The 111,486-nt window shown below is 44.4% G+C and overlaps 1 protein-coding gene, 3 long non-coding RNA genes and 1 other non-coding gene across 7 annotated transcripts; 3 read left to right on the top strand and 2 right to left on the bottom strand.

The window, feature by feature from the left end:
• Nucleotides 1-1,558: 1,558 nt before the first annotated feature.
• TMEM45B (transmembrane protein 45B) lies at nt 1,559-33,813 on the bottom strand. 3 transcript variants are annotated; one of them, XM_007539530.3, is made up of 6 exons: nt 33,716-33,813; nt 10,601-10,797; nt 7,260-7,466; nt 5,800-5,984; nt 4,272-4,417; nt 1,559-1,989 (listed from the first exon to the last, which is right to left on the bottom strand). In XM_007539530.3, exons 2-6 carry the CDS (start codon nt 10,779-10,781, stop codon nt 1,881-1,883), a joined length of 828 nt encoding a protein of 275 aa, XP_007539592.1. In that variant the 5' UTR covers nt 10,782-10,797; nt 33,716-33,813; the 3' UTR covers nt 1,559-1,880. The 3 variants fall into 3 exon arrangements, with proteins under 3 accessions (XP_007539592.1, XP_060036162.1, XP_060036161.1); XM_060180179.1 differs by lacking the exon at nt 33,716-33,813 and adding an exon at nt 33,015-33,064; XM_060180178.1 differs by lacking the exon at nt 33,716-33,813 and adding an exon at nt 19,722-19,875.
• A 4,725-nt stretch (nt 33,814-38,538) lies between these two features.
• LOC132535204 (U6 spliceosomal RNA) lies at nt 38,539-38,645 on the top strand. The gene has a single exon (XR_009546973.1). It is a non-coding gene; the product is annotated as a U6 spliceosomal RNA (small nuclear RNA).
• Nucleotides 38,646-41,397: 2,752 nt separating this feature from the next.
• LOC132535015 (uncharacterized) lies at nt 41,398-61,373 on the top strand. Its single transcript, XR_009546798.1, has 3 exons — nt 41,398-41,436; nt 46,472-46,578; nt 61,038-61,373. It is a non-coding gene; the product is annotated as an uncharacterized LOC132535015 (long non-coding RNA).
• LOC132535014 (uncharacterized) lies at nt 59,914-97,432 on the bottom strand. Its single transcript, XR_009546797.1, has 6 exons — nt 96,917-97,432; nt 80,221-80,346; nt 77,040-77,184; nt 76,364-76,445; nt 72,448-72,703; nt 59,914-60,014 (listed from the first exon to the last, which is right to left on the bottom strand). It is a non-coding gene; the product is annotated as an uncharacterized LOC132535014 (long non-coding RNA).
• Nucleotides 91,656-94,589, top strand: LOC132534917 (uncharacterized). The gene is made up of 3 exons (XR_009546674.1): nt 91,656-91,780; nt 92,539-92,705; nt 93,858-94,589. It is a non-coding gene; the product is annotated as an uncharacterized LOC132534917 (long non-coding RNA).
• Nucleotides 97,433-111,486: the final 14,054 nt, after the last annotated feature.

Genomic DNA, 111,486 nt, shown 5'->3' with positions numbered 1-111,486 from the left:
TTTTTTTTTTCTTTTTTGTTGCCCTTGTTGTTTATTGTTATTATTGCTGTGTTGTTATTGAATAGGACAGAGAGAAACAGAGAGAGGAGGGGAAGACAGAAGGGGAGAGATAGATACCTGCACACCTGCTTCACTGCTTGTGAAGCGACTCCCCTGCAGGTGGGGAGTAGGGGCTGGAACTAAGATCCTTATGCTGGTCCTTTTGCTTTGTGCCATGTGTGCTTAACCCGCGGTGCCACCACTCAGTCCCCTGGGTTTCTTTGACTTTTCAGCTGTATTTTAAATTCAAGGCCTTGGGTGGAATAGATAGTATAATGGTTATGCAGAAAACCCAAACCTCCAAAGTCCCAGGTTCAGTCCCCCATACCACCATTAAGCCAGAGCCAATCTATGCTCTGGAAAAAAAATAAAAATTCAAGAATTTCCCTAACAAACCATGTTTCTCTCGACCTCATGCACATTTCCTGTCAGCATCTTCTTACTAGGGTCCTTTTGAGGGTCAAGACATCCTGGGTTCCTTCCAGCTCTAAGCTGGGTCACCAAGCTAAGATTTCTGATTAAAAAAAAAAATCACACGTTGGGGGACAGGTGGTGGCACACCTGGATAAGCACACATTTTTTTGATTTAATTCTTAAAAATTTATTTTCCATTTTTTGTTGCCCCTTTTTTATTGTTGTAGTTATCGTTGTTATTGATGTTTGTTAGATAGGACAGAGAGAAATGGAGAGAGGAGGGGGAGACAGAGAGGGGGAGAGAAAGACAGACACTTGCAGACCTGCTTCACTGCTTGTGAAGCGACTCCCCTGCAGGTGGGGAGCCGGGGGCTTGAACTGGGATCCTTAAGCAGGTCCTTGCGCTTCGAGCCACTTGGGCTTAACCCGCTGCGCCACTGCCCGACCCCGCTAAGCACACATATTTACAATGCTCAGGAACCCAGGCTCGAGTCCCCTGCAGGAAGAATGCTTTATGGATGGTGAAGCAGTGTTGCAGGGGGTGTCTCTGTCTCTCTCCCTCTTGAATTCTGGTTGTCTATATCCAGTAAATAAAGATAATATAGAAAATTAAAAATCAGGGAGTCAGGCAGTAGTGCAGAGGATTAAGCGCATGCGGCGCAAAGCGCAAGGACCGGCATAAGAATCCTGATGAGGCAGGTCTGCAGGTGTCTTGTCTTTCTTTCCCTGTCTCTGTCCTCCCCTCCTCTCTCCATTTCTCTCTGTCCTATCCAACAACAACGACATCAATAACAACAATAATAACTGCAACAATAAAACAAGGGCAGCAAAAAGGGAATAAATAAATATTTAAAAAAAACTAAAAATAAATAAAAATAAAAAAACCACACGTGGCCCAGCCTTGTCACTTATCAGAAGCAGTCTTGTAGTACTCTAGGATATTATTGGTTGGGCTAGTACTTTTTCTTCCTCTCCCAGCATCCACCCAGCCGAACCCAACTTTCATTCTCATTTGACGTGACAGAAAGACGTAGTATCGTAGTACCTAAAACACCAGAGCCTGCGAATTGTTTCACTTCTAAAAGATACACGTGAGAATCGACTCTCAAATTACAGGCAATGTTATTCATTTTCCAATAAAGCAGCTACCTTTTTTTTCTGGAGAGACAAAGGTTTATCGAAAACAGTACGTTCTGTAGGACTCATCCAAGAGGCCTCTTCCTGTTCTGAAATTTTTCAGTCTCTTGATTTTTCTTCACACAGAGACCCAAGGGCTTGCTCCGTGTCTCTGTGTATATAACGCTCAACACAGAGATCAGTTCAAGCATTTAAGCAGAGATGAGCCACACCTTTGTGTCACCTTTGGCTGACTCTAATTGTACTCAAAGGAATACACTCAGTCTCCAGGGATGACTGGCGGTCACCTCTCATTCCTCATCGGAGCCACTTAAGAGGGCCGCCTGGTAAGTGTGATCTGACTTCAGCTTCTGAATTCCAATGATTTCTCCTCCTGGCCTCTTTATCCGACTCAAAGAGCTGTAATAGAGAAGAAAAGTGAGAGTGGAATTTGAGCCCTTCCCCAGTTCCCTTACTTCCCTCACCCAAGATTATCCAAGCACTTACTGGTCTTAAAGCAAATGCTTGTCAACTCTTAACAGTTATTTGTCTACAAATCAAATAATGTCTCTATCAAATACTTATCTAAGTATCCAGTTACTTAGTTAATATACACTGGTAGGGGAGTCGGGCGGTAGCGCAGCGAAGCGCAAGGACTGGCATAAAGATCCCAGTTTGAGCCCCCGGCTCCCCACCTGCAGGGGAGTCGCTTCACAGGCGGTGAAGCAGGTCTGCAGGTGTCTATCTTTCTCTCCCCCTTTCTGTCTTACCCTCCTCTCTCCATTTCTCTCTGTCCTATCCAACAATGACATCAACAACAACAACAATAATAACTACAACAGTAAAACAACAAGGGCAACAAAAGGGAATGAATAAATAATAAAAAAAAAGGAAATTGAAAAAAAAATATAAAAAAAATATGCACTGGTAGGTAAAGGGACCCTGATATTTAATTAGTTAATGCACAGTGGTAGGTAAAGGGACCCTAATATTTAATACTTTCCCCCCTAATATTTAATACTTTCCCCCCTAATATTTAATAGTTAATGTTATCACTGAAACTAAACTTTATGATCTGCTCCCAGCTTACTGCAGTAGAAATTAAAGTAAGCCCTTCTGTTTGGTTTGTGTGTGACCTTTTCTTTCTTTCTTGAATTTTAAAAATTATTTATTTAGGTAGAGACAGAAACTGAGAGGAGAGGGGGAGATAGACAGGGAGAGAGACAAAAAGACACCTGCAGCACTGCTTCACCACTTGTGAAGTTTTCCCCCTGCAGGTGGGGGGGCCTAGGGCTTGAACCCAGGTCCTTGTGCATTGCAGCATGTACAGTGCCATGTGGCCCCATATGACCTTTACTAAGTCACGTATATCTGCTCTTGTTAAGGAAATCAGGAACTGGGCCGGGTGGTGGCACACCTAGTTAAGTGCACATGTCACAGTGCACAAGGACCTGGCTTCTCCCTGCAGGGGGAAAGCTTTGAGAGTCATGAAGCAGGGCTGCAGGGGTCTCTGTCTATCTTTCTCTCTATCACCCCTTCCCTCTCTATTTCAGGCCATCTCTATCCAAATAAATAAAGAAAATAAAAAATTAAAAAGGAAATTAGGAACTAGAAGAAAAAATAAAGAGTAGCTATAGGTAACAGTGCTATTAACGTTGTTAATGTTCAACGTCCTTCTCAAGCTGCAGCGTAAAGACTGGGACTCTGCCATTAACAAGTTGGGTGACCACTCTTTCAAAACCTTGTTTTGCCAGTCTGTGTGCTGTTATGAAATGCCAGGGGCCAGGCAGTGAAACACCCAGTTAAGCTTATATAATACAAAGCGCAAGGACCCACGCAAGGATCCCAGCTGGAGCCTCTGGTTCCCCACCTGCAGGGGTGATGCTTCACAGGCAGTGAATGAAGCAGACCTATAGGCATCTTGTCTTTCTCTCTTCTTCTCTGTCTCTCCCTCCCCTCGCAATTTCCCTCTGTCCTATCCCATAAAATGAAAAAAAAATGGCCACCAAGAGCAGTGGATTCACAGTGCAGGCACTGAGCCCCAGCAATAACCCTAGAGGCAAAAAAAAAAAAAAAATTATAGGTCAGGAAGTGCATTTGGTTGACGGCACACATGAGAGAGCACACGGACTCAGTTTCAAGCTCCCAGCCCCCACCTACAGGGGGGTGTTTCGTGAGCCGGGAAACAGTGATGCAGGTGTCTTGCCTCTATCTCCCCTTCTCTTTCAACATCTCTGTCTCTATCCAAAGTAAATAAATGTTTTTAAAAAAATGCTGAGGGTTAAATGGGGCAGTACACTTTTAAGTGCTTGCCACAGTACCTCGTAAGTGCACAGGAATTATTAGCTATTATAATAAGCCCTGAAGGGCACTTAGCTTTTGCTACGAGAGTGTCTTGACTGTCACATCTCTGGGGAGTTAGCAGGGCAAATCCAGGGATTAAGATTCGATCGTCTGAGGATGAACCCATGACAGGAGGAACTGCACTTGAGTGTCCCTTGAGTGGTCCCACAGCCACCAGAACTGTCACTGAAGCCTGAGTTGCTCAGGTTGCTGGGACCAGACGTGGTCCTTGACTAGTCCTGGCCCCCCTCCCTCATCTGTGGGTGAGCATGCCTTACACAGGAACAGGCGTGTGGTCAGCAGCATGGGGTTGGTTAAGAGGAAGGAACTGGGTGAAGGCTGTTTTCTCGGGGACGTACCAGTAAACAAGATAGTAGCTGATGGTCATGATGCAGAGGGCAGCCAGGTAGTGCCAGCAGAAGCACATGGTGATGAACATGATGTTTTCATGACTTTTCTGGTCCCACTCAGCCATTCCAAAAGGCGGGAAGAGCACAAACCCAATCTGGCGGGGCACACAGGAAAGAGAGCCTCGCCGTCAGCTGGCCCCGATGGGTGTCAGACTCCACATAATCCCCCGTGCGCACACTGCCCCCTACTCCACTTAGCAGAGAAAGACATTTTGTACAGGGAGGTTGCTTGACATTAACTCTGGCTTCAGTATGAGTTTGCTTATTTCTTCCTTCCTTTCTTCCCCTGCCCCCTCTCTCTCTTTTCTTTTTGCCTCCAGTTGCTGGGGCTCAGCATTCAAAGGAGGTCTCGAAACTTTACATCAGGCTCAACCTGACGCTGTTGACTGGCTACGGAAGAAGGGCAAACGCTAGAAGAAGAAGAAGCGCTGGCACTATGAATGCACTGCTCCCAGCAGCCATTTTTTCCCCTCTATTTTTCTCTTAGATAGGACAGAGAGAAATTGAGAGAGGAGGGGGATAGAGAAAAGGAGAGAAAGATAATTGTAGACTTGCTCCACCACTTGTGAAATGGATACCCTGCTGGTGGGGACCAGGGGCTCGAACCCAGGTCCTTGTGCTTGGTGATATGTGCGCTTAACCAGGTGCACCACTGCCTGGCCCCTTTCTATTTTTTAAAATTATTTATTTATTCCCTTTTGTTACCCTTGTTTTATTGTTGTCATTGTTATTGGATAGGACAGAGAGAACTCGAGAGAGGAGGGGAAGACAGGGGAAGAGAAAGATAAACACCTGCAGACCTGCTTCACTGCTTGTGAAGTGACTCCCTTGCAAGTGGGGAGCAGGGGTCTCGAACCGGGACCCTTATGCCGGTCCTTACGCTTTGCACCGCCTGTGCTTAACCCACTGCGCTACCACTCAACTCCCTGGCCTCTTTATTTCTACCAAAGCACTGTTCACTCTGGCTTCTGTTGTTGCAGGGGATTGAACCTGGGACTTCAGAGCCTCAGGCATAAAAGTTTTATTTATTTCTTATTTTAACCAAAGTACTGCTCAGCTCTGGGTTCTGCTGGTGCTGGGGATGAAATCTGGGACCTCAGGCATTAATGTCTTTTTACATAACCATTATGCTATCTTCCTAGCCCAGTCTAAATACATTTTAAAAACACAATTTCAGAGCTCACAAGCCAAGTGAAAGGCTTAGCAAGCAGAGCCTGTAAACACTCTGAGCCATTCACCGTGAGGACCGGCAGGAAGTAATCTAGTGATCTGGTAACGCAGGCTGTGTGCGCCACGGATCCACCGGCTAAAGCATCAGCAGATGCTGACGGGTGAAAGCACGGAGGTCGGGGTGGGCGGGGGAGGGAAGTCCGCCCAGCAAAGCCAGCACTGCCTTCCCGTCTGTGGTGTGGTCTGTGCTCGGCAGGGCTCCCAGGTCCATACACCGTGAGGAGGTTGGTTACAAACAAACAAGTACCTGCCAGAACCAGGTTCCCTGCAGAATGAGGAGGCTGGTTCGGAATAACTCCAGTACGATGTTGTCTCGAAGGATGACCTCTAAGGAGATGCTGGCGGCTCCTCCGAACACGATGTAGAGCAGGAGCGAGTGGATGTGCTGGTCCAACAGTGGGCGGTTCTGAACATGATAGTAGAAGAGAAAACCTGCCCCGGAGCAAACAACAGCCAGCAGAGAGGGGCTTATTTCCTACTTCTGTGGATGTGTTCTGGACTTTCTGCACTCAACTCTTACCCACACTGTGCCCCAGCTCAAATCTAGATGGTCCAGCATGATGGAGTCAGTTTATATAACATTACAACACAACAAATAGATGGAGATTAAATTCAGTGTGTGTATATATATGTATATGTATATGCATATGTATATGTATATATATTTATATATACACACACACACACACACACACACTGATTGGGCATAAGGAGCAAAGGGTATTTTTTTAAAAATTTATTTTTTAAACTTTATTCATTTTTTCCCTTTTGTTGCCCTTGTTGTTTATCATCACTGTTGTTATTATTGTTGTTATTGGTGTTGTTGTTGGATAGGACAGAGAGAAATGGAGAGAGGAGGGGAAGGCAGAGAGGGGGAGAGAAAGACAGACACCTGCAGACCTGCTTCACCGCCTGTGAAGCAACCTCCTTGCAGGTGGGGAGCCGGGGGCTCGAACTGGGATCCTTACACCGGTCCTTGCGCTTTGCACCTCATGCGCTTAACCCGCTGCACTACCGCCCGACTCCCTTCATTTCGGCCTCTTATCAGGTATGCAAATGAGGTTATTGGGTTACACGAAGCTCTTTTCTACCTTTGGTCTTACGAGCTGTGTTGGCAAGTCTGTCTCAGGCCCTGGGTGGAGCACCTGCAATCTGTACTGAGTCTAAACCAAACGCTGCCCAAGTCCTCTGGGTCAGTCAGCCTCTGGACAGCAGTTGTCTGTTTCCATGGAGATGGGACCCCAGTGCCAGGGCGGCACCAGAGGGCAGGGAGAGTAGGTACACCTTTACCCTGGAAGTTGGGCTCCAGGCCTCCTGCTTCTTCATGAACTGCTTTATGGAATAAGCCCTGTCTTCCATCCGGATCAGAGAGCACAGTCTTACTCAGGTCCTTTTAAATTAATTAATGGATAGAGACAAATTGAGGGGGGAGGGGGATAGAGAGAGGAAGAGAGACAGAGAGACACCTGCAGCCCTGTTTCCCCACTTGTGAAGCTTTCCCCTTGCAGGTGGGGACCAGAGGCTTGAACCTGGGTCCTTACACACTGTGCTTAACCAGGTGTGCCACCACCTGGCGCCTCTCCTTCAGTTTTTAGAAGTTAAAAGAGATTTAGATTGCTGTGCTGTGTTTCTAGTCTTAGGGGCCTGATCGTCCTGAAGGAGGATCCCCAGCTTCTTTTCTCTGTCTGTACCCCTCCATTCTGTTACCTTCGATGAAGACTGAGACAGCCATTGCCAGCCTGTCCACCCCCAAGGGAATGTGGCTGGTGAGGTGGGTGAGCATATCAACGATTCCTGAGACGCCAAAGAACAGGTACATGGTGCTGTGTTGCCAGTTCATTAGCTTGACCCAGTCATTTCCGTGGTACAGGTGGAGGTGGGGCCCATCGGGTACGAACTGCTCTGCCAGGCATCCTGCAAAGGCAAATGCCAGAGGATGCTGAGGAGGACAGAGTAGCTCCAAGACAGGTAGGAGATGGCAAAATGCCACGCAGAGTCATGAGCAGAGTCAAGAAGTGGGTGAATGTGGCCTGTGTGGTTCAGTGCCCCCAGCCCCTCTGCTGCCTCAGCTGTAGCCACTTTGCTGTCACTCCTCTTGGAGAGAGTTTAAAAGGGGGACGAGAAGCAGTAGACATGCAGGCACAAAGGTCCCCAGGAAATGTGTCTAGTAGCCTATGTGTCTAGACAGTAAGAAGTCAGGAAACCAGGTGACAGTGTGGCTGAGCTATTCATTAATCTCTCTCATGCTGGAGGCTCCAAAGTCCCAAGTTCAATCCCCCCACACTACCATAAGCGAGAGCTGGGCAGTGATCTGGTGAAAAAAAAAAAAAAAAGAGAGAATTTGATGGCCTGGGAGGTGGTACAGTGGATAAAATGTTGGACTTTAAAGCATGAGAGCCTCTCTTGTTCTCTTTGTCTTTCTCATTAATAAATACACATAAATAAATCTTAGGAATAGAAAATGGTAGAACTTGAGCAGAAATAACACTAGTTAAAAAGTTGACACTCAGGTGGGGCCGGGTGGTGGCATGTCGCTAAGCACACATTACAATACAAAGACCTGAGTTCAAGTTTCTGGTCCCCAACTGCAGGAGGGAAGCTTCATAAGTGGTGAAGCAGAGCTGCAGATGTCTTTCTTTCTTTCTTTCTTCCTCTCTATCTCCCTCTCCTCTCTCCATTTCACTCTGTCTCTATCAAGAAAAAAGAAAGATTTAAGCATGCCTGGGTGAAGACAGGAAGAGCCTACCTCGGTGTTTCTTGCCACACCGTGTCTAAGAGAGACAAACTTGAAAGATGGCGGTTGAAAGACGGACGAGGCTGCCACAGCACAGCCCTTTGCTCACCCCTTCTATGTTCATCACCTCTTTGGGAAGGTGAGAGTCACCTTCATGCCCAGTGCCCGGAGGTCCTTCGGACCTAGAACGAGCCATCCAGGACAAGATCCTGGGGATGCTGTCCTTCAACCATTGTTAGTTTTGTTTTGGTTTTCCCCGTGGCTAGCCCCTATCTGAATTTGAAAAGGGCATCCCAGTGTTGGGCTCTCAAGATGGGATCCCAAACTCAATCCCCAGCATGTGCTAGAGTAACGCTCTGGTTGTCTAATAAATAAGTAAATAAATAAACAAATAACTATTAGCATGTCCCAGCAACACTAGAATGGAAGCCTTGAGTGTGAGCAGACACTTGGACCCCACTGTGCCCCCAGTGTCCTGGGCACTAAGTTCCTGGCACGCGGCAGGAGCTCAAGAGATTATTGTTGGCTGAGTATTATTTTCACTCAACAATGAGGTTGAATACCATTTATTTTTAAACCAGAGCACTGTTCAGCTCTGGCTTATGGTGGTACCTGGGACCTCAGAGCCTCAGGCATGAAAGGCTTTTCGCATAGTCATTACACTCTCTCTCCAGCCCCACCATTATTTCTAGCTGTACTTAAGAAAAATTCATGCTTTTTCTCTGATACTATTGAAGAATTTTATTGGTGGGTGGTCCTCCTCTTTCATTTTTTTCCTTTTTCTTTTAAATATTTATTAGTATCTTTATTGGATAGAGACAGACAGAAATTGAAAGGAAGGGGAAGATAGAGGGGAAGAAAGACAAAGACACCTGCAGTTCTGCTTCACCACTTGTGAAGCTTCCCTCTTGCAGGTGGGAACTGGAGGCTTGAACCTGGGTCCTTGTGCATTGTAACATGTGCGCTCAACCAGGTATACCACCACTTGGCCTCCTCATTTTTTTTTTTATTTATACCTTATTTATTTGGCAGGACAGAGAGAAATTGAGAGGGAAGGATATATAAAGAGGATGAGAGAAAGAGAGACACCGCAGACTTGTTTTACTGCTTGTGAAGTGTCCTTCCTGCAGGTGGGGAGTAGGGGCTTGAACCCAGATCCTTGAGCATGGTAATGTATGCGTTTAACTGAGTGCGCCACCGCCCCATCCCCCTCTTTCATTTTTTTAATTCTTTTTTTAATTTTTATTTTATTATTATTTTTTAATTTTTAAAAAATATTTATTTCCTTTTATTGCCCTTGTTTTTTTATTGTTGTAGTTATTGTTGTTGTTGGATAGGACAGAGAGAAATGGAGACAGGAGGGGAAGACAGAGAAGGGGAGAGAAAGACAGACACCTGCAGACCTGCTTCACCACCTGTGAAGCAACTCCCCGGCAGGCGGGGAGCCAGGGGCTCGAACCGGGATCCTTATGACGGTCCTTGTGCTTTGCATCACGTGCGCTTAAACCACTGTGTGATTCTTTTTTTTTTTTTTTTTTTTTAAAGATTTTATTGATTCATTGATGAGAAAGATAGGAGGAAAGAGAGAAAGAACCAGACATCATTCTGGTACATGTGCGGCTGAGGATCAAACTCAGGACCTCATGCTTCAGAGTCCAATGCTTTACCCACTGTGCCACCTCCAGGACCACTCTTTTTTTTTTTTTAACCACAATAGTGCTCAGCTCTGGCTTCTGGTGGTGCCAAGGACTGAATCTGAGACCTTGGATATTTAGGCACTGAATCTTTTGCGTAACTACTGCTGTCTTCCTGGCCATGCAGCTGTGCTTTTCTTGTTCATAAAGTACAGTGTCTTCTGTTCTTACATGTTATACCTACAACTTTCTTTTTTTTTTTTTTAAAGAATTTATTTATTTATTCATGAGAAAGATAGGAGGAGAGAAAGAACCAGACATCACTCTGGAACGTGTGCTGCCGGGGACCGAACTCAGGACCTCATGGTTGAAAATCCAGTGCTTTATCCACTGTGCCACCTCCCGGACCACTACCTACAACTTTCTAGGGTGAAGAATACAGCTTATTTGGTGGTTTTTTTTTTTTTTTCCTGGTAGTGTACTGTGATGGAAGGAGCCATTAACTGCTAGTGATTGAATAAAAATAGTGCATAGTAGGTGATATGATACAATGCTTGGAAGCCACCTGAAACTCCTTGTTCCCCACCAGTAGAAACTTCCATTTCATGAGATCCAGAAAATGGATGAAAGGTGCAGGGTCTGCTGGGAAGGACCCCTAGCCCAGGTGACCCCATTCTTACCAATAACTGAGAACACTATTCTCACTGCAGCTTCAGTGATCTCCAGACACTGATAAAAATGAGGCAGTTGGCTGTGTTTCCCCTTCCGGTGAAAGTACTTTATAGGGTACTTGACCGACCACCATAGTCCAATTAGCAAGAAGAAACTCCCCGGGAGCGCATGACCCTGGAAGTTCGCCATCACGGTTCTAAGATACCTAGAAAATGAGGGGACAGTTGTTAGGGAATATTTTTGCCTTTAGGTTCCTGATTATTAGACAATTTGTTCTGCTTTATATCTTTATGCTTTTTCAGCCACTAAGTTGCAGATGTTACCATGACGCCAATCTGACTTTCCTGAGCAGACAATCTCACCAATGTGTCCTGGAACTCCGCCTCCCCAGAGCCCTGCCCCACTAGGGATAGATAGAAACAGGCTGGGGCTATGAATTGACCAGTCAACACCCATATCCAGTGGAGAAGCAACTACAGAAGCCAGACCTTCCACCTGCTGTGCCCATAATGGTCCTGGGTCCATGCTCCCAGAGAGATAAAGAATAGGAAAGCTTTCAAGGGAGGGGATGGGATATGGCAGAAGTCTTGTGGTGGGAATTGTACCCCTCTTAACACTATGGTTTTGTCAATCATTATTAAATTAATCCAAAAAAAAAGGCAAGCACCATTGTGCTTGGGGCCCAGTCTTTTGTGGACATGAATTTGGCTGGGTCTCCTGGAATAATAAACACTGCTTCCTACCATAAATAAATAAATACATATATATAATATGTGTATGTATATGTATAAATATATAATGTATGTATATATACATATATAAACATATATACCAATGAGAGAGAGAGAGAGAGCCAGCATCAGTGTGGCACATATAATGCAGGGACTCAAACTCAGGACTTGATGTCCATTGTGTTACCTCCCAGGCTTCATGACTTGCTTTTTGTCTTCCATATAGTAGCAAGAGATTATAGGACCAACGTTATTAGTATTAGAATTTTTTCAAAGGGAAAATGCTTGTTTACCTTTGGGTGGTGGTCTAAATAAGATGTAGGGAGGAGAGGGGCTGGGCAGTAGCACAGTGGGTTAAGTGCAGCTGGCGCAAAGTGCAAAGACCGGTGTAAGGATCCCAAGCCTCCGGCTCCCCACCTGTAGAGGAGTCACTTCACAAGCAGTGAAGCAGGTCTGCAGGTGACTGTCTTTCTCTCCCCCTCTCTGTCTTCCCGTCCTCCCTCGTTTTCTCTCTGTCCTATCCAACAACAATGACATCAACAACAATAATAATAACCACAACAACAAGGGCAACAAAAAAAGGGGGGAAAAAAGCCTGCAGGAGCAGTGGTGCAGGCACTCAGCCCCAGAAATAACCCTGGAGGAAAAAAAAAAAAAAGATGTAGGAAGGAGGGGAAGATGACTAGAGGGCTCTGAAACCCAATTCCATCAGGACCCAGGAAGAGAAGAGGAAAAAAAGGAAGGACATTTGGAAGGAGTAAAAGGTATAAGTGTGACTAGCAAGGAAAAGAAGGTATGATTATAAGAAAGGAAAAAAAAAAAGGATTATCTATCTATAAATAATTAATAGTCAACTCATATCTGTGACCTTGGGAGAACCACTGCAGTTTCCAGTGGAGGTAATGGGGACACAGAACTCTGGTGGTGGGAACGGTGTGGAATTGTTCCCCCCGCCCCCCCGTTATCTTGTCATTTTGTAAACCAACATTAAATTACTAATAGAAAAATATGTAGGGTGGAAGAAAAATAATAGTTGATGATCATCTAGAAAATACTACCAGAAATATAAAGTATTCGTGATCTAAACAGTTTATTCCAACCCTGACCATATCAAAAGGTCAGCAAGTTATTTCATGGATGTTGACAAACTAATTCTAAAGTTTATAAGGAAGGGAGAACAAAGTTGGAGGACTGATGTCCTGCTGACAGGATTTACTCATGAGAGTGTGCCACTGGCCAGTGGAAATGCCAGTTTTTCTTTTTTTCTTTTTTAAAATTTTTCTTATTTATTTATTTATTCCCTTTTGTTGCCCTTGTTTTATTGTTGTTGTTGATGCTGTCATTGTTGGATAGAACAGAGAGAAGTGGAGAGAGGAGGGGAAGACAGAGAGGGAGGGAGAAAGACACCTACAGACCTGCTTCACCGCCTGCTTCACTCCCCTACAGGTGGGGAGCCGGGGGCTCGAATCGGGATCCTTATGCCGGTCCTTGTGCTTTGCGCCACCTGCGCTTAACCCGCTGCGCTACCACCCGACTCCCTGATCTTGTTTTTCAACTTCTCCCTGAGAGTGAGATCATCTCATATTCATCCTTCTGTTTCTGACTTATTTCACTTAACATGAATTTTTCAAGGTCCATCCAAGATTGGCTGAAAACAGTGAAATCAGCATCTTTTATAGCTGAGTAGTATTCCATTGTGTATATATACCACAATTTGCTCAGCCACTCATCTGTTGTTGGACACCTGGGTTGCTTCCAGATTTTGGCTATTACAAATTGTGCTAAGAACATACGTGTACACAGATCTTTTTTAATGGGTGTGTTGGGTTCCTTATATCGCTGGGGAGCCAGAGACGACCCGAACTGCCCCTGCGGCTACAGACAGACTATGACCCACATAGTCAACGACTGCCACCTCTCCAGATTCAAAGGAGGTCTCGAAACTTTACATCAGGCTCAACCTGACGCTGTTGACTGGCTACGGAAGAAGGGCAAACGCTAGAAGAAGAAGACAAGGATATACTGTAGGCTTTTCTAATTGCAGAGTAGTACTTCACTGAATAATGCCCTATAACTTATTTCCCCAGTTATCTGTCAAGAAGCATTTAGAATGCTTCCATATTTTGGCTACTATAAATAATGCAGCTATCTCTCTTTGTATATTCCTGGACATAGAGGAAGGACTAAGAGGCCTGGATTTCCAGTCTCTTATCCTTCCTGCCAAAGAACTCCAGTTCCTCCCTAAGAAATACGGCCCTTTGGTGTCTGATTTTACTCTCACACAATAAAGACAAACGATCCAATCTAAAGGGAGCAATGGATTTGGATAGGCACATCTCCAGAGAAGAGAGGCGAAGACAAATAAAGACACACACTAGATCACTAATCACTAGAAAGACAAAAGAATGAGATAACTGAGTGACTGAAGTTGATAACAGATCCAGACAAATCTCTTCTAGTTGAGAACTACTGGACTAGAGAATGCAAAGACACACCTTACAAGGTAACAGCCCCTCCCTGTTTTTGTTTGTTTGCTTATAAATATTTATTTATTCCCTTTTGTTCCCCTTGTTTTTTAGTGTCATAGTTATTGTTATTATTGATGTCATCATTGTTGGATAGGACAGAGAGAAATGGAGAGAGATGGGGAAGACAGAGAGGGGGAGAGAAAGATAGACACTTGCAGACCTGCTTCATCACCTGTGAAGCGACTCCCCTGCAGGTGGGGAGCCGGGGGCTCGAACCAGGATCCTTAACGCCGGTCCTTGTGCTTTGTGCCACCTGTGCTTAACCCACTGTGCTATCGCCCCACTCCTCCCTGTTTTGTTTTGTTTTTAACTGTGCTAGCTTTTAAGGTTGGGCTATAGTTGTGGAGATCTGGAGGAACTTAGGCATTATTTCAAAAAAGAAAATACATCTTTCTAATAACAAGTAGAGGAGGGGCAAGTCAGGGCCATTCTAGGTAGAATTCACTAGAATGAACTTCAGTACCTTTGTGGGATGGTTTCTGCGTTTCTTACTCCACCAGACCTTCTTCCCTAGATTTAATAATTTAATAATTTAAATGCTTTTCAACACTTCACAACAACAATAAAAAAAGCTACAGAAGTCCAAGTGTCCCACACCACAACCTGGTATGTATCTGTTAGATTCGTATCAGGGCAACATATGCCAGACATCCCATAAAACTTAATGGTTCATGACAAATGTTTATTTCCCTCATGTCCCATGCCTATGTTTGAACCTCTGTTCCATGTCTGCTGGACCTGTAATTCAAGCCAACAGAGAAGCTACTATCATGAGCTGGGCTAGGACTCTGGTGGAAGGGAGAGTGCTCTGGGCTTCCTGAGTTGGCAGTGGCATATTTCAGCCCAGAAGTTGCCACTTGTGCTCACAACTCACAAGCTTCTGCCCATTCACAGGAGGCTTAAAAGTGCAATGTGGGGAATTGGGCGGTAGCACAAGGGGTTAAGCACAGTTGGCACGAAGTGCAAGGACTGGTGTAAGGATCCTGGTTCGAGACCCCAGCTCCCCACCTGCAGGGGAGTCGCTTCACAGGTGGTGAAGCAGGTTGCAGATGTCTTTATCTTTCTCTCCCCCTCTCTATCTTCCCCTCCTCTCTCTATTTCTCTCTGTCCTAACCAACAACAATGACATCAATAACAACAACAACAATAAGAAAACAATAAGGGCAACAAAAGGGAATAAATAAATATAAAAAAAATCTTTTAAAAAAAGTCCAATGTGACACCACATGCCCTGCACTCAGAAGACAGGGAGCCATGGGTGCTCACTGAATAGCACTTAGATCTCAAAAATCTTCTATATTTATTTCTCTGTTCATTGTGTACATATATGTGGGACGTTATCCAGATGGGCTCCTACTATAAGTGAACTTTTCCATCTTGCCATGGAAATATCTCAGTCAACAATATTTCATGGAAGACTTTCCAGAACAGCTGGTATAGCTTCAATTCTTTCCCTTCCCCTTCCGCCGCCTCCTCCTCCTCTTTTTTTCTTATCAGAGCACTGCTCAGCTCTGGCTTTTTTGGTGGTGCTTGGGATTGAACCTGGGAGTTCAGAGTCTCAGGCATGAACATCTTTTCGTTTATTTTTATTGATTTGGGGATTGGCTGATGGTGCATCTGGTTGAGCGCACATGCTACAATGCGCAAGGACCTAAGTTCAAGCCCTGGTCCCCACATGCACAGGGGAAGCTTCACATGTGGTGAAGCAATACCACAGGTGTCTCTTCTTTCTCTCCCTCTCTGTCTCCCCCTTCTCTCTCTCACTTTCTCTCTGTCTCTATCCAATAGAAAAAAATATCCTCCTATATTATTTATTGCTTGTAGGGATCAGGGACTTGAATCCAGGTCCTTGCACCTGGTACTGTGTGTGCTCAAACAGCTATGCCATTGCATACATAACAGTATTTTGCATACATAACAGTATTTTTGTATAACCAAAAATTGCTCTCAGTCCCCATTCTTTTTAGTAGTTACAAAATAGCCCACAATCAAGATGAATTACATATGGCATAGCTAATGGCCAGGGATTGATCCTGGGAACTCAGACATGCAAGCCCTATGTTCTACAACTGAGCTGTTTTCCTAGCCCTTTCATTCTTTTTCATGGATGAAATACATTAAAACGTGGCACTGTCTTGGACCAGAGATGAACACAATATACTTAAGGTGAATGCTGCTTTGCCGTTTGCCAACCAGCCCCCAAGGCACTGGAGGAAGCTTCAGCTCTGTGGTTTTCTCTGCCACCCTGTTTTTTTTCTTTTTCTTTTTCCTTTTTTTTTTTTTTTTTTAGCTAAAAAAAGGCATATGAACCAGATCAGATATTGCTTCCAGGGTTATTGCTGGGGCTTCTGGCACTAAAAATCCACTGCTCCTGGTGGCCATTTTTCCTTTTTTAAAAAATTTTATTTATTTATTAATGAGAAAGATAGGAGGAGAGAGAGAAAGAACCAGTCATCACTCTGGTACATGTGCTGCTGGGGATTGAACTCAGGACCTCATGCTTGTGAGTCCCATGCTTTATCTACTGTACCACCTCCCAGACCACATCCTTTTTTTTTTTTTAATTGGATAAGGCAGAGACCAATTGAAAGGAGAGGGGAAATAGAGAGGGAAAGAGACAGAGAGACACCTGCAGACCTGCTTCACAACTCATAAAGCAAGCTTTCCCCCTGCTGGTAGGGAGTAGGGGCTTGAACTCAGGGTTTTTATGCTTCATACTATGTGCGTTTAACTGGGTGTGCCACCACCCTGCTCGTGAGCTTCTAAGATAACGAGGTAACTCCCAAGCACACCTGGGGAAGGTCAGGTGGAAAAGGTGTTAAGACAAGCATCTCGTTGGCTTAGGTATATTCTTTTTCCTAGGTGAAGTAGGGTTCCTAAACTTCGTTTAAGGGGAAATCTAGATGAACTAAGATGTATTCGATCTAAGTTTAGTCCTGATTTGACCACAGCAACTGTAGGACAGTAGGACAAGTTCCCTAACCTCTCTGAATCTCAGGTCCTGTCCTTCTAACCCAGGAAGATTTCTAACCACCTCAGAGAACTCCTATGAAGGTTAACTGAAAATGCTTAGCAACTCACCAGGGTAAATGTTTAACAAACACTAGTTTCTTTCCTACAATTAGTGTGGGGTGTGGAGGGTGGGTAGTGCGGGGAGGAGGGCACCCTGGGTTCCTCTCTTAGAAGAACCTTAATTGTGGGGGCCAGGTGGCAGTGCATCTGGTTGAGCACACACATTACCGTGTGCAAGGAGCCAGGTCTGAGCCCGACTCTCCACCTGCAGGGGGGCTCTTCAAGCGCAGTGAAGCAGCAGCTCTGTGGTTGCTTCTCTTTCCGTCTCCTTCTCTATCTCCCGTTCCCTCTCAATTTCTCTCCTATCAAATAAAAGAAAGAAAGAAAAAAAAAAGACCTCCAGGAGCAGTAGATTTCTTATACAGGCACAGAACCCCACTGATAACCCTGGTGGGGAAAGAAAAAAAAAAGCCTAATTGCTTCACTAAGGTTGCTGCCTTTTGTTTTTCATAGCCGACCACAAAGAGATGGTGCAGTTAATTTCCACGGCTAGGCTTTTCCTTTTTAATGGGGATTAAATGTGTGTTGTTTGATCATTAGTGAAGTGTGTTATGGGGAGAACAGAGCAAGCTCTAGTTACTACAGAAAGTGATTTTATCCTCTCTGAATCTGTTTTCACCAAAGGAAACAGTCAGATTATTCCTGGTCTGAGTTTACTCTGGAATATAACCAATCCTGCTTGACTCAGCTGTGGGTTACATTGCCAATAGCAAGGCCCCCCCCCCACCCCACCCAGACTGGCTTAGTAAGAGAACGCAGAGACAGCAAAGGCAGTGTTGAACCCTGCTGTTCATATGTTGGTGCCATTGGAGCTTGGTCCTGAACTTGAGACAAGGGTTTAAGGTATCTTTGCTCTTCAAAACCTGTCAAACTTTTCTGTAACTCTGAACCCTGTGGTGCGCTTCAAAATTTGACAGCCTTGGCTGTCATTGTTAGCTTCTCTGTGGACGATTCTAGAGAGGGACTCCTACTCAAAAGAAGATCAGAGTTAAGAGGCTGAAGTGTGGGGGTTGGTGGTAGCACAGCGGGTTAAGTGCACGTGGTGCAAAGTGCAAGGACTGGAGTAAGGATCCCAGTTCGAGCCCCCGGCTTCCCACCTGCAGGGGAGTCGCTTCACAGGCGATGAAGCAGGTCTGCAGGTGTCTGTCTTTTCCTCCCCCTCTCTGTCTTTTCCCTCTGTTTTTTCCATTTCTCTCTGTCCTATCCAAAAACAATGACATCAATAGCAATGATAATAATAACCACAACAACGATAAAAACAACCAGAGTAACAAGAGGAAATAAATGGCCTCCAGAAACAGTGGATTTGTGGTGCAGGCACTGAGCCCCAGCAATAACACTGGAGGCAAAAAAAAAAAAAAATGAGTCTGAAGTGTGTTCTGGTGTGATTACTGCATAACTGGGACACATGAACATAAATTCAGTGATCTCCCAGCTTAGTCTGATTCCTAAGCAAAAGATATTGTCGATTCTTCCCAATTAACTCACCCTACACCCACTTGATGTAAGCCTAGTAAAGATAAAACTCTGGTAAGTGGACAAATAACTCAGTTGGTAGAGCATCAGACTTTTATGCTTGAGGAGACTAGCTTAATTCTCAGGATTGCATGTGCCAGTGTGGTCCTCTGGTCTCTCTCGCAATCATTTGTTAATATATATATATATATATATATATTTAAATTTATTTTACATATTTATTTCTGGATAGAGATAGAGAGATTCAGAGGGAAAGGAGATAGAGAAAGAGAGACACCTGTAGCACTGCTCCACCACTTGTGAAGCCTTCCCCTTCTTGCAAGTGGGGATGGGGGGGGCGGTGCTGGGCTTGAACCCAGATTCTTGCACTCTGTAACATGGGCATGTGCCACCACCCAGCTCCTAATAAATCTTCAAGAGAGAAATAAAATAAAGATGAAACTCTGCCTTGAGTACTGAGGAAATAAAAATAGAGAAGAAAACGCCAAGAAGTTAAGAATATGGTAGACAGCTGGTATCTGTAGAAGACTGAATGTCATGATACACTAGAAGGGGTGTTTGTTTGGGAACATAGACTAGAAAGCAATCTCCTTCTTCTTCCTCCTCCTTTTTTTTTTTTTTTTTTGCTTCCAGGGTTATTGCAGGGGCTTGGTGCCTATACTATGAATCCAGTGCTCCTGGAGGTCTTTTTTTTTTTTTTTTAAATATTTATTTTATTTATTTATTCCCTTTTGTTGCCCTTGTTGTCTTATTGTTGTAGTTATTATTGTTGTTGTCGTTGTTGGATAGGACAGAGAGAAATGGAGAGAGGAGGGGAAGACAGAGAGGAGGAGAGAAAGATAGACACCTGCAGACCTGCTTCACCGCCTGTGAAGGGACTCCCCTGCAGGTGGGGAGCCGGGGTTCGAACCGGGATCTTTATGCCGGTCCTTGTGCTTTGCGCCACCTGTGCTTAACCCGCTGCGCTATAGCCCGACTCCCTTTTTTTTTTTTTAATAGGATAGGACAGAGAGAACTTGAGAGGGGAGGAGGAGATAGAGAGGGGGAGAGAAAAACAGACACCTGCAGACCTGCCTCACCGACTGTGAAGCCCCCTGCAGGTGGGGAGGCGAACGCTCAAAGCCAAAACCTTGCTCAGGTCTTCGCTATTCATACTATGTGCTTAACTCAGTGTGCCACCGCTCAGCCCCCTAGAAAGTGATTTTCTTCTCACTGAAGTATCTCTGAAGGCAGTCCTGCTGGACTCCTGAATTAAACACTGAAGGACAGATCTGGGCTAAATTCCATTATTTCTCAAGCTCCCATAAAGAACACTGACTCACTGAATTTAATGACTGTGTCCTAGTCCCAAGTTTTTCTGTGAATTCACTGGGTCACTTTGAGCAATTGCTCAGGATCATGTTTTAATTATTATTTTTTAAATTTTTGTTAAATGGGTATTTGAAATAGGTGATCTCTGTGGTATTTCCTACTTTTCTTCTTCTTCTTCTTTTAAACTTATGAGAGCTAGAGAGAGAGAGAGAAAGAGAGAGAGAGAGACATCACAACTATGACACATGCAATGCTGGGAGTCAAACTCGGAACCTCATACGTGAGCTTCCAATGCCCTATCCACTGCACCACCTCTTGGGCTGCCCTTCCGAGTTCTAAAATCCCTTTCTGTCTTTGCTCCAAACAAGCTTATTAAAAAATATATTGAGGGAGTCGGGCTGTAGTGCAGCGGGTTAAGCGCAGGTGGCGCAAAGCACAAGGACTGGCATAAGGATCCCGGTTCGAACCCCGGCTCCCCACCTGCAGGGGAGTCCCTTCACAGGCGGTGAAGCAGGTCTGCAGGTGTCTGTCTTTCTCTCCTCCTCTCTGTCTTCCCCTCCTCTCTCCATTTCTCTCTGTCCTATCCAAAAATGACAACAACAATAATAACTACAACAATAAAACAACAAGGGCAACAAAAGGGAATAAATAAATAAAATAAATATTTAAAAAATATATATATTGAAAGAATCATGGTAAATGAGATAAGCTATGAAGAGAAGGATGAATGTGGGGTGATCTCACTCTTAGATGGAAGTTAAGAAATAAGAACAAAAGGGGAAACACGAAACAGAACTTGGACTGGGTTTGGTGTACCGCATCAAAGTAAAGGACTCTGGTGGGAAGCAAGCCATTAATTCCCGTGTGTGTGTGTGTGTGTGTGTGTGTGTGTGTGTGTGTGTGTGTGTGTGTGTGTGTGTGTGTGATTCAGTCATGGGGAAGGAAAACTGGAAGAAAGCTTGGAGACAGCATAACGGTTATGCAAATTGACTTTCATGCCTGAGGCTCTGAGGTCCCAAGTTCAATCCCCAGCACTACCATTAACTCACAGCTGAGCAATGCTCTGGAAAAAACAGAGAGGGAGTTGGGCGGTAGCACAGCGGGTTAAGCGCATGTGGCGCAAAGCGCAAGGACCAGCATAAGGACCCGGGTTTGAGCCCCCGGCTTCCCACCTGTAGGGGAGTCGCTTCACAGGTGGTGAAGCAGATCTGCAGGTGTCTATCTTTCTCTCCCCCCTCTGTCTTCCCCTCTTCTCTCCATTTCTTTCTGTCCTATCTAACAATGACAACATCAATAACAACAATAATAATAATAAAAAGAGAGAGCGAGAGAATGGAAAAAGATATCTGGACATGACCAACACAGAAGCAGTTACAAGTTGCCGCTTCAAAACCATTCAAGTAAAAGGGAGCATCTCTAAACTTGAGAGGTTGTTTTACAGAGCTGACTAATGTCCTGGGGTTTCTCACTTTCTCATAAAAATAAGTAATTGGTTTTAAAAAAAATAAGAAGAGAAAGGCTGGCTTAGTTTTTATGCAATAGGAAGAAAAAAAAAGTTTATATACCATTTGTTTTTTCTTCACTTCTATCACTGGGCTTGTTCAGACTCACACCAGTGACCAAGATGGCCGCTGGACCGCCCACTTCACCCAGCAGTCCCCGTCTTGTGCACGTTCCTCTCACAGACGAAGTTCTGAAAAACTATCATCACTTCCCTCAGACCTGAGGACACTTAACTGTGAGAAGCCTTCACCCCTCAGTCACTAGCATAACTGGATGGGTGAGACATCCATTACCCTACTCTCCTTTTCAGCCACAGAGCCACACCCATCTACACCCTTCTTTTGGGCATCCACCCTTGTTCCTCACAGGCTAGTCGTCCCCTTGAACTTTTGACTATACCCTTGCCCATGGACTCTGGGGCCGAGTTCGATTCAGCATGAACTTAAGAACTTTTCTCCCCCATCAGCCACAACCTCATGGTCTTGTCACACAAAATGATAATTAAAAATAAAAATAGGGGGAAAGGAAGAGGGGATAAGTGACTGGAGGTGAAGAGGTCATTTTCTGAACTCTCCTGCCTTTCTGTGTCTACAGTACTGGCCCCATACCCCATCTCTTTGCTACCTTGATTTTTTTTTTTTTTTTTTTTTTTTTACCAGAGTACTCCTTAGCTCTGGATTATGGTGGTGCAGGGGATTGAACCTGGGACTTTGGAGCCTCAGGCATGAGAGTCTCTTTGCATAACCATTATGCTATCTACTCCTGCCCGCTGCCTTGACTTTTATCACTTATCATAGTGCTGCAGGTGTCTCTCTTTTAATCTCCCTCTCTATTTTTTTTTAAAAAGATTTTATTTGTTTATTAATGAGAAAGACAGGAGAGAGAGAGGCAGACAGACCCAGACATTACTCTGGTACATGTGCTGCTGGGGACTTCATGCTTGGGAATCCAATGCCTTATCCACTGCGCTACCTCCTGGGCCACTTTCAATCTCCCTATCTCCCCCTTCCATCTCAATTTTTCCTTCTCTATCCAATAAATTAACAAGTAAAATATTTTTAAAACGTGATTTTTAAAATAAGAAAGAAATGGGCCACTGGGAGCGGCAGAGTTATGCAAGCACAGAGCCACCGCAATAACCTTGATGACAAAAAAAAAAAAAATCACTTCTGGATCTTCAAGAGTAGACCTAGACCTAGCCTGCCTCATATATCTTTTTATTTTTTCAATTTTATTTTATTCACTAATTAATTTTATTTATTTTTACATCAGAGTACTGCTCAACTCTGGTTTATGGTGGTATTGGAGACTGAACCTAAAACCTTTGGTGCCTCAGACATGAGACTCTTTCTGAATAACCATTATGATGTCTCTCCAGTAGACCTACTTTACCTTAAATATCCTGTGACTGGGAGTCAGGTGGTAGCGCAGGTGGTGCAAAGCAAGGACTGGCGTAAGGATCCTGGTTCGAGCCCCCGGTTCCCCACTTGCAGGGGAGTCGCTTCACAGGCGGTGAAGTAGGTCTGCAGGTGTCTATCTTTCTCTCCCCACTCTGTCTTCCCCTCCTCTCTCTATTTCTCTCTGTCCTATCCAACAAAGACGACATCAATAATAACTATAACAATAAAACAACAAGGGCAACAAAAGGGAATAAATACATATTCAAAAAAAATATCCTGTGACTTAGCACAAAGCTTGGTACATAATTCCTCTTGTGCTGAACTGACCTAACATGTCCTGAATCCTGAATCATAGGGAAATTATTTCATAAATCTAGTCATTAGTGTTGCTAGTAATCATAATAATAATAAGCCTGCTCTGGGCTGGGAAGTGGCTCACTCACTAGAACGCATGTTCTGCTGTGTTTGGGGGCCCTAGTTTCCAGCCCCAGCACCACATGGTACCATGGGCAGCACTAGGGAGAGACAGTGGTGGGCGCTACACTGGTGGTGGATCAGTGATGTGGTTTCTCTCTTCTGTCTGTGTCTGTCCTTCCCTTCCTCAAAAAAGTAAAGAATAGAAATTTAGGTCATAGAGGCTGCTCAGAGGTATTACTGTCCAAGTGCAATGCCCCCACCCCAGTTCATGCCCTAGTGCTGAAAACAAAAACAAAGTTTACTCTGATAACAAGGAAGCTGGGCCAATGTGCAAACCACAATGAGAAAGACAGTTTTCTAGTGCAGCATATGTAATTTTATTTATTTATTTACTTATTTATTAAAGATTTTATTTATTTATTCATGAAGACAGAAAGAGAGAGAGAAAGAACCAGACATCACTCTGGTACATGTGCTGCCAGGATTGAATTCTGGACCTCATGCTTGGGAATCCGATGCTTTATCCACTGTGCCATCCCCTGGACCACTTATTTTTAAATTTTATTTACATTTCATTTGTCACTAAATTTCTGCTTTGTACTATTATTTATTTTTTAATATCTGTTTATTTATTCCGTTTTGTTGCCCTTGTTGTTTTATTGTTGTAATTATTATTGTTGTTATTGATGTCGTCGTTGGATAAGACAGAGAGAGATGGAGAGAGGAGAGGAAGACAGAGAGGGGGAGAGAAAGACAGACACCTGCAGACCTGCTTCACTGCTTGTGAAAAGACCCCCCCCCCCGCTGCCTCGAGTGACTGTATTTCTTTTTCAAAGTCTCTTTGTCTGTTGTTTTTCATTCTGCCTGGCATGTTGGCAGCTTTGCTCAAACATCCTGTTTAAGAATGCTGCACTAGAGGGAGTCAGGTGGTAGCACAGCGGGTTAAGCGCACGTGGCGCAAAGCACATGGACCGGCCGGCGTAAGATCCCTGTTCAAGCCCCCAGCTCCCCACCTGCAGGGAGGACACTTCACAAGTGATGAAGCAGGTCTGCTGGTGTCTGTCTTTCTCTTCCCCTCTCTGTCTCCCTGTCCCCTCTCAATTTCTCTCTGTCCTATCCAGTAAAACATAAAAAAGGGCTTCCAGGAACAGTGGATTCATAGTGCTGGCACCAAATCCCAGCAATGACCCTGGAGGCAAAAAAAGGAAGGAAAGAGAAAGGCCAGAAGATATAGTAGAAGTAAAAAACAAGAGATATTTTGAGAAATGTAGCAAGAAGATGAACCCAAGAGATTCTACATCTAAATAATTCTAGTATCAGAATTACTTGGAATATTGTTTTTAGATTTAGATAAAAAGTCTTTAAAGTGCTTAGAGCAATGACTGTAAAAAATCCAACATCAACTAATGGCATCATAAGATATCAGAACATGATATCTTACAAATTCCTACCCCTACAAACTCCTGGTGGTTTAATCTAAATACCAGGTGTCAAAACCAGAGTAGTAGGGGCTGGGCCGGAGCGCAGCGGGTTAAGCACACGTGGTGCAAAGAGCAAGGAACAGCGTAAGGGTCCTGGTTTGAGCCCCTGGCTCGCCACCTGCACTGAAGTCGCTTCAGAGGCGGTGAAGCAGGTCTGTCTGTCTTTCTCTTGCTCTCTGTCTTCCCCTCCTCTCTCCATTTCTCTCTGTCCTATCCAAAAAAAAAAAAAAAAGTGTGGCATCGGCTTCTGCCACACTGTCAAAAATAAATAAATAAATGTACCAGGAAGATAACATAAATAAATAAAGATAATTTTATAAAGTCTATTAGATGGGGCTTCCAAGAAAACTTTATTATTACTACAGAGTAAGGACAGGCTCCAGGACAGCTCAAGTATATGCCTTCTGCCTTTCTTAGAGGAATGGCCTGCCTTTCAAGGAGGCCAGAAGCTGTTGACTAGGGATGGAGATGCAGGAAAACAGACCCTCTCATGGGGGAAAACCAAACTCTTTATTTAGAACAGCATTGTCCCCACCCCCACTCTATGTATCTCTTTCTTTCCCATTAAAATAAAATATATTTTAAGTTAAAAAAAGGAGGACTTTTCAGTTTGATGTAGTCCCATTGGTTTATGAAAAAAAAAAAGCAGTTGTTTCACAAAGTTTAAGAAAATCACACTGAAAAATGTGATTGGGGCTGGAGAGACAGCATAATGGTTATGCAATTGGCTTTCATTCCTGAAGCCCTGAGGTCTCAGGTTCAGTCCCCTGTACACCTTAAGCCAGAGCTGAGCAGTGCTCTGGTCTTTCTCTCTGTATTTCTCTCATTAAGTGTGTGTGTGTGTGTGTGTGTGTGTGTGTGTGTGTGTGTGCGTGTGTGTGTGTGTATCAATAACAACAGTAATGTAATATTTTATGGGGGGCTGGGCTTCAGTGCACCTGGCTGAGTGCACATATTATCATGAGCAAGGGTCAAGGGTCCAGACCCTGGTTTCCACTTGCAGAAGAAAAGTTTCATGAGCTGTGATGTGGTACTCATGTCACTCAGTCTCTTTTTCTCTATCCACCTTCTCTCTCAATTTCTTTCTGTCCTAAAGAAAAAATAAAAATAAAAAACCAAACAAAAACAGCACTGTCCTCTAGCTCTCTGTTACTTCCAGCTGACCAGCTGAATGAAGCTCTAGTCACATCTCACTTGTTCGAATGCCTACGCGATACATAAAGAGTGCAGTTAGCTGAGAGACTGCGACAGGTACTGTGCCAGGAACCATACAGTGGCCCAGACAGACAAGGTTCTGTCTTTCGTGGAGCATTAGAACAGTGAGAATAATCCACATGTTGTTGGGTTGGTGAAATATTTCACCTGGATAGTGAGTGCACTGCTTTGCCATATGTTCCATGCAGAAAGCTTTGGTATTGTGGTCTCTCATTATCTTAAAAATAAATAGGGAGTCGGGCGGTAGCGCAGCGGGTTAAGCCGCAGGTGGCGCAAAGCACAACTACCCGCGTAAGGATCCTGGTTCGAGCCCCTGGCTCCCCACCTTTAGGGGAGTCGCTTCACTGGCGGTGAAGCAGGTATGTAGGTGTCTGTCTTTCTCTCCCCCTCTCTCCATTTTTCTCTGTCCTATCTAACAATGACAACATCAGTCACAACAATAACAACAACAACAATAAAAAACAAGGGCAACAAAAGGGAAAATAAATAAAATAAAATAAATTTATAGAAAATAAAAAATAAATACACAAGTAGAACCTGAACTGGAGTTGGCATATTGCACCAAAGTAAAAGACTCGAGTGGGTGGTGGTGGTGGGGGGGAGAGTACGGGTCCAAAAAGGATGACAGAGGACCTAGTGGGGGTTGTATTGTTATTTGGAAAACTGGGAAATGTTATGCATGTACAGACTATTGTATTTACTGTTGAATGTAAAGAATTAATTTCCCAATAAAGAAATAAAAAATAAGTAAGTAAATAAATAAATAAATATTTGAATACAGGACTCAGGGAGCTGTAGGTTTTTTTGGTCACTCCCCACCCCTTGCTTCAGTAGAACAAATACAAAGAAAACACTTGATTTCTGTATCTAAGAAACTCACATAGGACCATATGCCAGAAAGAACAACAGCTTGAACACTGAAAGGCCTAGGCTTCAGCTTAGTAGAGTGGAGGAAATAACAGAGGGTGTTGGCATAATTTTTCCTGTGTCTACTTTTCTTCTCAGAAAAACACAAAGACTGGGTTTATTGATTGATTGATTGATTGATTGCTTCCAGGGTTATCACTGGGGCTCGGTGCCTGCACTACAAATCCACTGCTCCTGGAGGCCACTTTTCCCATTTTGTTGCCCTTGTTGTCGTCATTATTATTGTTGTCATTGCTGTCGTCGTTGTTGGATAGGACAGAGAGAAATGGAGAGAAGAGGGGAAGACAGAGGGAGAGAAAGATAGACACCTACAGACCTGCGTCACTACCTGTGAAGTGACACCCCCCACACACACACAGGTGGGGAGCTGAGGGCTTGAACCGAGATCCTTAGGCCGGTCCTTGTGCTTCGCTCCATGTGTGCTTAACCCACTGCGCTACCACCTGACACCCCCTCCTTTTAAGGCATGGTCTGGGAGGTGGCACAGTGGATAAAGCATTGGCCTCTCAATCACAAGGTCCTGAGTTCAATCCCTGGCGGTATCTGTCCCAGAATGATGCTCTGGCGCCATCTCTCTCTCTCTCTCTCTCTCTCTCTCTCTCTCTCATTAATAAAAATAAAATCTTTTTCTGAAAGTGATTAAAAATAAATGTTTTAAGGTTATCCTAAGCTTTAAAATATGCTGAGAGTATACTGAACAAAGATGAGCACAAAAGCTACCCACTACAAATATTTTTTAAAATATGTATTTTATTATTTTGGATAGAGACAGAGAAATTGAGAGAGAAGGGAGGTGGCAAGGAATGAAGGGTGGTGGAAAGGGAGGAAGGGAAGGACACCTTCAGCCCTGCTTCACCGTTTGTGAAGCTTTTCCCTTGCAGGTGGGGACCAAGGACTTGAACCTGGGTCCTGGAGCATGGTAATGAGTTCATACTTCCAGGTGTACAACACCTGGCCCCCAGAATGTATTTTTAAAATTTTATCTATTAATAAGGGGGAGAGGGAGAGAGAGGGAGCAGGAGGGGAGGTGGAGAGAGAGGGGGATGGAGAGGGAGAGGGAGGAAGGGGGAGAGAGAGAGAGAGGAAGAGAGAGAGAGGGTGAGTCTGGTCTGTGGGATTCCAGGGATTGATTTTAGGGCTTCAGACTTGAGAGTCCAATTTTCCATCTAATACACCACATCCCAGGCTGCCCTTTAATCAGAATATTTCTAAATTGAGATTATAATGACCCAGGTCATAGAATATTAAGTAAAATGCTCAGGAAAAACAAGTAACATTGAACTCTCCACCCCAAAACTAAACAAAGAAACGTCCTGGAAGGAACTGTGGCATTATAGGAGAAGGTGTGATGTGATTCCTGGTGGTATCTCCACATCTCTAAATGCCAGTTTCTGACTTGGGAAATAGAATTATTACTGTTACCTCACAATGACACTTAGAGAAATCATCTTGTCATTTGTGACTCCCCAAGGTGACTCAGGAGATGATGACAATAGTCATCAAGGCATTGGCAATCATTTTAAACACTGAAATCTCCCAAGGGAAATAAATATATGAATGTTCTTCAACATCTTCTTTATTTATTTATTTATTTAATATTTTAGTGAGAGAGTTACAGAGGGAACGATACAGAGAGAGAACAGAGCACTGCTCAGCTCTGGCTTATGGTGGTGCTGGAACCTCAGAGCCTCAGACACAAAAGTCTTTGCTGAGGGGGGCCGGGCAGTAGTAGCACAGTGGGTTAAGTGCACATGGTGCAAAGCGCAAGGACTGTTGTAAGGACCCCAGTTCGAGCCCGGGCTCCCCACCTGCAGGGGGTGGATCACGTCACAAGCGGTGAAGCAGGTCTGCAGGTGTCTATCTTTCTCTACCCTCCACGGTCTTCCCCTCCTCTCTCAGTTTCTCTCTATTCTATCCAATGACAGTAATAACAACAATAATAACAACAACAACAACGATAAACAACATGGCCAACAAAAGGGAAAAAATAGCCTCCAGGAGCAGTGGATTCATAGTGCAGGCACTGAGTCCCAGCAATAACCCTGGAGGGGAAAAAAAAAAAGTCTTTACAGAACCATTATGCTGTCTCCTTCACCCATTTTTCAGCACCTTAAGTACTAGAAACAGGCAGGGATAGTACAATCCAGAAAGACAGCAAGCAGAAAGTAAGTCTTCCCCAACGTCAAGGTGTGTGTGTGTGGGGGGGGGGGTTTGTCTATAAGAGGTTTTTTTTTGTGTCCTCTTTCCCATTTGTTCATCGTTAGCCAGTTCGTATTTGTGTAGGCTGACGCTGGCGTGTTTCCATAGCTTCAGTTTATGTCTTCAACACACAGGGCTAAAAGATCTCTTGAGTTGCCCTCTCTCATTTTTTTTTTTTTGTACACACAACAGTAAAGGGAACAAAAACAATTACAATTCGAATCACTCCTAGCCACAGGAGAGGGCTAGCCAGTTGCAAAGGAAGCTGAGTTTAAAGCAGCCTGGGAACTGGGATACCTGTGGCCTGTAGTTCATGGTCAATCTTATGTGGTGGTGGGTGAGTCCCCTCGTTTTTCACTTTCTCACTTGTTGGTAGTAACACATGTGGATTTGAGTCTGGTGTCCACCCCGCACCCATTGGGTGATGATACACAGTGGTGATATCTGTTCTCTCACCTACAATTATAAAATGTTTCACAATCAACATGAACTTTGACCGTGGGTAGGTGCGGTGTAATGGCTTCCCCCCCCCCCCCCCCCCCGTGGCTTGGTGCCTGCACTATGAATCCTCTGCTCCTGACTTTTTTAAAAAATTATTTATTTTCCCTGTTGTTGCCCTTGATGTTTCTTTTATTGTTGCTGTATTATTGTTGTTGTTGTTATTGATGTCGTTGTTGTTAGATAGGACAGAGAGAAATGGAGAGAGGAAGGGAAGACAGAGAGGGGGAGAGAAAGATAGACACCTGCAGACCTGCTTCACCGCCTGTGAAGCGACTCCCCTGCAGGTGGGGAGCTGGGGGCTTGAACTGGGAGCCTTACGCCGGTCCCTGCGCTTTGCGCCGTGCACTTAACCCTACTCCCGACTTTATCCATTTTTAATAAGCAGATGAATTTGAGGAAAAGAGACAGTCCTTTGATTACAGTCAATACTCTAGATTGCATCTGTACTTTGACCAGTTGAATTGATAATTTGACTGACCAGGAGATAAGAGAACAATCTTTCTTTGATTCTCTTTCTTTTCTCTTTTTCCTTCTTCCCTTCCTTCCTCCCTTTTCTTTTCTTTTTTAAACTGCCATCAGAGCTATTACTGGGGCTACTTGCCAGTGCTACAAACCCACTACTCCCAGCAGCAACCCCCCCCCATTTTATTGGGTAGGACAAACAGAAATTGAGAGGGGAAGGAGAAAGAGAGGGAAAGAGAAAGATAGACAGACCTGCTTTGTTACTTCTGAAGCTTCCTCCCTGTAGGTGGGGAGCGGGGGCTCAAACCTAGGTGGTTGTGCTTGGTAATGTGTGAGCTCAACTGGGTGCACCTCTTTTCTTTTTTTCTTTCCTGTATTTCTTCTCTTCGTCGCTCTTTGCCAAATATTAATTCAGTGTCACTTTCGAAGGTTAGACAAGAAATACTGGGGGTTGGGCAGTAGCTCAAGGACTGGCGTAAGGATCCTGGTTGGAGCCCCCGGCTCCCCACCTGCAGGGGAGTCACTTCACAGGCGGTGAAGCAGGTCTGCAGGTGTCTATCTTTCTCTCCCCCTCTCTGTCTTCCCCTCCTCTCTCCATTTCTCTCTGTCCTATCCAACAGTGAACGACATCAACAACAATAATAACCACAAGGCTACAACAACGAGAGAGACAAGGTGGGGGGGAACAGCCTCCAGAAGCAGTGGATTCATGGTGCAGGCACTGAGGCCCAGCAATAGTCTTGGAGGCAAAACAAATAATAATAATAAAAATAAAAAAATAATGAAAAAATACAAGCAAGGTCATATTGAGGAAGAGACAGAATGACTGATGCCAGACCTGAGGTTCAATAGCTCGCCAAACAACCAACCACTCTTTCCTGGAGAGAGGGTAGAGCCCTGGAACATAAGGGGGTCAATGTGCAATGTGAGATAAGAAAGTGGTAGTTTCCCTTTCCCATGGAATAAAGGAGAAGAAAGCAGAGTCCTTTCATACTGGTACATAATACCAGAACAAACTGCGCATCCAGAAATAATGCCTCGCCATGGGGGAGGGTAGATAGCGTAATGGTTATGCAAATAGATTCTCATGTTTGAGGCTCCAAAGTCCCAGGTTCAACCCGCCCCCCCCCCCACCATAAACCAGAGCTGAACAGTGCTGTGGTTTAAAAAAAAAAAAAATCCAGAAATAATGCCTCGCCCTATTTATGTCAGGCATGCTCCTGGCTCCTGTGAAACCAAGAAACTGTAGTCAGCAAGACCTTCATATCTGTTCCATATCTTTCCCAGAAGTTCTAGGACTAGAGAGGATAGCAATATCACTGTTTTTTTTTCCTTTTTGTTGCCCTTGTTGTTTATCGGTGGTGGTGTTACTATTATCGCTGTTACTATTATTGTTGTCATTGTTGGATAGGACAGAGAGAAATGGAGAGAGGAGGGGAAGACAGAGAGGGGGAGAGAAAGACAGACACCTGCAGACCTGCTTCACCGCCTGTGAAGCGACTCCCCTGCAGGTGGGGAGCCGGGGGCTCGAACCGGGATCCTTACTTCAGTCCTTGCGCTTTGCGCCACATGTGCTTAACCCGCTGCACTACTGCCTGGCCCCAATATCACTGTTTTTAAAACATTTATTTTATTGGATGGAACAGAGAGAAATTGATAGGGAAAGGGATGGAAAGGGAGAGAGAAAGGGAGAGGGAGAGGGAGAGGGAGAGGGAGAGACACACCTAAGGCACTGCTCCACCACTCATGAAGCTTTCCCCATAACAGGTGGGGCCTGGGGGCTTGAACCCAGGACCTTGCACGTGATAACATATGCACTTAACCAGGTGGGTCACCACCCAGCCTTTACAACACTACTTTAAAAAAATTATTTTATTAAAGGCGCTGGGTGGTACTGCATTGGTAGAGCACCCATATTATAAAGCACAAGGACCCCGGTTCAAACCCACAACTGCAGGGGAGGAACTTGATGAGCAATGAAGCAGTGCTGTAGGTGTGTCTCTTCTATTTCCCCCTTCCCTCTCAATTTCTGTTTCTATCCAAAATAAATTAATAAGTAAAATATTTTTTAAAAAGATTTTATTTACTTCAATGAGAGATACAGAAAGAGAGACCAGTACACAGATCAACTCTGGCTTACTGGTGGTACCAGGGGAATTGAACTTGGGACCTTAGAGCTTCAGGCATGAACGTTGTTTGCAGAACCAATATTCTGTCTCCCTAAACCCACGATGCCACAGTTAAACTGATAAATGCCCCACTCTTGAAGAACTAAATGTGAATCAACTGCACATCTCACCTGTATCATATTTGGTTAAAAGTAGCACGGCACACTGATCTGTCATTCTGTTGCCAAAATAAAGAGCCCACAAAACTCAGCAATTGCCCCATTAAAAATGGTCCAGAAGGGGGGGCTGGGCGGTATCACATCGGGTTAAGCGCACATGGTGTGAAGCTCAAGGACTGGTGTAAGGATCTGGGTTCCAAACCCTTGGCTTCCCACCTACAGGGGGGTTGCTTTACAAGCGGTGAAGCAGGTCTGCAGGTATCTATCTTTCTCTCCCCCTCTATTTTCCCCTCCTCTCTCGTTTTCTCTCTGTCCTATCCAACAACAACAGCAGCAATAATGACAATAATAACAATAACAACAATAAACAACAAGGGCAACAAAAGAGAAAAAACAGCCTCCAGGAGCAGTGGATTTGTAGTGTAGGCACTGAGCCCCAGAAATAACCCTGGAGGCAAAAAAAAAAAAACAACAACCTCTATTTCCTATTCAATAAAAATGAAAAATGACCACCAGGAGCAGTGGATTCATAGTGCCAGTAAGGAGCCCCAGAGATAACCCTGGAGGCAAAAGAAATAAATAAATGAATAATAAGTCTTCTCTGTCTGAGCCTTTGAGATCCTAGGTTTAGTCTCCAGTACCACCATAAGCCAGAGCTGAGCAGTACTCTGCTCTCTCTCTCTTAAAAATAAACAACAAAAAGTTCTGCACATTTCTGATGAACATCACTCAGTAAAATGAATGGACAGAGACGCAGGGAAAGGTGTGGGACTTCTAGCAGAGGCTTGGGTCTACAGATGCCCAGCCCTCTGTTCCCCTCAACATGTTTCCCTTACTGATCCAGGAGTCTAACATTTGACCTGGCACATCTCTTCCGAGGTTCCCCAGCCAGCGCCACCTACAACTAATTACCTTTAGGTTCAACTGAAACTTGTCCAGCCACTAGTGCCAATTTTGCTCCCCTGGTCCTCCTGCCAGTAAGAGGAAACCACGCAGTGGGGGTGGGTGAGTGTTTAATCAATCATTTGCTTATTAGATTTCAGGCTTCCTGGTCAAAGGGGAGTGTCTGGTTCATGTGCTGAAGTTCTGGCTAAGGAGGAGGAAGCCCCTGCCTCAGCGTCTGGGGGATGGACTGCAACAGCTCTGGGCCCTTGGGGCAGACCCAAGCCGCTCAGACAGGTGGGGTGCCCTCAGAAGCCCAGCTGCGGAGCTCCCCAGCCAGCCCCTCTCAACTTGCTCCCTCATTGGCCGGAGTCGCGGAACATTGGGGGGCCAGGCTGCAAGCTCCTGGGCGCGGGTGGGAATCAAGGGGTGCACCTATACGCAGGACCGGGGGGGGGGGTCCCAGGTAAGTTCCCCAACACGTGGCTCTCCAGCCCCCAGGGCCTCCGCCTGCCCGAGGCTCCCTCCCGGGTCGGATGCTCTCCCCTTCGGTCCTCTCTCACGGCCCCTGCCCAGCGCCCAGCCAGTGCGGGCTCCTTCCAGATGCGAGCCCCCTCCTGGCAGAATCCCCCTTCTTCCCAGTCGAGCGCCCCTCGTGTTGGTCGGAACCTCTCCGGCTCTGACACCCCCCCCCCCACCAGGCGCAACTGCGCGGGGCGTGCACCCCCTACCTGCAGAGGCTCCAGTCCCATGCGCCGAACCTCCAGAGTCATTCTGGGTTCAGCCGCCGCCCAGCAGGTACTGCCACCCCGCCCCTCGCAGACCGCACCCCGGCCCTCCCCGCCCGTCACCTTCTGCTTAAGTGGCCGCTGTCACAGTCACTCCCTCAGGTGTGCGCCCCGCCAGGGACCGCCCCACCCCCACCCGCCATCGTGCCCGCGGGGATCAAGCCCTCCTGGGATGCCCAGTGGGTGCAGGGCATAGGGGCTGCTCACTCAGCTGAGCCAATACACTGAATTGGTCACGCCTCAACCACCCCCCTCCCCCCCACCCCCGGAAATGAAAGCTCTGTGCCATCCTCTAGTGGACCAGAATCCAGTTTTCTGGTTATAGTTTGGTGTCATAGATGCTCACTCTGCCAACTGTGAGTGAGATCAAGCTACCAAAGAAACCGATCCTTTAAAAAAATATAACATGACATAACATGCTACAGACAGAGAAATCCAGAGGGAAGGAGAGACAGAGAGACACCTACAGCACTGCTTCACCCTTTGTAGCTTCCTCTCTGCAGGTGGGGATGGGAGGCTTGAACCTAGGTTCTTATGCATAATAACATGGGCTTGCAACTGGATATGTCACCACCCAGCTCCTTATTTACTTTTTAATCTGATAGAAGAAAAGTGAGAGAGAAAAGGAGACAGGGAGAGAGAGACACACCTGCAGTCGTGCCTCAAGGCTCAGTGAACTTCCTACATCCCAACCTCACCAGTAGGTATACCGGGCTTGAGGGTTTGAGTCCAGGTCCTTGCAAAAATTAATGTATGCACCCACAGGGTGTGTTACAGCCTACACCCGCCCTATATATGTAAATTTGTTCTATTCCAATGATTGAGAGAGATACAGAAGGAAAAATATGGAGACAGAATTGACCAGAGGGGGCTGGGTGGTGTCGTACCTGGTTAAGCACACGTTACAATGCACAAAGACCCAGGTTCAAGCCCCCACCTGCAGGGGGAAAGCTTTGCCAGTGGTGAAACAGTGCTGCAGGGGTCTGTTTCTCTGTCTCTCTCTCTCTCTTTATCTCCCCCTTCCCTCTCAATTTCTGGCTGTCTCTATCCAATAAAGAAAGAAAGAAAGATATAGATAGATGGTGGTATGGATTTGACTAGAGCACTGCTCAGCTCTGACTTGTGGTGCTGCAGGGGATTGAACCTGGGACCTGGGAGCTCAGGCATGACAGTCTGTTGTTTTCGACGGGCTGGCTTCACGGGCAGGTAACAGACGACCAGGGGACTCATGGCTGGGTTGTACGCAGTATCTCTTTATTCATGCAGGACGCAGCGCAATCTATACCAAGCTAAGCTAAACTAAAAACTACAAACAATCTTGTCCTTATAAATATACTAGCCCAGTAGGGTGGGAACAGGATGCAACGCAGAGAGGGTGGAGAGAAAAGTGACTGGTGAAAATCAGGGTATGACAAGGAGAGGGGGCGGAGCAGGCAAGAATTCTACCACTGAACCACCAATGCCCTGGAGGGAGGGTGGTGCTTGTTAACAGAGGTTATGTAAATAGAATACAGTGTTATGTAAATAGAATGCAGTGTTAAGCAGGGGAGATTAAACCAAATGAAACAGAAGGGGTTTTTAGAAGCATACCAACAACAGTCTTTTTGCATAATCACTATGCTGTCTCCCCAGCCCTTATTTGCTCTATTTTAATGAGAGAGATGTGTGAGAGATAGGGATGGAGGGAGGGAGAGAGAGACAGACAGAGAGACAGAGGGGGTTGTGGTGGCACACCTGGTTGAGCACACATGTTACAATGCTCAAGGACTGAAGTTTGAGCCCCTGGTCCCCACTTGCAGGAGGAAAGTTTCTGAGTGGTAAAGCATGGCTGAAGGTCTATCTATCTGTCTCCCTTACCCTCTCGATTTCCAGCTGTCCCTATCTAATAAATGTAATAAAAAAGTTTAAGGGAGTCGGGCTGTAACGCAGCTGGTTAAGCGCAGGTGGCGCAAAGCACAAGGACCAGCATAAGGATACCGGTTCGAACCCCGGCTCCCCACCTGCAGGAGTCGCTTCACAGGTGGTGAAGCAGGTCTGCAGGTGTCTATCTTTCTCTCCTCCTCTCTGTCTTCCCCTCCTCTCTCCATTTCTCTCTGTCCTATCCAACAACGACAACAACAATAATAACTACAACAATAAAACAACAAGGGCAACAAAAGGGAAAAAATAAATAAAATAAATATTTAAAAAAAAAGTTTAAGAGAGTGGGGGCAGCAGAGCACTGCTCAGCTCTGGTTTATAGGGGTGTGTGGGGTTGAACTGGAGATCGAGGGAGTTAGGAAATGCACTTTTTTCTTTTTTTAAATTTTTTTAAATATTTATTTATTTTCCCTTTTGTTGCCCTTGTTTTTCATTGTTGTAGTTATTATGTTGTTGCTATTAATGTCATTGTTAGGTAGGACAGAGAGAAGTGGAGAGGGGAGGGAAAGACAGAGAGAAAGATAGACACCTGCAGACCTGATTCACCACCTGTGAAGCGACTCCCCTGCAGGTGGGGAGCGGAGGGCTCAAATCAGGATCCTTGCTGATCCTTGGGCTTTGCCCCAAGTGCGCTTAACCCGCAGCACTACAGCTGACTTCAGGAATGCACTCTTTTCCTTGTCATTTGAAAGCCTAGGTTTCTCACCCTGTCAATTGTCCTTCATCCCCTGCAGTAGTTAAAAAAATGCAAGAGCTAGGCTTCCTCTCAGATCTGCAGATCAGAAAGCCCTGGGGTGGACAGGAGCCCTGGCTAATGTATTTACTAAAAGCTCTGGAAGCAGGAGGGAGGTGGGAAGGCTTCCTGGAAGAGATGACTTACTTAGCTTCTAAAAAATAGGCAAAGGATTTACACTAGCAGGTAGGAATCTCAAGCATAGCTCCTACCTATCAAATAGCTTTTCTTTTCTGTATAGTCAAAGCATAACACGTCTCAGTAAACCTCAGGAAGTAGGACAGAGTGAATGAGGCCTGGTAGAAAGCAGCAGTGATGTGCTCTCAGTTGAAAGATTAATTGCTGTCACACTTCTGCAGGACAATGCACCGGGGGAGCTTGGAAAGTGACTCTCTACTTGAGAATTAAACTACCACACTTCACCCTAGTACTCACACTTCCTCTCTCTCTCCCTCCCTTCCTCCCTCCTTCTAGAGCACTGCTCAGCTCTGGCAAATGGAGGTGTGGGGGACTGAGCAGTGGGACCTTAGAGCCTCAGGCAAGAGAGTCTTTTTTTTTTTTTTGTATAATAATATGCTACTTCCCCAGCTCCCCAAGCCCCCCTTGCAATAGTTAATAAGGCGAAGTCTCAGATCCCTAGTAACTTGTTACCTGGGAAAAACTGTTGCCTATAACTAGGTTCCCTACTATGGTCAGACTTTCCTTCCAGTAATCTTTTCAGGCTGTGAACCTTTTCCTTTATGGCTATGAAGGTTACACATTATAAACGAGTAGGTAGGCTCTTAATTGTAGTTACTGGTGGACAGAAATACCTCTGGACACTGAAAAGTTAGAACTAAGAAAAAAATCATCACTGCCTCAGATGATAACATCCAAATGTTTTTGCACAAACCGGTTGTCAAAAATAAGCTTGACCATCTTTACTTGTTTATTGTTGCTCATATTTTATTTGTGATTAATAGTGGATTACAGGATGGTAAGATTACAGGCATAGTTCCACGCCATACTCACCACCCAAAGTTCTTTGCTCCTAGCCTCCTAGCCTCCCAGTGATAACCATCATAGAGACTGTTTGCTTCTTTATTTATTTTTTAAATTCAGGAGTCCACCTATGAGTGAAACTGTTGACAGACAGGAAGTACCTGGAGGGTACCGCCCAGGAAATGGGAGTGGTAACAAGTATGGCTTGGAGAGGTGAGGGTTTGGGTGTTAGAAGCTAGACTTGTAGGCGTGGCCCCCTCTCTGCTAGGTGAGTGCCCCGCCAACATGTAAGAGCTCTGAGGGGGTCTCTCCCTGCTAGGTGAGCGCCCATGGAGATGTGAGGAAGGGGGCTTCTCACTCTCTGCTTCAGTCGCCATGTGAATAAGCTGTCTTTTACTCTTTGAGCTCCCACTGAGATATGAGGATAGGGAAGTTCTCTCTCTCTCTCTCTCTCTCTCTCTCTCTCTCTCTCGGCCTAACATGTGAATGTTCACCGTTTTCTTGAATAAAGTTTAAAATCCCCCCCAAGTCATGCTTTCTCCTCTATTCTTTGTTGAGATTATGTGTGATGGATTATTAAATGTTGGGGAAATAAATGGTCAACCCCCCCCCAAATATAAAACCATCTGGTAGTTGTCTTTTGAGAAGGAATTTCCAAGAACATATGATTTGATAAGGGTTAAAAATTAAAAGTGTGTTGTGTGGCTATAAAAATAGAGTGCTTTTACTTAGAGAGTATTTTGCCTTAAGTGTTTACAGTGGGGTTGCATTCAAAGGCCCAGCGGGTTAAGCCCACGTGGTGCAAAGCACAAGGACCAGTGTAAGGATCCTGGTTCAAGCCCCCGGCTCCCTACCTGCAGGGGAGTCGCTTCACGGATAGTGAAGCAGGTCTGTAGATGTCTTTCTCTCCCCCTCTCTGTCTTCCGCTCCTCTCTCCATTTCTCTGTCCTATCTCACAATGACAACATCAATAATAACTACAACAACAATAAACAACAAGGGCAATAAAAGGAAAATAAATAAATATAAAAAAAAAGTGTAGCTACAAGACAGCCCAAAGGGATCCCAATAGTGTGTTTTATACTTAGGACAGATTTTAGTAGTTTTTAAGGCCCTAAGAAAATAAGTTTATGTGCTCGCTTCGGCAGCACATATACTAAAATTGGAACCATACAGAGAAGATTAGCATGGCCCCTGCGCAAGGATGACACGCAAATTCGTGAAGCGTTCCATATTTAAAAAAAAATAAGAAAATAAGTTTATAAGAATATGAATATAGTTCTAAGAGGTTAAGAAACCATTATTGGCTGTGGTCAGTAAAGTACATCAGAGTGTGAGTGCTGTAGATAAGGAAAGGGCCCTTTGCTGGAGTAGGCACCAAGCCTAGCTGTTTCCTTGACACTTTCATCTCTCTTTATTTCTTAAAGCATAATCACTTCCAGCTCCATTCATTTTGCCCAAAAGGACAGAGTTGACCATCTTTAACTCCTAAAAATAATGTAAATCAAGTATCATTTTTTGTTGTTTATGGACATGAAGAGTTTAGTTACCATACTATATGTTAAAGGATTTATTTAACATACCACAGTTTCTATTCCTTGTTACACTTTCTGGAAAATGTGAATTATGAAAAATAAATGAGGCTATAAAGAACATGAGCTACTCTGGGGAAAAATTAATTGCCAGATACACATGTATTTAAAAATCAAGCATCTCAGTAAAAGGTCAGTCAAAACAAAATTATCAGAACTGGTGAATGTTAGTAAGAAGTAACTTTACTGGGAGTCAGGCGATAGCGCAGTGGGTTAAGTGCACGTGGCGCAAAGCGCAAAGACTGGCTAAGGATCCCGGTTCGAGCCCCTGGCTCCCCACCTGCAGGGGAGTTGCTTCACAGGTGGTGAAACAAGTCTGCAGGTGTCTGTCTCTCTTTCTCTCCCCTCTCTGTCTTCCCCTCCTCTCTCTATTTCTCTGTCATATCCAACAATGACATCAACAACAACAACAACAATAATAATCACTGCAACAACAATAAAAAACAAGAACAACAAGAGGGAAAATTAAAAAAAAAAAAACAACACACAGAGGACACTAATGGATGCTAACGAAAGCTTCATTAGTGGTGAAGCAAGGCCACAGGTGTCTCTCCATAAGGTCGAAAGGAAACAACAGGAGGATAAAAAGGCAACCCAGTAACTGGAAGAAGATATTTACACACACCACATATCTGAAAAGGGATTGATGTCAAATACATTTTTAGAAGTTATGCAGCTCAGAAACAACAAAACCCAAACAACCCAATACAAAAGCAGGTATGCAGCTGGGGAGATGGCTCAACTGGCAGAGCTCTGATTTGCATGCCCGAGGCTCCTGGTTCAAGCCGCAGCACTGCATGGGCATGAATGGTGCTCTGGTTTTTCTCTATATATGTCACGTGAAACTCTCTCAGAAAATGTCGTAAATAGAATAAATGTTAAAAAGTATATGATTTCAGGGCCTGAGTGGTGGCACATCTAGTAGACTGTACATAGTAGAATCCTTACTATGTATAAGGACCTGGGTTCAAGCCCCTGGTCCCCCCTTGCAGGAGGAAAGCTTCATTAGTGGTGAAGCAGGGCTGTAGGTGTCTTTTTCTCTATCTTTCCTTTCCCTCTCAGTTTCTTTTTTAAAAATATTTATTATTTATTCCCTTTTGTTGCCCTTGTTGTTTTATTGTTGTAGTTATGATTGATGTCATTGTTGGATAAGACAGAGAGAAATGGAGAGAGTAGGGGAAGACGGGGGGGGGGAGGGAGAGAAAGACAGACACCTGCAGACCTGCTTCACCGCTTGTGAAACGACTCCCCTGCAGGTGGGGAGCCGGGGGCTCGAACTGGGATCCTTAGGCCAGTCCATGAGCTTTGCGTCACGTACGCTTAACCCACTGCACTACAGCCCGACTCCCAACCCCCCCACCCCAGTTTGTTTCTATACAAAATAAAACCTATTTAAAGAAAGTGGGCAAGAGATTTGAATAAACAACCTTTCTCTCTCTTTCCTCTATTTCTCCTCTTTCTTTTATTTAACTTTCTTTTCTTTCTTTCTTCTTTCTTTCTTTCTTTCTTTCTTACCAGAGCACTGCTCAGTTCTGCCTAATGGTGGTGGTGGTGGGGGGACGTTGAACCTGGGACTTTATAGAGCCTCATGCTTGAAAGTCTCTTTGCATCATAACCACTATGCGATCTACCCCGCACCTGACAACTTTCTAAAGATGTACACAGGGATGTGAAGAAATGCTCCACTGAAACTAACTTATCCTTAGAGAAAAGCAAATTAAAATCACCTTGGGAATCTACCTCACACCTGTGAGAATGGTCCACATCAACAAAATAGGAAGTGACAATTGTTGGCGAGAATCGATTTATTTATGAGAGCAAGAGCCAGAATATTATTCTGGAATATGCAGTACCGGGGATCAAACTCTGGACCCCATGCTTGTAAGCTACTACACCACCCTCCTGGCCACACAAAGATGAGATCATAATGGGAATGACTTACTTTGTAAATATTGCTGGTGTAAGTGACTACTCTTTGGGAAAACTTATAGAAGACTTGCTTATTAATCAATACCTCCCCACCCACCTACCCTGGCACCAGAATTCATGGTCCTAACTGGGTACAAAACCTTCCAGAGTAAGGGAGTAAGGATTGGCTTTTGCCCAGCTTCCCTTCTGGCTAGGATGGTTATGTGACTAAGCTGGCGACATCAGACTATTCCAGATATGAGGTGGTGTTTGAAAAGAAAGGGAGTGTTCCCATTTCCTTCTCTTCATCCACAGATTGGAATGTGGATGCGGCAGGAAATCATCTGGAACCACAGAGGTGACTGGTGGAGTAATAGCACTTCAAGGAAGTGAAGTTCAGGGGCCAGGTGGTGACATACCTGGGTAGAAAAAGTGTGGGACAAGAAAAGGAGAGAGAAAGAGAAACACCCCGATCTACTACTTTGGAAGCTTCTCCCCCCCTGCAGTTGAGGACGGGGTCCTTGCACATGGTAAGGTGTGCCCTCTACAGGGTGTGCCCCTGCCTGGGCCCTGCTTTTCTTGCATATATATAATCTTTGGTTTCTGAGCACCAAACACTGGGGAAAGGAAGTCCTCCAAGTCTGTACATTTTGAGTCAGCACTTGCTAAAAACTGTTGATGAAGAGAGTCAGAATCCCAGCTAAAATGCAATTAATGGGGCTTCTGTGGATTTTTTTTTTTTTAAACTTCCCAGAGCACTGTTCAGTGCTGGCATTCATTGGTTCTGGGAACTGAACCCAGGACCTGGGAGTCTCAGGCATGAAAATCTTTTTGCCACAAGCACTGTGCTCTCCCACACGCCCCCTCCTCCCTGCCCCAATTCTGTGTACTTTTGGATGATTTATTTAAATGAAAGTTGTTTTTTGTTTTGTTTTGTTTTTCTTTCCTGGTTTTGGGTCACAGTTCCTGCTTCTTTGCTTGCTTGTACAGTTTGTTTGAAAGCCAGGTATTGTTCATGTGCTATTATGGGGTGCTGGGGTTTTGAAAAATTCCTTTAGATTTTGGGGGACCTTGGCTGAGCATACTGAGGAGTCAGTCTGAACTATTCAAGATTTGTGCTATAAGACTACAAAGCAGGCCTAAAAAAATGACCTCCTTCTCCTCCTCCTCTCCTTAAGATAAAGATAGACAGATATACACACGAGAGAGAGAGATAGAGAGATAGAGGGAGAGAGAGAGAGAGAGAGAGAGAGAGAGGGGCCATAGTACCAAAGCTTCCTTTAATGTGGTAATGGCTGGGCTTGAACCTGGGTCATACCATGGCAAAGCAGAGCACTAACCAGTTTGGCCCAGCAGGTCTAACAAGATTCTTCCCCACTATGCGAAGGGCTTCTGAGAAACAAGCCCTGTGGCTCATGCTGCCCAGGTCTGTGCCCGCCCATCTTACCATTCTGGCAGATGGCTATGCCGTTTCCATACCCTTGGGAGTTTCTGAAGCCAAGTCTCCCTCACTTTTCCTGGGGGTCTTTTCCCAGCCTTAGGAATTCCCTAGCACCTGCACATTAAGCAGTCAGGTGGCAGGGAACACCCCACTCGCAGCCCCACCTAGCCCTCTCTCTTAGCAGTTCTGCTCAGATACTTTGCCTCCCAGAGTTTTCACCACCCTGCCTTGCTAAGCTCTGATCCTTGTCTCCTTCACTTAGTGTGAGGGCTGGGCTCGATTTGGTTTCTCCCTGCCTACCCAGTGCAGACTTCACCACAGCCCCCAGAAGCAAGCTGGTCCCTCCTAGGCTTCCCACTTCCTCCTTCTCTCAGAGGTTCATTGTGCAGTGTGCAAATACATTTGCTCACAGAATTGTCTAGCATCTCATTGTTCAAAGGAGGAGGAAGGTACATTCGGCCTGCTACTCTGTTGTGACTGGAAGCAGGCATCTAATGTTGGCTTTTGGCAAACATTTTCTTTAAATCATGGCTAATGCTAGTCTTTTTGTTTTTATTTCAATATTTCCATTCATATTTTATTTTATTATTATTATTTTGCCTCCAGGGTTATTGCTGGGGCTTGGTGCCTGCACTACGAATCCACTGCTCCTGGAGGCCATTCTTTCCCTTGTTGTTGTTATGCTGTTGTTGTTGTTGGATAGGACAGAGAGAAATCAAGAGAGGAGGGGAAGACAGAAAGGGGGAGAGGACACCTACAGACCTGAGAGAAAGACACCTGCAGACCTATTTCACCATTTGTGAAGTGACACCTCCCCCCTGCAGGTGGGGAGCCGGGGACTTGAACTAGGATCCATGTGTGCTTAACCCGCTGTGCTACCACCGGCCCCCTCAATTCATCTTTTTTTTTTTTTGAAACTTAAAAAATTTTTTAAAAAAAATTTATTTATTTTCCATTTTGTTGCCTTTGTTGTTTTATTGCTGTTATTGATGTCGTTGTAGTTGGATAGGGCAGAGAGAAATGGAAAGAGGAGGGGAAGACAGAGGGGGGAGAGAAAAATTGACACCTGCAGACCTGCTTCACCGCTTGTGAAGCGACTCCCCTGCAGGTGGGGAGCTGGGGGCTCAAACCGGGATCCTTACGCTGGTCCTTGTGCTTTGTGCCACATGCGCTTAACCCTCTGCTCTACTCCCCTACTCCCTCAATTCATCTTTTTAATAGTACTTTTACAGAGCACTTTTTTTTTGTTGTGTTTATTCATAAAGTCACATGGGTTTTCTTTTCCTCATTTATAAAGCTAATGACTTACTATGTTTGTATTCTTGGAATGAACCTGCCTTGGCTGTATGCCATTTCTATATTATTGGAAAAAAAATAAAACATTTAAACAGCCTGGCAGGTGCCATTGTATTTACAGGTGTGAGGTCCTGAATTTGATCCCTGGCATTGAATATGACAGAGTGATGCTCTGTTTCTCTCCCTCTCTCTCTCTCTCTCTCTCTCTCTCTCTCTATATATATATATATATATATATATATATACTTTATAACTAGCCAGTTAGTGAAATTATATATATACACAATAAGAGCCAGGCTACAGCTCAGGCAGTAGAGTGCACAGGTCACTATGGGCAAGGGCCTGGGTCCAAGCTTTCAGCCACCACGAGGCAGCACCACACACAGGAGGTGCTTTGCTAGCAGTGCTGTGAGGTCTCTCCTCTTTTTGTCTCTCACCTATCTACAAAAGGAAAAAAAATAAATAAAAAGGTCTAACAGGAGTGGTAGAATTGTGTAGATGCAAAACCCTAGCAAAACTCCTGGCAGTACAAAAACTACATCCACATGGATATATTACCCAGTGAGCAATGTGATGCTAAGGTTTTAGGATGACAGTTGTGTCAGGTTAGGGTCAAACTCTCTCGATGGTGACATAGTAGGGAGTACAGGCTGGCCTTTTAGAGCATTCCCTTTTATACTGAGAAGCCTCTCTCTCTATCCTTCCTTCTTTTTCTTTTTTTGTAAAATTTTTTATTTAGTTTCCCTTTTGTTGCCCTTGTTGTTTTTTAATTTTTATTGTTGTTATAGTTATTATTATTGTTATTGATGCCATTGTTGTTAGATAGGAGAGAAATGGAGAGAGATGGGGAAGACAGAGAGGGGGAGAGAAAGATAGACACCTGCAGACCTGCTTCACCGCTTGTGAAGCGACTCCCCTGCAGGTGGGGAGCCGGCGGCTCGAACTGGGATCCTTACGCTGGTCCTTGCGCTTCGTGCCACGTGCGTTTAACCCGCTGCGCTACGGCCCGACTCCCTTCTTTCTCTTTCTTTCTTTCTTTTTTTTAATTGCCACGAAGGTTATTGCTGGGGCTCAGCCAGCACTATGAACCTATCATTCCTGGTGGCCATTTCCCTCCCCCCTTTTTTTTTAATTGGATAGAACAGAGAGAAATTGAGAAGGGAGGAGGAGATAGAGAAGGAGGAAGAAAGATAGAAACCTGCAGACCTGCTTCACCACTTGTGAAGCATCCCCCACCCCCTGCAGGTGGGATGCAGGGCTTGAACCCAGGTCCTGTGCATGGCAACGGGGTGCACTAAACCAGGAGCACCACTGCCAGGGGCCCCCTGCCCCAGGAAGCCTTCTTTCATTTTGATGCCTTTCTGTTCACATATCAGATTGCTTGAAGTACCACGGAGTACAGTTTAATTTCTCTCCATGCTCCCCGGCCGCCGCCCCACGAGGGGTTTGGCTGAGGTGTCCCGCCTGCACAAGTTCCCATTGGACTTTCTCTTTTTCCCCCCTTCCTTTTTTATTTTTTTGAAAGCCATAGTTTTTTAAAAAATTATTTACTTATTCCCTTATTGTTGCCCTTGTTATTTTATTGTTGTAGTTATTATTGTTATTGATGTCGTTGTTGTTGGATAGGACAGAGAGAAATGGAGAGAGGAGGGGAAGACAGAGAGGGGGAGAGAAAGATAGACACCTGCAGACCTGCTTCACCGCCTGTGAAGCGACTCCCCTGCAGGTGGGGAGCCAGGGGCTCGAACGGAGATCCTTACACCGGTCCCTGCGCTTTGCGCCAAGTGTGCTTAACCCGCTGCACTACTGCCCGACTCCCTTCCCTCTTCCTTTTATCCAGATAGAGGGTGAGAGACAGAGAGGGAGAGATACAGAGTGAGAAGAAGAGACACCACAGCACTATTCCACCTGCAGCACTGCTTGTGAAGTGTCCCCTTGGCATGGTGCTCCCACGTGGTGACTGGGGATTCAGACCCAGGTCTTCAAACCTGGCAAAGTGTGTGCTCTACCCAGTGAACCAGCTCCTAGCCATCTCCCTTTCATTTTATTCTTCCCCCTCCAGTCTTTTCTCTCTGTGTATTTCATTTTTGGAAGGCTCTCATTGCTATGCTATCAGGCTCACTGACTTTTCCCATTGCTGTGTCTGAGATTAGTGATCCCAGGTGGTCTATCTGCATCTCAGACTTTGTCGTTTTTATTCTGGAAGTTCACACTATTTAAATACCTCCTATGCCTTTAAAAAAAAATTTATTTATTTATTCCCTTTTGTTGCCCTTGTTGTTTTATTGTTGTAGTTATTGATGCCGTTGTTGTTAGATAGGACAGAGAGAAATGGAGAGAGGAGGGGAAGACAGAGAGGGGGAGAGAAAGACAGACACCTGCAGACCTGCTTCACCACCTGTGAAGTGACTCCCCTGCAGGTGGGGAGCCGGGGGCTTGAACCGGGATCCTTCCGCTGGTCCTTGCGCTTAATCCACTGTGCTACCTCCCAACTCCCATCCCAACTCCCATATCTCCTGTGTCTTTACCCACAGAGCCAGTCATCTCTCTAGCTTTCTGAACATATAAGATGTAGTAACAGTTTCAACATCCTTGTCCACAAATTCTAGATTCAGTATTATTTTGGGGCTTTTGATGGGAGGAGGGGGTCATATTTGGCCCTTTCTCTTGATGACAAATGCTTTTATTTATTCTTTAGCAATAGCAATATTAATAAGCTAGGGACCAATCAAGTTTTAAATTGAAATAATGTCAGTTTGCAAGACCATACCTCTTCAAGTAATGTGTTACTGCATTACTTGTGATTTCTTTTTATTATTGTCACCCAGATTATGGCTGGGGCTTGATGCCTGCACAACACTTACACTACTTCTGGCTAAGGCGATGTCACAACAGCTGTCTGACAAGGTCTGAGCATGGTAGGGGCCTCTGCAAGGTGAGAGGCCCCGGACTGAACTGAAACCACTCCGCCTTTTTGTTCCATTAATCATGTTGTTAACATTGGATGTTATTGGCTATTTTATAAAATGTATTGTTTTTTTCCAAATTACACCTGACAAAAAAGAAATGGGGAATACTGTTTAACAAAAAAAAGACCAAACCCTTAAAAACCCCCAGACTAGAAGAGGTCCAAAACATAGCAATTGGCCAATTATCAGATAAGCTGTGAAGGAATTGCTTGCCCCCCCCTTCCACCCTTATCACCCTGGTACCTACACCCCAGGCAGAAAAGTTTAGGGGCAAATATAGAGAGCAGTGGGTTCTTCCCACGGCCTTGGGTAGCTTATAGAATAGGGAGTAGACTGTTAATTTGCTTCATAGAAATTGACCTTTTAGAAACAATAGATACTCCAGGAAGCTTGCTTAGGGATAATCAATCATGGTTCAAACTAAAGCAAAAAGTAACCATAAGAGCTCAGTGAGTGCTAAGTCACAGCATCAAGGCCGTTTCTATGGAAACAAGAAAGTTTCATTTACAAAATAAAAAAGGGGTAGATGGCGCAGGCGCCCCCATGTGAGCTCCTTGACGTTGGTACCAGCATCGCAGGAAGTTCAGCACAGCTGGACTCTCCAGGCCAAACTGAAACCATCTTACCTTCTGCCATGTATAGGGCTTGGGATTAAACTTTGTGTGGTCTTAATAATCTTTACCCATGGTCAGGCTCAGAGCTTGACCAATAACAAAAGTAATGAGAAAATCTGCACTGCACTCTGCAAGACTGATCACAATGGAGTAAGCAATATCAGTAATACAGAATTTTTCAGAAGACTCCAAAAGGAAGAATTGTTTTCCCCTTTGTTTATACCATATTCCCCCTAAAATACAGAGAAAGACTGGTGGTGATTCTCACAGTGGAGGGGCCACCTTACCTAGCATAAATAATAAATGGAAAGTTCTGATACCTGCCTACATACAATGGGCCTTTTAATCTACCACCCACCACTCTGCTCCCACTTCCTTATACAGGAATAGTACATGAGAGCCTAGGTCACATAGTGAGCATACACAGAAGACAAATTTCAGTTAGAAATCTTAACTTTATGGTCAGGCCAGCACCACCTTGGTGCCTTTTCAGTAAGGAACAAAATGAAACTCCTTGATCAAACAATGGAACAAATTTTATGAAAAATGGGGCTGTTCAATTTGTTTAAGACCCTAGAAACATAACAAGTTTGAACTTTCTATGAACCATTGGCTTCTGAAGCATAGGGGCAAGAGGATGGCATAAACGTACACGATGGGTAGACTATTAATCTTAATCAATAGGGCATCTGCCTAGCACACAGGAACAGGAATAACAAAAGACATAGAAACTGTGATATGATCTCTAGGGAGAAAAATACCCCCCCGGAATGTAAATAATCCACGAAGCAGGAAATATTCCCTACCTGTACTGTTCTTACTTGGTGATTTTTGTTTTAATAATCAAAGCCTTGGTGATGTTTGTATTAGTGTGACCACAGCCTTGGTGATTTTTGTTTTAATGATCTAAGCCTCATGATACTATAAAATAAAGTTCTGCCTGAGCATGGTAGAAGTGCCTCTCTCCTGCTCTTGAAGCAGTTGACCTGGTCTGCCTCTCAATTCTTCCTGGTCCACGCGGACGCCCCTCCTTTAGGACCCCTGAGATCTTTTGGGGCTGGCTCCTGGCACACTTCCATTTTCCCCCCTTACTTTTTCTGATAGAGTCAGAGAGAAGTAAAGAAGGAGAAAGAGAGACACCTGCAACTCTGCTCCACTGCTTGTGAAGATTTCCCCCTGCACGTGGTAGCATGTGCACTCTACCTAGCCCCACTGGTATTTACTTATTTATTGGATGCAAGATATGGTGTAGCAGAGGAAGCGACTTGGACGCCTCCTGTTGGAGATAGCTCCCCCTTGTGGATGCTGTGAGCAATGACAGCAAGGTGTCCATCCTTCATGGTTGAGGTCAAGGCTTGTCACCACTCAGCTGGGGTCTATGGCTCAGGTTAGAGACATGGATAGGAACTAGACAGGAGAGTCCTGTGGGAGAGATGGAGGTCCTAGCCTGAGGACAGGTGATCTCAACGTGGGCAGGACCTCATGCATACATAATACCACCACTGAGCAACCTTCCTGGACTATATCATTCTTTTATAGAGAGATAGAGATAGGCAGACAGATAGACAGACAGATAGAGACCACAACCCCAATTCACTCTTGATGATGTCCCTGGGGCTCCCATCTGTTTCTAGGGCTCAAACCCAGGGCCTCCCATATTAAGGCATATATTGTACTAGATGAAATATCTTCTGAATCCTGTATTCATTCATTCATCTATTCATTTAAAATGTCAGTTTTTTAAAATTTATTTCTTTATTGGGGAATTAATGTTTTACATTCAACAGTAAATACAATAGTTTGTACATGCATAACATTCCCCAGTTTCCCATTTAACAATACAACCCCCACTATGTCATTTATCATCCTTCATGGACCTGTATTCTCCCTACCCACCCACCCCAGAGTCTTTTACTTTGGTGCAATACGCCAATTCCATTTCAGGTTCTACTTGTGTTTTCTTTTCTGATCTTGTTTTTCAACTTCTGCCTGAGAGTGAGATCATCTCATATTCATCCTTCTGTTTCTGACTTATTTCACTCAACATGATTTTTTCAAGGTCCATCCAAGATCGGCTGAAAAGGGTGAAGTCACCATTTTTTACAGCTGAGTAGTATTCCATTGTGTATATATACCACAACTTGCTCAGCCACTCATCTGTTGTTGGACACCTGGGTTGTTTCCAGGTTTTGGCTATTACAAATTGTGCTGCCAAAAACATATGTGTACACAGATCTTTTTGGATGGATGTGTTGGGTTCCTTAGGATATATCCCCAGGAGAGGAATTGCAGGGTCATAGGGTAGGTCCATTTCTAGCCTTCTGAGAGTTCTCCAGACTGTTATCCACAGAGGTTGGACCAATTTGCATTCCCACCAGCAGTGTAGGAGGGTTCCTTTGACCCCACACCCTCTCCAGCATTTGCTGCTGTTACCTTTTCTGATGTATAACATTCTCACAGGAGTGAAGTGATATCTTATTCTTCTCTTTATTTGCATTTCTCTGACAATCAGAGACTTGGAGCATTTTTTCATGTGTTTCTTGGCCTTCTGGATCTCTTCTGTGGTGAATATTCTGTCCAAGTCCTCCCCCCATTTTTGGATGGGGTTATTTGTTGTCTTGTTGTTGAGTCTGGCAAGCTCTTTATATATGTTGGTTATTAAACTCTTATCTGATGTATGGCATGTAAAGATCTTCTCCCATTCTGTGAGGGGTTTCTTGGTTTGGGTAGTGGTTTCTTTTGCTGTGCAGAAGCTTTTTAATTTGATGTAGTCCCATAGGTTTATACTTGCCTTAGTCTTCTTTGTAATTGGATTCGTTTCATTGAAAATTCGTTTCATTCGTCTTTAAAATTTATGTGGAAAAGAGTTCTGCCAATATTTTCCTCTAAGTATCTGATAGTTTCTGGTCTAACATCCAAGTCCTTGATCTACCTGGAATTTACTTTTGTATTCGGTGAAATACAGTGATTCAGTTTCATTCTTCTGCATGTTTCAACCCATTGTTTCCAACAGCATTTGTTGAAGAGACTCTGCTTTCCCCATGTAATAGTCTGGGCCCCTTTGTCAAAGATTAGATGTCCATAGGTGTGGGGCCTCATTTCTGGGCTCTCAATTCTATTCCACTGGTCAGTGTGTCTATTCATGTTCCAGTACCAAGCAGTTTTGATGACAGCGGCCCTATAATATCGTATGAGATCTGGGAGTGTGATGCCTCCGGTTCTATTCTTTTTTCTCAAGATTGTTTTGGCAATTCTAGGTCTTTTCTGGTTCCAGATAAACATTTGTAGCATTTTTTCTATTCTCCTAAAAAATGTGCTTGGGATCTTGATGGGGATAGCATTAAATTTGTAGATGGATCTGGGTAATATATTCATTTTGATAATGTTAATTCTTCCAACCCATGAACATGGAATATCTTTCCACTTCTTTGTGTCTTTTTCAATTTCTTTAAGTAGTGACTCATAATTTTCAGTATACAAGTCTTTCACTTCTTTTTTTTTTTAAAGCTTTTTTTAAATATTTATTTTATTTATTTATTCCCTTTTGTTGCCCTTGTTGTTTTATTGTTGTAGCTATTATTGTTGTTGTTGGATAGGACAGAGAGAAATGGAGAGAGAAGGGGAAGACAGAGAGGAGGAGAAAAAGATAGACACCTGCGGACCTGCTTCACTGCCTGTGAAGGGACTCCACTGCAGGTGGGGAGCTGGGGTTTGAACCAGGATCCTTATGCCGGTCCTTGTGCTTTGCGCCACCTGCGCTTAACTCTCTGTGCTACAGCCCAACTCCCCAAGTCTTTCACTTCTTTGGTTAGGTTTACTCCTAGATATTTTATTGTTTTTGTTGCTATAGTAAAAGGAATTGATTTCTGGATTTCAATTTCTTCTAACTTAGTGTTTGCATAGAGGAACGCCACTGATTTTTGAATGTTAATTTTATAGCCTGACACCTTACTGTATTGCCTGATGATTTCCAAAAGCTTCTTGCTGGATTCCTTAGGTTTTTCCATGTATGCTATCATGTCGTCTGCAAATAAGGAGAATTTGACTTCTTCTCTTCCAATCTGTGTCCCTTTAATTCCTTGCTCCTGCCTGATTGCTATGGCAAGAACTTCCAACACTATGTTGAATAGTAATGGTGATAGTGGGCAGCCCTGTCTAGTACCTGATCTGAGTGGAAATGCTTCCAGTTTTTCACCATTGAGTATGATGTTGGCTGTAGGTTTGCTATATATAGACTCCACTGTCTTCAGGAATTTTCCATCTATTCCCATTTTTTTTAGTGTTTTGATCATAAAGGGTTGTTGTATTTTGTCAAAGGCTTTCTCTGCATCTATTGATATGACTATGTGGTTTTTGGTCTTGCTTTTGTTGATGTGGTGGATCACATTGATTGATTTACGTATATTAAACCAACCTTGCATGCCTGGGATAAACCCCACCTGGTCATGATGAACAATCTTTTTGATATACTGCTGTATCCGGTTGGCTAGAATTTTGTTTAATATTTTTGCATCTATGTTCATAAGAGATATTGGTCTGTAGTTTTCTTTTTTGGTTGTGTCCCTGTCTGCTTTTGGTATCAGGGTGATGTTGGCTTCATAGAAGCTGGCAGGGAGTATTCCAGTGTCTTCAATCTTCTGGAAGATTTTTAAAAGTAGAGGTATTAGTTCTTCTTTGAAGGTTTTGTAGAATTCATTTGTAAAACCATCTGGTCCAGACTTTTATTTTTGGGGAGATTTTTGATAACTGTTTCAATTTCATTAGCTGTGATGGGCCTGTTCATGTTATCCACTTCCTCTTTACTTAGTTTTGGAAGTTGGTAGGTATCTAGGAAATCGTCCATTTCTTCCAGGTTCTCTAGCTTGGTGGCATATAATTGTTCATAGAAGCCTCGCATGATATGGTGAATTTCTGCAGTGTCTGTTGTGATATCTCCTCTTTCATTTACTATCCAATTTATTTGGGTCTTCCTCCTTTTTTGTTTTGTGAGTCTGGCTAAAGGTTTGTCGATTTTGTTTACTCTTTTGAAGAACCAACATTTACTTTCGTTGATCTTTTGTATGGTTTTCCTATTCTCAATGTTATTTATTTCTGCCCTAACTTTAGTGATTTCTGACCTCCTCGTTGCTTTAGGGTTCCTTTGTTGTTCTTCTTCTAGGTCTTTAAGATGTGCAATAAGGCTGTTTATTTGTGCTTTTTCTTATTTCCTAATGTGTGCTTATATAGCTATGATCTTCCCTCTTAGGACTGCTTTAGCTGTGTCCCAAATATTTTGATAACTTGTGTCTTCATTTTCATTGAACTCTCGAAACATTTTGATTTCTTCCTTGATTTCCTCTTTGACCCAGAGGTTGTTAAGAAGTGTACTGTTGAGCTTCCACATTTGGGGAGTGTTACTAATCTTTTGTTGATTGTTAAGTGTTAGTTTAATTCCACTGTGGTCTGAGAAGATGCTTGGGATAATTTCAATGCTCTTGAATTGGCTGATGCTGTCTTTATGGCCTAACACAGGGTCTATCCTTGAGAATGACCCATGTGTATTTGAGTAAAATGTGTATTCCAGTTTCTTGGGATGAATGACTCTGAAAATGTCCAATAGTTCTAGTTTATCTATCTCTTCATTTAGCTCCCTTATGTCTTTATTGATTTTGATTATCTGTCAAGTTGAGAGAGTGGGGTATTGAAGTCCCCTACTACGATTGTGTTACTGTTAATATATTGCTGTAGCTCTTTCAGTAGAAGTTTGATATATTTAGATGACTTCTCATTGGGTGCATAGATGTTAATAATTGTTAAGTCCTCTTGATTGACTGATCCTCTGAGCATTAAGTAGTGTCCATTCCTATCTTTTTTAATCTTATCTATTTTAAAGTCTATCATGTCAGATATGAGAATAGCTGTTCCTGCCCTTTTTTGTGGGCCATTGGCTTGTATGATAGTTTTCCATCTTTTCACTTTAAGTCTGTGTTTGTCTTGTTGAGTTAGGTGGGTTTCCTGTAGATAGCATATTGTTGGGTTGTGTTTTCTCATCCATCTTCCTACTCTGTGTCTTTTAATAGGTGAATTCAGGCCACTGACATTTATTGATATCAAAGATTGAAGATATTTTAACGCCATTCTTGTAGAGTTTTAGAGTGTTTTGATATATGTCCTATTTGTGGTGGTCTGATTGTTTATAGGAGACCTTTCAGAACTTGTTTCAGGGCAGGCTTGGTGATAGTTGATTCCTTCAACTGTTGCTTGTCTGAGAAGGTTTTGATGCCTCCATCTAGTCTGAATGACAGTCTAGCAGGATATAGTATTCTTGGCTGAAAGCCTTTCTCATTGAGCACTCAATAGATATCTTGCCATTCTCTTCTGGCTTGTAGTGTTTGTATGGAGAAGTCTGCTGCTAATCTTATGGGTTTTCCTTTGTAGGTGACTCTTTGTTTTTCTCTTGCAGCCTTCAGGATCCTTTCTTTATCCTTATTCCTTTCCATTCTAAGTATGATATGTCTTGGTATCTTTAGGTCTGGGTTAATTCTGTTTGGGACCCTCTGGGCTTCTTGAATCTTTATGTCTTTGATGTTGTCTAGACTAGAGAAATTTTCAGCTATTATGGCCTGGAAAATGCTTTCTTCCTCTCCTTCTCTTTCTTCCTCTGGTATGCCAATAATGTGTATATTGTTTCTTTTGAAGTCATCCCATAGGACTCTGTTGTTGTTTTCAGCATCTATTAATCTCTTTTTGAGATCTCTTACTTCTTTTTTAGTTGTCTCTAATTCATCCTCAATCTTGCTAATTCTGTCTTCAGCCTCATAGATTCTATTCTCTCTGCCCTCTACTGTTTTCTGGAGTTCATCTATTTTGTTGCCCTGCTCTGATACTGTTTTAGCTTGTTCAGCTAGTTGCATTCTTAGCTCAGCGATTTCAGCTTTCAGCTCTCTAATAACCACGAGGTAATTAGTATTTTCTTCCATATTCTCATTTGTTGTTCCTGTATTTCTGATTATAATTTTTTCAAATTCTTTACTCACTCCTGTTATTATTTCCTTAGCTAATGTTTGGATGTTGAACTCGTTATTTTGTGCTTCACCCTCTGGAGGACTTTTAGCTGGGCTCTTCTCCTGCTCGATTCTCCAATATTTCTTCTTGTTGTTTTAACCATTTTATATATTATGTTATGAGTTCCCTTTATCAGTACTTTTCAAATTATTGATCACTATTGCCTGGATTGACTTGTGTCTAAGTAAGTTAATTAAAGGGTTCACAGTGGCAGAAGTTAACAGTTGTTTCAATAGTATTTAAATCTCTGAGTTGGAGCTCAGTGGTTTAAAAGCCTCTTTTTTTTTTCTTCCCTGTAGGCTATGGGAGCCTGAGGGCTTTTAAACTATCAAAAGGCTTCAGTTTAATCACTGACTGCTGACCAAGAGATAAAGCAGGGTGTGGCAGAGATAATCCAGTGGTTATGCAAAACAGAAGTTTTGGCATATATTAAAAAAAAAAAGAGACAGGTTCTAGTATGTTCTCAATATTTTGATTGCTAATACCATCAAACAGGAAACTCTACAAATAGATTATGATCTGTCTACTTACAGCAACAAGCCTGAATTAATTGCAGCCACACACAAGAAGAACAGATCTCACAGTCTCCGTGCTGACTGAGAAAGTCCCGTCAGGAAAGGATCCATTTATATCTCACTACATAAATAGTAGTAGTAGTAGTAGGAGGAGTAGGAGTAGTAACAGTAGTAGTAGTAGTAGTAGTAGTAAAAGTAGTAGTAGTAATAGTAGTAGTAGGAGTTGTAGTAGTAATAGTAGTAGTAGGAGTAATAGTAGTAGTAGGAGTAGGAGTAGGAGTAGTAATAGTAGTAGTAGTAATAGTAGTAGTAGGAGTCGTAGTAGTAGTAATAGTCGCAGTAGGAGTAGTAGTAGTAATAGTAGTAGTAGTAGTAGTAGAAGAAGAAGAAGAAGAAGAAGAAGAAGAAGAAGAAGTAGTAGTAGTAGTAGTACGCAACGATTGCCACCTCAACATGCTCACCTCAGACTGTGTCCAGAGACTTCTCGTGTGGAATGACAACCCTTCAGCTTCATTACTCGGGTGAGACCTTTCCTTTTATAGTACACTCTAATTTCATCTCAGGTAGTTCACTTTCTAACAAAGTCCCATAACCTAGATATACACCAGTTTCTGTGAGAGAGAGCTTATGTGCACATGTATCCATAAACTACTGCAAAATATATACCTGAAAGCAGAAGTACACTAGAGTTTGCAGTGATTACCTCCCTAACACTTCCTCTCCACTATTCCAAGCTTGGGATCCATGATTTCTCAACAAATTGTTTGGCTTCCTATGTTAACTCTCTTTTCAATCACCAGGTTCCAGATGCCACCAGGATGCTGGCCAGGCTTCCCTGGATTGAAGACCCCACCAATGTGTCCTGGAGCTCAGCTTCCCCAGAGACACACCTTACTAGGGAAAGAGAGAGGCAGACTGGGAGTATGGACCGACCAATCAATGCCCATGTTCAGCGGGGAAGCAATTACAGAAGCCAGACCTTCTACCTTCTGCAACCCTCAACGACCCTGGGTCCATGCTCCCAGAGGGCTAGAGAATGGGAAAGCTATCATGGGAGGGGGTGGGTTATGGGGATTGGGTGGTGGGAATTGTGTGGAGTTGTACCCCTCCTACCTTATGTTTTTGTTCATTAATCCTTTCTTAAATAAAAAATTTAAAAAAAGTAGTAGTAGTAAAAAACAGGGAAGTGAATTTAAAGTTGTACTGGCCTGGACAGTGGGGTTGCTGAGGTCGGGGTACAGGAGTGACTGGAAATGGGAAGGGGCTGCTGGGGTCTTTCATGTTCTTTTTTTCTCAACCTTAAAGCTGTTCTTTTGGAAAAATATTCCTTATTTTTATTTCTTAATTTTTTGGCCACCAGAGTTTTCACTGGGATTTTACTCCTACATGATTTCACAGCTCCTGGCGGACTTCTACTATTATATTTTCATTTAGTGGACAGAGATAGAGAGGAAAGGGGGAGAAAGAGAGACACCCTGCAGCGCAGGTGGAGACTGAAGGCTCGAACCCAGGTCCTTGTGCACGGTAACATTCCCCAGCCCCCTCACGCCCCCTTTTTTTAGATAGAGGATGAGAGCAGCCCGGGGGGAATTACAGTGGATAAGCACTGGACTCTCAAGCAGGGGGTTCAACCCCTGGCATTGCAGTGCCAGAGTCATGCTTTGGTTCTCTCTCCCCCATAAGTAAATAAAAAAAAATAAATACACATCTTTAAAGTAATAAGATCGTGAATGAGAAGAGAGGGAGTGTGAGACATACAGAGGAGGAGAGACACCCTAGCTCAGCCCAACAACTTATAAAGTTTCCTCGTTGTGTGATGCTCCCATATGGATGGGTGGGGACTCAAACCCAGGTCCTTGGACATAGTAAAGTGTGCGCTCCACTGGGTGAGTTATCTCAAGGCCACGCAAGGCTGCTTCACTTTGTTTTCATTCACCAAGACGTGAAGTTAATGGCTTTGGTGCTTTTTTTCCTGTATGATGTTTCTTTCCTAAGGTGAAAATCAGAGCAGTGTGTGTCACAGAGACATGTAGACCCCATTCTGGGCTCATTTGGAAACTGCCCTGTGGAGGGTGTAGAGCTGAGGCAGCAGTCCAGGCCTGAGTTTAGTTAGCCTAAGGGGACAAAGTCAGTTAACGAAACAAAAACAAAAAAAAAGAAAAAGAAAAAGAAAAGAAAAGAGAGGGCTGGGTGGTAGTGCAGTAGGTTAAGCACACATGGCACAAAGCGCAAGGACCGGCGTAAGGATACCAGTTCGAGCCCCCAGCTCCTCACCTGCAGGGGGGTCAATTCACAAGTGGTGAAGCAGGTCTGCAGGTGTCTTTCTCTCCCCTTCTGTCTTCCCCTCCTCTCTCTCACTTCTCTCTGTCTTATCCAACAACAATGGCAGCAATAACACAACAATAATAACTACAACAATGATAAAACAACAAGGGCAACGAAAGGGAAAAAATAGCCTCCAGGAGCAGTGGATTCGTAGTGCAGGCCCCGAGTCCCAGCAATATCTCTGGAGGCAAGAAAGAAAAAAAAGAAAAGAAAAGAAAGAAAGCAAGAAAGAAAGAAAGAAAAAAAGAGAGAAAGAACTTATTTCAGCTATCCAAACATATCTATGGACACTTATGTTCATAGCAGCAAAATCTGTAATCGTCCAAACTTGGAAGTAACTCAGATGCCCACTGACAGATAAACAGTGAAGAAAGTTGTGACACACACACACACACACACACACACACACACACACACACACACACACACACACACACACTGGAATACTATGAAGCTATTAAAAATAACACACACACAATGGAATACTATGAAGCTGTTAAAAATAAGGAAGACATCTCCTTTGCTTCATCTTGGGAGAAACTTGAAGGAAATATGTGAAGTGAGATAAGGAGAGAGAGGTAGAGAGGTAGAGAGGTAGAAAGGGAAAGAGAGGGGGGGAAAGGAAAGGGTGAATACAGGGAGTCAGGTGGTAGTGCAGCTGCTTAAGTGCAGGTGATGCAAAGTGCAAGGATCAGCATAAGAATCCTGGTTGGAGCCCCCGGCTCCCCACCTGCAGGGGAGTCGCTTCCCAGGCAGTGAAGCAGGTCTGCAGGTGTCTGTCTTTCTCTCCCCCTCTCTGTCTTCCCCTCCTCTCTCCATTTCTCTCTGTCCTGTCCAACAACGATAACATCAATAAAAAAACAACAAGGGCAACAAAAGGAAATAAATAAACATTAAAAAAAAAGAAAAGGGTGAATACAACATTCCTCAGTCATAGCAGAATTTAAGAAACAAGGACAAAAATGGAAAACAGGAGGCAAGACTTGGCCTGGGTGTGTTGTATTGCACCAAAGCAGGTAGAGAGGGCACTGGGGTCCCAGTGCACGATGGTGGAAAATGAAAAAAAGTTGGGGGGTGAAGAGTGTTTTGCAGACACCTATCCTGGGGAGATGAGGAGCTGTGCCCATGTGCCAACAACAGTTCTGTAAACCACTAGCGCCCCCCCCCATAAAATGATATAGAAGAAATAGAAAAATCAAGAGAACCTGTGTCTGTCCAATCCTTGTTTTTTAAAAAATGTTTTTATTTTGGATAGAGACAGAGAAATTGAGAGAGGGGGAGACAGAGGGAGAAAGAGAGATACCTGCAGACCTGCTTTACCACTCATGAAACATCATCCCCTCCTACAGGTAGGGAGTGGGGTGTGAACCAGGGTCCTTGTGCATGGTAATAGAGGCACTACCTGCCAGCCCCTCTCCTGTCCTTTGGAGGGCTGGGGATGAGGCATCTGGCTTCTACTTTAGCCTTAGAGCCTGTCTCTCCTCTGGTCAGCCCTCGGGATAGGCAGAGGCTTTGAACCCGTCTGCTCCCGCCACTGCTCCCTACTCCACCATCTTCTCTGTCCTGTTTCTCTGCCTCCTGAACCTTCCAAAATAACTGTGCAGTTGTCCTCGCTGTCCATGAGCCTATTTTGGGACACTGGCCCAGCTTGGTGGAGTGATGCCACCCAGGAAGGACCCAGCTGTTGAGAGGCACAGGCAGCTCTGGGAGCTGGGGTGGGAGGAAGTCACAGGGATAGGGCTGCAGGAGTCTCTGAGGGGCCCGAGAGAGGGAGTGTGCCGGCCTGGGTTGATGACTGAGAGGAGAAGCTGAAGAGAGGTTGATGAGGACTGGGAGGAGGTTGGGAGAAAGCTCTAGAAAGTCACTGGAGTTAGTAGAAGAGTCAGCAGTTCACAGAGAAAGGGGTAGAAAAGTGAGAAGGGGCACTCCTAGTATTTGGACAGATTTTTTAAAAATCAGTTATTTAATATTTAGTTATTTGATAGGGCCGAGAAGTTGAGAGAGAAGGGGGGGTGTGAGAGAAAGAGACCTGCAGCACTGCTTCACCACTTGTGAAGCTTCCCCCCTTGTAGGTGGGGACCAAGGACTTGAACCCAGGTCCTTGTGTGTGGTAACCTGTGTGTGCTGCTGGAGGCATCCCCACTTGGCTCACCAGATCTTTAACTTGTAAGATGAACCGAGCCACATGGAGAGGAACTGGTATTACACACACACACACACACACACACACACACACACACACACACACACACACACACACACACACACCCTTGCTCCCAATGAAGTAGCTGAGTGAAAAATCTCACTGAAAGCTACAAAAGAAGATCACAAACGAATAACAAGAATACTGGATTTATGAACTGGAAGATTGACCACAATGAAATGAGCAATAAGGCCAGAATCAATGTGTAGATTTAACACAGCTCCTATCAAAATTTCACAGTGTAGTTTGTTGATAGAGGGAAAGTGGTGCTGATTTTCTTCTGCAGGCTTCACTGCTCTGGGCTTTTTCAGACAGACAGACAGACAGACAGACAGACAGACAGACAGACACAGGGTGAGGTGTGGGGGTAAAGGTGGAGACAGAGCAGTGCTCAAGCATCCTCTAGTGCAATGAGGGCAGGGCTGGAACCAGCCCATGTGCAGGCATGCTATCTGGGCGAGCTATCTTTGGGCCCTAGGACAACTGGTTCTAAAGTTTATAGAAACGTATAGAATTAGGATCAAGAGTGGTTAAAAACCAACTGCTGAAAATAAAAATGTAGAAATCACACCAATTCTCCCACTTGCCTGCCTGCCAGTCGCCTTCATGTTGGCATGATTTCCACTGCTCCTGGAAAACTCTTTTTCTCCTTCCCTTTTTCTGCTGGGTTGTCAGGAAAGTTCTATTTTCCTTCGTTTCTTCTTTGTGAAAATGAAAATGTGTCATGACTTGTCTGACAACCCAATAGATAAAAAGAGTGACAGACATCTTCCCTCCACTGTTGTTGTGGCGGTCTGGTGTCGGGCTGCACCGCGGAGAAGAGAGTGGACGTCCAGAGCAAAGGGGGACACAAATCTTTATTATAGGATGGGGGGGGGTTTGGTTCAGACCATGTGGGGCCAGCCGGCAATGGCCGTCCCCACTACCTGACCACGGGGGGAGAGAAGGGGGCGAGATCTGAGAGAGGGGGAGCTGAGAGCCCAGAGAGAGAGAGTGAGGGGGGGGTGAGGGGGCTTTTTATTGGACGACAGCCAGGGGTGATGTGTGGGGCCAGGATTGGTTGAAGGGGGCTCTGCTAGGATTTCGCGGGGCGTAGTAAAACCTAGGGGCGGAGACTGCATCAGAATAACTCCTCAGCAACACTCCACCACCATCACTGGTCACTTCTATCAGGAACATCATTATAACTGCTTTTGTGGGTCTCTCTAGGACCTTGCCCTCACTGTAGAGCAGCACTGGTAGGGACTGTCCCACTCTCTGAAGGGAGGCTGGTCAGCCTACTCTGCTACTCGAGGAAGACTGGTCCTGAAATGAGTGCAGCCTAGAATGTTCCCAGCTGTGACCATGGACTCCAAAGCTCAGACTGACAGGGGCTCAGAGGTTACACAGGTTCCCAGGATAAATATGAATATATATGGCCCTGGGTCAGATTGATGTGGTAACCAGTTAATTGTACTTCTGTTTTCTTCAAGTTTGGGAGCTACTTCCTGGCCTAATCCAGCTTTCTCTTCCTATTCTTAACTCTAGCACCATTTTTCCAGACAAATTTTTAGCCCACCTCCATCTTAGCTATCAAGCTCAAGCAAAAATTACTAAAGTCATGGGCCCCTAGAGTTCCCAGCTTCTTTCTACCCTAAGATCCCTATTCTCATCTGCTCTATTCCTACGTTTTGGTTTCTGTTTATTCAACATTTTGTCCTGCTTTATATCTTACTGCCTTTCAGCCACCAAGTTGCAGATGCTACTATGATTCCATCCTGAACTTCATGGGCAGATGACCTCAGCAATGTGTCCTGGAACCTCACCTCTCCAGAGTGGGGAAAAATCTAGAACCGGAGGGATGCGTCCATCACCTCACATATTCTCTAGTGCCCCCTTGTGGCCAACCCCACCACCCAGCCTGTGCTAATTATTTCAGTTTCTACCGTCACAGATTTGATTTTACCTACCATAATTTATATGATGCATATGTGTACACATACATTTATTAACAGGTATATGCACACAAATGTAAATTCTGTATGTATATTTGGTTTGACTTTATCTTTTTTCCTCTCAGATTGGAGTCTCTCACATGGCAGTGTATGGGGATGTCTGTCTTTTATATCTGTGTAATGAAATTTCATTGTATGAATAAACTCCAGTCTACCCCCCTACTCACAGACATTTGGATGACTTCAGGTGTTGGCATTTTTCCAATATATATATATATATATATATGTATATATATATATATATATATATATATATACATATATATATATATATAGTTTTTTAAAGATTTATTTCTTTTAATAAGAGAGACAGAAAGACCAGAGCACTGCTCTACTCTGGCTTACGGTGGTACTAGGGACAGAACCTAGGTCCTTGTGGCCTCAGGTATACTAACTGTTGTGTTCTAACAAACCGAACCATTTCTCCTGGTCCTTTTCTGAGGAAACTCGAAAGAAGCTGAGAGGCTAGAAAGGTACTAACATTCTGGGCAAAGACTTTTCTGGGGAGTCGGGCAGTAGCGCAGCGGGTTAAGTGCAAGTGGTGCAAAGCGCAAGGACCGGCATAAGGATCCCGATTTGAGCCCCTGGCTCCCCACCTGCAGGCGAATCACTTCACAAGTGGTGAAGTAGGTCTGCAGGTGTCTTTCTCTCCCCCATTCTTTCTACCCTTCCTCTCTCCATTTCTCTCTGTCCTATCCAATAACAACAACAATAATAACCACAACAAAGATAAAAACCAACAAGGGCAACAAAAGGGAATAAATAAATAAATAAATAAATATATATTTAAAAAGACTTTTCTGGGGGAAAGAAGGGGTGACGCTTGAAGCTTCAGGAGGTCTCCAAGGCTCTGGCATGTGACTGACATTCTATACATGTTAGTGGACTCTCGCTCGGTTTGGTAGGATTCTATTTCCCTGGGAACAGAAACAGACTGTTTATAGGACTAAATTAACCATTCTAGAGAAAAGGAAAAAAAAAAATGGGCCAGATAGTGGCACACCTGCTACAGAACACAGATTGCCATGTGCAAGGATCCAGGTTCAAACCTGTGGAAGGGAAGCTTCACAAGTAGTCAAACTGCTGCGAGTGTCTCTCTTCTCTTTCTCCCTCCCCTCTCAATTTCTCTTTGGCCCTCTCCAAAAGAGGAAGAAAGGAAACTTAAATTAAATTTAAAAATGGCTACTGGGAGCTGTGGACTCCACCGTGCAGGCACTGAGCCTCAGCAAGAACCCTGGTGGCCATAGAAGTGAAAAAACAAATATGTATCAAGAGTATTTTATTTTATTATTTTTAAAAAGAATTTATTTATTTATGAGAAAGATAGGCAGAGAGAGAAAGAACCGGATATCACTCTGGTACATGTGCTGCCGGGGATTGAACTCAGGACCTCATGGTTGAGTATCCAGTGCTTTATCCACTGAGCCACCTCCCGGACCACTCAAGAGTATTTTAAAAACACCTCAGTGGTGGCCAGGAGGTGACACAGGGGCTAGAGCGGCAGACTTCCATCCCTCATTCTGTCTCTGGTTCTCTCTCTGTCAATATATATATATATATACTCAGAGGCCTCATAGTCTCACTTGATATTCATTTCAGGAATACTTAAAAAATTTAGACATTAATAAAAACCCTCTATTTTTGTTCTGCTTTTATTGATATCTGGTTTGCCTTTCACACATTAAATTAATTAATTAATTAATTAATTTTACCAGAGCACTTTTCAGCTCTGGTTTATGGTGGTGCAGGGCATTGAACCTGGGACGTTGGAACCTCAGGCATGAGAGTCTGTTTGCATAACCATTATGTTATCTACCCTCTGCATATTTATTTATTTATTTATTTAGGCCTCCAGGGTTATTACTGGGGCTCGGTGCCTATACCACGAATCCACTGCTCCTGGAGGCCATTTTTCCCTTTTGTTGCCCTGGTTGTTGTGGTTATTATTATCATTGTTACTGAAGTCGTTGTTGTTGGACAGGACAGAGAGAAATGGAGAGAAGAGGGGAAGACAGAGAGGGGGAGAGAAAGACAGACACCGGCAGACCTGCTTCACCGCCTGTGAAGCGACTCCCCTGCAGACCCCCGCACACATTTTATTTTTAATATATACATAATCTCACACTCACTTTTAAAGACAAGGTCAGTTGAAGCTCAGAGTTGCTGAATCACTACCAAGGTCGCAAGTTAGTGGGAATTTGATCTCCATTATCTGACTACAACACACACACACACACACACACACACACACACACACACACACGCACGCACACACACGCACACACACACACACGCACACACACGCACACACACGCACACACACACACACACACGCACACACACGCGCGCACACACACACACACACACACACACGCACCTGCAGCCCTGCTTCACCACTCATGCATTTTTCCCCCTGCAGGTGGAGAACGGGGTCTTGAACATGGTCATCTGTGCTTAACCAGATACACCTGGCTCCTCTTTTCTCCCTCTCCTCCCCCGCCCAAAGAAGAACATTTTATTTCAATAAAGCAAGAACAAGAGAGTGTGTGTGTGGGGGGAATACCATAATGTTTATGCAAACAGACTCTAATGCCCGAGGTTCTGAGCTCCCAGATTCAACCTCCCACACCACCAAAAGCCAAAGCTACGCAGAGTTCTGGTAAAAAACAAACAGTTCCTGTGCTGAATATGGGCCCCGGATCAGATTGATGGGGTTTACAGTTAACAATATTTATATACTTTTCCCATATTTGGGAGCTACTCTCTTCCCTGATTCAGCTTTCTGGTATTTTTTCCAACTGTGACACCATCCGCCCAGACAACAGCTTAGGACATCTGCATATTGGAAGTCAGGTGCAGGCAAAAATTAGTTGGGTCATGGGCCCCTTGGAATAAACCTAAAATAGACTATCTTTCTCCAAAATGAAGACCCCCCCAAATCTCCATCCACAATATTCTTGCTTTTAGTTTCATGATTAGTCAACAATTTGCTCTGCTTTCTATCTTAACTCTTTTTCAGCCATCAGGTTCCAGATGCCAGCATGATGCGAACCATAATTCCCAGGACAGACAACCCCACCAATGTGTTTGGAGCCCCGCCTCCCCAGGTCCCCACCCCACTAGGGAGAGAGACAAGCTGGGAGTATGGATCGACTAGCCAATGCCCATGTTCAGCGGGGATGCAATTACAGAAGCCAGACCTTCCACCTTCTGCACCCCATAATGTCCCTGGGCTCATGCTCCCCGTGGGTTAAAGAATAGGAAAGCTCTCAGGGGAGGGGAAGGGATATGGAGTTCCGGTGGCAGGAATTGGACCCCTCTTGCCCTATGGTCTTTTCAGTATTTGCATTTTATAAATAAAAATTAAAAAAAAAATTCAAGAACAGTATTTCACTGGGGAATAATTCAAATCTATATCCACTGGTACTATTTGACAGGCTGATTTCTTTCTTTTTAAAGAATTTATTTATTTATTTATTTATGAGAAAGATAGGAGGAGAGAGAAAGAACCAGACATCACCCCGATACATGTGCCGCTGGGGATTGAACTCAGGACTCTCATGTTTGAGAGTCCAATGATTTATCCACTGTGCCACCTCCCAGACCACCAGGCTAATTTCTAAACAACTGAAAATTTTAAAAAAGAATGGAAGTTATGGTTTGCTCAGGAATACACATACTGTCCGAGTTGTTTTATAGCAGATACCAAAGATGGCCGAGCTTCAGCTGGCACACGCTAAGTTGTGAGTCCAGCTAGATGTTTCCATCTCCTTGGAGAACGCGGGAGATGTAACGTCAATAGACACCTTGTCGCCTCCATTTATTTATCACAGGTGACTCCACTGTCATCTGTCCTTAAGAAGCAAGGCCCACAAATCCACTGGCTATGACAATTCTTCTTCAGATATATTGTTGATTTCAGGTATTCCTTTCTTTGCTCCTCTTCTTCTTCTCCTTCTCCTTCTTCTTCTTTTGGTATTAATTTTATTCTATTTTCTGTATAACTTTAAGTACATAAAGGTTTACTTCCACAGGTCTCAGGAAATGGGTAGAAGTCACAGGACAATCTCTCCTCCCACCAAAGGGGGAAAAAAAAGTGGCATGTGTTTGTCCTTGATGGAAAGACTGACAGTTACATCAGCAATGCTGTGCCAGATTCTTACATAAGACCTGAAACCAGTCCTTGGCGGAGGTTTTAGTCCTCTGATTAAGTCTCCCAACAGAAGCCAAAAGCTACTGAGCAGGACAGAGCAAAAGCAGCAGTGAAGATGGATGACCTAGCAGGGAAGGAGGAAGGAATGCCAGGTTACACGGAATGCTGTGTCATTTCTCCTCTTTCTTTTAGATTTTCTCTTATGAATTTATTCCCTTTTGTTTCCCTTGTTGTTTTATTGTTGTAGTTATTGTTGTTCTTGATGTCATCATCGCTGGATAGGACAGAGAGAAATGGAGAGAGGAGGGGAAGACAGAGAGAGGGAGAGAAAGATAGACACCTGCAGACCTGTTTCACTGCCTGTGAAGCAACTCCCCTGCAGGTGGGGAGCTGGGGGTCTCGAACTGGGATCCTTCTGCTGGTCCTTGCGCTTTGTGCTCTCCTCTCTCTTTTAAAGTCATCTCTGCAGGAATGTGATGGGCAGGGATCCCAAAGAGTCTCAAAACTCCTTTAAATGGCCTAAGTACAGGGGATTGCCACAGAAGATGGCATAGGAGAACCTAGTGTCTCAGGTTTGGGCAGACCCACAATGAAATGCAGATGAAGAAAAGCTCCATTTCTTAATCTGTCTCTGTTTTGTGTATATATATATATATATTCAACTGTCTTCTAGTTGATCTGCACACAGTCACTGTGACTGGCAACCCAGAGGGGAAGAAAGCCACCTCCTGCTGCAGTTGCAGCAAGTTGTCCAATTTTCTGGGGAAAAAGAAAAAATCCTGCTCCCACAGTCACTCCATCTAGTACAACCTGCAAACCTGCACAGCTGCAGTGTTTTTCTTCCATGGACCCTCAACTGTGTTCCAACACTCTACCAGTTGTGCTGTCTTGCATACTCAGTTAAACCCAATGCTTCGGAAGAGTCATCACCACTTTCATGTTCTTGTGGAGGGAGTTCCGGGTCACCATGATACCACCAGTGGCCTTTTCTGAAGGTTCTGCCCCCCCCACACCTATTCTTTCAGCACAGCCACGTGATAACTTATCATATTCACATCTCAGTAAAATGGGCAACACATATTACTGATACAATTTTATTTGATTCCAACATATATGATTCAAGTAAACGAAAGTTTGTATTTTTGTTCTTTTCTCTTTTCTTTTCTTTTCTATTTACAAGTACACTTCTTTTTTTAAAGTATTTATTTATTCCTTTTTGTTGCCCTTGTCGCCGTTGTTGGATAGGACAGAGAGAAATGGAGAGAGGAGGGGAAGACAGAGAGGGGGAGAGAAAGACAGACACCTGCAGACCTGCTTCACCGCCTGTGAAGCGACTCCCCTGCAGGTGACTCCCCTGCAGGTGGGGAACCAGGGGCTCGAACCCGGGATCCTAACGTCGGTCCTTGCGCTCCACCTGCGCTTGACCCGCTGCACTACCGCGGACTCCCACAAGTACACTTCTAATAGACCCAAAACTGCCTACTGAAAAGTATGAACAAGAGCAGGCGGTAGATAGCATAATGGTTATGTAAAGGAACTCTCATGCCTGAGGCTCCAAAGTCCCAGGTTCAATCCCTCACACCACCATAAATCAGAGCTAAGTAGTGCTCTGGGAAAAAAAAAAATAAAACAACAAGTATAAACTAAGAGAACGTATATAAAAAGGCTGTTGACAAAGCAGAGTGCTGTAGAGTGGCCAGCAGGCGGCGCTGTTTCCACGCTGTTGCAATGACTTCCATTGTGCTCAACTCGAGAGGCATTAATTATTTAAGCGTTTCCACTTACTCTTGCTCCCTGGAGCTGGTACAATTAAGCAGCCACTCGTCCATTGGTCTCAGTGTGTCTTTCCCAAGTGTGGGGACCTGCAGCCCCACACATTAGTGTCTTGGTCCAGCTAGCGCCCCTATGCCAACAACACGAAGTTCAATCCTCCAGGCAGGGTTATTCTCAGCTCTTGTAGAAAAAAGCAGGCAACATGCACTAGCCGCTGGGCACACGTCCATCTCCCTTATCCTTCCCCTCTTATCTTCCAAGATGTAGCTTTGATCTCATGCGCGCCTGGTCCAAGAGTTTCACAACACTGTCCTCTCTTGGCTTCTTAGATGTTTATCGCTCTGAGAGGTGAGAGGGTGGCAGACTTTGGAGAAGTTGAGGCATGAGAGGGTACAGTGATCCATCCCAGCCCGCCCTGGCCTTTGTCTGTCAGCGGGAACCTGCCATCAAGACCCAAAGATGGATCCCTCAGTATGCAATCCAGGACTGCAAATACGGATTCCTCTGGCATGTCTTTCTTTTCAAGGGCACGAGGAGCCCTGTCCTGGCTGAGGTAGGCTTCTGGAAGTTTCATTAGAGAGCAGTTAGGGGCTGGAGGCCATATGAGTTTATATGAAGGTCCTATGACTTCAGTCCAACCTGTGGCTGAGACTTTGAGGCAGGCTCAAGCCATCAGGTCCTGGGCAGGGCAAGGGATACAGTCACCTCTACACAGCTTCCTCTCTGTCTTCTTGCATTATTTCATTTAATAGATAGATAATTAGCCAAATTACATTTCAGGAAGTTTAGTTCAAGATTCCACTTTTCTTTTCTTTCAGTTATCACTGGGGCTCAGTGCTGGCACTACAAATCCACTGCTCCTGGTGGCCATTTTTTCCCCATTTTATTGGATAGAACAGAGATACATTGAGAGAGGGAGACAGAAGGAGAGAGACAGACACTTGCAGACCTTGCTTCACCATTTGTGAAGCATCCACCCTGCAGGTGGGGATCTGGAGGCTCAAACCCGAATCCTTGTGTGGGTCCTTGATCTTGGTATTATGTGTGCTTAACCGGGTGTTCCACCACCCGACTCCCAAGCTTCCATTTTTTTTTTTTTAAATGTTTGGTTTATTTTAGTTATGATTTTTTATTTTGGGTAGAGCCAGGACCTTACACGTGTCACTCCAGAGGGGTCTGTTCTTAGAGAGAGAGAAACAGACAGACAAATTTTCCCGTGACTCTATGACACTCCATTGTAGTGTCAGAACTCAAATCTGGGTCCTGCACACAGCAAGGCTCAAGTTATTTTTGTTGTGAAGCCAGCATCTTTTTGTAGATCCAGAGTTCTTTTAGTTGCCTCTAGGTGTTTGACTTGTAGGAAGTTCATGTCTCTCAGGTAGGGGCAGGAAGCAAGAGGGAACATCCAGAGTTGCCAAGGAAGGTGTGTGACCAGGGCAGAGGAGTGAATGATGTCGGATGGAACCTAAGAAAATGGTCTTGTGCCCAGGAGGTGGTGCATTACGTAGGGTGTTGATTCGGGATACCAGTTCTCCCCCACTTCCTTGTGGTAACAAATAAATACAGTCTTAATAATAATAAAGAAAGAAAATGGTTTTATCTGGAATTTGCCCAGTTCTGGGGGGTGACGGGAGAAGGACAAGGACACAAAGCTCAGAGAAGCCACTTTTCAGATCACTTTTCAGATTGATGGTTTTTAGTGGACAGTAAAATATAGTAGTTGGTACATGTGTGACATTTCTCAGTTTTGCACATAACACCCCAAACCCCCCTGTCCAGGTCCTCCTTCAACATCAAGTTCCAGGGCCTGAACACTCCCCTAGCCCCATTCCAGAGTCTTTAACTTTGATGCAATATACCAACTCCAGTCCAAGTTCTGTGTTTTCCCTTCTGTCCTTATTTCTCAGCTTCTGTCAGTAGGGTCATCCCATATTCATCCTTCTCTTCCTGGCTTATCTCACTTAACATAATTCCTTCAAGCTCCGTCCAAGGTGAAATGGTGAATTCACCATTTTTTTCTTTTTCTTTTTCTTTTTTTGCCTCCAGGGTTATTGCTGGGGCTCAGTGCCTGCACTATGAATCCACTGCTCCTGGAGGCCATTTTTTCCCTTTTGTTGCCCTTGTTGTTTATTGTTGTTGTTTTTGTCACTGTCGTTATTGTTGGATAGGACAGAGAGAAATGGAGAGAGAAGGGGAAGATAGAGAGGGGGAGAGAAAGATAGACACCTGCAGACCTGCTTCACCGTTTGTGAAGCGACTCTCCTGCAGGTGGGGAGCCGGGGGCTCGAACCGGGATCCTTATGCAGGTCCTTGCGCTTTGCGCCATGTATGTTTAACCCGCTGCTCTACCACCCGGCCCCCAAATTCACCATTTTTAATAGTGTATTTAATAGTAGCGTTCCATTACATATATATACCACAAGTTACTCATGAGATGGGCTTTTAAGTTATTGATTATGGACAGTAATCCTGCCTTAACTTTGCTATGAGTGTTCAAGAAGACACTGACATAGAGGCCTCTGTGACATGCCTGGCAGTGAGCTGACTGGTTATAAGCACTAGAGGCCATTACACTTCACTGCTCAGTGTGATGGGACACACACGTGCATGTGGGAAAGGGCCCATGAAATAGCTCACTTGGGACAGTGCTCTTTGCCATGTGTGTGACCCAAGTTCAAGCCCAGCTCCCAATACATTGAAAGAAACTTCAGTGCTGTGGTCTCTCTTTTTTAAATACTTAAAAAATATATATACATATATATTTTAAATATTTAATCTTATTTATTTATTCCCTTTTGCTGCCCTTGTTGTTTTATTGTTGTAGTTATTATTGTTGTTGTCATTGTTGTTGGATAGGACAGAGAGAAATGGAGAGAGGAGGGGAAGACAGAGAAGGGGAGAGAAAGATAGACACCTGCAGACTTGCTTCACCTCCTGTGAAGCGACTCCCCTGCAGGTGGGGAACCGGGGTTCAAACCGGGATCCTTATGCCGGTCCTTGTGCTTTGCGCCACCTGCGCTTAACCCGCTGCGCTACAGCCTGACTCCCTTAAAAAATATTTTTTATTTATTATTGGATAGAGACAGAGAGAAACTGACAGGGGAGGGAGAGATAGAGAGGGAGAGAGACAAGAGAGACACCTGCAGCACCACTTCACCACTCGTGAAGCTTTCCCCCTGCAGGTGGGGGTGCTGTGGTCTCTTTCACTCTCTGATTCTGTACCTTCACTGTCTCCATCTTGAAAAAAAAACAATAGCAAATCAACAAAAGTCACTTGCTTTCTGGCCTGTGAAAAGCACTGCAGTGAACGAAAAAAAGTGAATGAAAAATTGTGAACAGAGTTGGACAGAATTAGGTGTGTGAGGCAAGCAGCCTCCAGGAGGCCCAGGCACCCAGCTGACTGGCTCCTTCCTGCTATGGGGCCTACTTGGCACCTGGCATCCACCCTCTGGTCCCCCTCCCCCACCAGAGTGCAATGCTGCTACTTCCCTTTGAAGAGCTACAGCAGGTTCAGGGTTCAGGCTCTGCAGGAGATCCCTAGCAATGCACAGGGTGGGGCTGATAGGTGCCTTGTTTTGCTTATAAAAATTAATCCTAAAAAAAAAAACGGGAGTCAGGTGGTAGTGCAGTGGGTTAAGCGGTTTGAGCCCCCGGCTCCCCACTTGCAGGGCGTTGTTTCACAGGTGGTGAAGCAGGTCTGCAGGTGTCTGTTTCTCCCCCTCTCTGTCTTCCCCTCCTCTCTCCATTTCTCTCTGTCCTAACAACGATGACATCAATAGCAACAACAATAGTAACTACAACAATAAAAAACCAGGGCAACAAAAGGGAAAATAAATATAAAACAAACAAACAAACAAAAAACTTTGGGGAGTGGGAGATGGTGTATCTGGTAAAGTGTACACTTCAACATGTGCATGGACCTGGGTTCAAGGCCCTAGTCATCACATGGGGCAAGCTTCCTGTGTCTTGCAGCAATGCACATGACAAATCAGGTGCACTACCCAGGTGAACTATCTTGCCAGCCCACAGAAGACTTTTTGGGAAAAGAGGAACATGCATTGGTCAATCAGAAGGTAGAGTATGGAGATCTGGTTTTATGACTTGACACCGGGCTGTTCATGACTCTCTGTAAACAGAGCTTCTCCGAGAAGGGTAGCAAATCCACTTTTACAACTTGTTCCTGGAGAATTCCCATGCTGTCACATTACCAGGTAGCTCAGAAGCCAGAACTCCCACCTTCTGTACCTCATAAAGAATTCTGGGGGGGAGTTGGGCTGTAGTGCAGCGGGTTAAGCGCAAGTAGTGCAAAGCGCAAGGACCGGCAGAAGGATCCCAGTTCGAGACCCTGGCTCCCCACCTGCAGGTGGTGAAGCAGGTCTACAGGTGTCTGTCCTTCTCTCCCCCTCTCTGTCTTCCCCTCCTCTCTCCATTTCTCTCTGTCCTATCCAACAACGATGACTATGCAACAATAAAACAACAAGGGCAACAAAAGGGAATAAATAAAATAATAATAATAAAAGAATTTTGGTCCATACTCCCAGAGTGGAAGAAAGAGTAGGGAAGCTTTTACCGGAGGGGAGGGGACAAGCAACTCTGGTGGTGGGAACTGTGTGGAATTGTACCCCTGTTGTCTTACAATCTTGTTAATCATTATTAAATCACCAATAATTTTTTTTTTAAAAAGTGAGCTGAAAAGAGAACATGGGGGGGGGGGAGAACCAGCCACCCCCACCCCCAAAGGGAGGATTCCTCAGGGCAACTGCCAGACTGGCCCCACCTCTCAACAGCTGCCAACCATCTCTTATGGGACTCCACAGAAGCCCAGGGGAGGGCGAGCAGACAAATGGAGAAAATGAAATTGTGCTAATTACCAGTCCATTTCTAAGGTGCAAAGGTGGCGCAGTCTGTCATCTCCTTTCTTGAGACTGGTGTTTTGTGGGTTCCTGGCATCTGTTGCCCCCTCCCTATTGCCATGGAGACAGCAGCTGCCCCGGGCCGGCTCCTTTGAGAGAGATTTTGGGAACCATTTTGGGAGTTTGTCCTGATGGGCCCTGCTAATCTCCCTTTCATATGTAATTATTTTATCGCCCGGATTCACTGCATTGGCATCATTCCCAAAGCGAATTCTGCTCCCCGACCACTGGGGTCTGTGGGGAAGTGTCAGCCGCCTCAGCCTGTCTGGGTGGAGATGAAAAGGGAGTGGAAAGGAAAAACTTACCCAGTGCACAGGGCTCTTCAAACAGGCCGGGCTCCTGTAGGCAGCCCGGGGAGGGCCTGGGGCCGATTGAAGTCGCCGGAATTATGAAGACCGGAGCCTTTGAGGCCAGCCGCCCCATCGAGGCCAAGAATAATTGAACAAATAGTTTATCTGGCGTACCAACAGCTGTAGAGCCCAGGCGATTTGGAGAGGATTAAGGGCGGGCAGCGAAAGGATACTCCCACAGGGTCCTCCAAATCCTCATCCTGAATTCTACCAACAGAGAACACATGTTGAAACCCTGGAATTGCTTTTTAAGCCCCCCCCAACCAACTTTTTTTTCCTCCCTGTCCAAGTGGTTGTAGCCTGTGTTTCCAAGAATTTTAAGTGGCTGAAGCAGCCAGTGTTGGGACGCCTGCTATTGGCTTCCTTTCTTCTGCTCTCCTTTCAATGCCCCTGACTAGGTTTCAACCCAGACAGCTCAGGTTCATGTGGCAATTCGGATCACTCTGGGAGGTGCCTTAGAGTGGGCTGCCTTTTCCCGAAAGTCTACATGGCTGGCAGCTGTTGTCATGTCTAAGTCATGTCATGTCCAAGGGCTAAGTTCAGGTTAGGATGACGGGGGGGGGGGGGTTTGATGAGAGAGGATGTGAGGAATTCCCTTCCTGTGGGTTAACAAGTGGAAGAAAACAAATTCCAAATGAAGCAAAGGTTTAAATGAAAAAAAAAAAAAAAGAAAAAGAAATGAAAAAGAAAGGAAAGGAAAGGAAGAATCCATGGATGTGCTGGATGGCAACTTGGGAGAATGTCTGCTCAGATCCTTATAACCCTGAGGTGAATAATGTGTTTGTAAGTCTGATTTGAAGTCCAGAGCACACAAAGCTATAGATCAACAAGGTAAAACATAAACATTCTGCATGACAAAAAAAAACCCCATCTTCAAATGTGAAGCAGTAGGGGAAATACTGGCAATTCATAAGAAAAAGAGAGCCGATCTTCCTCACAGATAAAGAACTCTGAGACATTAATCAGCAAAGCTCAAAAGAAAAGCAGGCGGAGGATGGGAACAAACCATACATAGACGAGACAGCAGAAGTGGTCCCTGAATACATAGAAATGATGCCGAGTCTGACACATAAAAGGAGTGATACAAACTAATGCTACTCAGACTCCAGTTTCTCACCTATGAGGTGGAAACATTCCTGGATTCTGACAACACAAAGTTGTGAAGAAATGAAATTCTCTACATTAATACTGGCAGGGAAAAAGTAGAGCAGTTTGGCTACATATGTGATGTATAAAATCTTTGATGCAGCAATAATGTTCTCGGAGATTTACCTTATAGACTATTGCATACTTGAATAACGATATGTACAAATTTCATTGATTTTTTTTTTTAATAGCAAAAGATTGGGATCTATTTACATATCTATCCAGAGAGGGGTGGTTGAATAAGTCTTGTCACTTTCTCACAATGCAGTATTACAAGAAGTATTACAGTATTACAAGAAGAAGGAGGAGAGGGAGTCAGGTGGTAGCGCAGCGGGTTAAGTGCAGGTGGCACAAAGCACAAGGACCAGCGTAAGGATCCCAGTTAGAGCCCCTGGCTCTCTACCTGCAAGGGAGTAACTGCACAGGTGGTGAAGCAGGTCTGCAGGTGTCTATCTTTCTCTCCCCTCTCTGTCTTCCCCTCCTCTTTCCATTTCTCTCTGTCCTATCCAACAACGACGACAACAATAATAACTACAACAATAAAACAACAAGGGCAACAAAAGGGAATAGATAAATAAATATTTTAAAAAACCCCACTTATATGGGGCAGGCGAGATGGCATAAGGGTTATGCATAAGACTTTCATGACTGAGGCTCAGAGATCCCAGGTTCAAGCCCCCATCCCCACCATAAGCCAGAGTAAGCAGTGCTCTGGTACAAACAAACAAACCACCACCACCAACAACAACAAAAACCACTCACACAGTGCTTACAACTTAAAGGCGCTGGCCTAGGGGCTTACAAATATAATGCTAACTTGCTTTTTTCTCAAAGCAAGTCAGAAGCAAGTGTTTTCAGTATTCCCCACTCAAGATGTGGACACTGGGGCACAAGGAGGCTGAGTGACTGGCCCAGTGCCACACAGCCGGCACCTGGCAGGGCAAGGATCCTACTGAATACAGACCAGGCAGTCAGACATGTTTAATAAGTGGAGGTAAAATTCACATTGCACAAAACAAAGCATTTAAAAAGGCGCCGTTCAATGGACTTTGTGCACCCACAATGTTGTACAGCCATCACCTCTGTGTAATTTCAAAACATTTCATCACCCCATAGGGAGGAGACCCTATTCCTATTCACAATCACTCTGTTCCCTCTACCTCCTGCTCCATCTCTAACCAACTTCCTACTTAAAAAATTTGCCTATTTTAGGTATTTTCTTATTAATTTTTTATAGAGACAGAGAGAGAGAGAGGAGAGAGGGAAGGAGTAATTCTGTTACTTGGGGGGGGGGACTGGCAGCACTGCTTCATCACTCAAGAAGCCCATCCCACCCCCTCCAGGACTCCCCCGCCCACCCCCTACAGGTGGGGATGAGGGTGTTGAACAAAGATCCTTTTTAAAATTCTATTTGCAATTAATAGAATTAATTAATTAATTAATAGATTGTAAGATTACAGGGCATAGTTCTGTACTGCATTCACCCCAGAGTTCTGTGTCCTCATCTTCCAACCTCCCAAAGATAGATAACCACCACGGGTTTCACAAAGTCTTAATAATAATTTTTTTTTTTTTGCAAATTCATGTGTATCCGTTCTTTAGATACAAACAGCACTGCCTCAAACACAGGGGTGCACACCTCTTTCCAAGTAGGTGTTTCTGTGTTCTTTGGAGAGGAATTGCTGGGTCAGATGGTAGGCTGATTTTTAATGTTTTCAGGACTTGCTATTTTCTACAGGGGTTGCATTAATTCATATTCCCACCAATAGTGTAGAAGGGTTCCCTTCTCTCCCCAGCCTCCCCAGCACTAGCTGTCTCTGTCCTTTCTGATGCAGGTCATTCTCATAGGAGTGAGATGGTATCTCATTGTTGTCTCAAATGTTGACTGGCGTTTCTCTGACAATCAGAGATTTTTAGCAGTTTTTCACATGCCTGTTGACCATTTGAATATTTTCTCTGGAGTACTGTCTGTTCAATTTCTCCCATACTTTTTTTTTTAAAAAAAAATTATTTATTTATTTCCTTTTGTTGCTCGTTTTATTGTTGTAGTTATTATTGTTGTTGTTATTGATCTTGATGTTGTTGGACAGGACAGAGAAGTGGAGAGAGGAGGGAAAGACAGAGAGAGGGAGAGAAAGAGAGACACCTGCAGACCTGCTTCACTGCTTGTGAAGCGACTCCCCTGCAGGTGGGGAGCCGGGGACTCGAACCCGATTCTTTTCGCCGGTCCTTGCACTTTGCACCACGTGCGCTTAACCCCATTGTGGTACCATCGGACTCCCCCTCCCATATTTTTTATGTGATTTTTTTCCTTTCCTTTTTTGTTGTTACTGAGTTCTGTAAGGTTTTTTTTTTTTTCTTAATATCTATACATCTTGGCTACTAACCCCTTTTCTGATATAAATATATTTTCCCATTCTCAAATAGGAAAAGAGAAAAGAGCTTGTAAAAACAATCTGGTTACCTGGCTTCGCCTGAAAAATAATGGGCAAGTCTGGCCACACAGACCCGTGCTCCAGCCTATAACCCTGAGCACTGGCTACTGCAGGGTCCAGCTGACCAGAAACGCAGGCCTTACACACTTAAGCCCTTGCCCAGAGCTCCTCACTGAGCTCTCCAGCCTTCCAGACACCTCATTAATAGTTCTATGCAGCAAAGAATCCAATTACTCTAAATGTTTCATGTAAAGAACTGTCAGCCATTTTGGACAACTGCCCTTACCTTTCGGTGACTTCCTCAGTTCATCTCTGGTAGCATGTTCATGCTGTATTGCAGAGGTCCTGTCTGTACAAGATGGCAGGCACTGAAGAAACACCAGTTGGTATTTCAGTTATTTTAATTAGGATTTCATGACTTTTGTTAACTTTGCAAGAGGCCCAGTGACAGGTTGTACTGGTGTGGGAAATGCTTTATAACAATTGAACCAATGACTATTGTTTTTGGAGGGAAGGCATGTTTTTGGGGACTCAGGGTTGCCTTACTGGAATTCAGAGAATAGCAGAGAAAACATTGCCCAAGACCAGAGAGTTCATGTTGCCATGAACCCGACACCCTGAATGCTCAAGGAATTAAAAAAAAAAAAAAAAAACTTCATTGAACAAGTTTTTTTTTTTTTTTTAACTTGTAAATCTGGAAGAAGGGGGAAGAATGGGCATGAGAAGACTTTAGGGCAAGAAGGAGGAAGAGATTTAGGAAGAAAAATGTCTGTGAACGAGAGCGAGAGACAGAATTTGGAATTCGTGCATTTACTCAGAGAGTCGGTGTGAAGTGCACAACTATGAGAGTGAGAAAGGCAGATTGTGTGAGCAATCATGAGCCAGGGGACATTTCTCAGGAGCTCCCCATCTAAGATCTTTTTATAAGACAGCGATTTATGAAGCCCATGCCCCACTCTTACCAATAGACATTTGATTCTTGACTGATGTCAATTCTTTGAGTACATTTCTCTTCACTCTTTTTCCCCGTGGTCTCTGTTGGCACAGGAGAGATGTATTACTTCAGAAGCATTTACTAAGTTCCTGTTTCTTGTGCTGAATTGCTCTCTGGATAAGGACTATTGAGATAATAGAAGTGGGTGGAGGTACCACTTGACTCAGTGACACTTTTTTTTTTTTTGCCTCCAGGGTTATCGCTGGGGTTTGGTGCCTGCACTACGAATGCGCTGCTCTTGGAGGCCTTTTTCCCCATTTTTTGTTACCCTTGCTCAGCTTTATATGTTAACTCTCTTTTCAGTCACCAGGTTCCAGATGCTAGCATGATGCCAACCAGACTTCCCTGGACAGACAACCCACCAATATGTCCTGGAGCCCCGCTTCCCCAAAGCCCTGCCCCGATAGGGAAAGATAGGCTGGGAATATGAATCGATCAGTCAACGCCCTTCTTCAACAGAGAAGCAATTATAGAAGCCAGACCTTCCACCTTCCTTCTGCATCCCATAATGACCCTGAGTCCATACTCCCAGAGGGATAAAGAATAAGAAAGCTATCAGGGGAGAGGATGGGATGCGGAGTTCTGGTGGTGGGATTTGTGTGGAGTTGTACCTCTCTTATCCTACAGTTTTGTCAGTGTTTCCTTTTTATAAAAAAAAAATAAAAAAGATAATAACAAATTTATTAAAATTATTTTTTCCATAGCTTTGAAAAATATTTTTCTTTGGTGGTGGGTGTGTTGTGGAACTATACATCATAATCTTACAATCTTGTAATAGGCTGTTAGTAACAAATAAAAATGAAATAATAGTTTATTTTTATTAGAGACACAAAGAAATTGAGAGGGAAAGGGGAGGTAGAGAAGGAGAGAGACACCTGTAGCAGCACTTCACTGCTTGTGAAGCTTCCCCCCAGGAGGCAGGTAGTGGGGGCTTGAACCTGCGACTTACGTAGGGTAATGTATGCACACAACTGAGTGTGCCACTGCCCATCCCTGACACCTTTTTAAAATGCTGCATGGGGGTAACAATACTTTGTTTCTAAGTATCTCACTTTCATTTATTTTAAAGACAGTTTATTTATGAACATGACAGAGAGAGACAGAGAAGAAGAGATAAACAGAGCATCAGTCTGGCACACACAATGCTGAGGACTGAACTCTGGACCTCATGCTTTTCGGTCCAATACTCTGGTCCCTGAGTCATTCCTGGGCTGCTCTGGATTTGAATGAGACAGCGAGACACCACACAGCATCACCCCCACCTTCCACAAAGCTCCATCTGGTGCTGGGGCCTCACCTGGTAAGGCACATGCTCTAGCAGGTGAGCTCTGTGTTCTTCAGCGAAGTCTTTATTCTGGGGCAGGAAGACAGAAATGAACAGAGATTAAAAGCACGGCTAAGGCGAGGCCTCGGGGACACACATCAGTGCTGCTTTGGATAAGACTTCCAGAGGACCTTCCAGTGGTGTTCTGTCTAGTGACCTCGTGCCATGCAGGGGTGTGGGGAGAAATTAAGTGCAAAGCTCTGGAATGAGAATGAGCTCAACGTGTTCAGGAACAGAAGCCAGGGGCTATGCCTCACTGGCTTAAAAAGAAAGGTTTGGATCTCATTTTAATTAGGAGAATGCACTGCAGGACTTTTAAGTGTGTGTGTGTGTGTGTGTGTCATGGTTTGATTTAGTTAAGCATATTTGGAGGTTCTATCAGAGACATGCTGCCTGTTTATCTGAAGGATGGTCAGGTCTGTTTCCTTCTTTCCTTTTTTAAAATTTATTTTTTATTTTAAATGTAATTTTATTTTATTTTATTTTTTGCCTCCAGGGTTATTGCTGGGGCTCGGTGCCTGCACTATAAATCTACTGCTCCTAAGGCTATTTTTCCCCTTTTGTTGCCCTTGCTGCTTTATGTTATTATTATTGTTGTTGTTGTTATTGCTGTTATTGTTGTTGGGTAGGATAGAGAGAAATCGAGAGAGGAGGAGAAGACAGAGGGGGGAGAGAAAGATGGATACCTTCGGACCTGCTTCACTGCTTGTGAAGTGACTCCCCTGCAGGTGGGGGCTGGGGGCACGAACCGGGATACTTGTGCCAGTCCTTGCACTTTGCCAGTTCTGTTTCTGATCAGGGAAAGTTTTCCTCTTTGATGGAGTGTGAAGCTTTGGGAGGGAAACACGTGGAAGTGTGTATGTGTGTGTGTGTGTGTATGTGTGTGTGTGTGTGTGTATGTGTTACCTGTCTAGACAGCCAGATCTGCCAAATCAACTTAGTTTTTCAGTAGGGTGAGAGGTGTCACACCCAGGCTGCACAGCCACAGTTACTTTAGAGACAAGCACTAAAGAAAGGAGGAGAAAGGGGACTTTTCTTCTTCTTCTTTTAAAAAATATTTATTTATTTATTTATTTATTCATTTTTGTTGCCCTTGTTGTTTTATTGTTGTAGTTATTATTGTTATTGATGTTGCTGTTGTTGGATAGGACAGAGAGAAATGGAGAGAGGAGGGGAAGACAGAGAGGGGGAGAGAAAGACAGACACCTGCAGACCTGCTTCACCGCCTGTGAAGCGACTCCCCTGCAGGTGGGGAGCCGGGGGCTCGAGGGACTTTTCTTCTTATACATGTTAAAAATAAAACCGAGATGCTGTATTGCACCAAAGTAAAAGATTCTGGGGTGGAGGTGGGGGAAGATTTCAGGTCCTGGAACGTGATGGTGGTGGACAACCTACAGGGGGTTGAATTGTTATATGGAAAACTGAGAAATGTTACACATATACAGACTATTGTATTTTACTGTCGACTGTAAACCATTATTCCCCCCACAAAGACTAAATAAATAGATAAATAAATAAAACCAAGAAATTAAAATAACATGGGGCTGGCAAAACAGCTCACTTGGACAGTGCCCTACTTTGTCATATGTACGACCCAGGTTCAGACCCAGCCCCCACTGCACTGGAGGCAGCGTTGGTGCTCTGGTCTCTCTCTTTTTCTCTCTCTCCCTCTCATGTCCCCTCTATCTGAAAAAGTTGACCCAGGACAATATCATCCCAGCAACACCAAAATGATAAATGACATAGATAAACCCAGTATAGTAATACAAGTAACATGATCTTGGGGCCAAGAGATGGGAACTGCTCAGGGGAACATACAATTTACCATGTCCAAGGATCCAAGTTCAAACCCTTAGCCACCACATGGGAGCACCATGCAAAAGGGAAGCTTCATGAGTAGTGGAGTGGTATTGTGATGTCTCTCCTTATCTCTGTGTCTCTCCCTTTCTACCTGGAAGAAAGAATAAAACAAGAATGTTGGAATTATGTAGTAATAAAGCCCCAGTCAAGTCTTGGCAGGAAAAAAAAATCTTTGGTACGTTTTTCAAAAAATTGAGGTAAGGAGCCCCAGGGAGATAACATAGTGGTTATCAGTCTTTCATGCCTAAAGCTTGGAGGTCCCATGTTCAATACCCAGCCCCACTGTAAGCCAGAGCTGAGTAGTGCTCTGATAAAAAAAAAAAAATAAGGAAAAAACAAAAACAAAGGAAAAAAAAAAGCAAGCAAACACAACACAACAAAAAGCCCAACAAAACAAAAATAAAAGTGAGGCAAGGTTTACAACATTGTATATTTAGGGGTGCAGGATCACACCTCTCCAGTTCTATGTTGCATGAACAGTAAAGTTTAACCCAATCAAATTCTTAGGCTCTCACTCTAATGGACATTAAGAGGAGGCCAGCATATTCCCAGACAAGATGTGACTGGAGCTTATGCTGGAAAGGAGATGTGAGAGCTTAAAGGAGATTGCAAGTCCCCTTGCTGGCTCCCTTTTTTTCTCCTTCTTCTTCTTTAAAATATATTTACTTATTTTTATCAGATAGAGACAGAGCGAACTTGAGGGGGGAGGGGAGATAGGGAAGAAAGAGAAATAGAGAGACACTCCGCATCCCTGCTCCACCACTTGTGAAGCTTTCCCTCTGCAGGTGGGGACCAGGGGCTTGAACCAAGGCCCCAGCTCACTATAATGTGAGTACTTAGACCAGGTGCACCACTGCCTGGCTCCATTCTCTTTTCTTCTTAAAGAGGCAGTAGCACACAGGTGGCACATGGTGCCTTGGGCCTACCCAATCAGGAACAAGTGACTGCACCTGTCTCTGGTTTATGCAGGTGCTTGTCAGAAAGTCCCATGTGAAACGTATGTGCTCAGGGAGCACCTGGGGGCTTAACGGGACAAATGTGACTGGAACTTATGCTGGATGTCTGCCACAGCCCTATCCCTATTCTGCTTTCAAAAATACCACTATGTGGGAGTCGGGCGGTAGCGCAGTGGCGCAAAGCACAAGGACCAGGGAAGGACCCTGGTTCGAGCCCCCGGCTCCCCAACTGCAGGGGAGTTGTTTCACAGGTGGTGAAGTAGGTCTGCAGGTGTCTTCCCCTCCTCTCTCCCTCTGTCCTATCCAACAATGATGACATCAATCACAACTACAATAATAACTACAACAATAAAACAACAAGGGCAACAAAAGGGAATAAATAAATAAATAAATATTTAAAAAATACCATTATGCTTCACTGCAGTCCACTGGGTCCCCTTCACCCCGTCTTTCTCCCTCAACCCCTCAGTTAACCTTGATTCAGTAGTCAAAATTTAAAGGCTTATTTTGTTCTGAAACTAACGTGGTTTTTTTATAAAAAAGAAAACCATTTTCTTTTCTTTTTAAATTATTTATTTATTATTGGATAGAGACAGGGAGAAGTTGAGAGGGGAGGAGGAGGGAGAGAGGGAGAGAGGCAGAGAGACACCTGTAGCCCTGCTTTACCACTTGTGAAGTTTTCCCCCTTTAGGTGGGGACCAGGGCTTGAACCGTGGTCCTTGTGCACTGCTAGGTGTGTGCTTAACCGGGTGCATCACCGCCTGGCTCCAAAATAGCATTATTTTCCATAACAAAGACATTAAAAAATTCTGTGGGGTTGAGTGCCTCGTGTTATGTACAATTTCCCCAGCTGTGGATCTTTTTTCTTTTCTTTTCTTTTTGAGAGAGGGAGCTAATAAGAGACACCACAGCACAGGAACTTCCTCAGGCCATGGCACTCGCATGGGTGTTGTCTCTGCACAGCAGCACAATGCTCTACCTCGCGAGCTAGCTTCTGGCCAAGCAAAGATATTTGGATAAGAAGCATTGACATGATTTTCTTTCTTTTTTTAAATATTTATTTATTCCCTTTTTGTTGCTCTTGTTGTAGTTACTATTGTTGTTGTTGGGTAGGGCAGTATGGACAGAGGAGGGGACGACAGAGAGGGGGAGAGAAAGACCGACACCTGCAGACCTGCTTCAACGCCTGTGAAGCGACTCCCCTGAAGGTGGGGAGCCGGGGTCTCGAACTGGGATCCTTTTGCCAGTCCTCTTGATTTGCGCCACCTGCGCTTAACCAGCAGCTCTACCGCCCAACTCCCGACATGATTTTCTAACACATTTGTAACTCCAGTGTTTGGCTTAATGTAATACAGTTGATATCTATCTATCTATCTATCTATCTATCTATCTATCTATCTATCTATCTATCTATCTATCTCCTTTTGTTGCCCTTGTTTTATTGTTGTAGTTGCTCTTGTCATCGTTCTTGGATAGGACAGAGAGAAATGGAGAGAGGAGGGGAAGACAGAGAGGGGGAGAGAAAGACAGACACCTGCAGACCTGCTTCACTGCCTGTGAAGCGACCCCCCTGCAGGTGGGGAGCCAGTGGCTCAAACCGGGATCCTTCCGCGGGCCCTTGCTGCTTTGCGCCACCTACGCTTAACCCGCTGCTCTACCGCCTGACTCCCTCCCTACAGTTGGTTTCTTATGTTTGCTTCAGAATAAAATGTGTTTCAATTGAACAGTATGGAGAAAATCAGGGTCCATGTAGTCATGTCGTTATAAGAACAAGTAACTAACAGGTAGTTACTGACGTTTTTCAGCACAGAAAAACTGAGGGGAGTGGGGTCGCCTGGCAGTGGCACACTGGGTTAAGCACACATAGTACGAAGTGCAAGGACCCATGCAAGATCCCAGTTCGAGCCCCTGACTCTCCAACTGCGGGGGTGGGGGGGGGGTCACTTCACAAGTGGTGAAGCAGGTCTGCAGGTATCTCCTTGTCTCTCTCCCTCTTTGTCTCCCCCCCTTCTCAATTTCTCCCCATCTTATTCCCGGTTCAAGCCCCGGGCTCCCCACTTGCAGGGGAGTCACTTCACTGGCGGTGAAGCAGGTCTGCAGGTATCTATCTCTGTTTCCCCTCCTCTCTCGATTTCTCTCTGTCCTATCCAACAACAACAAAAACAACAACAGTAATGACAACAACAAGGGTAACAAGAAGGGCAAAAAAAGGAAAAAATGGCCTCCAGGAGCAGTGGGTTCGTAGTGCAGGTACCGAGCCCCAGCAATAACCCTGGAGGCAATAAATAAATAAATAAATAAATAAATAATAAAAGGAAAAAATATAGAAAAAATAGCCCCAGGAGGAATGGACTTACAGTGCAGGCTCTGAGCCCCAGCAATAATCTTGGGGGCAAAAAAAAAAAAAAGGTTATTTTTGAAAGGTTGGATGCAATGTGGAACCTGAAATGACATGAGTAAATTTGACATCCTGCTACATTAACATCCATTGATCCACTAGCATTTAAATGGGTCTCTAACCAGGCACGACTTAGTAACACCATCCACTGGGAAAATCACCACTCACTGAGTAATGCATGTTTTCCCAATGCTGACAAATCTCATTATATAAGATTTTAAAAAGCCACATATTTTAGTAACACCACTGACTCCAATGGAAAAAAAGTCTATGTGTTGAAAAGCTGTCAAGCTTCACAGTGGCAGATGTAAATTTTCTAAAACTGTCATTTTATTTGCTTGAAAGGTCAAATTTTACCTTTGGCAACAAATAATTGTTAGCATTATTCATAGAACAGACAGGTTTATTTTATTAACTTTTGCAAAAAAAAAAAAAGGAAAGAATGTCTCTAAATGACACAGTTGAGTAAGCATGATCTGTCAGTTATTCTTTCAAGCAAAAAGAGTGTTTCATGAAAAAAAGCAACTAGGGCAGTCTCCAATTCAAATAATCCTTATTTGTGCTTCAAACAATTCACAAGTATTTATTCTTTCTTATGAGAATTGTTAAGAAATAAGGCTACAATAGGAGTGGGAGGGAACTCATGTTAAGAATTCTAACCCCCAACTGGGGACCAAAATCTTATTTTATTTTCACAGAAAAAAATTACTATGCTGTGTTTTTGTAAAATGGAAGAACATGTCATTTGTTTTAACCCCAATAATACTTTTTTTTTTTTTTTTAAAGATAAGGTTTACAGAGACTTCTGGAAGTGGGGCTACAGAGTAGCAGTCGCTATATTTCTCTCCTCTCCCTGGTCAACTAGGAATAGCAAAGAAGATCACCTGAGAATATGACAAAACTAGACTAGCGCTACTTTGGGAACCCACCAAGACACAGGTGAGTGCAAACATGTGTGGCTCCTGGGCAGAGAGGAGCTTAAGGAGAGATCTTGGGGCTAAAAGCCCTTATGTACTCCAGAGTGGCTGGTAAGTCTGGCAGTTTGCAGTTGAGTTACCACCTCCGGTCTGAGTTTTCACAACAAAAAGACTGCTGAAGGGAGGAGAGGACACCCTAAGACTCACCAAATGATACTGTGAGTCTCCATTGCTACTGTCCCTTGGAAGCTGAAGCAGCAGTGGGGAGGCCCTGTGCTGACATGGGGGTGGGGGGGGGTGGGCAGAGAACTAAACAGGCAACTCAGGAGAAGATCTACATTCCTGGTGGTCTGAAAATGGGGCTGTATAGTGGCAGCCTTTCCACACTGTTCTGATAAATTGGGAGACGGGGTGAACTAAATAAACTAGATGTCCAATAGTTGTTTTTCTTCCCTATAGGCTATGGGAGGCTGAAGGCTTTTTAACTATAAATAGGTTTTTGAGTTTAATCCCTCACTCCTGACCAAGAGATAAAATAGAGTAGGGGAGAGATAGCACAGGGGTTATGCAAAGAGACTCCCATGCCTCAAGGTTCCAAACCCCCAGGCCCAATTCGGCTGCTCTGATAGCAGCCAGAGCAGAGCTGGGCAGTATTCCTTTGCCCTGTGAATCTCTTTTTTTTTAATTTTTTAAATCCTGTTTATACTTGTGGGTTCTGTGGCAATTATTCACCGTGTCTCCCAATAGTTCTAATTTATTAAATGTCCAGTAATTCTAGTGTTAAAATATTGGATAAAATTCTATCCAACTGGATACAGCAGTATATTAAAAAGAGTGTTCATCATGACCAAGTTGGGTTTACCTCAGAGATGCAAGGTTGGTTTAATATGTGTAAATCAATCAACATGATCCGCCACATCAATAAAAAGACCAAAAACCACATGGTTATATCAACAGATGTAGAAAAAGCCTTTGACAAAATCCAACATCCCTTTATGATCAAAACACTACAACAAATGGGAATAGATGGAAAATTCCTCAAGATAGTGGAGTCCATATATAGCAGACCCACAGCTAACATGATAAACTGGAAGCATTCCCCCTTAAATTAGGCACTAGACAGGGCTGCCCACTGTCACCATTACTATTCAACATCGAGTTGGACATTCTTGCCATAGCAATCAGGCAGGAGGAAGGAATTAAAGGGATACAGATTGGAAGAGAAGAAGTCAAACTCTCCCTATTTACAGATGATATGACAGTATACATAGAAAAACCTAAAGAATCCAGCAGGAAGCTTTTGGAAATTATCAGGCAATATAGTAAAGTGTTAGGCTACAAAGGTAACATACAAAAGTCAGTGGCATTCTTCTATACAAACACTAAGTTGGAAGAAGAAATCCAGAAATCAATTCCTTTTACTATAGCAACAACAACAACAACAACAAAAATCTAGGAATAAACCTAACCAAAGAAGTGAAAGACTTGCATACTGAAAATTATGAGTCACTATTCAAGGAAATAGAAAAAAAAAAAACACAAAGAAGTGAATATTTCATGTTCATGGGTTGGAAGAATTAACATAATCAAAATGAATATACTACCCAGAGCCATATACAAATTTAATGCTATCCCCATCAAGATCCCAACCACATTTTTTAGGAAATTAGAACAAAAGCTACAAATGTTTATCTGGAACCAGAAAAGACCTAGAATTGCCAAAACAATCTTGAGAAGAAAAAACAGAATGGAAAGCATCACACTCCCAGATCTCAAATTGTATTATAGGGCCATTGTCATCAAAACTGCTTGGTACTGGAACATAAATAGAAACACTGACCAGTGGAATAGAATTGAGAGCCCAGAAGTAAGCCCCCACACCTATGGACATCTAATCTTTGACAAAGGTGCCTAGACTATTAAATGGGGAAAGGAGAGTCTCTTCAACAAATGGTGTTGGAAAAAATGGGTTGAAACATGCAGAAGAATGAAACTGAACCACTATATTTCACCAAACACAAAAGTAAACTCCAGACGGACCAAGGACTTGGATGTTACACCAGAAACTATCAAATACTTAGAGAAAAATATTGGCAGAACTCTTTTCCATATAAATTTTAAAGACATCTTCAATGAAATAAGCCCAATTACAAAGTAGCCTAAATAAAAATAAACCATTGGTACTACATCAAATTGAAAGACTTCAGCTCAGAAAAAGCAACCACTACCCAAACAAAGAGATCCCTCACAGACTGGGAGATCTTTACATGCCATACATCAGACAAGAGGATAATAACCAAAAAATATAAAGAGCTCACCAAACTCAGCAACAAGAAAACAAATGACCCCATCCAAAAATGGGGAGAGGATATGAACAGAATATTCACTACAGAAGTGATCCAAAAGGCCAACAAACACATGAAAAAAAATGCTCCAGGTCTTTGATTATCAGAGAAATGCAAATAAAGACAACAACGAGATACCACTTCATTCCTGTGAGAATGTCATACATCAGAAAAGGTAGCAACAACAAATGCTGGAGAGGTTGTGGGGACAAAGGAACCCTTCTGCACTGCTGCTGTTGGGAATATAAATTGGCCCAACTCCTGTGGAAAGCAGTCTGGAGAACCCTCAAAAGTCTAGAAGTATACCTACCCTATGACTCTGCAATTCCTCTCTTGGGGATATATCCTAAGGAACCAAATTTACCCACCCCAAAAGATTTGTTTATATCTATGTTCATAGCAGCACAATTTGTAATAGCCAAAACCTGGAAGCAACCCAGGGGTCCAACAACAGGTGAGTGTCTGAGAATGTTGTGGTCTATACACAATGGAATACTACTCAGCTATTAAAAATGGTGACTTCACCATGGGGTTGCAGAAGGTGGAAGGTCTGGCTTCTGTAATTGCATTCCTGCTGAACATGGGCATTGGCAGGTCGATCCATACTCCCAGCCTGTCTCTCTCTTTCCCTAGTGGGCTGGGGTTCTGAGGAAGCGGGGCTCCAGGACACATTGGTGGGGTTATCTGTCCAGGAAAGTCTGGTTGGTATCATGTTGGCATCTGGAACCTGGTGACTGAAAAAAGAGTTAACATCTAGAGCCAAACAAACTGTTGACTATTATGAACCTAAAGGCTGGAATAGTTCATATGAAGAGTTGGAGGGGGGGGTCCTCTGTTTTGTAGATAGTTGTCCTATTTTAATTATATTCCAAAGAGCTCATGACTATACTAGTTTTTTTTTTTTTTCCTGAGTCTGACATCTGATAAGGGGTGGATGGATCCAAGTTATTGTCTGGGGAGATGATGTCACAGCTAGAAAAAGGACCAGAAAGCTAGGTCAAGGAAGAGAGCTTCCAAATATGGGAAAGGTGTATAAATATTGATAACTGTAAAGCCCACTGATTTGATTTGCTCTGGGGCCCATATTCAGCTTAGGACCCTATGTGACCTCTGCATCCCTGTAGATCTGAACTCACATTCTGTGGTCATGAGTAGGAACGTTTCAAGCTGCCCCAATTTCAGGACCCATCTTCCTCAGGTGGAACATAAGAGTATGTTGTCCAGCCTCCCTTCAAAGGATGGAACATTCTCTACTGTTGTTGATCCATGGTGAGGGCAAGGTCCTATCTGGGTCCATACTCCCAGAGGGATAAAGATTTGGAAAGCTAACAGGGATATGGAGTTCTGGTGGTGAGAACTGTGTGGAGTTGTGCCCTTCTTATCCTATGTTTTTTGTCATTGTTTCCTTTTTATAAATAAAAAATTATATATATATATGTATATATATATTTATTCTTGAGAAGTTCAGTTTTTCATAGGAAAGTGACTAATTGAGCAAGAAAATACAGTGTAACGTGCTTGGAAAAAAATGGTGAATTTACCTTCTTTATCTCATCTTGGATGGAGCTTGAAGAAATCTTGCTAAGGAAATAAGTCAGAAAGAAAAGGATGAATATGGGATGATCTCACTCATAGACAGAAGTTGAAAAACAAGATCAGAAGTTGAAAAACAAGACCTCTGAATCCCTGTAGATCTGAACTCACATTCTGTGGTCATGAGTAGGAACGTTTCAAGCTGCCCCAAGAACTTGGGCTGGGTCTGGGGTATTGCACCAAAGGAAAAGACACTGGGGTGGGAGGAGGGCTCAGGTCCTGGAGCATGATGGCAGAGGAGGACCTAGTGGGGGTTGAATTGTTAAGTGGAAAACTGGGAAATGTTACGCATGTACAAACTATTGTGTTTTGCTGTCGACTGTAAACCATTAATCCCCCAATAAAGAAGTTTTTAAAAAGATAAGGTTTACGTATGTATTAATGAGATATAACCAGAGTATCATTCTGGCATAGGTGATGCCACGTATCAGACTCATGACCTCACACATTTAAATCCAATCTTCTAGCCACTGAGAAGCCTCCCAGGATGCAAATCCCAGAAATCCTATGTTTCCTTATGTCGTCATAAGAATTTTGGAAAACTCTTACTGGTCTTTGGATCACACTGAGAAACACTCATGTTGATGTTGATTAATGTGTTTTCAAAAAGAAATACATTTTTAATGTCCTCACTTCCAACTTCCAACTGTATTAGAGAAAACAATCCGATAAATATGACTTGTGCCACATGTGATAAAAAGCTTATGGGGCTAGCGAGACAGCTCACTTAGAGAATGCGCTTGTCTCATCATGTAGAGCCCGGCTCCCGCTGTCCTGAGGGAAGCTTTGGTTCTGTGTCACTCTCTCTCTGTCTCTGTCTTTCTATCTCAAAAAGTCATCTTGGAGTGGTGAATTTCCAGTGATGACCAAAAATGAAATGAAATGAAATAAAATATATATAGCCTTTTTCTGGGGGAATTCATGAAAACCATGTCTGCTTTTTAAAAATTATATGGCTACCTTTTAAAAATATTATCTTTTATTTATTGGATAGAGACAGCCAGAAATTGAGAGGGAAGGGTGGGGAGCAGATAGAGAGGGAGACAGAGAGACACCTGCAGCACTACTTCACCACTTGCAAAGCTTTCCCCCTGCTGGTGGGGACTGGGAACTCGAACCTAGGTCCTTGTGCATTGTTACATGTGTACTCAACCAGGTGTGCTACCGCCCGACCCCACTACCTTTTTTTCTGTGCCTTCATCTACACTGAATTTAGAGCTCTCCCTTTCATTTTTCTCAACCTTCGTGGAGTATTGACAGTAAAACTGGTTCATCTCAGCAGAAGTGGAGCAAAATTGCATCTGATTGGGGAAACTATTTGAAAACAGTATTCACTGTACTACATACATGGTATGCCTACCATCTATATTTCTCATTTCATATGGTTATTAAATCTGAAGAGGGTTCCCGGTGTCTGTTTTACAGGTGATTGACAGCTGTTAAACAGGAGGTTTTGCAATGCTAGTCCAGCTTACATCATTCTGAAAAAGAGATTAAAAAAAAAGGAGGTTCTAGGTGTTTCCAATCAAAAAGGAACTCCCTGTAAAACATTAATCCCTCAATAAAGGGAAAAATAATCAAAAAGAAAAAAAAAGGACCTTCCCCCTCACTGGGTCCTCTAGACCTCTGTTTTCTTGGTTGCACTAAAGGGAGTTAGGTTTTCCACCCCTGGCAGAGAGGGAGGGATAGGAGATATGTGTCCAACCTAGGAGTTTGTCTGGAAGTTTGACTTTGAGTTTGGAGTGTGTTGAATCTAGGAGCAGACAGGGGCAGTAGCCCAGTATTTTCACCATGTTTCAAGACCTACTGGTCTCTCCCTCCCCCCCCCCCCCCCCCCAGTACTGCTCAGCTCTGATTTATGATGGTGCAGAGGAACTGAACCTGGGGCTTAGGAACCTCAGGCACGAGTCTTTTCCTATAACCATTATGCTATCTCCCCACCCTGGGTCAATTTTTTCATCTGTAAAGGCAGACAACTGGGTGGGAATCCTTTCAGCCAATCATTCTGGGGGAATTTGGAGATTGCTGAAGGAGATAGGAGGCCCGGCTGATTTTACAACAGTATTCACTGTCCCCGCCAGGGGGCGTGCCAGCCCTCCCTATAATTTCCAAAAGATAAGTCACCAAGTCAGCTTTTCTAAATGTTTCTGAAAGCCTCTGAACAAATGACAACAGATATTTCCGGGGGAAGCAGAACAGGCCCGGTAGTGTGAATGAATGGAGGAAGATTCCAGAAGTGACAGGAAGCCAGCACTAAAACTAGTTAGTGTTGGTTGGGGCGGGGGGTAGGGAAGAGGTGGCAATGTACAGCTGTTCTGAGAATGAGCTTATAGTTTTACCCAGCAAACACCTACGGAGCCAGGAATGTGCTGGCATTACTGAAGCTGCTGTGAGGGAATCAGACAGACCCGCTCTGGCTCACAGGCCGTGGGAAGCCAGCCATTACAAAGTGGTAATGAAGGTTAAGACAGGCTAAGTTCAGACAGGTGATAACAGATAGCAGGGGGTTGTAACCTGGTCTAGGGGATCAGGGAAACTCTCTGAGCGAAGGCAGCAGACTAGAAAGAGCAGCAGGGATGAGTGAAGGGGCAGATGGGAACAGGTAGGGGGGAGGATGAGAGGATGATGAGTGAGTGGGTGTGTCGACGTAAAGGGATGAATGAGTCTACTGGGAGGCTCAGGAGGCAATGGAAAGGCAGAGTGGGGGCCCTTTGTTGTGTAAGAGATGAAGGGCTGACTGAGAAAGGAAGTTGGAGTGACTGGGAGGGTTCAGCTCCTGTGAAGGAGACTAAATTTAATCTAAGAATCTTGGAAGTAGGGAGTTAGGCAGTGGCACACATACTACCGTGCATAAGCACCCAAGTTCGTGCCCCCACTCCCCACCTGCTGGGGGGGAAGCTTCAAAAGTGATGAAGCAGGTCTACAGGTGTCAATCTTTCCCACTTCCTCTCTCTCCTTCCTCAATTTCCCTCTGTCCTATCAAATAAAATAGAAAGAAAAGAAAAAAGAAAAAAAAGAGGAAAAAAAGGCCACTAGGAGTGGTAGACTCATAGTATTGGCATCAAGGTTCAACGATAACCTTGGTGGCAACATTAAAAATTTTTTTCTTTTGGAAATCAGTGGGAGGGCTGAAGGAAGAGGTTTGGTTTGGGGGTGAACTTTCCAGTAGGCGTGAAGAATGGTTTGGAAGACAGCAAGAATGTTGGCCAGGCCACTGTTAAGGGTATAACTATCTAGACCACTGAATGAGAAAGTCAGTTTTGTTCTTGACTGAGAAAGAGAGGCAACATTGGATGATCAGTAACCCACAGAGTAGGTGAGGAGTGAATTGAGAAAAATTGAGCAGGTTAAGCCCAAGTTTGTTTTTAGTTCTTGTTCCCAGTCATCTGCAAAGTCTGATCTTGGGGGCTTTCAAAGGCTGGGTGTTAAGAGAGCTGGGGTAATTGCCTCAAAACTTGGAAAGGCGATGGCAGACCATGAGTTAACACCCTTTAATTTCTATTTCACCTATTAAAAAATTATGGGGGGGGAAATGTAAGAAGAACCTTGTACCTGGAGGGCTGAGCTGGAGTGTCATCAGCTGAGGGGCAGAGATGCTTAGAAAATTCTCGAATCGGTAAAATGACCAGGCACATTATGTGACCTCTGATGTTTCAGTCATGTAGACTCCTTGTGCTTCCCTCATGGGATTTCAGGGTTTAGTTTCTTGTCAGTGAAGCAGGAATCAGGGCTGCTTACTGCACCTCTTCCTGTGTTTGTGCTTATATAATTATCACCCAGCACACCACAGGCCCTGTGTTGTTCCCACTTCCTTTAGTTAATTTGTCCTGTATTAATTATTGGGACACTTTATTTTAGGAGGGCAGTGACTCACCTGGCCTGGCAGGTTCAGAACAGCTCTGTTGGCAGCTGACAGACAGGGTTTGGTCTCCCAATCCTGCCTGATCCATTCAGGAGCAAAGATGCCTCATCTCTCCTGACATCAGGCCTGGGGAGGGAGTCAGCACCGCCAGGGCCTGACCTGGTCAGAGCCACCGAGTGAGACAGACCTGTTCTCTTTATATCTCTAAACAGGGAGCCAGCAGGGCCAGCTAATGACCCCCTCAGGCTGGGGGTGCCACAGAAAAAGACAATGTGGTACATAGTATTCAGACCTAAAGTCCCCGACCAAAGACTTCTGAGAAGCCAGATACTTGAGGAGCCTAGAACATTCTCTGCATCTAGTGCTCAATTTATTCAAGGTGGGGTGCCTGGTTGCTGGTTGATGTGTGTTTCCCTAAAGTTATTAGCTCAAGCTGCTCTTTGTCTCTCTGGGTCTCTATCTTGCTATTGCTGCATATTTTGTTCCTGAGGTTTCTACATTCTAAAAAAATATTTCATTTATTTTTACGAGGGGGGGAGAGGGAGTGGGAGGGATAATAATCACTCTGCATGAGCAGTGCTGAGGATCAGCCTCACACAGGCAGACACTGTGCTCTACCTGTGGAGCCGCCTCTCTGGCCACGTGTTTCCGCATTTTTATTCCAGCTCTACTCTGAACTGCAACTTGAAATCCTGTGAGATTTAAGATCCCTGGATTCTCAGCTGATGGTGTCTAATGCTTTGCTGATCTCCAATACAGAACCGGCTTCAATAGAGAGGTTTCCATCCCACCCAGTTTCCCATTTCTCTGGACACACAGCCTGGCTCCTCTCCAATCCAACCCTTTACACAGTTTTTCTTTTTCTTTCTTTTTTTTTTTTTCTTCTCAGATCTCTATGCAACTGTGTCATGCACCACCTTAGAGATCTCCAATGGATTCCTGTTGCCACCATCCCAAACCTGTCACTCTTCAGCTTGATTCACAGGGCTCATGATAACTGTGTCCCCCACCCCCGTCCTAGCATCTGGGTACTCTCTCGTTGCCACTCAGTCAGAGACACACTTAGGGGCACTTGTGGAATATGTGGTAACAGTTTGTCTCCACACCTTCAGATGTTTTAATTGCTCCTGTGACTACCCAGGTCCCAAACTCATCCTTTGCTTGAAGCCTCCTGAACTTGCTTGAATGCTGCTGCCTCCATGAAACCTTCCTGATTCCTGCCAGGATCCCTCCACCCTCATCCCATAGCACCTTACACAGCAGAACCAGTTTTAGGGTGGGGGGAGGGGTCACACTGAGGTCACTCCCCTGGCTGGTTATATTCTGTCCTTCCTGAGGCTAGAGATTGGACCTTGTCCATCTCTACATTCCCAGGCTTGGCAGAATGCTCTGCCACAACAGGAATGAGTTCTTGTAAAGTACACGATAGTCTGCAGTGAGGACCCCCAACACTTCATCTGCACTATTCCAGCCTTTAGGTCCATGACTGCTTAACAATTTGTTTGACTTTGTATGTTAACTCTCTTTTCAGCCACCAGGTTCCAGATGCTAGCTAGCATGATGCTGACCAGACTTTCCTGGACAGATGACCCTACCAGTGTGTCCTAGAGCTCCGTTTCCCCAGAGCCCCAACCTACTAGGGAAAGATAGAGGCAGACTGGGAGTATGGATTCCCCATGTTCAGCGGGGAAGCAATTACAGAAGCCAGACCTTCCACCTTCTGCATCCCACAATGACCTTGGGTCCATACTCCCAGAGGGATAGAGAATAGGAAAGCTATCAGGGGAGGGGATAGGATATGGAGATCTGGTTGTGGGAACTGTGTGGAGTTGTACCCCTCTTATCCTACGGTTTTGTTAATGTCTCCTTTTTAAAATAAATTAAAAAAAAGAGAAAGAACAAATGCAGGGATGAACAGAGTAAGATTCATCCTCTGCTGCAACAAAGATGTGCTTTATCCAAGAACAAAGCTTCTCATTTAAAAAAATTATTTATGCAGTGAAGCAGGTCTGCAGGTGTCTCTTTTTCTCTCCCCCTCTGTCTTCCTCTCCTCTCTCCATTTCTCTCTGTCCTATCTAACAATGACGACATCAATAACAACAACAACAACTACAACAATAAAACAAGAGCAACAAAGGGGAATAAATAAATAAATGTAAAAAAAAAAGAAGAAAAGAAAAAATCTCCCCTTTGTATGCCAATGAAATTTCAAATCAAAAGTTGTTAAATCAAGTCAAGGCTATGGGGTTTTGAGTAAGCTTATCTAACTGACACCTGCCATACTCCACAGTAATGTGTGTGGGGGGGTGGGGGTGGGGCTGGGGGAATACTCCAACATGGTGTGAGAGCATCCCATGTTGGGAAGGTACTATGTCCATCTATTGAGCAACGCCTAATCCAAGTGTTTCTAGCCCAGAAAGATCCCACCCACAGTCACAGGGAACAGTACTTTTAGAACATCGCTAAAGGCGCTGAGTGGTGGTGCACCTGGTTGAGTGTGCATGTTACAGTGCGCAGGGACCAGGGTTTAAGCCCCATCCCCAGTCCCCACCTGCAGGGGGAAAGCTTCACAAGTGGTGAAGCAGTGCTGCAAGTGTCTCTCTCTTCCCCTCTATCTCCCTTTTCCCTCTTTATTTCTCTCAGTCTCTATCAATAATAATAATAAGTGAGTAAGACGCTCCCCCCCAATAAAACATCGTTAAGTGAACTTCACAGTTCCATAGACCGCAAGTTATTTCTTAGCTCAACCTTGATTCCTTGAAGCCATTTTCCTTCTCCTCTGCCTGAGGAGGTGGAAGAAAAGCAACATTTCCTAGAGCCCAGTGGGCCAGGGCTTTAGGGAACAGGCCCTGTGGAGAGGATCTGGAGGCATCATGCTAAGTGTATGTGCTTGGAATGGGGTATAGATAGTGGTTTGGCCTTCCTAATGGGTCACTTTAACTTGGAGGGGGGAATTCAAGAAAGGGGCCACAATGTGCTGTGGTATCAGGGTTCACTAAGAGAGTTAAGGGGGTGCTGGGCAGTAGCACACTGGGCTAAGTGCACATAGTACGAAGCGCACGGACACACACAAGGATCTCTGTTCGAGCCCCGGCTCCCCACCTGTGGAGACGGGGGCACTTCACAAGCGGTAAAGTAGGTCTGCAGATGTCTCTCTTTCTCTCTCTCTCCTCTCTATCTTCTCGTCCTCTCTGACTTTCTCTCTGTCCTATCCAATAAAATGGGAAAAAAATGACCTTCAGGAACAGTGGATTCATGATGTCAGCACCAAGCCCCAGCGATAATCCTGGAAGCAAAAAAAAAAAAAAAAAAAAAAAAGAAGCAAAGAAAGTTAAGATAATGTGATCTGAAGTCAAAATGATAGGATGAAATATAAACTGTGGAAGCAGGAGACAGGAAGTGGGGGGGGAGAGCAGCTATACATGGAAATCAAGGAGGCAGAGGAGGAACTGGCGGGGGGGGGGTCAGCTCTGCCCTCTTTGTGTAAGTGGTCAAGGCTGATAAGGATGCTGTGTCCGGAATCTGAGGGTTGTGAGTGGAGGAGAGAGAGGGGTCTGTGGTTCTGGGTGAATATGTGGTCCCCTCCAGAAAGCCAAGGGTTTCTGCTGAGTTGTTTTTACAGGTATGAGTCAATCTCTTCCAGAGCAGGTCACACATCCTGTACGAGAAAATCTTCCAGAGGGCTGAGGCACTAGTTCAGCCAATTAGAGCACCAGCTTACGTGTCTCCGGCCCTAGAGGTGACGGGTTCAGTCCCTGATGCCACCTTATGCCAGGAGAGCTGAGCTGAGCTGGGCAGAGCTCTGGTCCTCTACCTCCTCCCTCCTTTTTTCTTTTTCCTTTCTTCTCCCTCATTAGTTCTCTTTCTCTTCCCTTCTCTTTCTTCTCCCCCTCCCTCCCTCCTTTTTTCCTTTCTTTCTCTTTCACTCCTCCTGCACTGGCTCCCTCCCTCCTTACTCACTTGTCAGAGCACTGCTCAGCTCTGGCTTACAGTGGTGCTGGGGGTTGAAACTAGGCCCTCAGAAGCTCCTCAGGCACGAAAGTCTGTTTCATAAACTGCTGTGTTAGCTCCCTGCCCCCATCTCATTTTCTCCTTCTTTTAAAAAAATTTATTTTGCCACCAGGGTTATTGCTGGGGCTTGGTGCTTGCACTATGAATCTGCGGCTCTTGGTGGCCATTTTTTCCTTTTTTTTTTTTTTTTTTCCCCGTAGGTCAGATAGAAACTGAGAGAGGAGGGGGAGACAGAGAGAAAGAGAGACGCCTGCAGACCTGCTTCACCACTTGTGAAGCGACTCCTGAGGGTGGGGAGCCGGGGGTCTTGAACTGGGATCCTTGTCCTTGTCCTTGTGCTCTGTACTATGCGCACTTAACCCACTGCACCACCATCTGGCCCCCTCATTTTCTCCTTCTTAATAAAACATAAAAAAGAGAAAATGGCACCAGGGAGGTAGCATAATGGTTCTTCAAAATACTTATATGCATGAGACTTAGAAGGCACAGGCTCAATCCTCAGCATCACCATAAACTAGAACCGGGCAGTGTTCTGGTAAAAAAAACAAGCAAGCAAGCAAAACCAAAACCAATACCTACCCCAATCTCTTGATTTCTCTCTGTCCTATTCAACAACAATGACAGTAATAACTACAGTAATAAAAACAGCAACAATGAACAACAGGGCAACAAAAGGGGGGGAAGGACTCCAGGAGCAATAGATTCGTAGTGCAGGCACCAAGCCCCAGCAATAACACTGGAGGCGGAGGGAGAGAGAGAGACAGAGAGACAGAGAGACAGAGAGAGGAGATATCCTAAAAAAATTCCTTGGTTTATGTCAGACATTTTGTGTCTGGTCCCTCCATTTCTCGCCTGATGGCCTTGGAGAAGTCCCAGTCACTTGATAATTTTGAACCCCCCCCCCCCCTTTCTCTCCTGTCCCATATGCTGACTCTCTAGGCTGCTGGCCTCAGAAAGATGACTAGGCCTCAAAACACAGCACAAGGAGCCAGGACTCCAGCTCTAGGCACGAGCTCTGCCTTCCTAGCCTTTAGCTGGGCCTCGATTTCCCCTTTTTGCAATATGGGGAATGCCCTTGGCATTCCTGGAGCTGCCCAATTAATTACTTCTCCATGTTCTCAGGAAGTGCAATGCCTTGCAGTTCTGCAGGATGCAAATTTGTCACTTTTCTCTCCCCCCTCCCCTCTTTTTTGGCCAAGCCTTTCGCCTCAGCTCCAGTTTCATAACCTCGGTCACCCCTCCCCTCTCCTCCCTTCCTGCACGTACTGAATCCTCCCCCTCGCCCAGATGCACACCTGCGGGAAAAGTTGGCATGGCCTCCGCTCCATCTGTCACCGCTTCAGCTAGCTTGAGTGAGCTGATGACAGATAAAGTAATTGCAGAGTGTATGAATGACTTAATATTTGACGTGCTTAAAATAATTTTTGTAATGCCAAGCATTTGTATAATTTATAGCTGGAGTCCACAGTTTTTAATTTGCTTCCCACTTTTCACTACTGCAGTATCAGAGAAGTGTTATGTCCACAGCTCTGGCTTTTCCTGTGATTTACAGAAGATGTGGAGAACATTCCACAGGGCTGACGGTGATGCCTACTGATCTGTGAATCCCAGGGTCTGGCTCGCTTAGTCTATTGAGGTGCTTTCATATACTGGATGATTGTCTTGCTGACTTTCGCGGTTGGGGAATCAGTTAACAAATACTTACTGACTGCTTCTATGTGCCAAACACCATCTGAGGCAGAAGACAGCAGTGAACAAGATGGACCAGGTCCCTGCCCTCAGGGAGTCTACAGTTTGGTGGGGACAACAGATAAGATGTCTACAAAAACAGCGCAACGGGTGGGAGTGGGCGGGAGGGATGGGTCACAGTCCTTTGGTGGCGGGAATGGTGTTTATGTACACTCTTAGCAAAATGTAGACATATAAATCAGTAGTTAATTAATATGAGAGGGGGAAATCAATTGTATGTCTCAAAGTTTCTCAAAAGACAAACTGAATCTTTTTAATATATAGGCTGTGTATTTGATATGCGGACTCTCTCAAAAGCCTAGACCAAGTAGATTAGAAGCATCCAATAGCACAGCTATATACAAGATACTGGATACTGTACAGCAAACCATAACAAAGGGACTTTTCAAAGTTAACCCAATTAACAAATAATGTGATGATAATATTAACTATCGATTGTCTTTTTGAACCCTAAGACAGCAGGAACCTCACATCTTCACTATAGAGCCCCTACTTCCCCCAGTCCTGGAACCCTTGGATAGGGCCCACTTTCCCGTATGCATCTCCCAATCCAAACCAAATAATATTGCATCCGCCGATCACAACCTAACCAACGCAACGATTGCCACCTCAACATGCTTCACCTCAGACTGTATCCAGAGACTTCACGTGTGGAATGACAACCCTTCAGCTTCATTACTCGGGTGAGACCTTTCCTTTTATAGTACACTCTAATTTCATCTCAGGTAGTTCACTTTCTAACAAAGTCCCATAACCTAGATATACACCAGTTTCTGTGAGAGAGAGCTTATGTGCACACGTATCCATAAACTACTGCAAAATATATACCTGAAAGCAGTAGTACACTAGAGTTTGCAGTGAGTACCTCCCTAACACTTCCTCTCCACTATTCCAAGCTTGGGATCCATGATTGCTCAACAAATTGTTTGGCTTCATATGTTGACTCTCTTTTCAATCACCAGGTTCCAGATGCCACCAGGATGCTGGTTAGGCTTCCCTGGATTGAAGACCCCACCAATGTGTCCTGGAGCTCAGCTTCCCCAGAGACACACCTTACTAGGGAAAGAGAGAGGCAGACTGGGAGTATGGACCAACCAGTCAACGTCCATGTTCAGCGGGGAAGCAATTACAGAAGCCAGACCTTCTACCTTCTGCAACCCTCAACGACCCTGGGTCCATGCTCCCAGAGGGCTAGAGAATGGGAAAGCTATCATGGGAGGGGGTGGGTTATGGGGATTGGGTGGTGGGAATTGTGTGGAGTTGTACCCCTCCTACCTTATGTTTTTGTTCATTAATCCTTTCTTAAATAAAAAAAAAAAAAAAAAAACAGCGCAACAAGGGTAACTTAAAGCATTGAGAGCTTGTCTAGACTGGAGGTGTGGACAAGACACCTTGGGGGGTAGTATGTTAACTGAAAGAATTTGTGGGGAAGCAGGGCATTCCAGAAAACAGAAACATATGTGGGGAACTAGGAAGCTGAGCCAGAGAATGGTTAGTCTGAGCAGCTAGAAGATGTCCAGTGTGACTAGACTGTGGGCCAAGAGACAGTAGCAGAGCTCTGGTGGCACCAGGGGACATACCTTAAGTGCCCTTATACAACATGTTAGAACACCGGGGGGTGGTGGGGTGGTGGTAGAGACAAAGGAACTATAGAGAAAGCTGCAGAGTTCAGCCTTACCACAGACATGTGAGTACGAGGCAAAAAAAAAAAAAAAAAATTCAAAGTAGAAATGCAAGATGTCCAACCAATAGAATCCTCTCACTCGTTGACAAAGAATGCAAAACCAAGTGAGAGCAAGAATTCCTGGGGAAATCACCTATGAGAACACAGATCTGCAGAGGTGTATGCACAGGTGTATTTACTGCGTTATTTATAGCAGAGAATAACTGGAGACAACTGTCCATCAGTCGGGCGACGATTAATGATGTTCTTATGGGGTTGGCAGAATAGCTTACTTGGACAGAATGTTGCTTTGCTATGTGTGAGAACCAGGTTTGAGACCAGCACCAGCCACGTTAAAGGAAGCTTTAGAGTCGCGGTCTCTTTTACTCTTTTGGCCTCCGTAACTTCCGTGTCTCTATCTAAAAACTGATATTTATGAGTCATCTATTGGATGAATACTGTAGCAGCCACTAAAAACAGAGTTAGCTTTAAATGTCTATGGAAAGTAAAAAAATGCCCATGTTACACTAAAACAAACAAAAAAAAGCAATGAGCAGAACAGTCTCTTTGTTCCGATTTATGTAAGTAAAATGTCTCTGGGTGTAAGAGTGGCAGGATATATATATCAACCTGTTGAGGGTGAACAGCTCTGGGTATTGAGATGAAGTAGGCAGAGCTACTCATTTTACATTTGAATTTTTGTACTAAAACCTAAAAAAAGGACATTTACAAAAGAGAATGCATAATCTCATCTTCATACTTCTTTCTCAGAGCTCAGAAGCCCAGACCTTAGAAACTACTTTGGAACGGGGGCCTGGACAGGGCCAGTTGGGTTTGGGGTGTGGCACAAGTTGGGACCTTGAATCAGCTCTGCTCCCCTTGAACCCTTGACTCCCTGTGAGGGACACACAGATGCCACAGGTCTCCTTTTGGGTCAGACACGGTAGAGTGAGCCACTGTGGCACTTAGGGGGATACCAGCAGAGAGGCATTCCAAGACCTAAGGAGGCAGGCAGCTCTGGAAGCTTGTTAAGGTGTTATGGGACCTATGACCCCCTGACAAGGTTGACAGCTGCATAGGTGGGAGTGGAGTGGGGTTGGAGCAAGGCTAGAGAGACCAGGATTTCCTAGAGGGACCAGCAAACTGCTGAGAGTCAACAAGTCTTCTGGCTAGTGTCACTGGTACCTGGTACCCAGATAACTGTGCACTCAGATTAATTCCTATGGGCCCAGCCATGAGGGAGAGATGAGTCCAGCTACGGAGATGCGGAGCTATAGAATATCGACCAGAGGCACAGTTACTACCTCCACCTCATCCCCCCCCCCAAATATTGCAGCCTCCCCACTCCCATAGCCCAGCTGTGTTGCTTTAGTCCAGATGGATCTCTTCTGGGCTGAGTGCACACGGTCTGTTTCCGGCCAGTGTGCAGCTAGGCTGTCGGGCAGGGCTAGCTGTGGGAGCCATGACCACACTCCAGAAGTAGCCACTGTGCACACAGCAGGCTTTGGCCTGGGGTTGGGGGTGGGGCTTCTGGCCACTCTGATGCAGGCCAGGGGCAGCCTCTCCACTGCCTTCTCCGAGCCACAGGCCCACAGGAGGCAGCCGAGTGGAAATTCAGTCAGACAGGCTGGTGAGTCTCCTCTGGCACTGTGACAGCTCCACACCGTGGGAACCCGCACCCGGGAGACTCCTTCAGGAGAAGCCTCCTGCCTGCGCTCACCACCTGGGCCAAGCCTGTCCTCAGCTGAGTGTCCTGCTCAGCAAGTTCTGGCAACTGAGTCTGGGTGGGGAGGGAGTGGCAGAGTTGCAGAGGCTTCTCTGAGGGTGGGTGAGCCCCCTCCACAGCTCACCTCCCCAGCAGGGTAGGAGAAGAGGCAGGAGAGGCAGAAGAAGGCCCTTGGGTTTGGATATGGCCTTTGTTAGCTGTGTGACCCTGAGGAGGTGGTCAGCCTCTCTGAGCCTCTGGAGACAGACTATACAATGTGAGTGTTAAGTCTTCCTGTGGTACAGCCGTAACAACAGTATGTCATGATACTGCAGCATTGATAACAGGATGGGCACTCATAATGGTAATAACTCTCTATTAGGAACAATGTAAGTAACAGGCCCTGTTCACCCTGTGTTCCTCACAGTGGCTAGATGGCGCGGTCACACTTAGCCTGCTCGGTTCTGTTCCGAGATTGCACCAACTCCTAACATAAAACCCAGTGTGTAGTTGACCTTGAACAGTATGTGTCCACTTCTCCTTGAGCTGTCTGCAAGCCTTCCTTTTATCCTGTCTACTTCCTGTGAAGCTAACATGAAGACTGTATGCTGATAAACTTCTGGGTTTCTTATCACTCCCTTTGCTCTAGCTTACTTTACTATAAAGACATAAAAATGAGGATAGAGGGGGCTGGGCAGTAGTGCAGCGGGTTAAGTGTACCTGGCACAAAGCACAAGGACTGGTGAAAGGATCCCGGTTCGAGTCCCCAGCTCCCCACTTGCCGGGGGGGGGGTGTCGCTTCACAGGCGGTGAAGCAGGTCTGCAGGTGTCTATCTTTCTCTTCCCCTCGCTGTCTTCTCCTCTCTCTACTTCTCTCTGTCCCGTCCAACAACGACGACAGCAATAACAACAGTAATAATAACAATAACAATGACAAACAACAAGGGCAACAAAGGGGAAAAAATGGCCTCCAGGAGCAGTGGATTCATAGTGCAGGCACCAAGCCCCAGCAATAACCCTGGAGGCAAAAAAAAAAAGTACAAAAAACAGTTGAGGATAGAGCATACAATACTGTATCTTACATAAGTCTATGATACATGCATGCCTATTACATATACTATTAATAATTGATGTAATATATTTTATATTATGTACCATATAGTGTATACTCCACAGAACATGCAAAATATAGGTTAACTGACTGTTACTGCCACCAGTCAGTTTCTAGTCAGCCTCATGATGCTAGTACTTATGCTTGGGGGTGTCAAAAGCTACACCCGCTTTCCAACAGTGTAGGGATGGGTGGCATAACACGTTGTTCATGGGTCAACAGAACTTCATTTATAATGTCACTAGACAGAAAGTTTCACCACGAAGTAGAACTTGGGCTGGGTTTAGTGTATTGTACCATGGGACTCGGGGGGAGGTGGGGCACTTTCAGGTCCTGGTGTTCGATAGTGGAGGAAGACTAGGTTGGGGGTGAGAATGTTTTGCAGAAAATTTAGAAATTTTACACATGTGTATCTGCAATTGTATTTACTGTGAACCATTAATCCCCCCCCCCCGATAAAATAAAGAAACAGCAAACATATGTATGAAAAGGAAAAAAAAAAGATGAACAAAGCTTTTTGTGTCATTTGTTCACTGGTGGTGAGAGAGGGGATAGCCGACGGGGTGCCCAACTCACAAGCTGGAAGCCCCAAGTTCAACCCCCAGCGTTACATATGATGCTCTGGTTCTCTCTCTCCACCTCCCCCCACCCAAGTACCTTTAAAAATTTTGTTCCCAAGGATGATTACTACGTGATCTCACTCATAGGCAGAACTTAAAAAACGAGGACAGGGGTCAGGTGGTAGCACACTCAGTTAAGTGCACACATTACCATGCACGAGGACCCAGGTTCAAGACCCCAGTCCCCACTTGCAGGGGGCAAGCTTCACAAGTAGTGAAGCAGGTCTGCAGGTGTCTCTCTTCTTCTTTCCTCCCTCAATTTCTCTTCATCCTATCAAATATAAGGGGTGGGGGAGGAGAAACAAGGACAGGAAGGGGAAACACAAGGTGAAACTTGAACTGGGTTGGATGTATTGCACCAAAGCAAGGGACTCTGGGGAAGGAAGGCAGGGAGAGAGGTGGGAGGTGTTTGGGGGTCCTGGTTCATGACGGTGGGAAGGGATCTACGTTGGGGGTGACAGTGTTTTGAGACACCGCAGGGAGATGAGCGATTGTATTTGTGTCAACAACGATACTATACACCACTGACTCTCCAATAAAATGATTGAAGAAAAAAAATGTTTTATTCACTACATTCAGAGCAGCGTTTGGTAGATGGGGAATGCTCAAATGCAGGAAATGGTTAAAAGCCTGTGAGCCTGGACTAAGCTTCCTTCAACTCCTGAGCAATGTCCAAAGGAGACTATGCCTCTGGAAAAGGTGGTGCAGACAGATGCCCCTGCTCCTGGCAGGGAGGGAGGTGACTTGCATCGTCTTCAGTGGGGCAGATGTTCATTCCAACCAGTTTCAGACACACTCAGCGTCGGAGACCAAGGGGCAGAAGGCGGAGTCTGGCTATCTGGTCCTCCCCGGTGAGCACTGAGGGTCACTTATCACCTCTGGGTGGGCCTCAGTTTTCTCACTTATTGAATCTCTCTTCTCAGAATTGTTGAGGACTGAACAAGACGGATGGACTCTCAGACAAAGTGCTTTCGTGAACAACACTGTAATGGGACAAGATGGAGAAATATTTGCTTTCTTCTAGAAGGACACACACACACACACAGAAGAATGCGTGGGTAGGAACTGAATTTAGGGGAACACACCCGAATAAGCACAGGAGGGTTTTGGATCAGGGAGGTTTGGGGGAGAGAGTGGTGAAGGGCATGAAGGGGTGTCTGACGTGACCCCTCCCATAACTAGTTCCCCCACATTCATGGTCTTTGAATTCACAAAGTGCTTGTAAGGAAGTGATGATTTCTTGGCTTCTGAGGGTTGGGCTGAGTCAGAGGGGACAGAGGGCAGGATGGAAGCACCGGGGAAGAGACAGGAAGAGGTGAGCACAGGAATTCATAGTAACAGGGATGTGAGAAGGGAGAGACTTTGGACGCTTACTGGCCAAGATTGAGGTTTGGATCAGATCTAATAGAATTATTGTGGGTTAGGGAGCTACAGCATTTTATAAATACATTTGGTTTATTTCATGAGAAAGATGGAATCACTCTGGCACATGCGGTGCTGTGGATCGAACTCAGGAGGTCACATTCACGATTATAAGTTTTGTGTTCTACCTCTCAGCACCACTTTCTGGGCTACAACAGACAGCAAAACTTTCTATCTCTTCGTCATCAGCACCACCACCAACACTATCTCTATTTGGGAGAGAGAAAACAGGTGCAAATCAAGTTCTTCCTCAATCAAGGTCACATAGCAAGGAAGAGATAAAACTGGCTTTAAATTCCCCGTCTCCTCAAAATGACTGGAAGTGGTGATGATGCTTAGTGAAGTAAGTAAGGAGGTGCAAGACAACTACTGGGTGATTTCACTCATGTGAGGAATGCAGGGAAGCATCTAAACTTGGAAAAGAAAGGAAGGAAAGGAGAAAGGAAGAAAGAAAGAAAGAAAGAAAGAAAGAAAGAAAGAAAGAAGGAAGGAAAAAGAAAAAGTGACTAAGCTGTCTCTAAAACTTTGTAAAAACTATGGTGGTTACCACTGGGGTGGGGGTGGGAGAGTGCCACAGAATTTAGGTGGTGGGTGTGCTGTGTCAGCTTGTAAATCATTATTAAGTCACTAATAAAAATAAAATAAATTCCCTGTCTTCTGCTTCCCACCCAGGGCTGTGCCCTGGAGCCAGACTGCTTGTCCATCATGCAAGACTCATGGTCTCAGGTGACAGATGAGAGAGAGAGAGAGAGAGAGAGAGAGAGAGCTCATCTCCCAGGGTTACACAGTCCACCCAAGGTGGACTGAGTCTTGTTCAAGGTACTCAGAATAGGCAGGGAGCAATTTGCTGGTCAGGCTGCCAGGGCTCTGGGGAGTATTTTCCTCTTAAGACAAATTATTTCACTCTCTTGGGGCGATCACCCCCGCCTACTAACTGTACTAAAGTCTTCCCTTTCTGCAGCTGGATTAGGGCTAGTGGATCAGAACTGAGCACAAGACCTAGGAGCTCTGCTCCCCACCCCTGTGTAGACTGCTCAGTGGCACCTGTATCATCCTCTCAGGGCCCAGTTTCCTTTGGTCACACTTCAAAGTGTCATCACACAAATGCAGGCTCAATTTAGTTTTAATCAAATAATTGCTGAACATGAAATTACCAGGCGATCATTACCAGATCCAATTATTGATGACTAAGAAAGAAATGTCCTAGGAAAGGAGGATACACCAAATCAAGCCTGTGTGCAGGAGGTTTAAAAGTAATCCTATGCCTCACCAATGTGTCCTGGAGTCTCACCTCTGCAAAGCCCTGCCCCACTAGGGAAAGATAGAAACAGGCTGGGGATATAGTTCAACCTGCCAGTGTCCATGTCTGGTGGAGAAGCAATTATAGAAGCCAGACCTTCCACCTTCTGCATCCCATAAGGAATTCTGGTCCATCACCCCACAGTGATAAAGAATAAGGAAGTCTCCAATGGAGGAGATGGGATACGGAACTCTGATGGTGGGAACTGTGTGTAATTGTATCCGTTATTTTATAACCTTGTTAATCATTACTAAACCAATAATAATTTTTTTCAAAAAAAGAAAAATGGGCAGAAATATATATATAAATATAGATAATTATAGAAATAATAGTCAACCCATTTCTGTGACCTTGGGAGAACTACTGAAGCTTCCAGTGGAGGGAATGGGGAACTCTGGTGGTGAGAACAGTATAGAATTATACCTCTGTTATCCCATAATTTTGTGTATCGGTATTCAATCACTAATAAAAAGATAAAATAAAATATTAAGGTAAGGGAGAAGAGCAGAGTGGGATGAGGGAGGGTGTGGTATGAGAAAGAGGGAAAGGGAGAGGGAAAGGGAGAGGGAGAGGGAGAGGGAGAGGGAGAGGGAGATGGAGGCTGGGTGAGGAATAGGGAACTTGTCGTACCTTCCAGACCAGTACGTCTCTATCCAAATGATCCCGCCAAATGTCTAGCAACTAAATTCCTTAACTAGGGTGAGAGAAATGAAGAAAGATAGGGAGAAAAGGACAGGAGGAGGTTGCCCCAACCACTGTCTTTAAAAGGAGGCGAACTCCAGGGGGCAGGGGATAAAGGTTCTAGAACTTGAACTATCTGCTGTAGCACCAGACACTGGTGGGAATGATTCAGTGATCTCCAAACACTCATGGGCTTCCCTTAGCACCTTTCAATAAGATGGAAGTTTCCCAGTGAAGCTGCTGACATGATCTTCCCATTCTGAGCACCAGGAGCCAGTCCAGAAGGATTCAGTGGGGGCCAGAGAATTGGAGAAGATGGAGAAAGATTTGGTGAGACCAGTTGAACTCATGCTCTGTACTTCATGGGCAAGAAGTAAATGCTGAAGTCGGATTACAGGCCTGAATGATTCCACATTCGGTGACATGGTTTTGGTGGCTTGAAATGACCGTGGCAGTTGGCAAGCAATACAGGACTTTTTTCTTTGCTGGAGAATTTTTTTTTTCAAGTCACCAATAAGACCAGACAGAAAGGGCAAAAATAGAAATATCTACCAATAAAAACACCTAAAATGTTGGCTAAAATCAAGAACATAGGCAGCACCAGATGCTGGCGAGGATGTGGGGTAAAAGTAAAGCTGACTCACTGAGATAGTTAGTTTGTGGATTCCTTATAAAAATGAACATATTCTTGCACTGGTCCTTGCGCTTTGCGCCACGTGCGCTTAATCCACTGAGCTACCGCTGGACTCCCAAATAAATGTATTCTTACCAGAGGGCCCAGCAATCTCACATCAGCCAAAGGACTTGAAAACTTATGTTCACATAAAACCTGCTCTCAGACATTTATAGCAGCTTGTTTCATAATTGCTCAAACCTGGAATCAACCAAGATGTCACTTAACAGAGAGCCGGATAAAAGATGGAATACAAAGTCTGGAGTACTAGTTATTCAGTGATAAAAATAAATGAGTTATCAAGCCAAAAAAGACACTAAAGTTGTTTTTTTTTTTTTTATGAGGTAGAGTTTCACAAGAGATTGATACGTAGATAGATAGATAGACAGACACGCCAGAGCATCACTCTGGTCCATACAGCTCTGAAGATTGAACCAGGAGCCTCAGGTATGTAAGCCTTGTGCTCCACCAATGAACTATTTCCCTCAGCCACACCCAGAGGGACTTTAAATACATATTATTAAGTAAAAGACACCAGTCTGGGAAAGGCCTGTGCACAATTTTTTTTTTTAAATAGAGACAGGCAGCATGATGGAAAGATTGGTGGGGGGGGGAAGGTCACAGCATCAAAGTGTCCTTTCATGTGGCCGGTGTTGGGCTTGAATCTGAGTCACACACATGGCAAAGTAATGTGCAATCCAAGTGAGTTATTTCACCAACCCTGGCTCTATGTGTGTCCATACCTACCTATTTGTGGGGAATGATTTCCACTGGATGACATTTGGGGAATGACAAAATTTGGGGCAGGAGTGTCTGAAGAAAGGTTGGGTCATCCCACCCTGCCACTCTAGGAAGACTGGTCCTGAAATGAGAGCAGTTTAAATGTCTCCAGCTGTGGCTATGAACTGTGAGCTCAGACTGACAGGGACTCAGAGGTTACACAGGCTCCTGTGCTAAATATAAATATATATGGACCCTGGGTCAAGTGGATGGGGTAAATAGTAACTTTTACAGGGACCTACTCTCTGCCCCAATCCAACTTTCTATCCCTTTTATTTACACTGACACTACCTTTTCAGACATTATTTTTATTCAACTCCATGTTAGTTATCAAACTGAAGCAAAAACTATGATAGTTATGGGCCCCTAGGAACATGCCTAAAATGGACTTCGCAGCTTCTTTCTGCCCTAAGATCCCTATTCTCACCTGCTTTGTTCTTACTTCTTGGTTCCTGTTCACAAATCATTTCGTCTTGCTTTATATCTTGCAATTTTTCAGCCATCAAGTTGCAGACACTATCATCATTCCATCCTGACTTCCCTGGGCAGATGACCTCACCGACATACCCTGGAACCTCATATCTCCAGAGCCCTTACCCCACTAGGAAAAGATAGAAACAGGCTGGGGGTATGGATCAGCCTGCCAATGTCCATGTCCAGCAGAGACGCAATTACAGAAATCAGGATTATTTGGCATTAAGGTATCAAATCAGGAGGGGCCAGCTGGTGGTATAATTGGTTAAGTGCATGTGTTACCATGCATAAGGACCCGGGTTATAGCAACTACTCCCACCTTCTGAACCCCCAAAATAATTTTGGTCCATACTCCTAGTGGGGGGTAAATGACTGGGGAAGATGACCAGAGGGCTCTGAACTCCAACTCCATCAGGACCCAGAGAGAGAAGAGGAAAAAGGGAGTAACATTTGGATGTAGTAATAGGGGTATATGTGACTTGGAAAGGAGGAGAAGATGGGACAATAGGAAAAAATATAAACAGTTGTAGAAATAATAGTCAAATCATATCTTCAGCCTTAAGAGAACCACTATAGCTTACAATGGAGGGATTAGGGATTCAGAACTCTGGAAGGCAGCTATGCTCACCACTATACCATAACACCCTTGGGATTCAGAACTCTGGTAGTGGGAATGGTATGGAGTTGTATCCCTGTTATCTTGTAATTTTGTAAATTAATATTAAGTCACTAATAAAATTATAAAAAAGAAAAAAATTGGGGCAGGGATAAACATCCGTGGCTTCCAGGGCTTGTGGGGAGGTGGAGAGTAAGGAGCAGGTAGAACATGGGTTTTTCTTTCTCTTTTTGACAGTGAAACTATCAGTATGATACAGTGATTGTGTATACCTTACAAGACACACAGGAGGAAGCCTAATGTAAGTTAAGGGGTTTTAATCCATACCACTGTGTCATTAACAGGAGAAGCAGGGTGTGTGTGTGTGTGTGTGTGTGTGTGTGTGTGTGTGTGTGTGTGTGTGTGTGACTCAGCAGTTGAGGGGCATCTCTGGCAACTTAAAATTTCACCAGCCAGGTGGAATGTAAATTGGTTCAACCCCTGTGGAGAACAGTCTGGAGAACTCTCAGAAGGCTAGAAATGGACCTACCCTATGATCCTGCAATTCCTCTCCTGGGGATATATCCTAAGGAACCCAACACACACATCCAGAAAGATCTGTGTACACATATGTTCTTAGCAGCACAATTTGTAGTAGCCAAAGCAACCCAGGTGTCCAACAACAGATGAGTGTCTGAGCAAGTTGGAACAAAATGGAATATATACAAAATGGAATACTACTCAGCTATTAAAAATGGTGACTTCACCATTTTCAGCCCATCTTGGATGGAGCTTGAAGAAATCATGTTAAGTGAAATAAGTCAGAAACAGAAGGATGAATATGGGATGAACTCACCGTCAGGCAGAAGTTGAAAAACAAGATCAGAAGAGAAAACACAAGCAGAACCTGAACTGGAGTTGGTGTATTGCACCAAAGTAAAAGACTCTGGGGTGGGGAAGGGGGCAGGGAGAGTACAGGTCAAAAAGGATGACAGAGGACCTAGTGGGGGTTGTATTGTTATGTGGAAAACTGAGAAATGTTATGCATGTACAAACTATTGTATTTACTGTCGAATGTAAAACATTAATCCCCCAATAAAGAAATTAAGAAATTAAATAAAAATTTCACCAGCCTACCTCCCTCTGTGCATATGAAATGACTTATTAGACCAATGGCATATTTTATGTCAGCAGAAAGGAACATGATGCTTCCACACACTTGCTTTTGTCTGACTCCTTTCTTCTCCTGGCTGGCATCATTTATAGAGCCTCTAATATTCTTGGTGACTATATATATATAATTTAATCTTGTTTTGGAGACAAAGTCAGCTCCACAGAATTGTCTTCTGAGGCACAGATAGCTCCTAGAGCTATATTCAAGTGTATTCCAAAGCAGACAAAGATCTCAGATTCTAAATACCACTCTTCACTAAAAGGAACCAGGAGTCTTTCAACAAATAGGTGATCTGGGGCATGAGCGGTGGTGCACTGGTTAAGCACACACAGTACTAAGCACAAAGATCCGGGTTCGAGCCCCCAGTTCCCTACCTGTAAGGGCAACAGTTCACAAGGTGAAGCAGGTCTGCAGGTGTCTATCTTTCTCTCTCCTCTTTATCACTTCCTCCTCTCTCAATTTTTCTCTGTCCTATCCAATAAAAAAAATGGAAAAACAGCCACCAGGAGCAGTGGATTCACCGTGCAGGCACTGAGCCCCAGCAATAACCCTGGAGGCAAAAAAGAGGAAAAGAAACAGGTGATTCAATGAGAGTGAAGTGAAATATTGTTGTCCTAGACAGTAAAGAAATGCTCAAAAAGGGGCCAGGTGGTGGCACACCGGTTAAAGGCACACATTACAGTGCCCAAGGATCCAGGTTCAAGCCCCTGGTCCCCACCTGCAGTGGGAAAACTTCACAGGTGGTGAATCAGGTCTGCAGGTGTCTTGTCTATCTTTTTCTCTCCTTCTCTGTCTCCCCTTCCCTCTCAATTTCTCTGTCTCTATTCAATAATAAGTAAATAAATAAAACAAAAACATTAAAAAAATAAATGCTCAAAAAATGAAGGCAACAAGTCTAAATGACAATAGAGACCAGCATGAAGGGGGTTCCCTGTGACCAGATCTGTTTCCACATGAAAACAAACCATGTGAGCAGTCAGTTATATCCTGCTGGTGAAAACAGAACATTCACTGAGAATCCACATTCACCTGAATACATGCAGAGAAGAGAGAGCTTTTCACTACAGTGGCACACCGACTCGTCTACTTAGAATGATGAAATTAGAAAAAAAAATATCACCATTTAGCAACCACCCTAACAGTTCACCCAGCCAAGAAACATCACTGAGTGACAGACTTAGTGGGTGAAAATTTGATGAGGG

The sequence above is a fragment of the Erinaceus europaeus genome, chromosome 20 (assembly GCF_950295315.1).
Source record: "Erinaceus europaeus chromosome 20, mEriEur2.1, whole genome shotgun sequence".
Taxonomy (NCBI): domain Eukaryota; kingdom Metazoa; phylum Chordata; class Mammalia; order Eulipotyphla; family Erinaceidae; genus Erinaceus; species Erinaceus europaeus.
The sequence above is the reverse complement of the archived record's forward strand: the minus strand, read 5'-3'. Positions and strand labels throughout refer to the sequence as shown.

Bases quoted from the DNA above. Each gene is read 5' to 3' on its own strand.
- TMEM45B (XM_007539530.3), bottom strand. From the start codon at position 10,781: ATGGCGAACTTCCAGGGTCATGCGCTCCCGGGGAGTTTCTTCTTGCTA. The intron at 7,467-10,600 runs GTAAGAATGGGG...TTGCCTTTGCAG, and splicing joins AATAGTGTTCTCAGTTATTG to GATGCCTGGCAGAGCAGTTC. The intron at 4,418-5,799 runs GTACTTGTTTGT...GTGCCCCGCCAG, and splicing joins AGGGAACCTGGTTCTGGCAG to ATTGGGTTTGTGCTCTTCCC.